This window comes from Leptosomus discolor, chromosome 6 (genome assembly GCF_034619465.1).
Source record: "Leptosomus discolor isolate bLepDis1 chromosome 6, bLepDis1.hap2, whole genome shotgun sequence".
In the NCBI taxonomy this organism is placed as follows: domain Eukaryota; kingdom Metazoa; phylum Chordata; class Aves; order Leptosomiformes; family Leptosomidae; genus Leptosomus; species Leptosomus discolor.
This window is the reverse complement of record NC_141396.1, coordinates 29,156,603-29,300,781: the sequence shown is the minus strand read 5'-3', so window position 1 is coordinate 29,300,781 and position 144,179 is coordinate 29,156,603. Positions and strand designations below refer to the sequence as shown.

The 144,179-nt window shown below is 38.5% G+C and overlaps 1 protein-coding gene across 1 annotated transcript; it reads right to left on the bottom strand.

Moving 5' to 3' along the window:
* Positions 1–52,327: 52,327 nt before the first annotated feature.
* SH2D4B (SH2 domain containing 4B) lies at positions 52,328–115,489 on the bottom strand. The gene is made up of 8 exons (XM_086466983.1): positions 115,306–115,489; positions 102,270–102,429; positions 101,022–101,169; positions 91,195–91,339; positions 83,231–83,438; positions 79,636–79,763; positions 55,668–55,888; positions 52,328–52,420 (listed from the first exon to the last, which is right to left on the bottom strand). The coding sequence occupies exons 1-8, from the start codon at positions 115,487–115,489 to the stop codon at positions 52,328–52,330; spliced, it is 1,287 nt and encodes a 428-aa protein (XP_086323109.1).
* Between the last annotated feature and the right edge of the window lie 28,690 nt (positions 115,490–144,179).

The following is a 144,179-nucleotide window of genomic DNA, read 5'->3' as shown; positions in this document are numbered from 1 at the left end:
ACAGTCCACCTGCTGCTGACACTGTCTGAAAGAAGGAAGCCATCCAAGACTTCATAGACTTCTCTCGTACTCTCTCACCTGTTGTTTGCAGAGAGGTCTTTCCTTCTACTCTGAGCTAAGGAAACAGACATGTATATTATTGATAATATGGATGGACCATGGTTGCATGATGAGGTAGAATTAATTTCTCTGTTTCCTTCACTGAGTTTCCTGAAAAATTCTAAAATTAATTTTAGCCTGTTTGACTCCTAAGCATTGAGTCAGGTCTTCGTAAATCTACTAAACGCACAGTAGTAACACTCGTATTGAGCTGAAAACCAATAAAATCTTAGCTAATCCACTAACATGTCTGCCAACCAGGTCTCACAGACAGATCCAGCCAGAAAAGAACCAAGCATTTCCCTGAATGTACAGTAAGGTTTTGTCTCAAGTGGTATAATTATATGATCATTATAAATTAAATCTTTCTCCTTTTAGTCACCCATAACTGAGTTAAGAAAGGCTTGATTCTAGCTCAGGATTTGAAGTACTTCTTCCTCCACACCTCCATGTTTAAACTTGAAAAATTAATACAAAAATAGATAGTAATGCCTTTGTATTACTCTGGGATAACTGAGAAAGCACAAAGCAGTAAGAGCTTCTATCCGATTTCTGCAATGGTGAAAGTAGTGGTTTCAAGATGATAGGAAAGGTATTTCCAAGAAAATTGTGGCACAGAAAGAAGCACTCTACTCTCTAGTCTCCCAGCACGTGATGCAATGACTGATTTCTCCTTTCCAAGCAAAAATATTTTAAATCATGTGAGTCCATTATTTTGTCTGGTTAAATTAAATTAATTTTTGGTAATGATAAGTCATTTTTAATTATAATTTATGGACGAAAGATTGAAGTGTGAGAAGAAAGTGTTGAAGCCAAGGGAAGAATAGGAAGTCCTTTTTCTCTGCAGCTTTACAGATATCAAGTCAACCCTTTGAAGATTTCTGAAATGCTCAGTACTTAAAAATCACATAGAAGCTACGCTTGTTACCTTTTTTACCTTACTTCTTACATCATTCTCTTCTATATGCTGCTAATGCTATTAGACAAAGTGCTTGAATACATCACATATAAAAATGTTAAGTTAAAATTACAGTCATACAGACAGCACTAGTCCTTACTTGGCAAGGGGTTATTAGCACGTGTGTGAGCAATGCTAAAGCTGAAATCAGGCTTGAGATACTTATTCACCTCAAACATTTTCATTTTTACTGTTATGGTCATTTATTTTATACTATATGAGCCTTTTTAAGATGAGAAAAAATGCACCAACAGGGAGATCAGAATTCATTTAGAATGTTTTGGGAGATTAATTTAGAATATTGTTGATAGCTTCACTGTCAGAAGGTGGAAGTCCTTTAGCATTGTGCCAATATTTTAGAGTATTCTTAGAAAAAGGTTTAATTTATTACAAGTAAACATTGCAGATCTATACATATAATTATTCGTGTGCGTATCTGTACAAGTGTATATTTACACAATAAAAATAAATTAGCAACACAAGATCTTAAAAAATTATTGAGGACAATAGAAACCTCTCTACTTTCAGAGACTGAAACTGTTTCTATTTACTAATAATAGTCTGACAGAAGGTAGAAAGCCACTTATCAGCCTTACAACTTCGACTGGTTATTAGTCAAGCAGTTTCAAAGCAATTCAAAGGCACTAATTTCATTCTCCCTGTTAAACCCCAATGCTCTCACTCCAGCACTCCAGGATCACAGCCACTCACACGTACCTCTCAACTCTTTACTTCACAGCCTCCTCCTTCACATCAAATCAAGTAGCACCTCGGTATATTACCCTAGTAAGCCAGATGTACCATAGTAACCACTTTACTCCATTCAAATGACACAGGCAGATGCTCCACAAGGTGCTGTGAAGAAAAGCTGTCTGTAAACCCCTGAGATAACATCTGTCAATGAGTGAAATGCTTAAAATTCAGTGGGAAGTAACAACAGAAACAAACTACCCACAGAACCGGCTACTTAGTAGATAACACAAGGAAGATGCAATACATTAATTCACTCCGAAGTAAGGATATGTTGGCAAGTAACCTGAAATTCGCCAGAAGTCAGTCCACAGCAGAAAAAATGTGGGTTTTTTGGGCTAAATTAATTCACAAAGAGATATTCTTACGAGGCTGTGGTGGAATAGAAAGTAAATTTAAAATCTGGAATATCCTGGAAAACAAAGTCTGAACAAATAGGAACAGTATAGCAAAAATAATTTTTAAAATCTGCCATATTAAGAAAGTAAATTGCTCAATCAAGTGAAAAATCTGAATCCAAGGAAGTTTCCCATGGGTATATCTCTGTCCAGTGAAATTATTAAATGTCTTTGTGCATCACCAAAGAAACAGAAAAAAAATTAGGTCCTGGGCCATAGAGACCTGTTTTATGTCACTCCTGAGGGAAAAAAACAAGTTGGTAAGAACACCTTTCTCAAAACCAGTAGTGACAGGTTAAAGAAAACATTCTGTTTCCACTGTTCCTTCCCAACAAAAGAAGCGCTCATATAAACACCCAGACACTAAAAAGGCAAGTAATCAAATCTTGCCCAGTTCCGTAATTTTCTGACATTTCCTGTCTGACAAACATCCACGGCCATGCCACAGAGCGCTGGAATTTTTTTCAAACTTTAACGAGAAGTTTTAAAGATTCTCTCAAGGTATATTTTTTTTTCCCACTTTCTCACGCACCTGCATGTACCACCTCTTTCTCCCTTTACTCAGAAAAAATGGTTTGTTTTCATACCAAATTATTTTTACAGCTTTTGAAGCTGTAACGGAAAAGAATGAACTACTTTTCGATTTCGTACAAATCCTACATGTAGAATCAGCATTTTGAGAGGAAACTAAAACAAACAGTGACAGCCTCCTTGATCTTGAAGGGATATACTGTACAGACCTAGTGCAATGTTGTTGCAAATCCGCAGTTGTAAGAAAAACTTATCTACGCAAAATTAGATAAGCAGAGACGTCCTTTATTAACGATGTGCACCGGGGACATGGGATCCTTCCCTGCACATTGTAATCAACAAATATTTATACATTAAATTCATACATATTCAGTCTACACATTGCATATTTATTATCATCTTCTCAATGATTCGTTCTCTTCTCTCTTCTGATGTAAATTAGCGGGCAGCTTCTGTCGTAGTCTTCTATCTTTCTCTTTTGAGTATGTGGTGTAATTTGGGTAGGTAGTCTGTGAGCCAGAGGTCTCAATCACTCCTCGAATTGATCGTGCATGGTCAAGGAACATGTCCGTGGCTGTAGGCTCTTGGCTTTTGCCTACTCTGGTCATAGTTTGGTGTTTATACACAATGAGTACCATATTAAATCCTGTCTAGCAGACATCTTGGACTACAACACATCATTCTTGTTTCTAACCACTAACAGATTATTGGTTAATGATGACCTTATGTCTGGAATTTTACAGGGGTATGCTAGCAGCATTGGCAATACAGATATTACTTTATATTTGATAATTTTTTTCATTTGAGACTTATTTTCCCCAAATAATCAGTCTCTCCTGCTAATATCCACTAATTAGAATTCTTGATACTCAAATCAAGATGGGAAAAGTAAGGGGATTTCTAAGTAGTGTCCTAAAAAAAATTCTAAACCTGGTGATTTTTACAACGTGACATTCTATAGTGCCTGCTTTGCTCAGCATTTCAGAGGTAAGTACCTGGTTCTGTCAATTCCCTCCTTGTCTTCTTGTATGACTATGTGTTATATCTCTTATCCAGGTCCTGCAATGCTAGGTTTGTTTTCCTTGAAAGTACCTGATCTTTAAAGCCTGTCATTGTGAGAAAATGTGATTTAAAAAAGTAAAGTTAGGTCTGAAGGTGATGGAAAAATTTTTAAAATATTAAAGGCTTTCAAAGATATGAAAGAAATAGAGACATCTCTATTTATCATTCCTTAAAAAACTATTCCAAATGTTCAGGCCTACTCTCATTTATCTAGAGGAATAGCAGCAGCTCTGCAGATAAACAACAAATATTGCTAGCTGTCACAGGGAAATAAAGTGAGTCATTTCTCCTCAATCGCTTGTCAAAAGTATATTCTTTAGGCTACGCACTCTGGCTCTAGTGAAGTTAGTGTAGCACTTCGTATTCTTAAGACTGAAAAACATGAATTTGAGGTTCTTTCACGTTTTTTCTTTTCAAATTGTGAAATGTTTGTTGTCCTAATGTTACAGGGTAGTAATCATTGTTCAAGCATTAGAAGCAAATTTCACAGCTATCCAGTATAAAGATTTTCCCCTAATTATACCACATGAATTAAATACAGGTGTTAATGATCTTCTAGAGAAACTTCCACGCAAATAGAATCTTTGTCTTTCTCAAAGAGTAAGAAAATCCCTGGATGACACTTTTTAATGCTATATAGGTGGATATTTATGATTTCTGACAGACTATCATATAATTGCAGTGGAACTATGCATGGTATTTACTTGAATACGTGAAGAGTTTGCTGTTATTGAAATGACTACAGTGATTCCATAAAAAACAGTGGTTTAATCTTCTAGTACTTAAGTATCTCAAGCTGATTTACACCAGTAAAGTGAAGGAGAATCAGACAGCATCTAGAAAGGTGAAAAACACATCATTAATTCTTGAAATTTTCGAACTGTCATGATGTTCCTATGTTCTTTCACCTTGAGCATTTTTTTACTTACTTTTTTTTTTTTTTTTGTCTAGCTCCCAATCCTGGCATTTCCTGTATCCTTGACTAAAAGTAAAAATTACTGCTTACAAAGAGAGGCTACCCTCTCTCAGTGAAATGGTTTGAATATTTCTGAATGCTAAATGTTAAGTCCCAAATCTTTATATCATTTAGTCCGATGGTTCTATATGCAAATTTTGGTGCTATTTAGTCTGAGTAGGATGGGAGGTTGTGACACACTGCTTTTTGCCAGTTATATCACCTACTTTCCCACAGAATTAATATATAAATAGTTAACATGAGTCAACACTCATTCAGAGTCTTGTCTTGCAGATCGTCCCTTCCTACCAAGTCCACTCAGAGAAGGGCTGAGCCTTCAGAGCACATCCCTTCTACCTGCAATAAAAAGGGCAAAAAAATGTCTGGAAAGCACTATTAAAATTTGACAATGTTAGACATTATATACCGCACTAGAAAGCAAAGAGAAGCTGGTCAATGCATCATGCATTACATAAATTGTAAATGGCACAGGTCAGGATATGTAGGTGCACTGAATTATAGCAAGACATTTTATCATTCTATGATTAGTAAATGGACGTATTTTGACCCTTAAGGAGCTGGAGTATGGGAAAAGAATCATGCCGTGCCAATCCATATGAATTTAACAGTGACAGAAAATCTAAACAGTGGCTAGAAAGTAGAAGCCAGCCCTTAATAATGTCATTCATTCTAGGCTACGAAAAACTGCATGGTTTCTTTGCTTCTATGTTGAATATCCCGTAAAACTGGATCAATGACATAAAAACAAATAGTTTGAGAAGCAGGCCTCCCACATATACTCAAGGTAGATTTTTTTTAATGCTATTTATGCTATTATTAGATGAATAAAAAACACAATAAAAATGGAAGTAGTTAATATGTCAAGTAGAAAATTTGACTGGATCCTGTCACGGTGATTCAAGTGGGGGAGCTTAATACTTGTGTATTTCTCATAAATTGCTGTCACTCAGCATTATCTGTTACGAAAGCATATTCTGCATGTCACACCCGTGCCAGTAGATTATTAGCACCAGGACACCTTTGTGTAATCATTTAAAACTCTGCACCTCTATTTGTGCTGTAGTGAAGCTACACTTTTGTCACAAGAATGAATAAGAAATCACAAATTTGAAATAAATCCATTACTTTTGCAAAATATGCTTCCATTCAGTCCAAGTAGAAGCTGCAGTTGATTACCAGAGATAAAGGTCATCTAGAATAGCAGACATCATGAAGATGCCTGTTTTCCCAATGACAATATTGCATGCAATAAACCTTACATCACTTTGTAGAAAATAATATTTTTTTAGGGTAGTCTTTATGTTTTCAGTGAGAAAAGAAAAAAGTGACAACAGCTTATATTTTGTAGCTTTAGCCATCACTAAAATTCATATGAACATAGTCTATCTACATGAACTTTTCTCCCAAGTTATGCACAGCATAGCTGATTTCGTCAATACAAGCTCTTGAAGAACTTTGGATAAGAGACGTTCAAAGCACTAATGGCCAAAAATTGCCCATGTATTAGTCCTTTTCTGGATGCAAAAAATGTTGAGGTCACATATAGTCATTTGTGCCAACCTTGAACTGTTCAGACCAAGCCTATGGTTAGAACTCCTCTCACATATAAAGTTCTCATTTCTCTGCTATGAGAAGTTTTCTGACGAATCAGTAAATTTCAAATGGTAGAAGGCTCTCTTCATGTATTAACCAATGGAAACAGAGATCCAACATAGGATCAGTAGATACTTAGCAGAAAACTGATAACAATTTTTAAAAATTTTTAATACAGTTTGCTCAATGAAGTTTATCGGGGTTTTGCCTGAATGTGAACCCATACCTTGTCGTTATTATTTATATGTGCCACTTACCGAAAGAGTCATACCTTTTTCTAGCTAAATTAATGCAGAGAAGAAATATGAAAGATAACAAGTGTGAGGTTGCTAACCTAGAAAGTAAAAGTTGCCTCAGTATGCTAGACCTTCATCCAGCAGTACATTCCTTGAAAAATCATAACGGATGTGAGAGTAAAAAAATACTTACTCTGCACATCTTATTAATTACACAGTGGTGCAAACCAATAACTTTTTCAAGGTTCATTCCAGCTACAGAATAGCATGTGGTTTAAATAAGCCTATAATTCTGTTACTATTTTGTGTCGTGATTTAAGCCCACCCAGCTGGCAACAAAGCACTACGCAGCCACTTACTCTCTCCTACCCCCACCTCGGTGGGATGGGGAGAAGAAAATAAAACCTAAAGGTTAGAGGGTTGAGACAACGGACAGGGAGGGCTCTCTTATCGATTATGGCCACAGGGAAAAGACAGACAACTCCCAGCAGGGTAGGGGACTGGGGGGGGGGGTACGACGGGGGGGGGGGTGGGGGGGGGGGGGTGTTACAGTCAATCCAACACAACGTGTCTCTGCTGCTCCTTCCTCCTCAGAGAGAGGGCCCCTTGCAGTCCTCCCTTTCTGCAGCGTGGGGTCCCTCTCATGGCAGACAGTCCTCCTCCAACTGTTGAAACGTGAGCCCTTCCTTCGGGCCCGCAGCTCTTCATGAACTGCCCCAGCGCGGGTTCCTCCCATGGGCTGTCGCCCTCCCACAGACGGGATGCTTTGGGGTCACAGAGTTCCCCAGGCACAGTCCCCTGCTCTGGCGTGGGGTCCTTCATCTGCTGCAGGCCAACCTCTGGGCCACCGCTGATCTCTGTGGTCTGCAGGGGCTCAGCCCACCAACTTATCGTGGGCTGCAGGGGAATCTCTGCTCTGGCACATCTCCCCCTCTCCTTCCTCACATACCTGGCCGTTTCTTTCACATTCCCCTCCACTGACAAATGAAGATTCACAACAAAAATTCACAAAGAACCTTGCCCAAGAGGTTTTTTTCCCCTTTTAAAGGCGGCTGTTCCAAGAAGTGCTGATTGGCCTTGCCTTGGCCAGAGGTCCTTCGGAATTTGTTGTGATGGAGCTTCTAGAAGCCTCTTACAGGAGCCACCTCTCCATCCCTCTCCCCCGCTACCAAAACCCCACTAGATACAAACACAAGATGAGCAGAAAAGTCACACATAAATAATATAAGTTGTTCAAAGTCCATCATTATTTGCAAACAAGGTTTTACATTCAATTTTGGCAATTCTCCTAGGCTACAAAATGGACTCTTTCAGCTCTTCTTTGAAGTTTTCTTTTTTGAGCATTAATGGCATAAAAGACAATGATTTCAAGTCACACTTAATTTTAAAAATGAAGAGAAATAGAGAGACAAGAATAAAAGTGTAAAGTGACTTAGGTGTTATTTTTTTTCATAATAAGTGTAGATTGCTTGGCATTTTTTTTTAGATAGCTCTTTCATGTCATTTATCTATAGGATGGATTATTTCTTTAGAGTGCCACCTGACCAATTATGAATAGTATAAAATTTTAACTTCGGTGTTAACGACTAGAACCCTCTTTCTGGATAATCTGTCAGATAAATGAAAACACTTTTGCTGTACTTAAGCACATCAGTATACATGACTATAGTCTAGTACTGAAATATTTATACTTCTCTTCACTTAGCTTTAGGGTAACAGACGCGGGTAATAGCTTTTGAGTAAAAGGTCTGGGCTAATACAATTTGGGTAAGTTTGAAAAAAGGTCTCATAAATCAGTTTTTCAGTGGTGTTTATTTTTTGCGATTGGTCTTGTCACGCAAATGCTACTCTTAGAGGTTTTTATCAGCCCTTGATACATCCTTGATTTATTTCATATAAGAGAAAGTGACTTGTCATCTCATTAAAAGTTAACGGATTCTTTAAAAAAACCAAGCTCTTTAATTTGCTATGCAACTTTCTAAAATTTGGACCAATTAAGGCCCAAATTATCCTAGCCTGTATTGCATTACCACTTTAAATATATGTAATTATATTCTCCAGTAATTAAAATATTTATTTCATATATTTTTCAGTACTTTTCAAAAGAGGTCAGATTAAACTACAATGAATGGTTGGAAGGAAACTTGAAGGTGACACTGAATTTAGCTACCACGGAGAAGACAGACTAAGAGAGGGACAGAAAAGACCGCGTTACACTGAGTTCTGGGTGGCAGCAGAAAAAGATCTAAAGAGCCAAGCTTGCTTGTGACTGATAATGCTGCAACTAGCAATAGCAGTCAGTGGTTGTAGTCAGTTTAAAACATCGCTTATGCCATAGCAGTAGTAGCAGCCTGAAAGAATCAGCAGCAAGGCCCAGATGTAGGCAAACCAGACAGTGGTGCCATTGCTGTTTCATTTCCGAAAGTAGTGTGCTATCTCAGGCAGCTGCTTCCTTCCTTCTGGCTAGGAATAGTTTCAGGATGAACACAATTTTTCTGGATGAAAACTGCTGGATGAACTGCTCTAGAAAACCAATTCTTCATATATCTCAGGACAGATGTAGCATATACATTGGAAGTACAAGCTCCCAAAATGTGTTGTACTTGAAATGTAGCCATGGAGAATCTTTGTTCTGTAAGTCTCCTAGTTGTTATTTCAAGTCTTTGTGCAGTGTCAACTGTTCTGACTCAGCAGTTTTGGCAGTAATTCAGATAGCTACTTCTGCATGGCGTTCTGCTAGGCTATGTGTGCCCTCAAGACAGGAGAGCAATGACCCTTTATAAATAGACATATTTGGGGTATACCTCAAAAAAAAAATCATCAAAAAAGCAAAAAACATGTAAAGAAATTATCTCTGGTCCTTCCTATGCCACAGTATTTACTTCTTACTGCTGAAAGTCTTGTATCAGTAATAGAAAAATACGACACTAGATTAAGTGATTCAAGTCAAGTTACCTGGTAAGGCTGTGTCAGAAACAGGAAAACAATGTCGAATTGCTTATTCACAGTTAACTGAACAGACTTCTAGATTACTAAAGATTCAGTTGTCTAGTATGCTAGTCCACCTTATTTAACACCTAGATAAGCACATCTTATCCCAAGTCACTACTATTACAGATAGAATGTATGAGGAATGGACAAGTTCAAAGTTACGTTTCTCGGCAGAAATCATGCTTACCTATGGTGTTTACTGTACCCTCTATATATTTGTGTAAATCATTAGAAATAAACTTTTTAAATTACTTCAGTAACATTGATTTTGAGGCAAATATTCCAAAACAAATGATATGCACAACAGAAAGGTACGTGGTCTCCAGGATTTAGCATTCCCCTTCTGCAGCTGGCTGTACATGATTTGTTTGTAACACCTCTGACTGATTTAACTTTGTGTTAGTGTCCTTGCTAACTTTTCATGTCAAAATATTGATGTTATTTTAAAATACTATTATACTGAATGTCTCCGTGAGAGCGCATAATGCACAACATTAAAACGTAGATAATGATATCCAGCAACTCCATCACCCTGATTCTCCAGGGCTGTAAATCTCTTAAGTTTGCTTAAAGTTGTGCCAAGAGAATACAAAATGTTACAGTGGGCATCAGTAAGTAGAGAATACTCGCTGGCTCAGGAACCATGAACTCTTGCCCAAGTGAATTACAGAGTCTTTGCATGCAACTACCCAAAGTGAAACAGAGCAAAGAATGACGCTTGCTGCCTCTGATGAAGCAATTACACAGTGGTCACAATATTTTATTTCATTTTCCATCAATGTCTGTTCCACTACTTAGCCTTGGAAAATGGTAGCTGACCACTGACTGCCATGTATAACTTGGACTTGTGCGTCTAGGAACCCCCAAAGAATATAAGGCCACTAATTCTGAAAAAGCAAAGGCTCCCTCCATAATGAAAAAGCAAATACAGGAGTAATTTTGCTAGCTGTCATTCTTGCTGGATTATCTTACACATTGAAGCCCTTCATTACTGTTTAGACTGACAAGGCAACTTGTGACTAGATAGTAAATTTACTGTTTGAATAGGATGAGCATCGGAATGGCAGAAAATGCCATTGACAGCAGTTTCAAATTTCAATAAAGTCTGGCAAGCTCCGCTGCCTATGAGCATCTTTGAAGTAAAGCACTGTAGTTAAGCTTTCACCTTGCATGCCGGTCTAGAATTCACAGAAAGAACAGGAAAGAAATCATCATAAGAACCCCTAGCTGTTGTTCAGAGTGTTACTGCTTTATTCTTGGCAAGACAGCATTAGATGCCTCTCATTATTCACTTTTTCAATCAGCTTCCCTCTCCTTATCCCAACTCTTTTAAAAGTATTATTTACTGTGCAGGCTAGGAATCACAGTACAGGGTGAAAATTTGTTTGGGTAAGAGGTTCAATGTCTTCCAAGTGAAATGAGCACAGTAGAAAGCAATGACAGCATACAAAACACCTTATTGCAGCAATTATAGAAGAGTAAGAGTCTCTAGATATAATTTAGGTGATTTATTATGCACTGTTGGCAGTCACTAGAGAAGACAGTCATGTAAACAGAACTATTATATCGTGTTAAAATGCTAAATAAATGTGTATTCTTGTTTTTCACTTTTTCATATCTAGTGGCATGGTAGGGTCTGATGACACCATACTGTCTTCAGACTGATACAGGGTGTCCTTCACTGATCTCTTGGTTTAGTCCCAGAAATTTTGCTTCAGTTTCCGTGGAGAAACAAGTCAGAAGTCAGTAATAATTCCCTCCAAATCTCAACCCACCAGTATTTTAACTTTATTGAATTACAATGTAGGATGAAATGAGAACAGCTATGCAAAGTTACTGCTTATTAAAGTCAGATGGAAAAATATCATTTTCTCAATTATATAAAAAGAAGTTAACTGATGGAAATTGTAGATGCCCCATGACAAGCACCTACAGTTATGCGATGCACAAATCACACAGGTGAACGCAGAAAACCCTGATATATCTTCTTGATGCCCCCTCCTTTTCCAAGGTGACTATATTTTATTTCTCTGTGTTACAGGTTAGTAAGTAACCGTTTAGCAAAATATATTGGGTCCTGATACAAGGACAGCAAAATACAATCGCAAAGTTAGATATTTTAGAGGTTTTTTAGAGTTATTGTGCTTTCTTTCAGGCTTCAGTTTCCTGACTCCAACTTCATTAACTCATTGTGCACTAAACGGCTTTTTCCTACAAAGCACCTTTTTATTTTGAAAATACTTATACGTTGTAACGAATGACATCTCTCAGTCTTTCCTGGTGGTCAACTAGTCAGACTGACCTCTTTTGTGTCTCTCTACAAACAGTAGTTACCAATTCATATACACGGGGGAGTTTGTTTCTTTTTTTTTTTGCACTGTCAGAAGATTTTCAACATTCTTTTGAAGAACATGAGTACTGGAATTCCACACAGAATTTCAGTATCACTCTTACCTATGGCAAAAAGAGATGAAAGTCCTTCCCTTCTCACCAATCTCCACTGTAAACAGCCAAGGACTCCCTTAAACCTCTTTCTATAACTTTCCCTATACTCATTTTTGTCTATCCATCCTGACATCTATGTTTCTTATACAGTCTGACATTTTTAGAGAAACTAGAAAGATTCATATGGTGTTAATATTCACTATCCATAACTAATAAACTGATCAAATAATTTTTCTGGTCAGTGACAGAACAATCCAATGTAATTTACTTAATTACTGATCAAAAGGGCAGAAGTTGACGGCTCTTAATACCCTCCAGTAATTTCTTTTTAGCACCATAAAATAGTTTGCCAGCCATGTCTTCTAAAAGTCAACACATTAATATGGCAGAGAAGGAGGGAAGGAGGAGGAAAGAAAAAATGAAGGAAGTGTTCTGTCACGAAACTGTCAAAAGAAAGCTTTCCTACTTAAACTTCTGCTTAGGCAATTTTTTTTTAATAGTCTCTGATCAAAACAGAATTTACTGGGTTTCTACAAAAAGAACTGAGAGCTGGGTTGCACTGGGCAGCAAAGCTGTGCCAGTAAAGAAAGGAACTCACAAAGGTGAAGAAAAAAAGCTCGAATAGCTTATATATTCCCCGTAGAACAAGGAGAAGAATGAGTATCATATTGTAACAGCAACCATATTTGCTCACTACCTCTTTCTGAGACAAGACAATGTAGTATAAATGGGAGAGACCAAGGGTAAGAGTGAGTCTTGAATACTTTCAGTGATAGTGGTTTGTTTAATTAAGAGACACCACCAGCATTTCTTGGCTAAATATAGCCTGTTGAAATAATCCAGAAAATTGTAAGAGATGGAAAAACATCGTCAGCAATGTATTTCTCTTGTTCTTTTGGCAGAATCAGAATAGCAAGGAAGTTTCTGTATTTCTGCCTATAAAAGGTCACATGGGTACCCCAAATCCACCACGTCTCATATTTAGTGCCTTCTAAATAAAAAAGCACAGGTTAGCTCCATTTCATAACCTGTCACATTTGGTGTCAAAGCTTTAAGAATTTAAGTCTTAATTTGAGCTCAGAGTGTAATCAATTAACATTTAGTTAGACCTCAACTGATAAGTACTTTGAACCAGGAGAACCAGTAGGGAAATACAATTCATACAGAGTGCTGTTCTGTTGCTGTTAAAGATTAGAAAGACTGAAGCATGACAGCAACATAAGAAATAGCCTACTTTATTCTCTGTTTTTCTAAGAGTACTTACTCTAAGAATAACTCTTTCTGAAACTTCCTAATTAGTGATATGAATTTTACTACTGTAGCTAATTGTCTAGAGCTGCTACTTGTCCACTTCTTCTGTAGCATGGGCAGTCTGTGCTGTGTGTAGTATGTACGAGTGCTTTTATTGGAACTTCTTCCTCTGCGGTAGGAAGGCCAACAGATGTCTCTGCCAGGGATCACCCCTTTCTCAGTTCTTCGAATACAGTTGCAATTTGCACATAAGCAAGTATAGGCTGGAGATAAGAGGAAAAACATTTTAATAGGAGGATGGCGGCACTGCAACAGGTGACCAGAGAAGCTGAGAAATCTCCAGCTTTAGAGGTTTTTGACAATCAGCTAGATAAAGCCTCAACTGGCTGATTTACTGTTGGCCAAAGTCCTATTTTGAGAAGAAACTCGGACTTCGGGATCACTGCAATCACTCCCAACCAAACTGTCTATGATTCTGTGCAATTGCAGGCAAAGCACAGGTCCAACAGGAATTCCTCCTTCGGCACATTCCCAAGCAACAAGCAACAGAAAATTAGAAGCAGCTTGCGTGCAAATGACAGTCTTCGCTAGTAAAATAAGTAGGCAAACTACTACATTCTTTACGTAACTATAACATCACTATCATTTTCTTCAAGCAGTTCTTATGTGCTTGCAACGATACATTGTAAGCTTGTCTGAGAAGGGGACACAAGTTTATGTACATGTTGATAAAGACACCCTGAATGACATCCCCATGGCAGCCAGGCTAAAGTTTTTATAAAACTAAGAACAAATTAATTTGTATGCATCCAGATGGCAACATCATGTAAGGAGTTCTCCAGAGCAGAGACTGAACTCCACAGGGTAAAAGACACACAGCTGTGCATTACGAGACTGCTGATGTTATTCTATGCTGTGTTAGGAAACAATTTTGTCTAGAGGCGCCACATGTCCTTTAAGCAACAAAGGTTTGGAGACAGATCTTTGAAATATGCCATGTTTCATACCTCTGGGCAGCATCTCTGCAGTTTTATTATTTCTTACTGGTCTTAAGAGAGGGTAAATTCTGGTATTCCAGGAGCATGTCTTAGTTGCCGAAGCAATCACCCATGATTAGTCACATCAGACATTGCTGAAACATCTGCTCTAAAACGCTTATATCTTTTGAACCTCCAGTTAGATGGAATACCTGCCTGAAAAGCTGTTAGTGTCCCAGAAGTGAGAAGAAAAGAAACATACTCTCCTTTTCATGAAGTGAAAAACCTAGGCAGTAACTGATAGGTCAATAGATGGTTTCTGAACAAAAGGTAAAAGCTGTCAGTACTAGTCCGGCTCTCCATAATACATTTTAATATAGCATGACCATACCTGTGCTTTCAAGGAGCTAAGGACAGACCACAATCAGCACTTCATGTACCATGCCTCTCAGTCACTTTTCACTTATTACTTACTCAAAGTCAAGCAAAACTGAACACATAATATGCAATGTGCTCTTGCTTAACATTATTGAGCACAGGAATACAGCTGACATTTTAAAAGTTGTTACAAATAATGAGTAAAACATAACGCATCTGCGTGGCAAGGTTTTGATAGCGGGGGGAGGTGTTACAGGGGTGGCTTCTGTACGAAGCTGATAGAAGTTTCCCCTATGTCTGTTGTAGCCAATGCCAGCCGGCTTTAAGATGGACCCGCCGCTGGCCAAGGCCGATCCAATCAGCAACAGCGTTTTTCACCTCTGTGATAACGTATTCAAGAGATTGAAAAAGTTGTTGCGCAGTAGTAATTGCAGCGAGTGAGAGGAGTGAGAATATGTGAGAGAAACATCCTGCAGACACCAAGGTCAGTGAAGAAGGGGGGAGGAGATGCTCCAGGAGTCGAAGCAGCGATTCCCCTGTGGCCTGTGGCGAAGACCACGGTAAGGCAGGCTGTCCCTCTGCAGCTCATGGGCGGTGGAGCAGATGACTGCCTACACCCCGTGGAGGGTCCCCACGCCGGAGTAGGTGGATACCTGAAGGAAGCTGTGACCCCGTGGGAAGCCTGCACAGGAGCAGGCTCCTGGCAGGACCTGTGGCTCGTGGAGAGAGAGAAGCCCACGCTGGAGCAGGTTTGCTGCTAGAGACACCCCCCCCCGTGAGGGGGGCTCACGTTGGAGCAGTCAGTTCCTGAAGGGCTGCACACCATGAAGGAGACCCACGCTGGAGCAGTTCACGAAGAACTGAACTTGTGGGAAGACTCATGCTGGAGAAGTCATGGAGGACTTTCTCCCGTGAGGGGGACCCCACATTGGAGCAGGGGAAACGCGTGAGGAATCCTCCCCTGAGGAGGAAGAAGCGGCAGAAAACAGTGTGATGAACTGACCCCAGCCCCCATTCCCTGATTTCACCCTGTGCTGCTGGAGGAGGAGGGAGGAAAATCGGTATCAAAGTTAAGCCCGGGAAAGGAGGGAGGGGTGTGGGGGAAGGTGTTTTAAGATTTGGTTTTATTTCTCATTACTCCTCTCTGAGCTAATTGGCAATAAATTACATTTCCCTTCAGTTGAGTCTGTTTTGGCCATGATGGTAAATGCTGAGTGATCTCCCTGTCCTTATCTCGACCCCACAAGCCTGTTGTTGTATTTTTTTTCCCTCTCCTCTCTCCTGTCCAGTTAAGAAGGGAGAGTGATAGAGTGGCTTTGGTGGGCATCTGGCATTTTGGCCAGGGTCAACCCACCACACATCACAATATACAGAATCATAGAATCATTTGGTTTGGAAAAGACCTTTAAGATCATGGAGTCCAACTGTTAGGCCAGCACTGCCAAGTCCACCACTAAACCATGTCACTGAGCACCACAACTAGACAACTTTTAAATACCTCCAGCACCTTTCATAAACCTATGCTGACGGACTTGATCACTTGGCTGTCCTGTATGTGCTACATGATGCACACAAGATGATCTGCTCCATAGCCATGCCTGATACCAAGGTCAACCTGACAGGACTGTAGTTCCCCAGATAGTCCTTCCAGCCGTTCTTATAGACAGGTGTCACATTTGCTAACCTCCAGTTAACTGGCATGTCTCCCGTTAGCCAAGACTGCCAATGAATGATTGAAAGTGGCTTGGTGAGCACTTCTGCCAGCTCCCTCAGTGTCCTTGGGTGAATCCCATCCAGCCCCATAGACTTGGGTGTGTCCGAGTGGTGTGGCAGGTCACTAACCATTTCCCCTTGGATTACAGGGGCTTCATTCTGCTTCATGTCACTGTCTTCCGGCTCAGGGGGCTTACTATTAAAGACTGAGGCAAAGGAGGCATTATTAGTGTAACTTAGACACATCTGTGTCATGTTGTGTCACAACACAGTTTACCCCAGAGTGCATGTGATCTACATAAAAAAAAAAAAAAATGAAGGTGACCCCTGCGTGGAAATGCTGAACACAGACACATTAATTGCCTTGTGGAACCCATTTTTTACTTGTGAAGTGTTATGCAGGTAAATGATGATGTATGAAGGATATTATTATTTACCTGCTAAGAATACTAACATTCCAGTTCTAAGTATTTTCATGTGATTGTAGTTCTTCTTTCTTTTTCCTGTTGAGTCTTAATGCAGAAATTACACTGAGGAACAGTTTTCAGGGGTAATTATTCTTAGTTGTTATTCCCAATTCTTCTTATTCATCATCTGTCACTGGCCCTGCTCTTTTCTAGTAAAAAAAGTACATAGATCTGAATTAGTTTATACCTCTTTTAAATAGAAGCTAATTTAGACAGTCGCTACACAGGAATGAATAAGGAATAGTTATCTCCTTTCCATCCAAACCTTGCCATAATACAAATCAAATTTAGCAGATTAGACCTTAATTATGTTCAGTTTTACATCAAAGACAACCCTAAAATCTCATATCTTATAAACCAGCAGGAATGAAATGTGAGCATTCAACCACTGGAAACTGGTTTGACAGGTGCAGGGAAATTAAAAAAATGTAACTACATGAAGCACAGTGTTCCTAGTCTTGATAGTATTTCATACATTAGTACTTTTAATCAATGACGGAGTATTCAGAGAAGGTGGAGTTACGGAACATTTTCTTTGCCTCAGTCTTTACTGCTAACCCTGGCCCTCAGGAGACCCAGACCTTGGGGGTAGGGGAAGAAGTCTGGAGAAAGGAAGACTGCCCCGTGGTCAAGGAGCATTGGGTTAGGGATTGTTTAGTCAAACTAGACACTCACAGGGGCCCTGATGAGATGCACCCACAAGTGCAGGGGACCTGGCAGATGCTATCGCTAAGCTGCTCTCCATTGTCTTTGAAAGGTCATGGAGGACAGTGTCACTCCCATATTTAAAAAGGACAAGAATGAGGACTCAGGAAACTACAGGCCAGTCAGCCTCACCTCCATTCCTGGAAAGGTGATGGAACAGATCATTCTGGCTGTTATCTCTAAGCATGTGGAGGAAAAGGTGGTTATCAGGAGTAGTCAGCATGGATTCACCAAGGGGAAATCATGCCTGACCAACCGCATAGCCTTCTATGATAGCATGACTGGCAGGGTGGATGAGGCGAGAGTAGTGGATGTTGTCTACCTTGACTTCAGCAAGGTTTTTGACACTGTCTCCCATCACTTCCTTATAGGTAAGCTTAGGAATTGTGGGATAGATGAGTAGACAGTGAGGTGGATTGAGAACTGGCTGAACGGCAGAGCTCAGAGTGTTGTGCTGAGTCCAGCTGGAGGCCTATAACTAGCAGTGTTCCCCCGGGGTCAGTACTGGTTCCGGTCTTGTTCAACATGTTCATCAATGACTTGGATGAAGGCACAGAGCACACCCTCAGCAAGTTTGCTGATCATACAAAACTGGGAGGAATGGCTGACACACCAGAAGGCTGAGCTGCCATTTAGCAAGATCTGTACAGTTTGGGCGGAGAGGAAGCTGATGAGGCTCAGTAAGGGTAAGTGTAGGGTCCTGCACCTGGGGAGGAATAACTGCCTGCACCAGTGCAGGCTGTGTGTCAACCTACTGGAGAGCAGGTCTGTGGAGAAGGACCTGGGAGTCCTGGTGGACAGCAAGTTAACCATGAGCCAGCAACGTGTCCTTGTGTCCAAGAAGGCAAATGGTATCCTTGAATGCAAATACTGTGGCCAGCAGGTCGAGGGAGGTTCTCCTCCCCCTCTACTCTGCCCTGGTGAGGCCACACCTGGAGTACTGTGTCCAGCTCTGGGCTCCCCAGTCCAAGAGAGACAGGGAACTACTGGAAAGAGTCCAGTAGAGGGCTGTGAGGATGATTATGGGACTGAAGCATCTCTCTTACGAGTAAAGGTTGACAGACCCAGGGCTTTTCAGCCTGGGGAAGAGAAGACTGAGAGGGGACCTTATTAATGCTTATAAATACCTAGAGGGCAGGTGTCAAGAGGATGGGGCCAGGCTCTTTTAAGTGGTGCCCAGTGACAGGACAAGGGGCAATAGGCACAAAATGGAGCACAGGAAGTTCTGCTTGAACATGTGGAGGAAGTTCGTTACTGTGAGGGTGACAGAGCACTGGAACAGGCTGCCCAGGGAGGCTGTGGAGTCTCCTTTTCTGTAGATACTCAAAACCCTGCCTGGATGCAGTCTGCTGTGGGTGAATCTGCTTTAGCGGGTGGGTTGGACTAGGTGATCTGCAGAGGTCCTTTCCAATCCCCACCATTCTGTGATTCTGCAGAATGACACTGAAAGTGTTGGCAATAGGTTGCTAGGCAGACAACTACTTACAAGTCTGGGGACAACATTCACAAAGACTATGTAGGTTCCCACCGCAGGATACATTTTGCATCTGGAGGACAGGGCAAGATGCTGAAAGGATATTAGCCATCTTAAACTCTGTCTATAATGCTGTTTGCTGTGCCATTGTGTATTCTATCAATATGTATGCAATTTCTTTCAACTAAGGAATAGAATTAGTCATTAAAATTAGCTCCACAAATAAGCTCCACTCAGAATCAGAACGGTTTTCATTCTGGTAGTAGAAAGAAACGGACTTGCAGCATAAACCTTTTTCCTGTACAGTGTTTGTGCTGCCCTCGGCACCTAAAGTAGTACAACACCCCCTGTCATGACTTGCAGTTTGAGACACATGCAGAATGCATCACCATGACATTAAAATAAAATAATTTATTTAAAAGAAAAAAAAAGCGGGGAGGGGGAGGGAGAAATCTAGAGGGGAAACCCGCTCTGCTAACATGATAAGCTCAATAGTGCCATCTGCTGAGAGAAAGTTCAAGGCATTTGTGCCTCAGAGACCAGTGGCTCATTCAGATAGTATGTCTCATTTTACACCGTCTGCAGTGGACGTGATCGCATCTTTTTCACAGCCCTGCTTTGCACAACATACCGCAGTAAGGCTCCCTTCTCCTGGCCGGGTTTATCCTCTTTTAGAGGTGGACAAACACAAACGGGGACACCATCTGTCTGGCAGTTGCCTAGAAATCAGTCTTAGCTGAGGTGCAAATGAGCTGTGGATTTAGAAGGTCACGTGTTACCCATCTTTCTCTTCCTCGTGTTACAACAGCGGGTTTAAAGGACCTATCTTCAAATCATTCTTTAGTTATTCTTAATATGGTCTCCTTAGCTTAGTCAGTTTTTTGTCATCCTGTATTAGTAAATACTAGCAGCTCAAGCAATAGGCACTCTTTTCCTTTTTTACACCTAAAAGACAAGTTATTTCAGAGAGATACAACCAGAGTGTGCATGAAGGTAAAGAAAGGAAGAGATGCAGACACAAAACATAGTTTCCACTGTCAAGCTCATAAAATTGAAGAGACTATAGATCTCCTGTAAGTGAATGCTTGTGTTTTCACATAAGATCTCAATCTATGTCAACACTGCTCAACTCCTACACAAATTAACAGAGCCCTCCTGTTAAACCTCAAAACAAAATTCTTATGATCAAGGTGATGCACCGGAAAAGGGCAAATATTGAGCTGAAGATCTAAATCCTCTTTGGGGGTGGACTTATTTCACCAGAGTGCCATGGCCACTCAGAAACAGGGGAGGGTGTTTTCAAGCACCTGAAGGGAGTCCAAGCACCAGAAATCTTGGGTACCTCCAGAAGATATGGACTACTGTTTTAGCGCATAGCCTGCTGTCCCTATATGCATATAGTTAGCATTACCCTTGACACACATGACCCTGCAACAGAGGGATAATTCGGGAGCCTGAAGCACATAAATTTTGCTTTTCTTTCTCTGCAACATCTTCTCATGCCAAAGAGTAAAACAACAGGGGAAAAAACCCACAAACCACACATCTTTTGAAGTAACGGAACCATAAAGGAGGAGGACAAGGCTACAGAGAGCGTGCTCTGTTTCACAGTTTGTAAACTGTGCTTCCTAGCGTGGAAATGAAGCCTACATGAATAACCTGTTAGCAAGGCTAATTCAGGAAATGTTCTGAAGAGAAAAACTAAAGTGCAGCTCTAACAGTTTGCAGTACACAGCCTCTATAGGTACAACAAGGAAGGACACCTTGACCCAGACATTTAAAAAGAAAGTAGTAAACTCAGTCAACTGACAAGATCTATCATGTAATACAAACCAGCAGAAAGCACCCAGTTTCCACCACATCAAACTCTGTAAATCAGATCTAAGGATTCTCCCTGAAGTGTCTGTAGGTTCTTGGGGAAAAAAAAGAAAACAAGAGGAATAAAAGAAAAAAGAGAGGGCACCCAGGTTGCTAGGTTTTCTTCATCATCCACATTTCATTACAAAAGGTATTAATTGCGCTCCATGCAAGAAACTACACTACATCAAGCTTTCTAATAAAAGGCATTTCCAGAAAACATATCACCAAAACTGCTTTGTCCACTCCCCCACCACAGCACTTTAAAATTGACATAGTTACTACACATCCAGAGAGAAAAAATAGTTCTTCCTACAAATATTCAAGTTCTTAAGTGGCCATTGTGTACATTGATGATGTCTGCAAGTTCCTAAGTGACTTATCTGTAGGAGGGTGCACTGGACTTGGCCATCCCTTCACTTTCCTGGACAACATAGAGTTCTCTTTTTTCCCTATGATGACGAACGAATTACAGGCTGAATGAGAAGATGCCAACGGTGTGTTGGCAATTTATACCAGTTCTCAGGCAGACGATCATTGAGCTTCGCAGTATTATCCTAGTCTTCCTTTCAATTTCTTTTCTCTGTGTAATTGTGACATGAACTTTCAGGGTAAACACAGGAGCACACAGTGTATGAAAGCTTTCAAATGTGACATGCACAACTATTTTCATAAGTATTCTCTAGTATGCCATGTAAGATATACCATTGTACAAGCAAATTCTTCAAAGGAGAAAAAGGTCTTGTTTTGCCATGGGTCTCCTGATTTCTTTCACCACAGGCAAGTGAATGTGATGCTATTTTGGAGAAAGATGAATGTTTGTCAGGTGCATGCACTTAATTTTCCCAGACACGTTTCAATCTCTACTAATTCTATCTTGATGACTATTCTGTCAAAACATAATTTCCCCTTTAGTTTCATGCAATGAGGAAATTTTTTTTACAATTATCATCAGGATGACAGTGTCAGCTGACTTCAGTTTTGCTCATGCAAATGTGAATGTACAAGTAAATATAGAATATATGCATTGAAACGACCAGCTAAGCAGGTAACCACTAATTTCTGTGGACTAATCTCTATAAAAAGCTATCTTAAAAATAAATCGATATATCTGTTCAGTTCCACACCAGAGGCAGCTAAAGAAAACTAGTGAATTCTATACCCTATAAACTGTGTGTTGGAGAGGTAAAGGTAGAACTCAGAGATCTACATTTCCTGAGATTTAATACATCATATACATGGGCTAGCACGTGTTAAAGTTACCTGACATATGTCTTATCCAAAAAAAAATTAAGCTTAAATTTTGGCTTGCGCTTTGAGTCAGTGTCATTTTTCTTCAGGCTGTTTAGGCTTCTTCTGTAGGTTAGTTGCATATCCAAGACAGTAGAATTGTGGCCTCATCAGTCTACCTAAGCTTGCTTTTTTATTCACTTTATAAGACCTTCAGAGTTGCATAGTACTATTCAGCCAGAAATAGAACAGAGGAAAAAGTGAATCATATCCAAAATAATGAGGACAGACAGAATAATCTTAATAGATGATCATATATAATAATTCCTCAATCATCTCTGTTATTCACTAGGGTTTTTTTGTCATTATACTTCTAAAGGAGACAATATGGAATTGAATTCAACATCACTTAAGCTTCAGGCCCCATTAATTGCCAAAACAATGGCAGAGTGAATGTTCTAAGCCTTCTGGTTTTTAAAAGATTTTTCTGCTGGTAGAAATTTATATGAAATTTTGCAAAGAAAAACTTCACTCATTCTTAAAGAACTTTTTTCCTCCTCTGAATGGTGCTGGCAAAAGGAATAAAAACCTCTTTACAGAATTTTAGCTATCCATGTTGATGAGGCATGTGAGCAGCCTGATGAACAGTGGTGGAAGTGTCTATTTCTTTTTAACATCATTAACTTATTTAGATTTCCAAGAGAACACAAAAAACATAGTCAAGGGATGCCAAGGCTATTTATAGAACAACGTTGCCATGAAATGCAGATGCGTGTTCTAAAGCAGAACAGCAGTACCAGTCATTCAAACAGCCAGAAGGACCATGTGTAGGTGGGCATCCAGAGAGGCACTCAGTATCAGCTTTCTTGTCCTTTCACAGACGTGCTGCTGCCTGTTAAGTATTATGGCCACTCTACAAACAGAACCAAGCCATAGACCCCAGAGGAATCAAACCTTTGATTACAACTCAAACAAAATCTGAGCTTACTAAATTAGATTCTTGCAATGAGATTTCATCACCTCAGGTCTAACACATTTCAGTTGGACACAGGCAAAGACGTATGTTTAGACAAAATTCTGTGCCTACTTCTCAGAAAGCTGCCCCTACCACCTATCAGGGGATGGCTAATCCCCCCTTCACTTTCTTGGCCCTATGCAGTTATGAGATAAAGTGTTCCCAAAAGGTTATTTTGGCCTATGTTTCTTCATTATTAATCCAAATCAGGGCAAGATTATACAAATCATGGTTATAAGTGCTAATCCACTTTCAAATGAAGTCTTTGTAAATATCCACCTATAACACTTTCTTCTGATCTGTTTCTGATCAGATAGCAAACATGATTTATGGGTAACAACAACAAAACACTGTAATATTTAAGTAATAATTTATGAAGGGACTAAAACTATAAAAGTCTCTAAAAAAACCCAGCAAATCAAGCTCTTTTTGCTAAACATGTAAACCCAGAAAAAATCTAGATCCAACCCGAAAGTCTTTACAGGAGAAAAACTCACGAAAGTTCTATTCCATGTCCTATTCTCGAGGCTGAAAAGCACATACACATTAAATATCCATTAGTCAGCAAACTCACCCTGTGCAAACAAAAGTGAACAGACCTTTAAAGATAGTAAGACAATTCATTTCATTTGGTAATAAGAGCTTTTCAAAGATGAGGTTTCCCTGTAGAACTTTAATAACAGAGAACTAGATTCTACCCAAGTGTTGTTTGACCTCTCCTCAGGATTTTAATTGAAACATTTATTCTTGTTATAAAATTCTATATGACTTTAAAACATTCTAATCAATTTTGGCTAACACCAAAAGCACAAGCTTCACTGCTGTGTTTGGGATTTTCTCATTGGCTTCAGTAAGGACTGGCTTTACTCTAATTTCTATCAAAAATTTTACAGCCATATTTGTTCTATGACAATGAATGCTGCAAGACTCCTTCATATTAAAATGTGCTGGAAAAATATTAGACTAGAATATAGATTCTAAAACCGTGCTGGATAAATGAAACGAATACTGGATTGGAAGAAGCCAGGATGTTCTCAGAAGAGCTCATTAAGAAGGATGCATCTCAAAAGCCTACACACTCTGCACTAGAAAAGAGGCGTGACCAATAGTAGTTAAGAGTATTATCAGATGTGGAGATCGAATGATAAGAGCACTGTGATATGTAGGCATGAAGACTTGGTGCTTCTACTTACCCACTCACACTAAAGGGACAGAACAGCAATAATTCACTTCCTAGTTCATATGTCTGTCCAGACCACGGTCTCCTGAGGAACCTGATCAGGAACGTGTACCCACTAGGAATTTCACATACAGTCAACACACAATGTTTTCCCTGCACACCCCAGTCAACATACTTCTGTTATAACACAATTAACCATCAACACTGCTTCTCCTATTTTCACAGCTATATAATTTTTTATTTTGACAGACCTGTAATCTGCCTAAATCTGCAAATAAGAGTCATTGCTCAACACCTGCATAGTACAACAGCTTTGGCATAGTGTAAAGGACATGTTTACCCTGCCAGTATTATGCTGTGCCATACCAAGCCAGAAAATTATGGAACTCCTGCAAATACTGAAAGCAACTAGAAACAGTATGAAATCAGAACTACAAATACTGATGCCCATGAAGGCAGGTAGGCAAGGATCAAAAGTTGGATTATCCTTAATACAACTGGATGGGAGAAAAAGCTGCACTATATCAGAGACATCTCATACAGTACAAGGTTTCATCTTGCAAGCTGTTGTTGACTCTGCTCAGGAGTCAGGACTTCTTAGTTTTGAGTTTCCCCATTCTTGATCTCATCATAGACCTTTGTCTGTTTCCCAGACTTCTTTGGGAAGATTTCTCCCCCCTCCGATCTTAAGCCAAACAACCATGAAGGTTTAAGATTTTTTTCCCCTGTATTGGTAACAGACATATGTCAATTGTTTGATAAATCTTTTCAAGACTGTAATTTTGTTCTTGATGAGCTGCTAAAATAAACATCATTGTCTAACTGCTGTTCAGATCGTTTTTCCTGTGTGTCTGCAAGGTGCTTACTGAAGTACAACACTGATTATCTAAAATGCATAAGATTTTTCCTGATTTGCTTTCAGTTCTCTTGACCTCATTTTGCTGGGTGCCAACAGAGAGACTTGATGGTAATATCAGTAGACGAGAGACTGCAAGAATTCTCTGTGGAAAGGATCAGGGCAGCAGGAAATCGGATACACAGGACTCCCAGAGAATTGATTAAGTGTCTTGACTTTTAACCATGATTATTAGAGTCAGATGAAATAGAGAAAAAGAGCTTGATTACTCCATTTCAAGTTCTAGTCCCAGCAGAAGCAGCATGAAACTACCTCTCTATATGGCAACAGTGCCACTGTATTATTATTATGAACTTTGTAACAGTTGCCTGACAGCATGTGCTCTAAGCATATGGGAATACAAGTACCCAGGTTCCACTACAACCACTTCAAGTATCAGCAGCTGCATGGAACTAGGAACTTCCTAGGAATATAAGAAAAATAGGCTGATATCCTTAAAGTATCCTTTTAAGTAATGTACGGTTTCATTCCGGTGCTTTAATGTCAGATAGGCCACTACAATTTACTTATGTTCATTATCTTCATGATGCAGCTCTACAATTTCCCAATTCACTAATCAAAAAATTAACCACAGGGCCCTTGAATGTTATTAGTGTATAGGTGTCATTCTGAATGATTATACATTTGGCTTTTAATACATGATTGTTTAGCAAGGTATAAGTAAGAAAAGAAATCTAGTCTAGTTAAATTAATCTAAAACATGGAACTCCTATTTGTTTATTACTACTGGGACTGCTGTATATACACCAATTCCTTTCTGTATTAACTAATACAACTATTCTCTAGGTTGAATATTCTCCCCTAGCTGATTTTATGAATAAGAGAGACCGGTTTCATTTAGAGGCTGAGACAATGTACCTTCCTCTTATAGAATAACAGGTTTCACACTGGTAACAAACAGAATTAATAATTCCACTTGCATGTCTCTAGCGTGCCACAGATTTCACTGCAGATTATACATATTTACATGCCTGCTGTGCAAGTATGTGTGTATAAAAATCTAGAAATTAAAAAAAAAAGAAGATGGTATACTGTAAACTCTAAATGTTTGTGTTCCATCAAATCGCTGCAGATTACAGTTTCTTTACATAGCTAAATGTACTCTATATGGTCCTCTCTGTCATAATGCTATTCCTTTTTCAGATATAATTTGTTGTTTAAAAAAATTTAAACCTATAGCAAGAGGAAAAAGTTACTTTGCAGTCATGGAAAATTAGTTTAAAATTTGCTACAAGACGGAACCTCTCTTTTTTTTTTTTTTTCCTTCATTCCACATACTTAGAAAAGTCAAAAAAGTCAAAAGCAATATTTATTTTTTTTTTTTCTCCTCCTCTCCCAAAAAAACCCCGAAGTTTTTGTTGGAGGTATCAAATAACATTAAGAAGGCATGGGACTAATATCCACTTAGGCATCGTTAGATTCATAGTTACAAAAAAAAAATGAGTGAATAACATAAAAGGTTCTTAATAGTAACAGCAATTACAACAATAGCACGAAGAATTTTTGAAGTCCCTTTACAATCTTGAGCCTTTGGGTGATTCAGACATAGCTATGTAGAAAAAAAAATGCCACCAGACCTTTTCATTCTCCATGTTATTACAAGGAGTAAGTCAGTCATGCTGTAAAATTGTTGTCATAAGGTTTCTACTAGGAGCTATAAAGAGTACATATAACAAGGCTTTCTGTCCCACATCTCCAGCATGAAGAAAGTCCTCTAGTCAACACGTGAAAACTGATAATTGTACTGACCTTCTACCCTGTGACAGCTGCACCTGCCCCGACAAAGACCGGCCCACTATGACTGCGGCTTGCCAAAGGGAAAGGTTGAGAGTTTACAGCTGTTAAAAATCTCATCATATTGTTTACCTTGCCTTTTCGCGCACTTACCCCTGGGTCATTAGAACTGACCACAGGTCAGACTCGACCAGGGTACAAACAGACACCCACTGGAGAGCTGATTGGAGTTAGTCCTCCTTGGCGCAGCAGATCTGCTTGGGTCAGGACAGCATCCAAAGAAACTTCCTGGGATTGAGTGTACTCATCCCCCGCACTTTTGGTGAGTGAATACTTCTAGATATATCCTTGAGTGAGGCCTTGCCCCTTTTGGGTGGGTGATTCTGTTTTCTAGGTACCCTTGAGTGGGAAGTTTTCCTCCTTTTTGTAAGTGAGTGAGTGCACATTTTGGATCATCTTTCTAAAAGGACTAGTTGTGAAACTTAGGAATTCTTAAGTTAAGTTTTGTAGTATTATATTTCCAGCTGACGTCCAAACTTCTGATTTACTTTGGGCTGTCAGAGCGCTGGCTAATTTTTGGTTGGAATAAATCCTCATTTTGAGTAACTGCACTGTTTGTTTTGTAGGTACCTCCACCTTGTATCCGGACTTGTGGTTTGCTTTGTTTTGTCTGTTGTCACCTGTTTGAGTGACAACTATGTCTCTTTTGAGGGTACCTCCACGACACCATCCTAAAGCCGTGTTAAAGTTTCAGAGGACAATAGCTTTTGACTTAACCTAAAAATTGAATATTTAGCTTGTAACTTTCAATGTTCCAAAAAAAAAAAAAGGGGGTGTTTTTTCTTCAGTACAACTACGCTCTTGCATATATCCAGGCAAATCTTAGTAGAAGCACATTCAGTTTTACAAGAAAGTTTAATTCTAATGAACATGATGTCTTGAACAATAAAACGTATCGCAGCTTGAATGTGTCATTCTTGTTTCAACATATAAAAAGATGTCTGCTCCTCAGCTATTAGAAACATGAATCCCCATGGACTAGAAGAAACAGTTATTATAACTGTAGCCATTTATTCTGTTAAAGAATTTCTGAAATGTTGGAAAGACTTTTCTGAAAGTGAACAGTGTGATGAAAGGCTACATATTGGGAGATTGGAATTGATTTTGGAATGCTGGAGTTGAAAAACATAGGCTTGGGAAAAAAAAATATTAAATCTTCAAAACATTCTCTACTCAGAAGCAGAAGCAGAAATGGAGCCTTTGATGTAGAAATCGGTATTTACAATTAAAGTAGGAGGCTATTATTATCTTGCTCTTCTTTCTTTATTCAGTCTTTTTGACTGAGTATTCTGAAAGAAAAATAACAACACATTATACCTGAACTTCTAGTGAAAGGTATGATTATCCACTTCTAAATTTGTTTTAATTGCTGCTTAATGTTCATTAATTATTTTCATGTTTAAAAGACTTTTTTTCCCCTGTAACGCTAAAGCTTAATTCGCGGACAAACTGTAGCTCCCGAAAAGGAAACATGTTTCAATTTTGTTTATCTTACTGTCCATGCTCCTGTTGTTACAAGCCCATGGGAGAAACCCTCAGCTGGTGTATACTGATAAAATTCCACTGATCCTACCGAAGCTGGGCAACTTGCACTGGTGGTCCGATGTTTCATTATGAGAATTGCAAAACTGTTCTGTTGTGAGTTCGCAGTTTGGAACAATCTTGGCTACTTCTAGATGCCTTGCTCTAAGTTGTATATTGATCACCTAAATAGTCATTCAGATTACTTCAAAATAAATCCTGCTTTTAGAGTCTTCTGTCTAACATTGTAGCAGTCAGTCATCCACAAAAATTCTCACTGAAAGTGAGGCAGTGCTCAGAAGTATCATGTTGACAAATGTCTGCTCCATTCCCTTGCAACTGATATGTTTCACCTGCCACAGGGCTGTTGCCAGAGTTTCTTAAGGGCATATTTTCCTGCCATTCTGACATAATAATATTAACCAGCATACTCATAATTTCAGCACATTAAAAAGAATCTCTTATGTTTAACTGATCTTTGAGTTGATCTGTGTCAGCACATGAAAAGATCAGGAACAGCACTTTGAGATGTTAACCTTGGCTGAATGGTGTCAATCTACTGTAGTGCTTCCTTGAGATCTTATGCAAGACATCTATTTGTGATTGTCTTTGCATGGAGCTTGCAGATACACTGGCATCTGACCGAGATGTTGTGACACGTCTTAAACACTTGCCTTGCCTGAATGAGACGACAGAGGAGGGGAGCGAAGGACCATGTCCTGCAGAGTTAGGGTAGGGTTTCTCATGAGCCAGCGTCCCCTTTCGGCGATGTTTTGTTTCTGCATCTGTGCACTGTGCAAGGTCAGTAGTCGATCACTGCGGTGAGGACCTTTGCCCCAAAATGCGCACGCCCCAAGGCCACGAGTCCCCCAACCCATTTCTAGAAGGTTCTTGCCAGAAGTGCACACCCCCTGAGGTAGCCCCCAACTCATTTCTAGAAGATTCACATCTCTGAGTGCACATGCTTGCAGTGGCCTCTGAATCAGCGTCTAAGGGGCAGGGATAGATGCTTTAAAAAGGCCATGAGGTGATGCTTTAATAAGCGTTGGTATTGTACTTCCCTTTGTCAACTCTCCATTCAGCGGTCATTCTCATTATGTTACCGTTTGCTGCCAGTGTTAAGCAAAGTTACCAAGGAAAGCTAATTGGAATTCTGAACCTTTGAGTAACCGTCATTAGCCCTTGTTGCTGCGCAGAAATTCAAAACAACCTCTCCTTGTCCCACCAAGTGGGATGGGACATATGCTTTGTATACCAACATCATACGCTTACCAGTTTTCCCCTTCCCGCCCCTGAGGGCTTAGATATGCTCCGCTCTGAATCATTTTCACCAAATAATTGCAGCAGGCTAAAATATACTGAACATTTTCTTATGCTTTTGCTCTCACTTTATTTACTTGCATATGTCCATTGACAATGGCTAGGATCTAACAATGCAAGCATTATTTTTTTCAATTCTTAAAATAATACTAGCAAATAACCACCCATACAACAATGTGACTCTATTAATTTAAAACAAATACTACAGAGCAAACTTAGCTTTTGTAACGTTCTTAACTCATGCCTCATCATTTTGATATTTTTGATATTTTGCACCATCTTATTAAATTGGGGACTTCATGTAACATATATTTTACTAAAAAAAAAAAATCTTAATTCACCTGCTAGATTGTGAGCTCTAATCGGACTACATCATGATTTCTAATAAAAATATAGACATCCTTGTGTCCTTGCTCCCTCTCCCCAAATTATGGAAGAGGCAATAGCTGGTTGATTGTTGGGGAGGTGGTTGTGGGGTGTGTTTGCAATTCCAAATTAATTTATACAAACTGTTCTGGTTTTGCTTAATAGTAAAAACCCTTCTGTTACTGTAATTAGATAATTCAGGCAGGGACTATGGCTTTCCTGTGCTAACAGGCTCCAATATCTTCTGCGTGCTCTTATCCTGAGAAGGAGCTCTAGCTAGCTGGTAGTCACAGTCATAACTTTCATTTTTCTGAGACTCATTTGTTCATTTCCTTCATAAGTTTAGGACGTGGAAATGAAAAAATAATTATTCAGTGTTCTGTACCTTGCATGCTTACTTACATCTATGCAAAATGTAGAACGTTAGCAAGTAAATCATCCGTTTTACAGGGTAAAGTAAATTTCCATCTCTAATACTATTCTTTTATGTGAATTTTTAAAATACCGATATTGTAAGAGATTTGAAAATTCTGTACTGTTCTGTAGGCTCTACCCTTCTGTTTTCTGAAGTCAGTTCTTTCATATGAAGATTTCTGGGAGTGCTGGAATACATGCATGCACATCAAGGTAGTGACAGCTAGGAGAGAAATGCAAGGAGCCTGAAAGTTGAATAAAATTACAGCTGGAAGGAGCTCCCCCAGAAACCCAGGTGTATACACTTGTGCCTCAAGATCAGAAACCAATCGTGACTTTTAGGAGAAAGTATGTCTGAGACTGCAAAAGCAGAAAGGGAGAAAAACCCTGTTTTTAAAAGAGTAAAGGAGCACCTGAGATTCACAGATTAACCAGCCTTATCTGATACCCAGGAAGATTTAGCATTCTGAGAATAATGATAAGTAAATAAAATAACCCCCTCCGTGATGTAAGGTCTTATAAAAAAATCTTACCAGACTAATTGAATTTCCTTCTAGCTAGTTTAATGAACAAGGTTAAGCATCAGATGTGCTACACCTCTGCTTTAGTGAGGTATTTGACATCGTGAGATTGAAATAAATTGGAAATATTTGCAGAATGGCAAGCACACTAATAATCTCAAAAATTAACAGTTTATTACTCATCATCAGCTGAAGAGACTTTAAATGAGGTCTTTCAGAGGCCTGTCTCGAGATATTTTTTAACTACTCGAGCCATAATATCTGTAAGTTGAGCAATGAAATAAACACACAAAATTCACATATAGAATCATACCGGGAGAATTTGCAAGCATTTTGGAGCTGACAATCAGAATTCGAAGTGATCCTGATAAGTAAGAAAAATGGTTTAAAGTCTGTAAGATAAATTCTGTTAGGACCAGTGCAAGGTACTGCCCATAGGAAGGAGAAATAAAGAGCATAATTAGAAAGAAGGGAAACAAACAACCAGATTATGTCAGGAAAGAGTCTGTTTTTAAGAGTACATCTGAATAAGTGTCAACCATATTAGGTACTTAACTGTACTAACAGGAATATTGTAATCTGAAACTGAGAAAGTTGCTCTGCTTTTCTTTGTCCTGCTGAGAGCTCAGCTAGAACATTGACTGCAGTTTGGCCAGTCTGCTTAAGGCAGACAAAAGCAAATTACGGAGTCTCAAAGAGAATGCTAAGTAAGTTTTAAAAATGTAAACTAAAAGGAAAAGCTGAAGGAATTGAGTAGGGTTAGTCCAGAGAAATCTTACAGGTGATATGACAACAATTCTCTAATGTGAAGGTTGGTAAAAATGCTACACTGATAAATTGTTCTCCAGTCTCACTGGGAGAAAGAGAAAAAAAATTTGGTTGCAGCATAGATTTCAGATGGATACTGGAAGCGATTTTCTAATTCAGGATGTTTCTGTGTTTATCATTAAAGTAGCCAGGGAAGTTCTCTCACTGCTTTGACAATGAAAGACAAAACATGTCATTAATCCTGTCTCACTGAAATTTGGTGAGCTGGATGAACTCTTTCTAATATTACATCTCTAAGATTTTTATGCATTCTTTCACTAAAAGACACAAAACTGAATACTGAAAAGTATTGTACAATACTGGTATTTAGAGTTTCATAGTCAACATATCAAGCAGTTGTTTCTCTGTCTTAAAAATAACTGAAAGCCCAGGTGGTCCATGAAGTGCTTAAATCATATTGATCATCACCTGCTCTGCATACCAACTACATTCTTTTGCACGTTAAGACTGTGAACACTGTACACATTCATGCAGCTTTAGAGTGAGAATGACAGGTAATAGTAATATTTGACTAGTTAATGCATATGACACTCCTGAGTAGAAATTTTGACCACAAGAAGCTTATTTGCTTGCTTTTTTAAGCTTATTTTTAAGACATTGAAAGAGTTTGACTAACAGCTAAGCCACTTTCTGCTATTCAGAACAAATATTTCAAATCTGTCTAGTGTTTTGTAGATGAAACTTGTAAAAAAATACAAAGTATTCACAGCAGACGTCATCTTTTTTAAACAGCAATTTACAGCATCCATTGCTATCATGCCTGAAACCCATGGAATCTAGTGTTGATTCTGTTTTTCCCTATTTAATTATCTGTATTACGAGAAAAAAAAACCCACTGTTTTTAATGTTGATTTCTCATGGAAATGTCAATACTGTATAATTTCTCTCTAATGATATTTGGAGGGAACAGTGCAATTGCTAAATGTGATTAATAACGCCATGGTACTCAAGCCATTACGTCTGTAATTTAGCCTTGGCAGTGCTGTGGTGTATTACAAAAGTAGGACTGCTTAGCAGTCTTTCTCTCTTTGCAATATTTGCTTAAGAGATGCAAATATACATACAAACATATATACCTGCCTTCTCTTGATCACATAACTAATCACTTTTGTCACCCTCCGTTGCCAGTAATCCTCCGGTTACTCCCTCAATTAACTCAATGAGCCCAGTTCTTCTCAGGAATCTCTTACTCAAATTGCGGGAGAAAGTCAGGGGAACATACCAAAAACCCCACACAAACAACAAATCTATTTCTGATGTCTTCATCCAATGTTGGCAGTGCAGCCAGAAGGCTACATTAGGAAGATAAGTTGATTACACAAATTCAGTTTCTCTGAACACAGAAGTAAAGAAGAGGAAGGGAGGAACAGAGAAAAAGCTTTTATCCAAGATGGACAAAAGCCTGCTAATTATTAAAGCAGCAATCTGATGTAGGAGACTGAAATTCAAGTTCTTGTTTTAAGCCAGCTTTCAATGGTCTTTATGCAGTTGACTACCTTCAATAGTCATCACAATTGTGAAACTGCAGGTAATCTTCTTTCACATTTTTAATGAAATTTTCAAATAGTGAAATGAACTTGAGATATCAAAAGAAAAAGCATATTTTTAGTCCATCATAGCCTTCATGAATAAAAGAAATATATTTCCTAATATCACTTACGTGGAGACCTTGAAAGCTTACACAGTTGAAGGGACAACTCTTTGCAGTGACAATGTAAAAAAAGAAGCAGTAACAAAAAATCACAAAAAAGTGACAAGAACTTTAGCCTGACTCCGAGATGTATTACTGCCTAGGGACTTGCTAGCAGGGATTTTTTTTTTTCTCAGTTCCTTTCAGTCTTTGAAGCTTTTTGCTTTGCACTGAAGTTCCCCAGGAATTCACATCAAAGGGAAGAGAGAATGAGGAGAGGCCCTAAATTTGCATTAACCAGTGAAGGTACCAATGGATGGGTGGGGCAAAACTCACCATCCCTCTCACCTGAGGGTTCTAGCAGCTGCTACCCTCCAATTGCTCCACATCCACTTGAGGGTGAGGCAGCAAAAGGGCTGATGTATTTCTTAGCATTCCTCTCCTTTGTAGGCAAACACATTTCTACACAAACAACCTCTTTCTACAGGTCATTGGATCAGGAGTAGCACTTAGTGTTTTGGCAACACATCCCCTTATCTTCTCAAAAGTTGGTGGTGGGCCAGATAGGAGCTAGAGGCTCTGTCTTGATTAGGCTAGCTTACAGCATTGCATCTCTGTACTACATTTAACACATGTAAAAAGTATTCATCAAAATGGAGACCATCAATTGAGCATTCTCTTTGATAACCATATTTCGGACCGTTAATTTCCCTTAGAAGCTCTGATCAAGAACTGTTGAGAAGCATTTTGTCAAATAACAAGGAAAGAAAGATTGTTCAAAAATGACTAATGATTTTGGATGCCTCAATTTTTTGCCTTAGTTCCTTTGAAAAGATTTGTTCTGCAAAGCACTTGCAAATATAAAACCTTACAAAATGTCTCTAACTAACAAAACAAGATATCACATTTGAAAAGTTGGGCTGTAGTATGTTCCCAACCAAGTCTGTGCCTGAAATACACACCAAGATACAAATAGATGAACTACAGAGTGCTGTTTGCCAAAATGATCAGCCCTGTCTGTTATACTTCTAAGGAGAGCATATAATCATCCTAGTTCATAAATGGCTACTGTTTCTACAAAACAACCCAATTTTTGTCTTGTTCTCCGGCTTTAATTCCAGAGGCATAACACCACATGCAAGTCGAAGTACCAAATACTATTAAAATATTTATTTTAAAAGATTGTGCTGTCTGCTTGTCTCCCAAGTAGAAGAGTGATGAGAAAGTGAATTCACTGACATTTCAGTACTCAGGCCTTTTGCAGTTGCAATGACACACTAGCTAAGGAGGATTTTATGACTGTTCCAATTTGAGCGTGAACTGAAACATTTTAAGTTGGCAATGTTTGCCAAACCCTGAGGAACGTTTAACGGTGAATGTCCAGACAAAACCAGAATTTAACCTACTTAACTCCATGCCTGTCAAAACTACTCTCAAATATTTATGTTGAGTTATGCTCCCTTGTCAATTTCAAAGCATATATTTTACAAAACTAAGCCAGCTACAAAGGGATGCTACGGTCACTAAAAGATCTCCTATTATACCAAGAACAAATGGGAAAAAAACTGATCTGGCAGCCCGGTTCAATAAAATACTGTTTTAAAAGATATGGCAACTAGTCAAAGTATTGGGCTTGTCCTACACACACAATCCCAGTTCAGCAGGCTTGCCCTAGTTGACTAAACCTCTTGAACATTTGAATAAATACTACCATACACAAAAAACATTTTTTAGAAGAAGGCTAAAGCTTACAAGAAATATGGTAACAGAGAGCTGAGAATAATTATCACTGTCGAATTTTTCAAGTTGAACAAAATCAAGTAGCACATTGATGCACTTCAAAAAAAGGAAGAGAAAGTAATATGGAGCATCTCTGGCAAGATCTTTTTCCACTTTCTTCCTTCTTCAACTTTGGTCCATCAGGAGTTTCCTGACTCCAGCATTATGAGTTATAGACGATCATCAAGTTGAGCACCAAAAATGATGAGCTAGGCTTAACAATTTGCAGTGTCAGAGCTGAGTTAATATACACTCACTCGGTTCAGGGATTATTCAGATACTCAGCACTATGCTCACAGATTTCAGATCTCTGAGCACAGGAGGAACACATTCACGTCTGCTTGCAGCAGGAATATGAAAAGCAAAAAGGTTCACTCATATCTGAGTGAATAAGACTATTTAGACTATATTCTCATTTTCAGATTCTGTGTACTAGGTTCAAGAGGAAAGAAGTTAGATATGCTGAACCTCTGAGGGAATCAGTTTTTCAAAGCCTTTCTCCTTACATCAGTTTTAATGGGGTTTTAATTGCTCTTCTCTTCTTTGGGCAGTGCATACCTTTTCACAAACTCAATGTACTGTTTCTGTAACATTCAAAAAATCCTCTCAGCAAAGCAAACATTTGGCACCTAGCATTTTGTATTGAAGTATTCGGTGTTCAGCTTGAAGTTTTTCCACCGTTATCTTATTGCTGTGGTGGACCTTCACTGGAATGCAGCCCATCACATAGCCAATACTCCTTCCAGTTCCATCTCCATGCCACATCCTACTGCTTTGTTCTACAGGCTGTGGAAACACAGTGTTCTTGGTGAGGCATTATTACAGTTTTCCCAGTATGCCACTCCTCCTGCACAGCCACTCAGGAGCTTCAAAACAGTACTTAGAATCTGTGTTGGCTGTGTGCCGGTCTTCTGGATAAGGCTGAATATTTCTCTGTTAGGACAAAAGGACTAGACAATGCCATTGGAAGAAAATAATCTAAATTCCCATGTAGGGAATGAATTGAAACTGAGGATTAAAGTTCTTTTGAGACATAATACCCAAGGCATAGATTATGGAATCAGCTTGACATGCATTTACTTGCTTTTACCTTAGAGGGGTTATTGTGACGATCACCAAACCTTAGAGCCCCATTTTTACATCTTAAAGCTCTGCTTTCTACATCTTGAAGTGTGTCTAGATTATCCTTTGGAACTTGCACGCTCTCTCTCCCTTTCGGATGGAGTTATTCAAGCAAGTTCAGCCCTAGCTGCTTCCAACTCTGCTCAAGTGTTAAATGAGGCATACCATTGCAGTAGTTTAATCTGTACTCCTAGCAGAAAGTGCTCTGAGATTAAACTACGCAATCCTCTAACTGTCAACATTGCCGAGTGCTCAATTATGGACCATGATTGGCAGTTTAGTTGGAAAAAGAAGCTGGAGAAAGAATCATAAAATACTTTCAGGAACCGCAAGTTTGACAAGGAAAAGCTATGCAGGCAGTCCAGGCTTTATGAAGTCATCCAGAGGTCTACCAACTTCTGTCATCGGCATCTAAGTAATATGTTATAAAAAAGAATTTATATCTTTGAAACTTAGCTACTGATCGTGAATCTGATTTTTAAATGGTTTGGGATTAGACAATGACTTTGACACACCTTTGTGGCACTGTTTTACTGGATGATTTCTGGAAGTCAAATTTGATTCAAAAATTTGAGAGGTTTTCCTTTCAAAAACACCTCTATTTCAAGACCTAGTACTGCATGTTACAGAAATAATGTTTACTTGTAAGCAACAATATCTAAGGTGTAGCAGACACATTTTACAAGATAATTTTCATTGTTAAGAATAACAATGGCAAAAATTTGGCAAAAATTTTACAGACCCACTTATCTCCTAGTAAATTTATTTTCTTATGAGTTATATTTGACGAGATCTCCTGATACTTCACATATGATTGACTGGCTAGCACCTTGCAACCACATACCTAGATTTGCCCTTGCGAGTCTTTTATTCAAGAACAGCTCAGTTCAGGCTGATGCATTATAGAAGTTAATGTAGGATGAGCTATCAAGTAAAATAAGATGAGCTTCACAGTAAACAGCTACCTAATTTTCAGTCAGGAACCTCAGCAGGAAAGTCAAAAGCATAGAGTCAAATTCATCCTCCCAGCCTTAAAATCTACAGAACCAAGATGAATTGTACAGTAATGTGGTGCCAAAAGCCCAGCACTGCAGTTAAACCAACTTGCACTCTTCAGTCAAACACTAATGCATGTCTATTACTATGCTCACACTTTTTTGTCTTGAACATCACCACATTTTTCTCTGACAGTATAAAATTTTCATAGTACTTTTTCCACTGACTTGTTTTCTTTCTCTGGTTCTCATATGGGTCTAACTCTCTGACAATGAAGTCAGTGGGAATTTTACACTTGACTTACACCAAAGAAAACTCACTTTAGGCCTATCGAGGTACAATTTCCACACAAGTAACATTAGAGAGGTGGGTTTTTCACCTCACTCAGGATTGAGAGCTTTTAAGGAATACGTGTAAATGAATAAGGTAACTAAACACAAGTCAAAGACCAAAACGCTCAACAAGATTAGTTTAGTGACATTCAAGCTAGTATTCAGAGCAAAGCAGTTTCATAAAAAATAATAGACTCTCATTTAGAAAATGAATGGTATCTGAACACATATTAAAGGATTTTATATCTATTGCAGTAATGAAAGATGTGAATTAAAAACATCTTAAAATGGTTTCATTGAAAACACTATTAAAATCAAAGTCCCTTGTCCAGTGGGAATTTGTGAAACCTTTACTCAAGTTCATTAGGCATGCAAAACCCCTAAAGATTCCTCTTGCATTAAACTGTATTTTGCTTTGTGCTGGTGGGATTGCTACAAGATAAAAAGTTTGTGAGGATATGGATTTGGAAGTATTACAAATGGCTTTTTACTGAATATCAGTGCCATTTTATTGATAATGAGGGATTTGCTGACTATTTACTACTGACATTTTGAGAAGTTGTTCTGTAATCCAAAACGATCTCCTACTGTACAGCATTCATTTTTAAGTTACGATCCAGAGGGAAAAAAATTAGGCCTTGGGCACAGCATGACATTTTGATGTATTCTGAAGAGTTATTAAAGGACTTATCATCCAAAGTAGCAGGATAGATTAAAAAATACATAAGCACATTTTCATTAGAGATTGCCTGTTCTCAAAAAGTTCAGATGTTTTTATATGAAGCACTAGAGTTCAGCCACTAATCTGAAATTTTTTCATGGAATTCAGGTCTTTGAGGATTTATTCCTAGAAAGGTCTTCTTTTGACACTTACCATGCTTCATACTTACCTTCTTATACCAGACATTTAACAAGTTGGAAAATGAGGATAAAAGCAGACTTGTATGGTTTTCCAGGAGTTTTGAATAAGGCAGGCACTAGCAGAGCACTCATTTAGCACTGGGTTCAAAACCAGTAAGAACCAGGAACTTAGGAGTGCCTAAGTGGAGATTGAAAGTGGAGGCACTGAGTTGTTCTTAAACTTCGAAAGAGTTCTGGTGTTGTTACGTATAAAAGCAGAATGAATTCAGTTTGCCTGAACTGTTTTTCTTTGTTTAACTAAATTGCTTATCTGAGGGTTTTTTTCTCTACTTTTCCTACAACAACTTTTCTACAATAACTATTCCTGCACGGTTGCCAAAAGAATGCTTCAAGCATACTTAAACACTGCACTCAAGTGACTAGAGCTTAGTTGCAAACACTAGACAGAAAAAAAAAAGGCAGGAGGGCGAAATCAAGAAGGGGAAGATCTCTAAGATATCTATATCGCTGAAAATAAGCAGAAGATCTTGGACCTGGAGAACAGAGCAACAAGAAAAATCAAATAGAAACATTGAACCAGCCCACAGGCTGAGTTGTGGTACAGTTAGTCATGTCCCAGAAAACATGATCCTTGGCTCCTTTTATAGCCTAACAATTACTATCGATGAGGGACTCTCAAAATGTGTGTCTAAATACATTGACAAGAACTGTTAGAGCCTTCTGTGCCTCAACATAGGCTCCAAATTTATTATTTTGCATCATATTTTTTTCCAACATGATGAACATATATTGTATATATAAAGTTACGTTGAATCTGAGACTTTTCAGTTTGGCCACACCTATCATGGTGCCAAAATGAAGCCTAGCTCTGGATATGCAACTAAGACCTTTTATACTGTTTTTTTTTAAACATAACGTACTAATATGCATAGTCATCTAAGAAGTAAAAGAACACAAGGAAAACAATAAACAAGATGTTGATTTCACACCACAAGTTCACTGCCTGAAAGGAAAGATCTCCATCAAAGAAGTTAATAACACTGGTCTACCAGCCTTCCTGAGACAGGACATCACTCCAATGCTAACATAAATTCATTGGGTAGACATACAACTATTGCAATATTTATTCACTTTCCTGCTGTCAGTAGACAAAATTGTTTCCTTGCATCCTTTTGTTAGAAATGGGCTGCTTTTTTTTCTCCTTATATACCTCCCAACACCCCTGACACTTTCTCAGTCATATCTGTAGCTGTTACAGAACTCAGCAACAGCATTTTGTCAGACATGCAGCAGCAGTCACTGTAAAAAATCAAGCTTAAAGAAGAAACTCCAGGTGTCTAGGCTAAATGAAGCCTTCAACAAATACTCTGGTACCCCATCAAATTTTCTAAAAGAACAAAACCCCAGCAACAAAACCACCTCTATATCTCTATTACATACATATTAAGAATTTTAATACTGCAAAAATTAAACATGGGCAAGAATTCCCAGTTGGCTTCTGTAATATACTTTTCAGCCTCTTTCAGTAGAACTTCCACCCACAATGAATTCCAGCATCTCTGCTGTAACCTAAGATTAAACGGGAAAAAAAAACAAAACAAAAGAAAAAACCAAACAAATAAACAAAAACCCCAAAGAAAACTGTATAGCAAAAACTTTGCTGAAAGATGAGGAGAAATGACAGTCAGAAAGAAATTCATAACAATACAACGATGGATCTGAAAATTTACTGGTTGGACCAATAAATTAGCCAAGTGTGGTCCTCCAGAGGGTGTGGTAGCAAGGAAGGAAAAACAAAAAAAATCCCAGATGCCAAAAGATTAAAGAAAATTGAGCAAACTCCACAAAAGTCCAGGGGAAGGTATCCCAAAATTTTAGTACAAACATGACTTCCAAAGACCCCCCCAAAATCTGAATTATTCTATGATTCTACAATTCTTCCATTTTGAGTTAAAAGAAGCTTCCTTTCTTTCATGTCATGAAGTGGCTCTTTAACCCACTATTGTGCTGTGCAGAATGAGGGCAGGAGTTTCTTCATCTTTTACCTGGTGCTTCTAATCAAGCAAAATTAGAATATCATATATCTACACTTTATTTTCTCTTTTGGACTCCTTGGATTGTTGAAAACTAAACTACCATGGAAAATATCCACAAAATATTAAGTAAGAATAAACATTTCATCTGAACTATTTAAGAAAACAGTAACTTTGCTTAGATGTTCTCTAACTTGTTCTTCTGTACGGAAAGGATGCATATTAAGATCACTTTAGAAAAAGAAATCAAACCAGAGTAATTCCATTGTGAAAAACAGGCACCATTGTATTCTTGGTAGCTACTTACAACATTCCTTATTATGCAAGTGCTGTATTACATTACATTTCTGAGCATTATTTCAGTATGTATTAAAAAGTCCCAGTGTTTGAAAGCTTACAGACTGTCTCAAAACACAGTGAATCAACCAGAACATAGCTGTTTGCCACTCTGCTTTCTCTATCACAACAATTCTATTTTAGACATTTCTTATTTTGACATTTCTTTGATTTACTGTATCTGAAATAGTGTTTAGTGCTGTGTGGACAAAGGTGTTAGTGATAGGATTTAAATTTAGAATTTCAGAGACTGATACATTTTATTTCATTTAATAGAAACAGTTTCATTAAGGGAAACACAAGCTGCCCTGCTAATGTGTATTCTGGCTGTGCCTGTGAAGGTCAGAAGGCAGATTTACCTTCTTTTGCATTCAAGGCTTGATTCAACACCCATTGGAAACATTGGAAAACATTTACATTTTTGTAAATATCCTCGATACTGAACTAATATTTTTTTTCTTTTAGTGATTCACGGAGATACAATCTAGTTGGAAATTTTTTCTCCTTTAGACTCCTTCTAGATCAAACTTGAACTTCAGACAAATCGTGCCAGTGACGCTAACCTCCTTAGCAATCACTGTGGGTTTTCCCATTTCAAAAATCAGCCAATATCTTTCCTGCATTCCAACACCATTACCCTAGCAATTCTGGGAAGTTAAGTCAAACAACAGCAAAAAAAGGCTTCTTAACGATCAGTTCATCTCCATCAGGTGAATATTACTGGAGAAGAGGGCTCCTTCCCGTTGTCTTTGGAGGCAATATGGCAGCTTCCTTCCTTTATGGTCTTCCCATTTCTATTGTCCAGCCACAAACAGCATAACTGAATCCCCTGCAGCAGCTGAAGGGTCCTTAAACCAGGATGGTTCGGCATTCCCCTCTGTATTTCCTACTGCCAGTTTTATCTTGTCAATCTGTAAATTATCTGCTATGTTCAGCCTGAGAGCAATCAACCCATGGAAAAAGTTTTTATCAGACCATTATTTTGGGCCCTGGTTCGGATTGGACTCAGTAAACAGGAGGCTTTTGGCAGATGAAAAAAGCTACCGAAGGGTTCCTGCAGTAAAGCTGCAAGATTAAAACCTCAGACTATGAGCCTTCACTTCGGAGCACATGAGCAAACTGTGCCAGGACAGCCCGATCCCGTCCCCCCCACCCCGCTGCCGGCTCCACCAGGCACCCAGCAGCGCCCGGCACCTCCTGGCCCCCGTGGCGGCGGGGCTGGGGCTGGGGCACAGTCCCTCTGCCCGGCTGCCACGCTGACAGACTGGGCCAGGGGAGCAGGTGGGGAAAAAAGGGAAGTCTGTCAGAATCAGTGACAAAAGCAAAGCCAAGCGATGAACCCAGATCAGTTCCGGTGAATTTAGATCAACTAAAAGAATTTTATCCAACGCAAAACAAGAAGCGTTGTTTGTTTGGTACCTATCTCAACGCTTCTCTCATTTGTTTTTAGAATGGCTAATAATCACCAGATTTGAAGCACAAAAGGCCCAACAGCCGCCTTCGGGACGGGCTGGAGCCAGGCAGCCTTTTCCGCCGCAGGGCTCTAGCCTGGGGAGGCGTCTGAGGGAGCGGTCTAGGCCGTACCCGCTTTCCTGCTGAGGCAACCGGCAGCTGGGTGCACGCGTGGAAGAGGTGGGCGTCAGCGCCTGAGGCCTGATCGTTTTAAGAAATGCGCAGGAGCCCAAAAGCTGCTGGAATGCTCGGTCTAAGGGAAGGCTGGGATTTAAAGACATTGCCAGGGCCACGCAGCCTCAGCTGCGCCCTGCCAAGGCCACAGCCAGTTCTGCTGTCGTGTGGCAGGTGCCCACGTCCAGCGCTGCGACCAGTGCCACCCAGCTGTACCCGCCGCGCCCAGCAACAGGCGGCACGTGGCCGGGCTGCAGCTGCACACAAAACCGCAACTACTTGGAGCACAGGCCTCGAGCAAAACTGTCAGGGGAAGGTTTATGTTTCCTCCTAGTCTATTTAGGCTTGAGTGGAAGTAATTTCCTTTTGTCATATGCTTTTTAGTCATCTACAGTGGTGAAAAATAACGTGAAATTCCACGTAGTTAATTCATATGGCTTAGAGGACCAGAAAGAAATAATTTCTACAAGGGAATAAAATTGTTCAATTTCTTTGCTGTACCGATGGCTCCAGGAGAACGCCATGGTAGTTGGAGCTTCTCAAGATCCACAAGTTTCTTAATTTGTGATAAACATCGACTGGCAGGATTTATGCACTGAAAGCCTCAGTACTCCCTCTGTGCTGAGCTGGCGGGAAAGACGTCTGCACTTCACAGGCTGCTCTGAGGTGGGTGCAGTGGCTGCTATTATTCTTGCAGTGCTGTAGGATTATTCTGACAACAATACAGGCTCCTCCTGCAGTTTTAAAGAATGGAACTCCATTCATGACCTTGTACTTCCCTGTACATGGTTAATTACTGCATTACCTTGGAGATTTTTAAACCATTTTAGATCCTTTCTCACTCCCCAGCTAGTATTCCAGGAGTTAATGTGTTCCTTCCTACATCTCTGCGGCATTTACGTTTACAAGTAGCTATCAGCTTCAAACCCCCCATTTTTGTATCATCTTTCACAGCGCATTGCTAATGTTAAACTAAGATCATTAATACTTCTAAACTTTACTACAGCTGATCACAAGGATGCCACCATGCGCAGAAACAAAGTCATGGAAGAAAAAAAAATCTGAAAAAGTATCATCCTTCTAGTCTTTGAAAACTTCACACAGTATTGAAACAGGTAAAGCAACATTAATTCAGTCTCAAGTAGAGCACTTCATTCCATTAAAATTTCATTGATTTGCTGCTGATACAAAATGAACCACCAAAGACATTGATAAAAAAGCTTTATAAAGGGATACGGCAAGTGATCATCTAAAGTGTAACTTGAAATTAATTTTAGCACCGTGGGCAGGTGCAGACATAGTGTTACAAACAGAATATTAGCCAGCAGGCAGGTTTCTCCTTGGTCGTTGTGAATTTGGTTCATTATTAATAGGTCTGGGAGAGGAGAAGAGGAAAAAAAAAAAACCAAGCCCTGATGACTCTTAATTTATCTGCAGACTGTGGCCCAAAGTAAAAGCATCCAAACCTTTTCAAATCACCTTGACTGTCTCCTTGGCAGACAAAATATTTTTAGTTCATTGGATTTGAACAACTTCCGAGAACAGATGGGTTAGCACTTCATGACTGTATGTGCGATGCTGTAGAACAGAATGAATAAAAAATGACCTGGCTGTGAAATACTTATTCCCCACTTACTTCTCATTGACTTCAACAAATTGTCTAAATGTCTCTGACCAAGAGGAAAAAGCTGTCTGCAATGGTTTCACAAACTGACTCTTACATAGGGTGGGGAACGGGAAGTGGTATTTTTCCTGTCATGGAAATATTTCAAGGTTTCAAAAGTTTTCACACTTTCCTGACCCCGTGTCTCCTCAAACAAGCAGTGACATTTGATAGACTGACCTGGAATGCTGCATGAAGTCAAAGTTTCTAATCCAGCTTAAGGTGAACAACTGGAGTCCAAGCTATTTTGCTATGCAACAATGGCTGTTCTGTGGGATGTTTTGCATTGGCATGCAACTGCTTCATTGCAAATGTTTCCATTTGGTATTTGAACAAGTAGTCAGAACTTCGTATTTCTTAATCAGAGCCCTTCATCCAGGAGGAGGTTTCTGTTGTGATTAGTCACAATGACAACTTGGAAAATTAGATCCTTTTCCCTGCAAAAGTTAATTAATAGGCTTAGTCTTTTACATAAACATAGGGCTTATAGAATTAGCCTTTTCCAGAGAAATGAGAACAGCAGACTTAATTTCCATGATGTTATTTATTATTCCATTTACATTAATTATTTTTCAGTGCTCACACTTTTTAGTAGTGTATAAATGGAAATCATACTGTAAGGATCCAAGCATGTAACACAAAATATTTGAAATTGTGAACAATATATATCAGTTCTTTTTTCTGAATACACCCACCTTACTAGCTTGATTTTTTTCTGGAGAAAACATTATCTGGGATCTTATTTAAACCTTCTTAAATTTATTTCAGTTGTCAAATCAGGTATTTAATGGGCATGACATTTTGAATAACTGTTCCCCAGGTATTTTCATTCTCCCTTAAAAGGAAACTAGCATTAAGGCAGAGAATGGATACCTAACGAAATGTCAAAAACATTGAATCTCTGTATTGACTTGGGAACCTAATTCAGCACATTTTCTTTTAGGGCTGAATAAAATAGATTTTTTTTTGTGTTAAATTTGTGCATACTTTTCATATTTTCTGCAATTAAAAATGCCTTTAGATACTTTTAATCTTTCTTACTCTAAAAAAACTGAAATAATTTCATTAAGCTTTGCATTTTGAAACCCCAACTTTCTCCATTAAAAAGTGTCAATGGAAGATTTTCGAGTAGCTCAGTTTCTTTCTGGGGGAAGTGAAAAGTGATTCTGATGAACAGGCCTTATAAAAAAAATCTCATATTTATCAATTAAGGATTGCCACATGAACTCCAGTGGATGTTGTGGGGACTCGGCATCAGAATTCAGTGAACATTCTCATCCCATAGGACAGTTTGTTTACATGCACACCTCTTTACTGTTTTGCTACTAAAAATGTAGATAGGTTCCAGTGTAGCACAGAGCATACTGAAATTCAAAATGAATGAGTCAGTGTGCTGTGAGTACAGCACATAAAAGGTAACAAAATACTGACTAGCAGTCAGACCAGAACTGTGTGCACTTAGTCATCAGTCTTAGAAATTTTCTGTTTTTCTGGGATTCCCTAAGAGAAAACGTTAATGGTAAAAATGATAATGAAACCTATACCTAAATTCCTCTTCCACAAAGTTGGATTTGAATGACTTACTAAAACCATAGTTCTCATTAGCATCAGGCTGTGACGAGCAAGATAAGTTTGAGAACCAAGAACAAGTGTACACGCAACAGGCTATCTTACTAACAGGAGTGCAGTGTTCAGTGTACAGCTCTCTGAAATGATTTGCTGTAATATTTAAGTCCATTATTAAGCTCAAACTCCTAGATGAGAAGACATTTTCTTGTTTACAATACTGACAGTATTTCCTACAGGAGACCAATATAACCAGGGATACTTTTATTCTTTGCTGACTTTTTAAGATCTATAAAATTACACTGAGAAGCTCATTATGCTTTATGTGGTAAGCAGTGTTTAACTTCTACACTCTCATATCCTGATAGTGATGCATAATACATTTTAAAATTCTCTGCCCCAAATATCATACAATAATGCATATTAACTGTTGTCTAAGACAAGTATCTCTGATCTTCCTTTCAAGCAATCTGTGTTCTATGAATTCATGGAAGTGCATTAAGATTGGCCATGTCTTCACTTGCATTGACCATTAATGACAATTGTACAATCAAAAGAATTAACTTCTACCAAACAAGAATTTACAATCACTCCTAGCTCTACACACCTATATACAAAATAGGTTTTTACCATATTCTTGATCTGCGCTACTTCTGTACTTTTCCTGGGGCACTGTGATGTTACTCATTCAACTCGCTTTTCACACCTTCCATTTCTGTTGTGTAAGGGGAAAGTTGCCATGATAGGTGTCAGCCTAGATCCTCTGAATGCTAAGCACAAAACCCACTGCATCTCAGGAAATACTCAATTCAAAACTTTGCCTGCTGTTATTTGTAAAAATATATGGAATAAGACAGTCCCATTGCCTCTCTTTTCTCTCCATTGCTCATGAGCGTATGACACATAAAGCTCTCATTCAAACGGAGAACAGGGAATAAATGGCAGCTAAACTTTAGAGAAGGCATTAACATGCTAAGTGTTTTCTTTGCACATAGATCAAATGAACACAATTAGGACCAAATTAAATGTCCAATCTCTTCTGAAGTTATTTGTTCTCCATAAGAAAAATCACTTACTGATGTTTAATAAAGATACCATAAAATGATGTTTTTAACAATACTGGAAGAAATACCAAGAGAGAAGAAACCAAACTCATTGAAGGCTCCAGCCTAGTAGAAAATTTGCATTAGCTATGAGTCATAATGTAAATATACAAGCTACAGAACTAATCACTAGCAGTAAACAAATATTTGAAGAGAAGGTTTCACACAGCACTTACAAGGCAAGAAATTAGGTATAAAAATCAATTACACACCATTATCATCAGACAGCCTGTATCCAGAAGATTCATCTCAGGAAGCACAAATCAAACATCTGGTCAAGTGCAAACACCTCATTCTGCAATTGATAGCCCAGCTAGGGACGAATTATTACTTCACAGAGGTCACTAACCCTATTCTCTTGGGGAGGGAAAAAAGAAACTGAAAGCAAAGGCATAACAAACCAGAAAAGAATGTCAGTCCTTGAAAATAATTGAAAAATAAACTCCAACCTGGACGTTATGCAAATACATTCATACAAAGGAAGATAAAAATTTCTCCTACTGAACTACCACATTTCACCTGAGACCAGGTTTGAGTTGTGGCATTATGTAAAGAGAAGAATTTAGACCGCAGTGAAATGTGGTGTAACTCCTTTAAGGCTCTGTATTCAGGTCTGTGGGGACCTGGGGGAAGAATGAGCAGAAATGGATCCCTAGCTCATAGAAATTGAATTGTTTTACTGTAGTCAGTGTATTAATCTTGGCTCACCTCAGCGAAGAAATAGGTTTTATTAATTTGATTCAAAGTCATTGAAATCTAGTGTAAATTATCTCTGAATCTGGTCTTTGGAAACAGTTTATATTCAGTAAGTCTGAAAATAATCTTTTATAACTAAAATGTTTAGGTATCTTTCTTGAGGCAGGACCTGTCTTCTTTTGTTCAGTACTTGATCAGCACAATAGGGATTTAGTACTTAATAGTTGCCTTGGAATATTCTTTTATAAAACTAAATGTAAATACTTATACTACATAATTATTTCATTCCTGTAATTATAAGAGGTAATAGACTGGCATCTATTTTCTTTGAGTAGCCTTGAAAATCTCATCCACAATCACTGTCAATTTCTTTGCTTGTTTTTTGTTCTCTTTCAGAGAAAAGAACAGTATTAAACTGGAGATGTCTATGTACAATAAGATTAAAACAAAATTAGAAAAAAAAAGGATGCATCTGTGGATCTAGGAAGAAGCAAGAATAAATCCTTAAGACCTGCTTTCTCAAAGATAGGTGCAAACAAACTTCAGACTTTGTGTGCCATATTTTACTGCTGTGAAACAGATATGAAGAAAAGTTTGATTCATTTAAAAGTTTAAGTTTCTTTATTGCTGCAGCATTTTTCCTTATGAAACAGAATTACCATAATAGGGGTGTCAGTATATTCCTAGTGGTCTCATTGATGAGCAATATTGACAGGAAATCTTACAATGAAAATCCATAACATGCACCTCTCATACTTGACAATAGCTACCACCAGAAAAAGAGATCAGAAAGCAAGACTTGAATGTCACTGTGTAACACAATAAAGAGAGCCATTCCAGACAATGAAACTGCCACACTAAAAAGATTTTGTATACAGTGATGAACAGCTTCAGACAGCATTAAAAGTAGAGCCAGACAGCATGAAGCAGATGCAGCACTCAAGACCAGTGTGGGCCAGCTCAATTTACAGACTGAGAGTGCAAAATCTACTCCAAGGCAGATTTAGCCCAAAGCTGAAATCTTGGAGAGTTGCAGAGCAAAATGGAGGTAGCAGCGTCCAGTCTTCCTCCCAGAGTAAGGGAGGAATCCAAAATGCTTTCAAAACAACGGGATAAGCACATTTTCCCCTTTCTTATTTTCTTAATTTTCCTATTTACTCTTTCACTTCTATTCTTCCCACTAACTGGTTACTTTTTCATAGTCCATTTATTTTCCGGAAGGCAAAAAGAAACATTTGTTAGCTTAGAAAACATCTCCACATTTGTGCTTTCCCCACAGCCCTCAAGTGTATCGGCAGCAGCTGCATATCTCTACCAAGGAAAGCTTCTGTTCTTCTTAATTTCTGCTTGCAGAGATCTCCTTTTTTTTCCTTCAAAATTTATCTTCGGTTAAGTTGCACAGTATTTTATTGCTGCTGCTTCTGGTTATGTACTGTTCAGTTTTTCTTTCCTGGTAACTCTATGAATTGGCTGGATATTTTTCATTATTTCTGTGGGGCTATGGAAAAAAAAAAGTGCTATTCCTTTACTTGAGAATTGTGACAGTTATTAGTATAATAAAACTCTCAGATGAAATTGAAGCTTTCCAAGTAATTTCATTTGCAGGGGAACTTACAAGGGATTTATTTTAAAGCCAGGTAAAACCTAGAGTGAGAAATGGATAGAATTCAGACAGAAAAATTTAGAAAATTAGAAGTAGGAAATGTGCACTGAAATGAAAACGATGATGCTGTTGTGATATTAATTACATCACAAGAGGACACATAAACTAAAGAGCTAATATTTCCAAGCCTTCTTTTCAGCTAAACAAAATGCAAGAAGTTGCTGAGAATTGTGTCACTAGAAATGAATAGCCATATTATTATCAGTCTCTGAACATTAATTATTCTTCAATTTTCTGTGTACAAAATTGTGTACAATGGGCTGAGTAATCTTCAAAAAACTTTGAAAATTGCATGTCTTCTTTGAAGTAGGGGTCCAGTTGTTCTGTGATGGAAAACGTGCAGTAGTGAATAACATGAGGCTGAGGTGTTTCTTGAGATGCCTCTATAGCGGGAGCAAGTACAGAGCTAGTTTCTCAGAGGAAGCAGCTGGTAGATACTGGGGCTCTTTGGAGAAGGTAGATTGCACTTGGTGAATGTTCTATTGGAAAAAAAAGCAACTGACTGTGATTATTTTACAGAGTCCACGGTGAATGGCTCTGTGCTGAGCTCCACATTCTGGTCGCTGGACTCAGTGACTATATACCTGTACCAGGTGTATTCTGAGGCCTATGTAAGTGTTCCTGTGTTCAGAGTTGCAGAGCTGTATTCCGTTTAAGAATCCAGGCCCTGGTGACCTGCAAAGGACCACACTTTAACAAAATTCCAAGACCACTTGCATATCTTGACCCTTTATCTATCTGCCAAGTCACCTTTTTTTCTCAAGGTATCAGACACATAGCTAAAGAACATCCTACTCTGTAAGCCTACTTGCTGTGAAAAGCCCAGCTCTCCTCTTACCTGAGCACTGTGCACTAAGAACAGCTGCTCCAGCTAATAAGCATTGCTTATTTGCTGTGTCCTGATTTGATTTGTTATGAGGTGCTAACAGTAACTACTTAAAACCTCCTGAGCCAGTGTCCCAAGTGATTAATACAGAAACTGTCCAGCTAAGTCTCTGTGGAAAGTTCATTAGAATTTTCTTTTCATGGGTCACAAACATCGATGGATTAAATCACACAAAAAACAATGTTAACAAAAGAAAATTTTCCTGAACAACAACGAAGTTTGTGTGCAAAAATCCAAGCTTTAATACAGGCTAACTGTAGAATTAATGATGAAATATATTGCTATTATTATCACAGATATTTATTATTATTGTAGCACCTTAAATGTAAGTGTGCTTTATAAGCTTGGATAAGACAAGTTTCTTTTCCTAGATGAGCTTACCATCTAGGTCAGACAAACTATAGAAGGTAACAGTGAGTCAAGAGAAATGACTGTTTGAGAAGAGATGGATTTATGCAGAGTTCGGGAGGGAAGTCTGCACTAGGATTTGGAAGAGATCCACATAGGAACTCAGAGACTGCCCAAAGAAGTAGCATATAGAAATACACTCAGTGTACATTTCCTATGTGTTCAGATTCCCAGGACAAAATTAACCATGGAGGTATAGTGACACATACGGATTGGCCCACTTTACATCTCAAAATACCTATCACATATGAAAAAGTACTGAGAAACTGCCTACTAAAGGCATGACTATTGAGACTAACCAGTAGGGACACAACTACTTCCCTCATGTCCCACTTCACGCTTGAAACAAATCAGTTGCATACAAAAGTGTCACAACCCTGTTATTTGAAATACTGCCCTGCAAAATGAATGTTTGGAGTTGAAATGAACACTTTTGCACCCAGCAGTTTCTCTCTATAGCCATTCATGGGAATAGAGCAAGGAGGTAATAGTAAAAGATTCCGCAACTCTTTCACTCCACTTCCTGAACTGGCTGCCTCAGTAGTATCCAGCTTACCATGCAGGACCTCATCTATACCGTGTGACAGCCCAGAGTGAAAGGAGGCCAAATTGCTGTGGCGAAATTTTTTTTTTTTTTTGATAGTTCAAACACTAAGAAACAGCTCCATGCATCTAGGCTACAGCTCTGTTTTCATGGGGTTTAGTATGTATAACAAATGGATCAAGAACATATTGTATGCGTCTTTTTTTTAAATGTTAAATAGCATGATGATAATGTAATTAGCTGTGCCTTTTATATGGATAAATATACCACCCCCACCTTCACTCATAGGTCAGCTAAGGAAAATACCTGGTCCTATAGCAAAGTAAAGCTAGGAAGCTCCAGCATGTGTCTTGCACATCAGAAAGCAGAAAATATGACAAGGCCAGTGAGAAGAGCTGTTGTTGCTGCAAATCAAACTCCTTTCATTAGAGTAAATAGTTCAGAATAAACTCACCACTTTCTGTACAGGAGTAAAATTCTTTCCAAGGCTGCTGGACTGCATGAAATTGTAAATAAAATGTGAATGACCTTATTCTGTCTCTGCTGTAGTGAACTTTGTAGGCCTGAATTCAAAAGCATAATGGCAAGTTTCCCGCTACACCTAACCATCTAAGCAATCACAAACTGCAAAAGGATGTTTCAAGATTGCTTCTCATTCTATCAAAAGTGCACCACTGAGTAATGAGACTGACAACAGAAACTGACAAACCCTACTGTGGAAAAAAGAATCTGTTCATCAATATTGGTACTTCATACAATACTCTGTGAATAGTTCCTGCCCATACTTACTGCTGCATTTTGCATTTTCAATCTCAAACATTAAGAAAATTAAGATAGGAATTCAGTGTTCAGTGGAATTGGCCACAATCCCTTGAAAAATTTCTAGGAATAGTCCTCATTTGTAATGTGCCAGTAATTTCTCACCTTTAAAATATTAGCAATATGAATAATCATGACAATTCAGATGCAAAACAGGAATATTTTGGGCCTTCTAACAAGGATACCTTTTGGCCACAAGACCAGTGGCTTTGGAAGTTTAACTACTTCTCAGTGGTTACTTTTGTAGCTATCTATTACTACAGCTATCCAGAATGCATTCCTGTTAGTCCTGGATCAGTTATTCAAATAAAGGGCTGTAGTCTGGTGGATTCTTCTGCTGTCCACATGGCTCCAGTAGCAGCTCCCCACCTGAGGACGTGATGATTTCTTCCTAGAAAAATAAAACCAATTAAAATATCAAAGGACTAAGCCTTTCCCTGTCTTCAAAGAAAAGCAACTGATAGCAACAAAGACCATCACACCACTTACTGTAATTGGTAACCAATTATTAATAAATGCTTGATAAAATACAGATCAGCAAAGGGGTCCTATCAACTATTCATTTTCTTCGTTCTTTATCTCGTACTTATGCTAGTAGTCACCTGTGCTTGTATCAAGTAGTGAAATCAAACGGTGTACAAAAAAGGCTGTAATTTGCACTACCTGTAAGTTGCTACGCTACTTGAGAAAAACAGCTATAAATGTCTATAAAGGATATTCTCAAAGGTTAATTTGACATATGCCAGTCCCACTATGCCACTTCTGTAGTCATTGGGATGAAAGAAGTTTCCCCAGGCAGGCCAAGCAAGAGCTCAATGTTGAGTGCTTACACACAACAGTAACAGCTTTCTGACTGTTTACAGAGAGGTGGAAGATACTAACCTTACTAGGGAAAGACAGTCTTTACAAATAGCACCTGTTCTCATTAATTAAATACCTGCATGCCAAGTCTGTCATTCCAGTAATTGATTACCAAGATGAATACAAAAAACTGGAAAAGTAGAGAACTTTGTGTTTGCACTTGTTCCTAAAGTAATGATAGTTCATTTTTATTTTTTAGAAGTTTGAGATTTATAGATGCACCAAAATGAGTCAGAATCCAGAATTATATTGACTAAAATAGCAATCCTTCATCTGAAAGTTTAGATCCAAGTTATGGATCTATAGATGAGCCACATTTTCAAAACGTATCTAGTCTTTATGGGAATTCAATGGAAATTTGGTGTCTGATTTCCTCAGAACACATGCAGGCTCCCAGTTGTGCTTCCTTTCCCATCACTACATCAGACTGAGAGTAAGTTCAGAAAGTTACTACTCAAATGCTTTTGAGAAGGTTATGAGACAGTAAATGCAAAGATTTAGCAATGATCTTGAATATGTTATTGTTGCTTTCCACACGGTATTTAAATGCAAATAGTAATTAGAGAAAATGCACACTTGCTCAAGTGATCTCTTATTTTTTAAAATCAAAATGAAGTAGTTTTAGATTCATATGTATAAGAAACTAAAAGAGTAGTTATGCCAGCCCTGCTTATTTTGACTGAAAGTGAAAAGGACTCTCAAAGAGAAGTCCATGCAACTTTTGGGGTGGGAAAGTATACTCTTGCCAAAAATAGTCCTGAGGAGGTAGCAGCTTTTCCAGACAATATAGCAATAGCTGCAAGAAGTGTGCCCACAGCACTTTATGTAAACACTGTTTACATAAAGATTGCATAGTTGGTTTACAGAAGGCTTTGGGACACTTGACAATGTACTTCACCAGAAAGCACAGGCAGAAAAGCTTCAAAGAAAACCATGTGAGAGACAGGATAAGATGCCTCCTGAAATGATTGCCAAAGAGAACAGTTTAAATATAGGTATTAACCTAGACAGTTAAAAGAGAACTGTGTGGTGACATTAAAGGTGCACCAGTTTCTCTAACAGGCTTACTACAGGGGGAGCTATATAACTATTATCAGGGGATCATTTTTTTTTTTTTTTTTTTTTTTTTTTAATATCAGGAACTAAAAGCTTCTGACAAGTGCCTTGCCGCTGAATAGATGTGTTTCTAGCAGAGTGATCGTCTAGGATAAGCTGCGGTGAAAATACAGGAACATAGCTGGAGCAGAGGTGGTTGGAATTGGTTGTCACCATCACCCCCCTCCAGGAGCACAGGGGTTACTATTTTAGCCACAGCTCCTACATCCAATGCCTGATAATCTTCATTTGAGGTGTTGTATGTGTGCTTTTCTTTCCCTGACAAGACCCTGGTTGGACTCTTTCCAGTTGTACTGGGTCGTGCTGGGATGGAGTTAACTTTCTTCATAGCAGTCTGTACGGTGGTGTGTTTTGAATTGGTGGCTTGACCAGTGTTGATGACACACTAATGTATTGGCTATTGCTGATCAGTGCTTGCACTCAGGCCCTGCTGGCAGTGAGTAGGTTGGGAATAAGTGAAAAGTTGGGAGGGGACGCGGCCCAGTTGATTGACCCAAACTGGCCAAAAGGATATTCTGTACCATATAATGTCATGCTCAACAGTAAAAGCTAGGATAGATGAAGAAGAGTGTGGGCTGTTTTGGCTTCCAAAGTGGCCATTGAGAGAGAATTTAATCAAATTAGGGGAGAAGGTATTTTTTTGGTCAAATGTAACACCTACTATCCTCCCATAAGGAAATAATAATTTGTGGAAATGTCATGGTGATCTGTGAGGGAACACTAAGGCAACACTGAAGAGATGCTGCAAACTAGCTGAAATAAAAGAAAGATTTAAAAGAGAAGGGAAATTAAAAGAAAAATAATCTCTGCTTAGTGTCTGTGAGACTGAATATTGAAAAAATTAAAAGCTATGAAGCAAAGGAGGAAGAGAAAAATAATAGGATTAGTTTGAGACAAGAGTGAGAAGAGGATAAAAAAAGAAAGGAAACGAGAAAAGAAAAGAGAAGATGAAGAGAAATTGTAAAGGTGGTGAAGTTTTCTTAGGTTTTTTTAAGCATAATTAAAACTGATGAAGATGGGGAGAGATGCAAGATGATAAAAACAACCTCCTCTATCAGAAAACAGTCACAGTCTGGCAACAAAAATCACAAGTCAGGGGCAAAGTAATTCAAACCTATCTAAAGTCAAAGACAAGAAGCAAATTACTTTTGTAATACTGTTTTGGATAATAAAGAATGACCCTTAGCACAACCCTAAAAGAGAACCCCTCCATGTTCCCTTCTTTACCACAGGGCTCCACTCCTTCACTTTTGCACATTACAGCCCTTACATCAAAGGCCGAAAAATGCTGAAATTTCATTGAAAGACCTTTCTATGGTATTTCCAATCTGATTTTGTACAGCAAAGAGGCTCAGAAAGTGTTAGCTCTGGCAGCCCTTATTAGTCTGTTTTTAGCCCAGGAGAGTATGCATTGCATACAAATCTGCTTAGAAGGGGACACAAATACATGCTGAAGCATTTGAAAGAAGGGCAAAAGTCTTCTGATTCACTTCAACAAAAGACATAAATGTTACAGCTAGGCTTGCTGTAGAATATATACATATATTCTTTTCCCTACTATGGTTACTACTACTTTCCAGCGTGGGTTCAAATTACATGGTTCCGCTTTAAATTTTTAACGCCTTCCACTGAGTTATTGATCTCTACCTAGCAAGTGTTACCTTGTGAAAATCAATAAGATCCGTCAGTGTTGCATGTCTGTTTGGATCTACCCCCAAGAAACTGTAGAAATCCCCCGAAGCATCAATCAGGAAGTGTTTGAACCCACTTTGCTGGCGATAAGACAACGCATAGCCCCAGATTTTCTCACTGACTCGCACCAGGAATGTTCCTTCAGATTTATTCATCAACAACTCTTCTGCCTCCTGGCGGCTGATAATACCTGGCAAGAAAAAACCCTATGGTTACACAGATAACAGGTCTGTCAGAGAAAAACAAATGCAAAACAAATATACAGAGCAGAAGTGAAATTAAAGTGGCGTAACTTCTCAGGATTGAATGTTTATAGGAGGAGTTATAGCTGTGGAGACAACGTTTATGATCCTTACTTCTGAAGGATAGCTATAAGAGTTTTGGTGAAGTCTGGTGGGATACACTTTTTAATTATCTGATTAAGAATTGCTTTTTCACATCCTTACTGCTTTTTCAAATGAAGTAGATAAATACAACTGGCCTATCAGACCAGTGAATTCTGTACAAGTGATTATTTAGCAGACTAGCACGATTCGGTGTTGCAATTTGAATTTGCAATACATTGCTGATATTTGCAATTGTATTGCAGTGCTTCTGACTGTGTTTCCTTACAACTGTTTTTATAGGTCCTAAAGAAGGAACATAAAGCAAGTGCCAGGAGAAAAAGCATTTGTCTGCTTTTGCACATCCATGTACACACACATCCACAGATGCATGTAGATAAACTGCAGCACAAAGAAATCAAATCCTGCAACTAAGAGAGCTGCTAACAGGGGTGGATATATTAGATTACTTATTCACAGGCTTGCATTTCTAGGGAACATTAATCATAGAGGAAGAAAAGAAACAAAGATCGTAGTCCTTTCCTTCTGGGACCTTTGAGGCCTAATAGCAGAGTAATAATCTCTGGTTAAAAACTGTAGCCATGAGCTAAACAGAGTACCAACACACAGAAAAGATTAAATATTGTATTTGTTGACCAGAAGCGAGCTTGTCTTTACAACTTATAATGAACAATAATGAGTTATGCACCTTGCTCTGGGACAATAGATGACAAAATTAGTTGGGGCCTCTTGCAGCACATAAGTGTCATGCTGTGGTCATTTTCTCTGTGAGCCCACTTACCTCTTTGGACAAACTCCATCAGGGAACAAACTCTCTCCCCATATCCTGGTCACCAAGCAGTTGTTTTCTAGGTAGATTCATTCCTTTGCTGTATGACAAACGTATTTGTCAAGGCAAAAGAAGGATCACAAATTCAGATTTTCAGAGTAAGCAAGGGAAAAACTTTAACGTGGGTAGAGCTTTCAAGAACTTTCCCTTTTTATTATTCTGTGTTGGAGAAATCTTCATCTCTTTCTCTCCTCCTAATTCTGGGATATAACACTGAAGTTGCTGGTACTTCTGCTTGCAGACAGGGTGTAACAGATAAATCCTATTCAGATCACACCCCATGTAAATGTTGTGATCAGAATTGCACCCAGCATTGAACCAGGTCTTACCATTGTAACGGGTCTGCGTGGCAAGGTTTTGGTAGCGGGGGGGGTGGGAGGGTGGCTTCTGTATGAAGCTGCTAGAAGTTTCCCCTGTGTCGGATATAGCCAACACCAGCCGGCTTTAAGACAGACCCACCGCTGGCCAAGGCCGAGCCAATCAGCGACAGCGTTTTTCGCCTCTGTGATAACGTATTCAAGAGAGTGAAAAAGTTGTTGCGCAGCAGTAGTTGCTGCGAGTGAGAGGAGTGAGAATATGTGAGAGAAACATCCTGCAGACATCAAGGTCAGTGAAGAAGTGGGGGAGGAGATGCTCCAGGCGGTGGAGCAGCAATTCCCCTGTGGCGAAGACCATGGTGAGGCAGGCTGTCCCTCTGCAGCCCATGGGCAGTGGAGCACATGACTGCCTACACCCCGTGGAGGGCCCTCACGCCGGAGTAGGTGGATACCTGAAGGAAGCTGTGACCCCGTGGGAAGCCTGCACAGGAGCAGGCTCCTGGCAGGACCTATGGCCCGTGGAGAGAGAGAAGCCCACGCTGGAGCAGGTTTGCTGCTAGAGACCCCGTGAGGGGGGCTCACGTTGGAGCAGTCGGTTCCTGAAGGACTGCACACCATGAAGGAGACCCGCGCTGGAGCAGTTCACGAAGGACTGAACCTGTGGGAAGACTCACGTTGGAGAAGTCATGGAGGACTTTCTCCCGTGAGGGGGACCCCACATTGGAGCAGGGGAAACGTGAGAGGAGTCCTCCCCTGAGGAGGAAGAAGTGGCAGAAAACAACAGTGTGATGAACTGACCCCAACCCCCATTCCCTGATTTCCCCCTGTGCTGCTGGAGGAAGGAGGGAGGAAAATCGGTATCAAAGTTATGCCCGGGAAAGGAGGTGGGGGGGGGAAGGTGTTTTAAGATTTGGTTTTACTTCTAATTACTCCTCTCTGAGCTAATTGGCAATAAATTACGTTTCCCTTCAGTTGAGTCTGTTTTGGCCATGATGGTAAATGCTGAGTGATCTCCCTGTCCTTATCTCAAACCCACAAGCCTGTTGTTATGGTTTTTTTTTCCTCTCCTCTCTCCTGTCCATTTAAGGAGGGGGAGTGATAGAGTGGCTTTGGTGGGCACCTGGCATTTCAGCCAGGGTCAACCCACCACAACCATCCACCTAGAAAGCCTGGTTCCGATTTCTCTGGTAGGCCTAGAAGACAGTAAGCTCATGTCTCAATTATCTGTGAAATACTAGATGATCACTTAATCAGGAACAGATGTTGAACTAGGCCATCCTGAATGTGAACGTGGCACAAGTGTCAATAATATTTGAACATGTTCCAAAGTTACTCTCTATGAAGCTAAACTTTCTCAAAACAATACATGTAATATTTAATGGAACTGCTCGACATCACAAAATCCTACACATGTCCTAGTGAGAGCTCCATGTAGTCCAAGTACTGAAAAGCCACATTATTTTAGTGTAATAATAACCATAGCCCAGGGATTACCAATTTGTATGAAAAAGGGCCTACCTGAAAGATCAAAGTTTGGGATGCTTTAATTAAACCCACAAGGAAAATTACGCCTCTGGGAGACAAAGGAAAGGACTGAGGAGATCTGGGCCCTAAGCAAGCACCGTGTGATTTTAGGAAAGACAGAAAATCATCTCCTTCTTTCATTTTTTGTCTACTTTGAGACAATTAATTTCTTTTACAGTTTTACTTGGTGTAATAACGAACACAAGGTCTAGGTTTCAGCGTGGCTCAGAGGTCCCTACTGAAACATCCTCAGTACTAAGAAGAAACGTATGCATATATACTCTGCTGAATGACATACAGTTCTTTTTTCTGGAGGATACTACATCATATTTGCACCAGACATGCAAAACAGGCAGTGAACATACAAACATATGCATCTGTTTAGAAACAGCATGTGACTGCTCAGCCAACAGTGCCAATTGCTGCACTTTGCCAAATTAAAACCAGTTTTTGGAAGTATTCCAAGATGAATTGTTAAAAATTCTTGAACTCTGTTCAAATGGAAAGGCAGTACTAATATGAGTCCATATGATACAGCATATTATGTGAAGTTGTATCACTAGATCCCAATACCAGGCACCATAAGCCAAGAATTACACAAAAATTGATTCTGAAATCACACTATTTGATAATCCAGTCTTCTCTTAAATTTGCTCTAATTTAAATATACAATGAAAGGCTTTATTAGTGATTATGATGCCTACTTCCTTGACAAATCTCTGCTAGAAATACATGTAGATGAGCCACACAAACAAGCTCAAAGCATTCGGTGATACAGGAAAGGATGAACAGCTCCATCACCAGCAAATACTACATTAATTCCGACAATCAATATTTTACTCTTATTCTAGACTGAAACCATGCTGGTAAGTTTTGGGATAGGAACTGGGTGCTGCTACAACTACGCCTTCTCTAAGCAGTCTCAGGACTATTATGCAGTCCTGCTAGGGAATGAGGTAGCCTAGACAATTTATCACCTATAAAAATAGAGTGTTTGTAAAGAAACAAGAGTTTTCAAAAAAGAGAGTTTGTATTATATGGTGAACATCGTTCTTCGGATATTTCTAGGGTTTGAATGACCATCACTGTCAGGCATATAATAGGAAATTCATTTTTTAAACTAATTGATGATTCATCATTAAAATAATTGATGCTAAACAATCTGTTCACCTGCTTTCAACTCCCAGCAGTGGAGCTAAACCACTGCAGGCTTCCACATGATGTCACCTTCTTTGGCAGACTTTATATTTGTTCTGGGCACTCTATATATCGAGTAGGTGAGAAATGCTACACTGCTTACGGCCAAGTTCTTTTTTATTTTAATTCTCTTTTCTGCTAAAGGTGGTCTAATAAATTATCAGCTAGCTGCTTTCTTCCCTTTTTCTCTCATGATTCTGTTAACAGCTCATGAGAAACCATCTCTCACCACCACCTCCTCCCTCTCTCTGCCTCCCAGTTATTTCACTTTTCTCTGTTTAAATTCTTCACTGGGTGGTGATAGCAGCAATGAAAGTCTCCCTCCACCCTTTAAAAAACATTACGCTGTTCTCAAGACAACCAGAAAAAGAGTGACACTGCCCACTCCTGAGATGGCTGTAGAGAAATACACAACATTTGTGAAACTGGAAATATTATCTGGAAAAGAAACCAGTGATGCTTTGAAAGCTCATTTTCCCCTTTCTCTAATTCTTGCTAATCTCTTAAAAAAAAAAAAAAAGCAACATCTTCACTTGGTATAAAGCAACACCATGTCAAAAGTAGCAATCCTTTCACATAAGCACAACTTTGCAAATCAATCATTTAAATAAATATCTCACAATTAATCAATCTATCATCAATATCATAATTTTAACTTGTCATATGTCCAAATACACAATAGCGTATTTGGACAGCATTTAGCTACCCAACTGAAACTCGCATCTTTTACCTGTCATGCAAAATAATTTCTCTCAGACTATACAAACTGCTGTTGTCTATAACAAACAGTAAAAGAGCAGTAAGGTTTTGCCTGGGAGAGGATCAAAGGTGTAACTAACTCTTCCTGAAAGCGTGGAAACCCTATCAGCTGCCTTGAGTTTTAGCCCCCTGCTCCTCAAATTCATTGCATGCATCTATCGCCTTACATCTGTCCACTTTAAACGTTCCAGTTTTGCAATGCTTATATGTATTAACATTTTGGATTCTTAGCAATAGAGTAACATTTTGGAAGACATTTACTTCAAATCACAGGACATTCATCATCAATCGACATGTTCCTATTAACAGCTTCATTTTTAAAAACAGTGCCTGTAATGACAATTTGTAGGTGATAGATAAGTCTTAAAATTTTTGTTATAATTATGTTCTTTTTAGTGCCACTAATCTTCTTAAAAAGGAAAAAGAACATCCTAACATTTAACGTATATTAAGCTCGTGTGGAAACTAGAGAGTCCATTACGAATTTAGTGGGCACAGCTAAGAAATCTTGATGCTGCCTTCCAAGTTTACAGCAGCCTCAATAGCAGAAAATGCTGTTCTGAAATACGCAATGACACTTCAGCTTCCCACTCTTCTCTCAGCATTATCTTACATGCATCTTTGAGTGAAATTCAGGAGATGAAATACATAAATATTTGCTAAGACACTGCCATAACAAGCATGGATCCAAACTAGAAAAGCTGATAAATTTTGACAACGAAGCAAGACTATATACTAGAAGCCTAAATTTTTTTTTAATTATTATATAAAGTTACATCATGTCGATTGTTGTAATCTACCAGTGGTCTAATGTACAACGTGTAATAACAATAACAATGTATAATTTGGCCTTTAATGATCAATATATTTTAATATGCATATGTGCATTTATATGTGCCAAGAGGTCAACTAAGATTAGAGGGACAGCAGGTACAAACACAGCCCAGAAGTGTTCCATTTACCCTTCTACAACAGAAGATATTTGCTCAGCTCATGTTTTCTCTTTTCATATTTTCTCATTAACTTGATCTCAAACACTCTTGTCACAAAGAAAAAGTGTCACAAATACCAGCATGAATAAATATTAATGAGAGCATTCATGCCAAAAGTACTTTCATGACCATTATGAAAAGCCTTCTATTTCATGCAAAATTGATTTGTTGAACAATTATGAATATTCACAGGTAATCAATGCCAAGAAAAGAGACTCATCCTGTTTATACAACTTAAGACATCTAACCAGGGAAGTGTGTGATTTAGGTCACCAACCAAAATTAGGAGCAGGATCCAAAACACAGAGAAGTCAATACCACTATCTCTTTTGTTTTCTACGGGATTAGGTCAAAGCCCATATGAATACAAATATTCCTGGCAATCATTACATGAATAATTCACATGCTAAAGGTCATACAGACACATTACACCCAGATCAAGTCTAAACAATAAATAAATGGGTCAACACAAGGAATTATGAGGAATTAGCAGATAACTCCTGGATAATATAAAGGACTATATTTGCCCAATTATACAGGCAAATCTAAAAAGTAATGCGAAAGACAGTGATAAAATGGCACAAGGGTTAGAAGGACCAGTTTGCTAAGCACCAGCCAATCCTTTCCATTTTTTGGAACTGAAAAACTGAGCTAGACAGACATACTACTATAATTATACCATTTGGGATAAAATGTTTTCCAAAGGGAAATTAGCAAATTTTCTAAAAACTTCCAAAAAATTTCCTTTCTCTGAGACTTAATTTGAGAGTCAAAACTTGGATTACGCCTCACCTTGCAAAAAAAAAGCTGAAAAATTTCAGAACAAACCACTATAAAAGCCTAAGAATAAATTTGTATAGAATAGATTTTTAGGGTCTTGGGTATTTTTAAATCAACACAGAAATTTTCGGTTCAAGGAGAGGAAAATATGTCACAGGTTTTTCTGCCTACATCATTATAATAATGTAGTTGGAAGTAAAGACCCAACCTACTTGGGACCAAAATATGAATAGAGACAATCAGTTTTGAAAGAAATAATCAGGAAAGTAAACAGAAATTCAGAAAGGATTAATCCAACTGCAGCCCACTGTGGTTTAGGAAGAGCTGACAGCCTTTGTTATCATGCCAGCGTTAACACAAACCACTGCCAGGAAATGCAAGAATAGCTTGTAAGAACACTAGTCTACGAGCCTAAGGGAAAGGGTCATAGATTTCAGAGCCCACAGCAAAGGAAGATAGGGATGAGGAACAAACACAAGCTGAGGTGAAAACTGAAGCTGGGGAACTAAGGTTTAGAATAAATCTAACCTTTTTTAGATGCCATAATAATGTGGGACAGCAAATGGTTGAAACAAATGTTACGAATGCATGATACTAGCAACCAGCTCTGGTCTAGGAGAAGGTGAAAAACCCAGCTCCTTCAACCACTCAGAAAGATCAAAGCATAGAAGCAGGGAAGATGAAGTGATTGCTTGCCTGCAGTGCAAGAACTAGAGCAGCTATAGTTTATGCTCTAAAGGAAAAGCAGTCTCTATATCACTCAAAGCAATAGTTTCCTCAGTTTGGCTTTTTCAATTCTCTCCCACAGATGCAACTCTGTATGGAGATTCTTAAGCTGACCAAACATACTTATGGTTGTTCATTGGGAAGGACACAATTAATCTACAAAACTACGATGTCTAGACTGAATACTTTATGTTATCCTTGAGACTACCGATGTCAGTTATAATGTAAAGAACACTTATCAGTTATGGTGGTTTATGGACTGATCTGCAACTGAAACAGCCAAAGATAATGCACGTTTCTAGGTCATACTTGTAATTTTGCCAGCATTTACAGCAGGAGCGGCATGCACAATTAAATACATGCACAAATATTTGCAGCAATAGGATCTTACAGTGTACCACTTTATTAGAAAGCTTTCATCTTCTCCTTTGCCTTCCTTTTAGTCACAATACTTTTTGGGACAGTGCAACAGAACAAATAGTGAAAGAAGAGATCAATGGTATTCTGTGAGAAAAGCTATGGCTGAGAGATAACAATAGCTCTGCCTCTGCTCTTTCAGAATAGAAGCAATAAAGACTGAAAAGCAAAACAAGGGTGTAAATCAAAGACAGCTGGTAATAGAAACAAAGCTGTTGAAGCTATTCACCATCTGCAGTTAATGCAGGATAAACTCACATGGGACTAGATCTTCAAAACAGTTCTGTTCCCATTTAGGCATCAAAATAAATGGCCAGGTTTTTTGGGGAAAAAAACCAAACCAAAACAGTACATTGATTTTTTTTTTTTTTGTCCCCGAAACCCAGCCACAAGTGTCATGGCAAGAGCCCAAGAGCCAAGGGGTGCTGAGTTCCTAGGAAATGCTTTTCCTACTTACAGCTAATGAAAACACAACTGTTTCATGTTGTGCTGCATGTTGGTAGTCTGATTTAAGTCCTAGTAAATAGCACAGTATCTATGAATGTTACTAAGTAAGGGGCTATAGGCGTCTATGCTGATAATAGAGAAAACATGTGCAATAGGTCACAAAAGAGGAAAAACTAAAATATAAGTAAATAAACTAAAACCTTCCTGTCTGTATAGAACTCCAATGTGACGTAAAGCTGGGACGTATCTAGAAATCAACAGGTAAAATGCACATTTGAAATACACTGGCCATGTCACAGACAGGTTCTCAGAGACCAGTACTGGGCTGGCCTCCTGTCTGAGCTACAGAGGCAAAGTGAAGTGACACTGGTTAGGGAGCATCTGGAGAAACCTTTCTTCATTCCACATTCACCACTTTTTCTTCTGCAGAAGCTCAGGAGCAATGCATGCAATAGCATACCTAAGACAGAGATAAATCTGTGCTGTTGAAAGGTGAACAGGAGTCTATTCATTACCCATTCTTCACCATTCCCCTCCTTTGTAACCACCATGGCGCACTGAAGGTATACGCAGAATTGGCAAACAACACACCTGTGAACCTCAGCTACCCCCGCAGTGGGCCTAGCTCAGTGTGGGAAGTATGCTCTGGGCTACGTAGACATGTATAGAAAGCCAAGGCCCACCGGAATAATGTTTTTCTGATGCCAAGAGATCCCTTCGGGTGAGGATGAGGCATACTGACAATGCACCATGCCGTAAACACGCTCTCCTTGAAGACTATGTGGTGCATAGGACTATCTTGATCCTGTATACACAGAAGAAATTCACCAAGGAAAAGTATCATATGTAAAAATATATAGGCCTGTTTTGCTGGGGTTTTATTTTGTTGTTATTAGTTTTGTTTTGTTTTAATAATACGGACTCATCTCTCTTCTGTCAGGATAAAGCAGTTCTCAGAATAAAGAAAACTCAGACCTCAGAATTTCTTAATTCCCTATTGCTGACGTTCCTTAAAGCAATTAAAAACCTACTGAAATTCTGAAGGAAATAGGTGCCTTACTCCCCTGGGAATCATTGAAAATCCTATCTAAATGAGTAATGCAGTTATAATGGGTATTTTTCTTCAGGTTTACAGAAAATCAGGTGCTACATCCATTGTTGCCAGTGTGGCTCACAGTTAATTCCCTATGCGCTCTGCAGAAAATATACCCCTTAATTGTCTCCTTTAAAGTTCATTCTATATCAAATACTGTAAAAACCCTTTATACTAACCGTCAAACTATTTACACCATATTCACTAACAAGCAGTGCAGCACATAAAGGATAGGCGTTTCCATTACTTGTCTAAATACACCACTGGTATAATAGAGCTATAAATTTTTTCTGTTAATGTCTCCTCAAAGCATAGGGTTGGTTTCTCTTTCCTTCCGTTCAGATCAGCCTTAGAATGCATTAGCCAGGAAGAAAACAAAGATTTTAAACTCTCTTTTCTCTTTGTGCATTATTGATTGTCACCTATCAGAGGAGAAAAGGTAGCACAAAAGACCTTTAACCTTTTATCTCATATAAATATTTATTGATTTTTTTCTTTAGAGATGAGCTCTTCTGACCTGAAGTCCCTGCCTCAAACCTCTGCTATTACCCTTTAATTTTTGTGAGTTTTCTCATCTGAATAGCTTCTGAAAAGACGCTCATTTAAAAAAATGCAAGAGGTAACCATTCTATTTACAGTGGTTTCTCAAACTTCATTCTCTGTGCAGTTTACCATGTATGATCACAGAACTGACAGAAATTTAGGGGCAAGAATGTTTAATATCGTATTATTTCGACTGACTGAAGTTGGAAGCCTCTATGTTCTAAAAAAGTCAATGGAAGACCAACAACAGGGAGGTTGCAAGCACCTAAAGGATGCCTTACATAAACAGTACAAATATTCTTGGTAATGATGTTTTTTTCTTTTCTGATAGGATGACTGAAAATTAGAAAGTGTGGTTTGGGTTTTTTTTTTTTAAAAAATTAATCAGTAAATACCTTCAGGACAATATAAGCATCCTAGATGCTGTTATAGATAGTTGACATTTCCTGCAAATAGCATGGAAAATAAGCATATTCATATGGATTTATGCAACTCCAAATAAGAAACAAATCTGCTTTGAGAAAATATCACTACATTAATCCAAATAGGGAACTTTGTTACAAATATCGTTCCTGTAGGATGCGTTCACCTCCTTACAGTACAGATGGCATTGAATTTTTATTTCTATCATGTGTGTAAAAGATAGCCAACAATACAGAGTCTGTCAATAAGCCTTTGTCCATGATGTGACATGATGTCCATGATGTGACACATGCAAAATAGGTATTAAGACTTCACTGTATCTCCTGAAACATTAAAATTTTCTTTATCACTAAAGCACTCAAACAACTAACTAGAGCAGCCTGACAGGGCTAGAAATAGTACAGAGGTGTAACACAAAAACACTATAGAGCAAAGAAGCTGATATAGGCTCTGATCCTGGTCCAGCAAAGAGAAATACATCCATTCTGGTACAATAATCACCGATACTGTGTTTTGTGTTAAAACTGAAAAGTGTGGTAGTTTTTTAGAAGGTTAGTGGCCAGTATCCACCATCCTTTCTCCAGGCAGCAAAATATTTTTATTCATCCAGTCCTGGTCTTGCAAGCAACAGAGGAAAAAGAAAGGGAAATTCTAGCTTGTGGGCATCGCTTGCAAGCACTCCTTATCCACTCCACTTGGTTACATTACTCACCTTGTTACTTATTTAAATCCTCAAATTTTGCTGCATTTGAAAATGAGATAGAAAACCTTCTGGTATGCAAACGCTATCTAAATCAAGGAAAAATATGAGAAAGCTGATCTGTGAGAGGAGAGGATGAGAGAACAAAAGCCCTCCCGGGATCTATTTATGTTCTCATAACTTGAGCCATTGTAAGTCCTTGTTCCTCCTAAATACTTCTGAAGGCAGCATGGACATGAAGAAACATGGAAGACTGAGCTTCTACCAAACCAATCGCATAAAACAAAATAAAACTTACAGTGAGATTTTTATTTGCTTTAGATTTCTGTAAAAAGGCAAAGTAGAAGAGTTAGTTAAAGGTAATCACTTTGTATCCCCTTCCTAGCTTTGTATAACCCATTCTGAGGCAACACTGCCAGGTCACACTCCAGGGGGAACACGTGGACCAAAGACAAGAATAGTGCATGGAATAGCACTACTATGAAATACCCTTGGCTGGGATGACACTCCTGCAGAGACATGGTTTCAAAGAGCCCATTGATGGCTGATGGAGAGTTGGGAGGTACAGTTCTGAACACACAGAAACTGAGAAAAGTTTGTGAGGTTGGGGGAATTCTTTCTTGAATCAAAGGCACCTTTAAAAAAGAATTTAAGGAAATATTGATATAAAAGCAGAAGTTATTTGCAAGTCAAAATCGTCAGTCGCTGAACATTTTAAATGCTGAAGGCATTAGACTCAGAATTGAGTGCAAGTTCTCTGATTTGCCATGGAAGCTGCATTTGGAACTTAAAACTCTACACACCTGCTTCATTTAGTGCGTGTAAATGTTACCATTTCCCACTTTCTGCAAGTGGAAGACGAGTATGAAAAATTGCAGGCATTAAAACTACTGTCAGTCTCAGAGAACGCTTTTGAAAAAAACATGTTTCATGAGATTTTTATCAGCTTGCTGCTTCTCCCTTCACTCAAGTGTACACGTACATTTAACCACCAAGATTTTCTTTGAAAACCAGTGCCAGAAGAAACACTTGTACTTGCAAGTCAACAGGTGCTTAATCTCAACAAGAAAGACAAGTCAAGCACAAAACTTCTACCTAGAAGCATGAACTATGCGATCCTTCAAAACAGTATACATATTTTACTAGCTCCAAAATAAGCATTAGTGACTGGAGCGTCAGTATTTTACAACATATTGTAATTACAAAACATGTAATTCCATCACTTTTTCAAAAATTAAATCCTAAAAATATACAATATATTTACTTTAGCAACAGGTTCTGCTTCTATACTACACATTTTAAAATATTAAAGTTTCTTAAGGAGTGAGATGCTTCTTTCTATTTTGAAATAATTTTGACATAAGAAAATCACAATATGCTAAAACCAATTATATATGGTTTCACTTACAGTCTAACAATTTTGATATGTAAATTATTTTCGATGCTTTCGAATTGTGAATACATGGGTGCTTGGGCAAAAAATCATTGGAAGGGATCTTTAGAGGTCATCTAGCTCAAGCCCCCCGCAGTGAGCAGGGACATCTTTAGCTAGAGCAGGTTGCTCAGAGCCCCGTCCAACACAACCTTGAATGTTTCCAGGGACGGGGCTTCTACTACCCACTCAACACAGTTCCAGTGTTTCACCACTCTCATTGTAAAAAAATTTCTTCTGTGTATTTAACCTAAACCTGCCCTCTTTCAGTTTAAAACCGTTATTCCTTGTCCTATTGCAACAGGCCCTGCTAAAAAGTTTGTCCCCAGTAGAAAAAGCCTGCAATTTTTAATGGTTAACACTCAGAGAAAATCAGCTGTGCTGCTTTCTCAAACTCACCCCTAGGAAAACAAAACAAAAACAAAAACAAAAAAACAAACAAAAAAGGAGTCATTCTCAGGCATTCATTCCTTCTCCACATTGTCATAAAGCTCGTTATATAAAAGCAGTATAATTTTTTCATTATAAAAACAAAGTACATTTAAGAATATCTTCAATACATACTTAAGCTTTTCACAATTTTGGTGAATTAAGATAAAGCCAAACACTTCAACTTTGGACTTAGAAACTGAACTTACTGTCTTTATTAGAGGGCTGACATACTTTATTTAGGTGCAGGAAAGCAACCAAAAATATAGATTACCACTTCAGGCAAACAGGAAATAATCCTATTTAGAATAAAACTTAAAAAAATAAATGAGATGTACTGAATGAAAGCACATTTTAAGAACATCTGAAGAACAATGATTATACTAGTGGAATAAAAATGAAGACAACTGGATTGGCTTTAGACTAGCAGATGTCACTGATACTTCTATGGACCCAAACAGTTTTCTCTATGCTACATCTCTACAGCAGAAATAATACTGAATAAATACTAAATTGTTTTCCATAAGGCAATTAATTTGCAGTTCTACCTAAAACAAGCTTCACTATTGCTGCTGTGAAACAGAGAAGTAAGATTTTGACATGAGTAAGGACTATTAGATATTCAAAATCTGTTTCTATGTAAACTAAAACCCAAATCTTTCCAAATACATCCATACTTAGTAAGTTTTATGCAAATTTCTGTGAACAAACATCTTGAATACTGTAATATAAAATGCATGGTTGTGTGGGAAAGGTGTTTGTAATTCTACCGGTTAACAACAGAGAGGTGATATCTAGGTTGATCATGGTTTTGAGCATTAAGAATATTCAGAAGCTTCTTCAGGAGTCTTCCTGGCATACTGCTAGTTTAAATGGCTTTATTTTATGCTAGTGTTGATTTGTCATTCAGTACACTGGGAATGCATCATGAATAAAACTTCATTAATTTAGTGGTCTCACTGTAAGAGCATTTGCCCAATGAATGGACACTGAAACGTCTAGAAGTTAATTGAGTTACATCGTAGTAAACAAAATATCACATTACAGCCTTTGACAAGCTGCTAATTCACTAGAGTTGCTAATGTTTTTCGCTGGCCTTTTCATATTGATACTGAGTTGTACTGATGTACCTGTGCTATTTTAATTTTAATTTGCTTTTTATCTGAGTACATGGAAGTTAGATTTTGATTCTTTATTGCATGCAACAGGACTCATTAGACCTCTAGTTCAACCTCTAGCTCCATAAAGCAACGAGAGTTTACTTTTTGATTCTGGGGTCCGTTCTACCTCAGCCCTAGGAAGGCAGCTCAAGGCTCATTTGGGTGGGTGGGGACCAGAATGGCATTGCCACTAGCGTGCAGTAAGCTCCAGCTTCTCTCTTCCCACGGTATGTTTCCTTGTGCCTTATGACATAGCTGAGAGCTGTGGTACACTCCTAGCACGAAACTATTAATTTCAGGAAGAAGCTAGATTGTTGTTATACATTCGGCCCACGTTTTATAGCTAATTTGACACACTATGATGAATACACTGAGTAGGTATCAGTTGGTAATGACAATTATACAGCACAATTGGCTCTGTAATCACCACAACAATTTGTGACTATAAGTTATAAAAACTTCTCAGGAGGCTTTAATGATAATGTTCTTGATTGTGAATTAGACAGAAAAAGAGCAGTTGCTCGGTTCGTTTTTAAATAATTAAAAACCCCTCGGTTATTAACAAATATACAGCACACAGTCAAAAATAACCAACCAACCCTTCTTTTTATAATGAAATTAATAGAATCAGAAAGTAGGAAAACTCTACCTGTACATAAATACATACATGTTCTCATGATGGTCTTTAAAAGCACGTATATTTTACAGCTTACCTAGAACACTATAATCTCATAGATGTTGAAGAATCTGTCAAGATACATTTTCCATAAACCTAAGTAACAACTGAATAGTAAATCACAGGGTCAGTGGACCTCACTCAATAGGAGAAAAATAAAAGTCACAGTTAACATGGAGCCTTGGAATTCAAATTTCACAGCTGGTGTTACAACAGATAACTAAGCAGAAAATATACTGTTCTTTGGGTTTTATGCCTTTTTCATAGTTGAATGAAAATGCTTTTGCCTCAAATATATTCCATTTGTGTAAGGTCTAAGAATGCACACATTTTTTAGGTACATTAGCAGTCAAATCTGAAATCTATTTACATCTGTGAGAATCTTCCAGATGACATCACTGAGCTTAGAAGAAATTTTTCTACAAGTTTTTTAATCAAGTAATCATTAGAACTTTTATTGCTAAAAGGGATACAAATTTATATATCTGGAGTAATTTGCCATATTCAAATTAATATAGCAGTTCCAGACAGATTTCTACAAAGGAGTTTGATTGTGGTGTTTTCTGTAAGTGCTTAAGAGACTGTTATTCTTTATCCAGCTCAAAGAAAAATAAATCTAGGGATAATACTGATAACCAATTTTTCTTCTCACACACTTGGCTAAATCTGGGAACTTTAAACTAACTTTGTTAATTACAGTGCTTTCTAGCTGCTTGCAACATTCTTGCATATTGATTTAGTGTACTGTTCCTCAGGGGAAAAAGTTACCTTTAATCACTCAATAAAGCGAACCAGACACCAAAGCACTGTTGAAAGTCAAATGAGAATAACATTGGGATAGTAAAAACTTCACACCTAATGAGCATCAGTATAATAAACATGTGCAGCTCTTTATGATGATCCAGTTCTCAGTTAAGCCACTGAAAGCCAGCCACTAAATGGCCTCATTTCCTACCAGCACTGGAATTAAGGTAAGTGAGCTAGCAGCTAGACTCAAATTCACAGCAGGATAATCTGAATTAGGTGTCTGAAGCCACTACTTAGTAAGCAGAAATTACTCCAATGGAGGGATCAACTTCATCCAAGATTCTGAAAAAGTTACAAACAGAAGCAAACAGATTTTGAAACTTAATTTCTAATACAAAGTTTGGAATTAAGAGTCTTTCATTTATGCTAAATTGCATCAATGGAATTATTCCAGTTTACATGACAAGAGGATCTGGACACAGACAGCAAGTATGCAGAATCAGTTGTTGCTACCTCCATCTCAGCTCTCAGCATCCGTCCTCACCCTGTAAACAGCAGCATGGTTAAGAGAGAAAAAGGAGAGAGAGCTCTGTCACATGACTAATGAACTTTATTGTATTTTGGATTGAAAAAACTATAAACGTTTGCAGCTCACTTCAAGTACAAAAGATTCTTTTTATCAAGCATACTGAAATTAATTTACAATAGCCACCTGAACTCATGAAAGATCCATGCTGCGTTTAATTGTGAGAAGCAGGGGCAACAGCAGTGGCAGAATGTTCCATGGAACTATATATACTTTAGATCCGAGTCCTCCCTATCATGGATTAAGAATTATTGTGTATTATATTACAGATGCTAATCTTGGATAGAGAGGTAGGGTATGATCCAGTCAGAGCCGATGCTAACCAGCGTGCTAATCTGCATAACTCTTTTGGAGCTTTACCTCTTAAAAAGATTCACGAGTTTGTGATTTGACAGTCTCATTCACTGAAAGACCAGGAGAAGGAAGAAGAATTGGCCTTTCTGAAATCCAAGAGGGAAGAAAGGCAGCTGTCATTCCCTTAACTTTTGCAGGGGAGGGGCAAATTTATGTTTCCCACACTCCATGCCTCCATGCCAGTGTCATATGGTGAAGTTGCACATACAGGTTAGTTGCCTACAGAGCCGCAGAAGTCTTTTCCTTTTGTTTTTGTACCATCTCCTACTGTTTATCTCCTGTGATGAATGCAGTTTAACTGTCACCATCTGCTCCTAACTGGGTGAACTGGAGTTAAGCTAAACCAGCAACATAATTTTGCAGAGTCACATGCTTTTCCCTGCTGCATGACTACACACATTACCTGCTGATACCCTGTTTGAGAGCTGTGTTTGCTTAGCAGAAAAATAGCATTATTTCAAAGGAGCTGTCGAACTAATGACTTGTAATCTTTTGCCTTGAGGCTGGATCAATAGGACTGCGGTTTCAATACTTTGCGTAGCAGTACAGAAGGACCAGCAACAAGGCCATCTGCTGGGAAACCAGTAAAATTTTCTGACCTTGGGTCTGGAAGTATTTGCTGTGCATTAAACAGAAAACACTGCAGATAAAATAATAAATGGTCTAGCATAAGCTGAAGAAAATATATGGAAGCCTATAAAATAGAAAGCATGTTATTGTAAGTGCGCAGGCAAAGGGACAAGAGCTGGAGGCATGGCTGATAAACAGTTAGATATGGACTAACAATAAGCAAGGTATCAGCAATTCATCCAAGACTAACAAGGTTCTACACAGGACACCCGTGGTATGCTACAGGGGGTGATCAGGAAACATCCAGGTACGGCATTTAAAGATACACAGTATAAGCTGAATGTCTTGTGCTGGTAGCAACTGACATCTAAATGGACCTTGTGCATGGATGAACTAACTAACCAAGTAACAGACATACAATTGACACTGAAAGGAGAAAGCATGATCCCGCATTTAAGGAACAGAGTACAAGATATGAAAAAGGCTACTATAGCTCCGATTCAGGCTGCTAGACAGTTGAACGAGGCCGCCTGCATTCTCTTTGGTCATCATAATTTCTTCCAGTCTTAGCATAAACAACCTCTGTAGATGTCAGGGCTTTTTACTTGAATCTAACATTCCTTATTTTCTTTAAAATGGGTCAGTTTTAAGTCTTTGTATATGATTTCTTCCAAATAACTCATGCTCTTTTATCACTCTTTTTTCCACAAATGATTCTTCATTTCCAAACACTAACAGCAGAGCTTTCCGTTCAGGAAGACCTCTCCTTTTTGTTGTATGTAATGTGATAAAGAAAGCCCGACTGAAGGAGCTGCAGTAATAGAGAAATGTACTCATACAGAGTCCAGTTCAATAAGGGGACAGAACAGAGAACTGTAATGTAAAATTACAGGTAAATACATTAAGCTAGCACAATGGCTTACTAAATCAAACCATAATTGCTCACTGTGTCATGTCTTAATAGTAGCACATGAAGAAGAAAATCTTAAAAATGTTTTAAATAAAGGGGGCAAGAAGTCTTCAGAACGTGAAGCAATTTGATTTTCAATAGCAAAATATTTTTTCATGAAAAGATTAGTAAATTCATGTGGAAGTAAACTCTATGAAGAAACTGGTGCATATTTTCCACAAATACAAAGAATTATCTGGCACAAACTCAAACTTGAAAGGACTTTTTTTTTTTTTTTTTTTAAACCTTTCACTAGCAGTGCACTGTATGGCGCTGCACCTGGCCTGTTCGTATTCATGAAACCATTTACACTTCATCAAACTTGTTTCCCCTTTCTGGTCACATGCTCTTTATTATCTCTCATTTTTAGTGTCTACAACACCTGCTCAGAAAAATTGCTGCCTTCTATCTTTAGAACATGCCTAATCTTTAGAATATAGCTTCCAGTTAAAAAGCAGCCAAGAAGGACAATGTATTGTAAAAGAATAAGAAAGCTCATTTCACACTAGCAATTAGCCTATATACATTAATTATTCAATTGCCTCATTCTACAATTTCCCTGCTGTTCTTTTGTGCTTCCTTTCTCCTTGCAGCATGTTACAGCTCACATTACCTCACTTTGATACTTTGCTCCATTCCAAGGGGAGCCATGAGTCTACAACATTTATTTTGTTTGCTAATAACCTTTCTGTGTAGACGCTTTGGAACTGTAATGGCACTAGAAAAACAATTGCAAAGCCTTCAAAAGAACTGACAGACTGAAACAATCGTTATGACCTAAGTGGAATGACTTAGTATATGAAGGATCATCTTACTTCTCAGAAAACAGGGAAACACTTCTCATTTCTTAAGGAAGAAGCTGAGAACTGAATTAGAGCTGATGAAGTATTTGGGTTTTGTCATGTGTTATGGGTGTGACTTGACTTGAGGCATCCATAATCAAGTAGCAGAATCTACTGTAGGATCTAAACACTTAACTCCAAATACTGTACTACCTTTGAGAAATGTTTCGGAACATCCAGTAGATGTTCAATAGGAGTGTTCTGAAAATACAAAAAATAGTGTTCCATCTCACAGTGAATAAACAGATGACATATTGAGGTGCTGGAGAGAGTGCAGAGAAGGGCAACAAAGATGGTGAAAGGCCTGGAGAATAAGTCTTATGAAGAGCAGCTGAGGGAACTGGGGCTATCTAGTCTTAAGAAAGGGAGGCTGAGGGGAGACCTTGTCCCTCTCTACAGCTACCTGAGAGGACACTGTAGAGAGGCAGGTGCTGGTCTCTTCTCATAGGTGATTAATGACAGAACAAGAGGGAACAGACTCAAGCTGCACCAGGGAAGGTTTAGGCTAGACATTAGGAAAATTTTTTCACTGAAAGGGTTGTCAGGCATTGGAATAGGCTGCCCAGGGAGGTGGCTGAGTTCCCACCCCTTAATGTGTTTAAAGGTCGTTTAGATGTGATGCTTGGAGATACGGTTTAGGGGTGTACTTGGTAGAGTAGCGTTGATGGTTGGACTTGATGATCTCAAAGGTCTTTTCCAACCTCAATGACTCTATGATTCTATGAGCATGGCTCTAACAGTTATGTGCAAATCCACACATATAGAGAACATACATCAAACTGCAAGGAGAAACTGCTTCATGTATAGTGCCTATATAAAACCTGTATGTATGGGGTTTAAACATCACTGCTTTATAATTATAATTATTTCAAATAAAAGATAAATTACAGTATTGTTACTATTTAAAGGCCACAGTGCAAAACCACAGTGAGCCTATCATCAGTCTTTCAAATGCTAGACACAGATTTTCCAGCCTGACTTCTCTTTCAGTGTTTAGCACCCCCTGCACATGATACAACAGAGGTCTCTCATTCACCCTGCATAACCATTGTGATGTGGCTATCATTCATCTCCGTGTCTGATTCAAGAGCGATGAAAAGCATAGGACTAAGCAGCTTCAGAAACTAATGTGTTCAGTTTAACCATAAAATAGAGACAACAGAGGTGACAGCAGTGCATGCCTCCCCACTCAGGCCTAGCAGTATGCCTCAACCCCTTTGCTAACATAGGATTATGTGATGAGAGCACAATTTGGCGTCCAAACTTCTTCCATATCTGTTCTTCCCACCAAGATTCCCAGCAAAGGTAACGCTTATTCCTAACAGCGTTTTTGGAGAAATCCACACAGATTAGGAATGATGACTAATGCTAAATGGCTGTGGCATTACTTGTTTTACACAATCAACCAGGTGGCAATAGCTATCAGCCTGTGTTGACGTGGGTATATCTGCGCAGGAGTCGCAAGCCACAAAATCTACAGATAATCAAACTGCTGATCACAACTGTGTCAGCCCTCTCTTTGAGAACAGACTGGCAGAGTAGAAAACAGAAATCTACCTTTTTGATAAAGAGAGTAAGACAGTCTCTTCTAAATGAAGAAGTCTTTTTTTTTAATCTTTCCCAGAGAACTGTTCAAAATAAATTTTGATATTCTGTAAGTCTCTTTTAATCTCACACTTTCCTTTATCATTTACTTGCATAAATTAGAGACTCAGAGCTGTCCTGCAAATGTGTGCAAGATAACAGGTACATTGTAACTGATAACTTTTATTTTAGCTTTTCTTATTTGAATCAGGAATTCTCTGATTCCATTCCAGGATGTTTTAGATACCAAGTTTTGCATATAGCTATTTTTTGGATGTGTCTTTCAAGGCCTGTGGAAGACAGTGAAAAAGCTCTCAATGAATTCAGGAGATTTGTAACAAGATCTTTTATCTTTTTCCAAACAAAGTACCTCATCAACAACAATTCTAGAACAGAAAAAAAACCCAAACAAACATCCCAGACCCCTGGAGCTCAATTTCCTTAAGCAGAAAAACTGTGTACTTTCTCAAGTAAAAGTAAAAGCTAGATAACGATAAAGCAGTGAATTAGAAAACTGATCAAGAAGTCTGTGCTTCTGCTGGATTTACAACACTTGCATTACATCTTTTTTAACATGCGTTTATTGAATGATTGGAAGGTTCTTCTTCAAGAGAAGAAAGAAAAGTGTGCTTTCATGCTGAAAGCAGCAAACTGTATTCACTGTTAGATGTTTTTCAAACCAAACCACTGCCGTTTCTGTGTCTCTTAGAAAACATTACAATACAAGCTATATTTTATAAGGTATATTTCCCACAGTTCAGCCATACCAATATGCCCAGTATTGCAGCTGCTGTTCAAGGACTCAAAATTAGTAGATTTTTCAGAAATATTAAGTCTTAAATCCTTTACTGAGAGCACCTGATTTGCAGAACAATTGTCACTATTTAGGTCTGCTAGATTTTTGTCTTGAAAACAAGTTTCTTCCTGAAAACAATATTAGCCATCTGAAATTAAACCTTGATCTATAAACATTTGCAACATGATCCTGTTAAACTGAAAATTGTCTTTCCTCGCTCCCCTGACCTCAGGGATTACTGAATTTCTGCTTCTCTCAGCATTTTCCAATCTGTCCTTCCGCTTGTTCTGATCAGCTTCTTCACAGCTTGCCACTCCCTTAAACCGTAACTGCACTGCCACCCTGGCTTCCCTTGATAAAATAGTTCTCCACAATAGGAACCACGCTACTGCAATTACATTTTAAAGGTACAGCCTTCAGGGCAACTACCTCCTGTTTCCAGATCTGTGATATCAGCCTCTGAACTTTCAGGCTGAAGGCAAGTAGAGATCTGATAGTGCTACAGTAGATGCTTAGCAAACATCCATACAGCCACCTCACAGACAGGCGATGAATAAATTCCTCATCTTGTCATACCATATTATACTCACTATACATCTGAGAGATCCCTTTTAAATCGTGGATAAAAACCATCAACAATCATAAAACATTGGTATTAACTAAAGCTGGGGACATATTTAGAGATTAGCCCGCCCTGCAAACGGCACCACTCTCCTACGTTCTGAATGGAAAATAACAAAATGCAGAATAGAATATGTGAGAGTGAAAAGTCTAACATCTGTGAGAGGGAAAAGTCTAACACCTTAAGCAAAAAAATAATTTTAAAATATCAAAAATAACAGCTGATAAGCCAGTGGGAATAGAAAAAAAACAATGCTGAAACAGATTTCAAGCAAAAGAGAAAGGTTAAAGGACAAATGAAAGACAGAGCAAACAAAGGGAAAGATTATGTTTGGGACATCAGCACCGTTTTGTTAAATACTTGTGGGAGGAAGAGGCCTCTAGTTTTGGTGCCACATGGAATTCTATTGCCAGTGTCTCATGCCTGCAGTAAACTGAAAATTACAATTTGCTAGCGCCTGTGACAGAGTTTGGCAAAACTCTTCAACATACAGGGAAGGCTGGTAACTTCCTCTTTACTTGGCATGGGTTGCACAGAAGTTTGAAAAGAAAATTCCAGTTCAGAGCTAAACTTGGCCAGAACAATAAGTGTGTCCTTTCTTTCTAGCCCTTTTGAGAGACAGGCCTTCCATCCTAAACACCAGATTACTTCTCAGCTTTCAAAGTGCACCAGCAACTGAGACCTTGGCAAAGCATGTTCTGAATTCAGCCACTGAAGTCAGTACAAAGACTGCATAGGTATTCACTCAAGCCCAGATGCCGCCTTCATTTAAGGTACGAATTATGTTCATAACTACTCATGTCTGTTCATATGAATGAGAACTTCCCACAATCAGGGAAAACATTTACCATTGGACAGAAAGATCATGGTTGAAAACACTTTCGAAAAACATCCACAGATGAAATTTTAATCAGTTTGTCTCTCAGAAAGAAACCACACCAAATGTCTTTTGTAAGAAAACCAAAACCCTGTCTGCATCATTGTTCATAAGAAACGGAAGTATGTAGCATGTACAAGCTGTTCATGACTGACTTCAGTGTCTTTGGCTAATTAAGCCGATGAAAATAGCAGCTTGCTGATGTCTTTTAACACATAAAGATTTGTGTATTATAAAAAGAAATCTGAAAATATATGATATACTAAACTTGTTCAGAAATCTTCCTTGCCTAATTCAGTTTAGAACACCCACACATCTTCATCTTATGCTTAGAGAATCATGAAAACAGGATCAGGGTCAACTTAGTGCTTTGAACAAAAAACCATCAGACTCACCAAAAGCAGCAATGAAAAAATATTGAGATTAACTTTAAAGACTTTCCAGTCCCTCACTTATGTCAGCTATTAAGCCAGAATTATATTTTTCCTGTTAAGTATAACAAATATAAAGATCATTGCTAGTACCTACGAAAATAAGACATCTTATCTGTGAATTTGATATCAGATTCAGCTGCATAGCAAATGCTATACAGAGCAAAAGCCTCAGAGACGCTAGAACTCTAGCAGATATGACAGCAAATTATGGATCTGAACAGGAATTGTCTTTCCCATTTCATGAAAACTGCCTAAAATCATATACTCCCTAGTCTTTCCGAGAAAAATGAAGATCTTTCAATAATTTTTGTTTGCAAAAGAAAGCAAGAAAGAAAAAATGCTACCCCAATTTAGAATGTATAACAGGGATTAAACAGACCAGAGTTCAACTCCTTCTTGCAAATCAGGTGAAGCAAAAACTTGAATATCAGTCATCCACATACCACATCACTACGGTATTTGGCAGTTTATTTTGGGTCCTCCTCACCCTGTCTTGGTCTCATTCCTCCTGCTTGGCTTGCTTTTATTACAGCAAGTTTATATTGGCCAAAACATTCCTGAACAAAACTTTGGTGATATGAGTCACAAATTAGTCTTCTTAATCAGAAAAAAGAAAACAGGAAAATCTTATATTGATAATAGGAGTGATGAAAAAATCTTGTTTTAACAGGCACTATGTTTCACAATACCAGTAGATGTTCCTTTTTGTGATGAAAGCTGGCAAGATTTATTTTCTGAGTGTACACTTAGAGCTTTATTATGTAAGACATGAAGGTTCACTGTATTACCATGAAACCATTGAGCAACCCTGTTGGTGTTCCTCTCAAACCCAGCACGTCGAGGGATCTGCTCTTCTTTGAACCAGCGAACGATGACATCTCGGGAAAAGGGTCTAGAAGGACGTTCCCAGATGTTACTGCATCAAAAGGCAAGTAATAACAGAAGAGTGTCATATGGAGAATTAGCAGTGTATGAAAGCAAGGGACAATATAAATATTAATCTCTTTTTTTACATATTAACAAAACATACAGCTACAAAATGGTCAGTATAACTGCTATTCACAGGATAGCTCATGGAACAATTTTAACCTTTTTAAAATTTATTAAAATGACTTTGAGTAATTTTTATGGAAACCAGAATATTTTGATTTTAAATTTGCAATGGAACATTAAACATTCTCTTAAGCACAGAACTTAAATTGAAAAACAATTTACCACAAAAGATGCAATGGACATTTCAGTCACCTTTCCTTTTCCACCTCATTTTTATTTCAATGTACATACTGACAAGCAAAGTTTACTTTTTGCTTAGAGTATACTCCTTTTCACTAAATCAGAATCAGTTTTAATAGGTTGTGTATCCAAACCGCTGAGCATAATAGAGGGAAAGTTTTGTTTAAACTGTTGTGTTCCCTTTGCCTTCTCCACTTGTGAGCCTACCTTTCTGTTTCTACGACTTTCTATGAGTTTTAGATTATTTTAGCTAGTAGGAGGCAAATCACGTAAAATGTATGAAAAATCCATCCAGCTACCCCAAATAAGGACTAAGGTATATTATATCAATGCAAGTATGACTGCATTCCAGTTAAGCACACAGTCTCGTTTACCCTGATAACAGTAGTAAAAGGGAGGTTTTACACGCAATGGATTTCTGTATAGTTTGAAATCCTATGGGTTTCTGGGTGCTCAGCTGTTAGCACAAATTACCAAATCTTCATCACTGTTCTTTGTCAGATAAACAGGACAAAGACTAATGGGGGTATGTCTACCTGTACTATAATTTCACTTTCATCTGGTGAGACACACACTTCACGGTGCCCAGTAGAATAGCTGGGCACATACCTGTAAGCTTTCCTACTCCACCTGTCAAGGAGCTGCTGGTTAATGTTTTGTATTTCTAGACAATGCAACAGAGATCTATTACTAATATTAGAATGGCAGCTCAGAAGTCACCAAACGGCGTTAAACTAATTTGCGAGATAATGAAGAACCCTCAAAACCAATCAAGGTTCTGCAATTCATGACAGCAAGGTACTCTTTAAAAAGGAATAAAAGCAAAAAGATAGATACTTCCTGCTTGATGATATGCAACTCAGTCCTCCTTTCAGCGTGTCTTACTGTTGCTAAAACTAGTGATTGTATCTGTTGACATCAAGCAATGAAGCTCACAGTGAATGTAGCAGTTATTGCTAAATTACACAAACACATGTGAGTAGATCTGACCAATATTCATCAGAAAATTTGAAGATACAACCATGAGTGAGGGGAGAGAGTGAGAATTCAGTTATAGACACACATTAAAAAAACCCCTCCATATGTGTTTCTTATTTCTGTTTTTGAATATTTTCTATAAAGAAACGAGAAACCATTTAAATTCCAGGGCCCTACAATCCATCCTCATTTCTTAATTCATTGCTCTCTAATTCAGTTTAGTCTTGAAAAACTTGTCAAATCCATAATTTTTTCTGCCCTTGGCCAAATCTCAAAATTGTGTGTCAATTTCTATATAGCTACTGTGGTCGAGCTTGCCCAGAAGGGGCAGGAAGAAAGAAATACAACCTCAAAAGTAGAAAAATAAAAACAAAAACCAAACATAAAAAACACCAGACAAAACAACCCCAAACCAACACAATAGGCAAAAGGATAAAAGTGAATAAGCAGGCCAAAGAGTTTCATTGGGAAGATAACACTTGGCAAAATAAGATAGACAGTAGGAAAAAAATTGAATGGAAGCTTTCTAAACTATATAGAAGTTATAAGAAAGAGAGATCTCAAGTAAAAATAAAATACTATTTTCATGTGAAAATTTAAAAGAAAAGGCAAGGTAAAACTTACAGGAGCTATGTTTTGTGCTGAAAAACTTGTAACACTGTACCCACATTCCCTTGAGGCAAAAAAATCTGTCTCACACTAGTGGTGAATAACAACATCCTGTGCATCTCCTCCTTGACCTCCCAGGTCACTGGCAAAGTAAATTTTAGATACACATCTGCTCCTGCTTCACCATACCAGTGTTAGGTGTGGGAAGTTGAATTATATACATTTACGTATATTCACTATTAAAGCACGTGTTTAAAGCAACTTTCATTTTTCTTGATACCTTCACAATTAAGGTCATGGACAGAAAAGAGGAGCCTTATGAGATAAGAAAAATAACTACTGCCTGTTTTTTGTAGTATAGACGTAGCTTAGAAACAGATAAATAGGATTGAACATGAGCTGGATAATGATCAGAATATTTTTCAGCTTTTTTCCAGGCCCTTTTTGAAAAGGAACACATCTAGTGCCACCAAATTCTTTAGTAAATAACCTCACCTCAGAAGCTCAGAATTCAGGTCAAAGTTATGGACCATCTTTTTCAAAATCTGCCACTTCTAGTAGTGTTTTTGTTACTTGAAGTCTTACTTCAAATTACTTGAATTTGAAGAAGACTTTAAGTAGTTTAGAAAAATAATGAGATAATTCCTTTGACAAGTTGATTTCATGGTAACTTTAAAGATCCTACTCTGTCTGAGAGTGAAATTCTGATTCTTCCTCAAACTGGGAGTTTTGGCTGCTGTTACTAGAGGGTTTGTGTGTCTTGACACAGTAGAGCAAAGAACTTGTCAAAGCAGACCACATTTCCAGACAATGAGGAACTGATTCTCTCTGGTCCTACACTGACTGGTAAAGCAGAACAATGTAATGGGACTTTTTCCTTTCTAAGCCTGGATATTGGTCATAGAGATTTTTTTTTTTTTTTTCAGCATTTAATGCTACCATCCTTCTAGTACTCACATTGCCTTTATCACCGCATGAAACTGAATTAATGGTGTAAGAAAAAAACCAGGAAAATAGTAGAGTGACTAGTCAACTTTCTAGCGCCCATCTGTCAGTTTGGATTCTTTCCCTCCTCTGCAATTCATGGCGCTCTCTAAATAGTCAGATGAAAGATTAATAAACACCAAAGACACATAATTTTGCCTGAAAAAAACCTTCAAACCACTGAAACGTAGGATTATGACAACTTTCTGTAAAATGTTTCAAAGAGCTGTTAAGCAGCAAGCAGTTTTAGGCTTGAGGCTTAAGGCTTGCCTAAGAATTTGACCATTTGACTTTTCCGTATCGCAGCCTTGCATACTAATCTAATACTGACTATTGAAGGACCCATCTCTCTCCATGTGAACTCTAAGAAATCTGTCTAAAAAATAAACGGCATTTAGTTTACATTACGTATCCAATCTGTTTCTATTTTTCTTTAAACATTCTTTTTTCTGGTCATAGTGAAAGAGCAAGATGCTGAGAATTTCCAGCAATTGAAGAAGAGCTTGTTGAAATGGTGGGGATTGGAGAGGGAGCAATTCAACAGAAAACTGTTTCAAAGTCACTCCTATACAAACCAACCTGGATGCTGCAGGAGACAGCAAAGGACTTGCACTATTGCTGTTCAGTTTCGTCTCCTGGTCGTTATTCATGCTTGTCCCCTGGAACAAATTACTCAGGCCAGCCACTCTTCCCTTCTGGATGGCACGCAAAGATTGTCGTCGGTATTCATCCCGGGCCCTGCGTGCTTTGTGGCTTCTTTCCTCATCTGCAGCTTTGGAGCGGCGCACTGGGTGGAATGAATGGGAAGGGTGAGGAGGAGAGACCTTAGAAATACAAACAGCCATTTACTCCGTTCCTTATACAAAACTTACTACCCTCAGTCCTTAATGTGACCTGATTTTACGAAGGTTCAAATTACAATGCACTATCAAAAGAGATGGCTAACCGTGTGACTCCCCTGATGCTTCCAATACAGGCCCACAACTGGAAGAAGCATGCCAGACATGAGCTATCAATGATCTGAATGCTACTGGCAATAACTGAGCCTCTACGTACTGTGATTACATCTGGCACTTGCTTTGGCTGTAATAAGAGAAATTCTGCTTTGAGACATCTTTTCCGCTGGCAGAGCACCAAGTTTTATGTTTCAAGAAGAATGTTAACTACTGTTTAAAATTAAGTCTGTGTTTAACAGAATTCTTTGTAACTATGCACATAACTAGAACTGCAGGAGCTGCTCCCAAAATTTACAATTATAAAAACTAACATGTAGGTGTCACTTTTTTGTTGTCAATGTTGCTTTCTTTCTGAAAGACATATGCTATCTTTGTTAGAGTACTTAGTCACAGAAGTCTCCATCTTGAAATTGCAGTCTAAAAATGGTTTCAGTAACAATGGAGAAATTAATGGCTATTAGAAAGGGCATGCTGATGCTGTGGATGGGGTTGTCTCACACTTGAGTCTCTGAAATTGCATATAAAGAAGCAAAATCTGTACTGCAAGATTGAATACACACCTATCAATAGCACTGACCAGGTAGTTACATATTTCCATAACCTGAAATGAGACTGCTGCTCTGGCCATTGCAGGTCAAGCATCTTTCACTGAAGCTTCTTATTTTAAACCTAATGTACTAACAATCTTTCTTCCAAATGGTATAATTTAAATGTGCCAAGAATTATACTGCAAATCTTCATCATCTATCAGCTCTTTTCTGGTGCCTGAAGCCCCATTTTGATGATTTCTTTTTTTTTTTTTTGAGACACAAATAACTTCAGGCAGGAAAATTATTCCAGCGCAAAACAAACCTTAAACATCTGGTGAAGCAAATATTAAAGCAGCAAGCTATTGCCTCCAGTAGCAATTATCAATCCTGCCATGACTATCCTGTCTTAGATCATACCCAATTCTTAAAGTGCACACACTATTTCTTACTCTGCTGTGATTGTACCTGTGACTAGGAATGCATGATATAATACCAGACAGGTGCATTTCATTAGGCTGTTTGCATGCCTCTAGTTTGCACTGCTGATTTAAAGCAAGAAGAACTATAAATGGATTTGTCCAAATTATAAAGAGGTTTAATGGAATCAAGAAATAAAAGCGCTCAAAGCAAAACGAAATGAAATAAAACCTGGGCAAATGAGGGAAAGAGGAAAGACCTTTAAGTTTAGAGTTATATAACATTATCTTAGGTGGAAAGATATACAGGACTAAAAGCTCACCAAGAGAGCATAATAAATGAGTCATAGATGCTTCATACGTATACAACTGGCAGGATTTCAGTTTCACTTAACTACATATCCTGTAGTTTTAGCTACACACAGTAACAAACAACTGTACAGCACAGAAAACATGAGTAATGGGTTTCACTATTTATCTTACAGGTCATTATTTTTAAGGGTAGACAACGTCATCTAAACACACTATGCCCACGCATATTAGTTACAAAATTTCTGTGATTTATCCTTTGTAAAGCCACTCAGTAAGGGCTGCTTTAAATGTGGACTTCGTGTTTGCAACAACACAGAGACAGCAAAGAAGAGTGCAATGCAGCTCGGCAAGACATTTAGAAACCAGTCATTGTCACAATCACAGGATACAGATTGAGGGCAGACTGCCTGGAGCTTTTTGGGATTCTTTTCTACTGATGTACAGGTTGCCTGGTAATGAAAAAAGTGAGGTATCTTTGTGCCCCACTTTCCCCAGCAATAGATACTATTTTCAACAGACATTCCTACCTCTGACTGATCAAGGGACTTTGTGTTGGGTAAATAATCAAAGGCACTGGCATCAATAAATGGTTTTGGAGACTGGAAACAGTATTGTGGATATTCTTCCAGCCACTGCGGTCAGGAATCCACAAAAAAGTTTTCCACTGCACTCCAGACAAGATGCCGTGTGCCACATGAACCATCCTCTCATACCGACACTGCCCACAAATTTATCTATCTTGAGAAATTCACTTGAAGTCTGAACGTAAATCTGGACATATTTCTGTAGCAGGTTTTCCGTACAATAGGATTTAGTGAATATTCACATTTCTCTCTTCAACTCTGAACCATCTCACTAGAAAAAAGGACTTTATGTCTGGATCAAGTCTAGCACAAATATTCTAAGATCGAAGAAGCCACAAATTCTGCATTACTTGTATGTCAGGACACCTCACAGCCTTTCTCACAATAAGAAAGCAGTAGTAGTCAGGACTTCTAGTACTCTCTTAAGTAGGAACAGATTACTTTTCTTGACTGCCCGTCCTTTTACAGTACATGTACTTCTGGCATGATTCCTGTGCAAAGAATTTAATTCGATAGTCAGTATTTTCAGTAGGGCAATTAGATATCTGAACGATGTCTTTCATCCTTAAAATCTCTGAATCATCACTACAGATCCATACATCTAGCATCAACAATTACTACAAATAATAATTTACATTTTCTTCGTCTTCCTTTTGTATTATGGAATAATGTCAGGACTGACAAGACTGGGAAATGAGGAGTTTGATTAATGTCAAGCTCACAAGAAATCTACAGTTCAGCCAGGCCCTGTTGAGTCCATCTCCAGTACTAGTTTTCTCTCCAGGTGCTGGTAATATCAATGACAGCTACATCCCCCTTCAGCCTGTAAAATTAAGCACATTTCTTCCCTGATAGCACCGTAGTTTGGGTAGAAAAGCCTGAGATGTTTGTATAGGTTAGGTGTCAATATAATTATAGCTGCAGTAGAGCAGGCCAAAAACGGGTATACCAAACCCTTCTGGAAAACTGGTAAAAATATCCAGACTGAGGACTCTGCTGTCACAACTATACAGTTATCGTTAGTAGAAATAAGTACTGTAAAGCCAGCTTGGACATATCTACATGACCCGCAGTGTGAACATACTCTAACAACAAAGAAGAAACCACAAAGCTTGTGTATGCAATAGCTCTTATAATCCTATAGGTCTCAATTTGAGTTTGCCTTATTTTCCTTGAACATTTTACAGGAATCTATTATTCCTCTGTGTTAACCTAAGCTGTCTTTTCAGTGAAAATGCCAGATTGCCTTTTATATTTTCACTTAGGACTGGGAAATCCCTATTAGAAGTCCTGGCAAAGTTCTAATACCAAATCGTTTGATACAGATGAGGATTAATTCATGCTGTGCCGCAGCTGAACTTGATCGCATAATTTGTGAAAGGCTAGGAAGTCTCCATTTTGTATAATATATTTTGTGCTTTTGAAGAGCTGTGAGTTACAGCCAGAGCTATGGGAAAGCAGAAAAAATCCCCATGTGCTATGAATATGCATCCTCATTTTAAAATCATTTTGTTTCAGCTTTACCCTTATTAATAATTCTTGGAAGCTTGTTTATGAGCAATTCAAAATGACTACTTAATAGATAAAATTCAATCTTCAAATTTTCTGAGTGCACACAGAAATCACACGGTGTTTTTCCCTTTCCTAATTGGAAAATAACTTCCCACAAATACTCTGCAATAAGGCTCCAGTTCAGCAATCTTCTTATCTGAGAGCATGTGAAAAATTCCATCCCTATTCAACAACTCTGAGACCTGTTGAAGTTCAGTGAGCACATACTTAAGTCTGAACACCTGCTTAGTTAATGCATAGCTGAACTGGGGACTACTCACTTGAAAATTCAGCATTTTATCAAATGCTCCTGCCAATGAACTCACTTGCTTGAATTTCTGTGGAAGATAATTACCAAACGAATAAAAATTTCTTTAAAATTCAGACAAAAATAAATTCATAGACAAAGTTTGTAGAAGAGAATAAAAATATAAGAACAAAAAAGAAGCTATAACGAGTCAGCCTGGTATCCGACTTCCAACAGGCCAAAAGTGGGTGCTTAGGGGAAGGCATAAGAATAGATCAAGTCACTCAATTCTGTACCTTTTTACTGGAATAATTTTTGTTTGGAGGTGAGTACAGTTGGTCAGATGGTATGTGAGTACTTCATTGCTTGATGCAGTTTGCAGGGGTTTGTAACTGTTTAACAGAATGTCTTTTGCAATGTGCAATCAGATTAATAATTATGCTACAGTTTTTCATATTATATTTTGCAGGTTCCTTTTCTGCTCTCACAATTAGAGCCTATGATATGGGGTATTGTTTACTGAATACTCGAGAAACCTACAAAACAGAACAGTCTGTAGAAAGGGCCGAAACAAATCAGAATATAATACACTTGTCTATCCAAGCTTAGCCTTAGTTCTCACTTCTCAGTTTCAAAGAATAACAGCTTTGAACAGTGGACTCTGAATCAGATGAATCCACTATTCATCTTCTCATTTCCTAACCAACATACTTGCTCCACATACTAACTCACAACTGCCCTCTAAAATACCCCAACATATATCCATTATATGAAACCAGAGTATAATTGCTCCGACAACATCATATTTTTCCTTTTCGTACAAGTTATTCTACATTTGTCATTTAGTATATTTACTAAAATTACCTATTTCAATTAACACAGCAGTTCTATGGGTTTTCATTGTTATTTGGCACAATCAGGCAACCAGCAGAAGCAAACTGAACTGAACAACAGAAACTAATATTAGCAACACTTTGTTTATTGCCTTGGCAATAAACAGCTGAGGGATAACTTGATGAGGAGAGATGAATCCTTATCACATTCTAAATTCCATCTGCTAAATAAATTAGTAGTGTCATCAATATCGTTGCTACATTTGCTCTCCACAATAGCTGCTCTAGCACTGCCGTTCCTCTTCAGTACTGACCCCCCAGCACAGTTGAATATGAAGAGCTGACTTCAAGGAGGTAAGACACAAAGGAGCCTGGCCTTGTTCCTAATGGGCAATATGGTTTCCATTGCAGGTGTGTAGAGACAAAAGATGTTAATGTTACATCTGCTTGTAATTCTTTCATGCATTCATGCATTTATTTATTGCTTAGAAAAGATGACAAGGGGATAGCTTTGCCTAACTTGACTAAATTTCCACTCGGTGTCCCAAAGGAATATCTGAAGACAAAATGAAAGGATTACCATAAAAAGGAAAACAAGATCTGAAACTGAAATCAAAAGTGAAAAATCTGGTGAATCCGAAGTACTAGTTCACTTCTTAGCAATTTCAGATGATCCCACTTCCAAATATTTCTTGTCGCCTGTCTGCTGGAGGTTCTGGCTATTGCAACAAAGTTAAGGAAATGGATGGTGTTAACATTCCTCAGGAAGCTCAATGCAAAGTCCGATGGTATGCCTAAACCAGCCAGGAACTGGTTTCAGATAAGGCACTAAACACTGCCTCTCCATATCTTAAGTTGTCACACCCATTTGCTAATGGAACACAGTTCTAAGCCCTCAAACCAACCGGGATAAATTGAGACACTAAGATAAGCGTAAGAGGATAGACAAGGATGTGATACACTCTAGTCATTAGTCTGCAGTTAGTTTAATGCTAAATCAATTACTGATAACAGCATAAACTCTGGCAGCACAGAATTTATCATAGCTGCAAACCCCAACTATGGTGCCACCAGCTAGAAGGTGCTGAGCTTTTGTTTTGCCATGGCAGCACCATTGTTGGTGACCAGGCCAGATAGCTTGACATTGTGTGAGTCGGTCACCCTTTTGCCCATAAGCAGACAGGTCTATAGGTATTGAGGCACCCAGACTGAAGGTGACAGAATTCCTTCACAGCATACAGAATACTCCAAAGGTCACACAAGAAAAAATACTGGTGGTAGATTGTATCCATCAGCGTATGATGCAGTCAGAAGTGTTTTGACAGACCAAGAATGCCATTACAGAAGTCACAGTCAAAACCTTTCATAGCTTATTCCATTCCTCTCTGCCTTCTCCCATAACTCCTCTATTGCATTTCTGTATCTGTCCCTGTACAACCCGCATTCCTTGAGAAAACCGACAATTTAAAACCTCAGTTACCTCTTTAATGCAATAGTAAGAAAATGATAGCTGGTTTTACTAGTGTTTATAGTATTTTGTTTTATCGCTAAGTGTAAAGGTAGGCTGGATTCTTTTTACTTTTATTTTTTTAAACATGGTTCCAAATGTATTTTCTTTCCTTATCTATCATCAAAGAAATGCTAAAGTACATAACACCATCCTCTATGCTACTTTGCCAGCTGATGCTAATTGACAATACATCATTCTCTACAAAACCAAAGGGCTATTTTTTCCCCAACTCATTCTGCTCTTAAAACACCTTAAAACCCAACAGTTTTCCTTTCCAAATAAACATGTACACCTGGATTTAGATAATTCTCTAGGAAATAATCACCTTCTCTTTATTGACACTGTAATATATAGAGGTTTTATTGATCAAAAATGAGCATAGCCTGCTATGAGCTTGGAAAATGGCACCAGTGTATCTTATATAGATTTAATTCATGATGTACAGAATGATTCACTATCACATCAATTCCAGGTAACAGGACTTCAGTAATTAGTCTTCAGAAACTCCTGAAGTGATGACTAAAACCATAAAATAAACTCATTGCATATTTTGAAGCATTTATTTTACTTCTGTCAGGAAATTAGTAACACTACAGCAATATTATTTTCCTACTTCATGAGGTATTTCTTGCAACACATCAGCTCCCTAAGTCTCCATTTTTAGTATTAGTTGATTAACCTTTGTTTTATATATAATTAATACAATACTCCCACATGAGCTAAAACTTTCCAATCATTACATTTCCTTTTTCTGCAGAGTAATCAAATCAGTATAGATATGGGAAATAAAAAATATTCTTCCCCCAACAAAAATGCATAATTCTTAATGCAAATGAATTTCCTAGTTCTGAAGCCAACTGTACAACAGACTCCAGATGGAGCAGACATACATTTTATTCATAATAACCTATTAAGACTTATTTACTCATAATGTGGACTTTTACTTACTTACAGTATGTATGTATACATATATATATTAATATATTGTTCTTTTCCTTATAGGCTTTTAAAAATCACTGATGTATTTTTAAATTAATCACAGTGATGATATTAATAAAGAATTTTAGGGCACCTAAAAAGGAACAGCACCTTCATAGAGTGTGATCATCATCATAAGGATTTTCTTCAGGGCAACAGTCTAAGTATTATTTACTGTAATCTTTTGAAATTAATTGAGTTTCAGTGCTGATATCATAGCTTGACCGCATCACCATATGGAAGTAATTAAAACACAGATGAAGACAGATTTTACTTCTTCAGAGACAGCTAAGGACAAGCTGCTGAAATAACTGTGTCCAGAATTATTATTACTAAGCCAAACCTGTTAATTAATTACATTAGACAAAAATTAATGATCTCGGTCACTGTACACGAAAAATTTTCTATAAGGCTTTTCTGATTCTTTTTCAGAAAGAAATGTGAAATTGGTAAACTCAGAGTAAATTCTGTTTGTAAGGTCAAGCTGGTGATTTCCTGTAAAATAATATAGCATTTTGCATTGCTCTGGATAGAAGAGATTTTTGGCAACACCTTTTTCTATTCTACGAGTCTCCTTTTATTTGTTTTTAGAAATACATTAATCCTGTGAAGGTGATTTTACTCACACTGTTCTTCCCACTCCTGGTCATCGTCGCTGTGTTGACTATGCTGCTGAGCTTGCTTGAGGCTCAGATACAACTCTTTTGCTCGGATTTCTTCCTGCAGCTTTATTTGTTCTTCACTCTTTTGTCTTTCCTCTTCTTCTCTTTTCTAGGCAAAATGAATTAAGACAGAGGTGACTAAAGAGGAAGAATGCCAAAAGTTAGGACACTGCTTCAGTTGGTTCCTCCTACCAAGTAGCTACGTTACCTTGGACAAATCACTCTCTCTTCTAACTTTGGCTTTCTCACCTATCATAATAGGCATAATAGAAGTTTATGAACTTCTGAGAATAGAATTTCTGAGGAAGATGTGTTTTGATATGCACAGGTATCACAGGAACACGTAAGTATCTAAGACCTGAAATCTATATGGAAAACATGTTTTATCACATGGCACCAAAGCCTGTGCTATCCTACAATCCGTAAGCAATGGTCGTTTTAAGTCCACATGGACTGCCATTGGAGATACCACTGTCACTCAAGCAGTATACGCATCATCTGCAGAATTCAGTAACTGATTTACAGTGTTCTTGGTTTAGCAACTGTCACCATGTGTCATCATAAACAACACAGAGAATAATCTTTTCCAAATATCAAGATCATTACATTCTGGAAGAAAAGCCAGACCATTCAGTACACACCAGTCACTTTGCAAAATGTAGCTAAAAGTAACATAAAAAAAGTACCTTTCCAAGAAGACCTTAAAGGAGATGGAAATCTGATAAAGATTGCCTCTACAGCTGGCCTTCCAACATACTATCAATAACACAAGAGCTTGATTAGTGCAGAAATAGGAATCTGTATCTGTTTTCTAATAAATTTTCCCAATTTCCTTAGGGAGTGAAGAAGTAGATTTAATTCACTGTTCAACTGAACCCCCCCAAAAACCTGAAGTGTTATTCATATTGTTGATATAACTTGATTTATGATTAAGAACAGGTTTTTATTTAATTTTATAATGGAACTAACACTATACCCTTTTTGGTAATAAACTTATGGATAAGAATTTTGTTATAAGTCACTTATTAAAATCACCCTGAATTACGAACCTAGTTACCTGAGCTAAACTATAAGTAAGGGAAGCCCAAAGTAGATTGTGAGTTGTTGCAAAATGTTAATCCTATCAAATTTCTAGGGCGAAGCAACTGACATCCAGTTGAACAAAATCTGGTGAAACTCTGCTTTTTACATTAGGAGGTTTGGGGGACATCTTTGTCTTCCTTAAATAACTTTTGTTTATTAAAGGACAGAAGTAGGATTTCATAAGATCTTTGCATTTTCCTAACTCTGCTCCCTTTCAGTGGGATTTTAATGTTCCGTTGCAATGAGACCAGGAATAGTTGAACACAGGGAAAAAAAAAAACCACCAAATAAACCCCCATGATTACTTTAAACTGGAAAACAATTTTCTCAAATGCACCAACATGTTCTGTCAATCAGCTGAGCTGATATATTTGAGCAAATGTTTCTTAGCTACAGAGTTCGTACTGGTAATTTTTTTTCCTAAGACATGGTGCAATGTAAAGTCTGAAAATTATGTTCAGATGAAATTGCTCCTGCTCTCAAAAGGGAATCAGACATATTTATCTTCCTTTTCATTATCTCGTATTTGTGCACTGGGAACTTTCTGGAAGGGCATATTTTCTAAGTTTGAAAACAAACTTTCATCACAGCAGGATTCACAGCACGACCAATCCATGGTCTATTTAATACTACAAATAAGAGTGGAGAGATTTAAAAAATTGGGCCGAAATCTGACTTCTGTTATTCCCTAAACTTAGTCTGTGGGTTCAGGAGAGGAAAAAGTAAGCTTTCATGATGTTGCTCATAATCCTACAAAAAGTAACTTGAATACCTTTTTTTTTTTTTTAACACATAGGTTCTTCCTGTCCAGTGTTTGAAGGTGCCTCTTCTATGAAAGTTTACACTACATATAAATGTTTGTAATGATTCAGCCTCTTTTTGAGGCTGAAAGGGGCTGAACTATCCAAAAGCTATATTAGTTCACTAAAAGTACATATTAAATGATTGACACCTCCCTACAGTAAATAGTTTGTATTTTATAATACATTGGAAAAGTACTCATTCAAAGTTTGTTCTATCTTAATGCCTGACAGGGTACAAACACCAAAAGTAACCTGAATATGGTAATATGAATGTCCAAACAATGTTGTTGGTTAATGCCTCTAAAAGAGACTCATAAACATTTTCCCCATGGTGAAACAGGTGTCTGGAACAGCTGTTTGGGAAACAGAAAAAACCTTTTGTCCACTATGCAGAAAAAAAAGCTTTTGTTTTTTTCTATTCTCCCCTTGCCCCAGTTCTCTCTAGCTCTGCAAAGGTTATCTGTTGTTAACCAGACATGTGGCATTAAAGGAAGACAACTCCAATTATTTTCAGAAGACAGCTTTCCAAAGCAAATGGTTTTGCTGTTGGCAACCTCTAGAAGCTCAGGGAGGGCCAGAAGCACCAGAAGGAATCAGGACTGTTTGGTTGTTCTGGTCACGGATCGCACAACAGCATGTTTAAGGAAGAATGCCACCAAGACTGAAAAGAAGTAAGCAATTTAGCAGTGACAAGCAACACCATCTTCAGAGTGGGAAATGGAACAAATGCAAATCTCCATCCTTTGAAAGAATTCAACCACTTTTCCCTAACTAACATAAATCAACAGTTCTCTATTTAGCACAGCTGAGCTCCACCAGTTTACACCAGCAGAGGATCTGTCTTCTTGATAATATAACAAAGCAAAAGATCTGAAATATTGGTTACTAATAGCGATGTATCTGTGCAGTGAATAATAGTTCCATAACACACATGATGAACAATACATTTGGCTACTCTATTTCTGAGAAAGAAAAGCCTAGTATTGTTCTTCAGTCAATTTTAATGCTAGTATCTTTGACTATTACTAACATCATCCTCCCATTGTTATCTCCCGAGTCCTAAAAAGATTAGTTGAGTGGACAGTTCATTATTTTTCAGGAAGCACTGATTTCAAAGCCCAACAGCTTCTTCAGAGTAAAATAAAAAATAAAAATTTTTTAAATACCCCATAGAATTAAGGATTCCATATTCAAGTTGCTAGTAAATTGCTAGTAAATGGCTCTACTCCCTTCTTGGAAAAAGTATGCAATCAGCTACTCTTTATGAAGAGAAAATTTATTCACTTAGCTTCACTACCTAAAAAAATGCAATGCATCTAGGCTGTCTTTTCAGGAAGATGGACAGACACAGGGGTAATCCTGGGTTATCAAAATGTTTTCTAGTCAACATCTCAAATCACAAGATAAACTTACTATGGAGGAGGAAAAATGGGGGGGAGGGGAAATAATCAGTCTCTCAGCAGTTTCCCTGAGTCACACAAAGGTTCTGTCACAAGTTTGTTTTTTTTTATTGAAGCTATTGTTAAAGCATTTGTAGTAAAAAGATGAAAGTGTCAAAAAAAACCAAAACCAAAAACTAGAATTCAGGTAGAGCTTGAGTTCTCAATGGAAAGAAGTAATGCCTACTAAGAAAATTCTAACTTTTTTTTTTTTTTTTTTTAAGTGAGAAGGAGATTTCAGTCAGAGACGAGACTGCACCAACAACAAACGCTGGCACTTGATTCTGAATTCACAAGACTTTTTCATATAATTTTCCTTTTTAAAGAAAGAAAATTTTTAAATTCTCTTTTTTCAAATTAGTGCATAGGTGCGTGTGCAAGAATATTGTACAACTCCTTAAAGGTATGCGTGAAGAGAAACACTGCTTGTTAGTATGCCACAGGAAAGAAAAGTTATCCTTTTGTCCAGTATGAATAAAAAGTTTATATTTGTATTTAAAATGAACAACAATTAAACTTTTCCCATTTACTCCACTGGAAGAACACAGCAACCAGTTCATCTGCTTCTCCCTGCGAACCCAATCCTACACATCAGAGCTGAGAGGGAAGAGCTGTAATAACCTGCAAACATCACCTTCTGCCTGGCAGTTGAGAGAGATTGTACTGTGTGCCGTGACCCTTTCAGCTCTTCTGGAATAATTAGGAAGGCGACAATTCAGTACATAGTTGCAAATTGTCAAGAAATAACAACCTGCTGCCACAAATCACACCAGGCAATTCAATAGGCAACAGTAATCCTCTCCAGCTTTAACTCCACTGGCGAATTTGAACGTGCTAAATGATCTTATCTAGCCTCCGGAAATCGAGCATTTACCACAAACTCGTTACTTGTTACTGTAAATCTGTGCCTCTCAATGTTTGATAGCTTTACTATAGCCAGCTGTAAATAATACTTAATATTAGCCATGATTAGTTTCTAACATTTCAGTCCAATGCAGATGAGAGAAGATTAGGTCAGCATTTAGTTTTTGCTGCAGAAAGATTAAAAAAAAAACCACAATGAGGAAAAGCCAAAACACAGCAATTGATTTTTTTACAAAGGAAAACTGAGCTTCTGGCTGCCATGGCTCTTGGAGTCTCTCTGGGGAGTCAGTCTTACAGGGCGCAGGGCAGCTGAATGACTGCCATCCTGCTCAGGGCAAAATCTACAAAGCCTGTTTGTTACAACAGTCCTCTCCGAAGCAAAGGATGCCTGGGATTCCCTCAATGCTTCAGGCTGACAGGAGGTGTCTTTGGCAGCCCTGAGGGCTGCAGCTAGTTGTCTGTGTTACAGCTGCTATGAATCTCCTGAGACCCCTCGGCAACCACTCCGGAGCCAGGGCAGACATTTAGGCTACCTGCCACAGAGCTGAGAGCACAGCTTATCTTCAGGTCTGAGATCCTAGGACTCCCCGCTCTGGAGAAGGGAATCTGGAAATCCGGGGGTCCCTGGCTCCGGGACAGCCTGCTCGCAATGAGGCTGACACAGTGGGCTGAATTCAGAGATCAAAGTTCTCCACAAATCCATCTGACAGTTTCCAACAGAGCTGTGAGTATCAGCAGAAATATGTCCAACTCCTTCCCAACCTTTTTCTCTCACTTGCATCAGAAAGAAAGTGTCTGCAGAGACATTATTTTCTTCTCTACTACCCCTGTCTCAAACAGAACACAGGGTTTGCATCACTTCACTGTGCGTGTGTTTGCACAGAGACAAATGTACAAAACGAGATAATGCTTTATGTAGAAGTTATGTTTCAGTCATGGATATGCCCCAGGACATGCTGTTCACACATGGCTCGTGCAGGGAGGTTACAACATACTCTGGTTCACAAAGACCCTCTTCTAGATGAGATAAAAAACAAAGCTAAGGACGATTCCTGATTGGGAGAGATCTGAGATTTATTGCATGTGCTATCCCAGACTCTGCTGGGGTAACTTGCCCTAGATCCAGTGGCAATCTACTAAAAGTTTGTCTCTGGATCTTAGGGACTCTTCACAGCTTGAATTCCTGATATGTAAACTATCCTCATTAGTGGCTCTGATTTTCCCCATTTACCCATGGAAAATATCAGAACTTTGCTAGATTTTACTAGCTGTCCATAATAAAGACAGTGGCTTCAGCAGCACAATCATCACTGATGTCACTGGGGTGAAGATTTTTCTCTAATTAATATAACAATTACTCGCAAGTAGGATAGGAAAACCTGAAGACCTAATTCCCACCAGAAACTAACAGCTGCCTCGCTCCCAACATTGTTCAAGAGACATCACAGAATCAGACTTTCTGAACAGTGGTCACACAGAAGAAAACAAAATGAGGTATTACTTAATTATTGTAATTGCAATTGAATTAACCTAACTGAGGCATTCTCAGAAATAACTGGGTGCCAAACTCCAGCAAGAAGCTGTTATCATATTCCTGGATTCTAAATATGTTGTCCTTGGGGAAGAGTTCAGTGTTTTCTTGCACAGCAAAGCACAGAGCTGAACTTAGAGCTTATCTGCACTCAAACAGGCCCACTCAGGTGCTTGATGTTTACTTGGAGACAAGAGTTTTTTTCAGACAGAAATGCTCACTGCTATATCATAAGCAGCCCGCAGTACTGTAAGTGGTGATGGTGACATTTTACTGTATTCCTAAACTCTGTACCTGGCAGCAACTGTCTGAAGAATCAGATTCACAGCATTTTTGGGTACAGTAAAGCACTCGGGTGGATACAAAAGCCCATCCAAGTCAATAGGACTGAAGTGTGTTCTTTCTATTAAGCATAAGCTGTCCTTATTAGAGATCTCCTGAACTGAAGCACAAATTATTCTGTTCTTCTCTGAAGGTTGTTCCTAAACCTGTCGTCTTTGATGAGAATGGAAACAGCCAAGACATAGAAACTCTCAGATCCACACCTTAAAAAGGCCCACTTCACTCACCACACTCCCAACTGGAATTAAGGGTCATGGACTTGTGGGAGGAAATTATAATGCACTGTTACTTTCTTGTTGCCTACCAAGAGAATAAGGATTATTTCTCCTTAAGTGCCACCCTCATTAAAACTAATATTTTTGATACAGGAAGAAAAACAATGCCCATAAAAGTTTATATGCACCTTTTGGTTAATGCATGTTTCATTCCAAGGAATTTTTAAGAAGCAATCTATCTTTACTGTCACTGTGCTTACATTGTTAAATTTGGCAGGTATCTGATGTCATGTAGATAGTACTTTACTATTAATATTCTCTTGCTTTATGTAGACCACATGAAGAGCAAGCTGAGAGAGTATCTCTCTGTTATTTCTAAATAAAGCTGAAGGATACCGCTCACCCCTGGCTGGCTCACACTCATATCTTTAATTTGCCCTAGCTCTGCACAATGTTCAAGACTCTTAATGACAGCAACTAATAACAGTAGGAAATTATGCCTACAATCTCATAGCCTTTGTGAATTAGCAAAAAGATTAATGATAGTAATTGGCTCTCTTATTTGTCCTTTGGAAGGTGCATAAAAGAGCAGCTATCCTCAAACTGCAAAAATAGAGCAGTCAACATTTATATACTAGCATCATAAATTAAAGGCATTTCTGCCTAAGAAACACCAAGGAAAGCAATACTTTTCTAATAGTGCTGGAAAAGGAAACAGGGATCATTATTCACTTTGACATGTGAGATATCATTTATCGAGTGAAGACAGCCCTAAAGTCCCACGATAGGTCAAGAGGAATAAAAGCATTTTAAAAAGGAGTGTTTGTGATAAACTATGGTTAGAAATTAAACACATCAGCAGAAAGGACAGAGTTTCAGTCTCCCAAGTCAAAATGCTTCAAGAAGATGAAGCATTAGCAGAGACTGAACTTGTCATACCGCTGTTTGGAGATCACTTTGAAACATGGTCTGGTCATCATCACAGAAGGATGATTACCAATGCATTAAATATTTTAAACCTGTTAAAGTGTGCTTGCCAGCTGATCTGTGTCTCATTCCACACCCTGAATCATTCATGAAAGGTACATTTCTTCGTGATTTCAATGACTGCATGACTAGATTCATTAATTCATCTTTTTCTCAACGCCTTAGTTCTATTCACTTTGTGTAGTTGGAGGGAGATGCCAGAAACATAACTTTCCTATTTTCCTGTCTAGGTACCTTTCCACTCATTCAGCTTGTAAATATTTGAAGTACTACTTCTACTGCACAAGAGTAGTTATATAAAGAGTGAAATGGGAAGGAGAAGGAAAGGCAAGTCACCTTAAATAAGCCAGTGGACAGAGAAGTTAACAATTCCCCCATATTCACTTGTCTTTGAAATGCCTTTATTGTTTTTAAGAAGTTCCGCAGCACTATGTACAAGATCGGCTCTTTCAAGACCAAGTAACAGATAAGCTGCCTTCCTGAGTACCAAAGTTGTGGTGTTATAGTACCAGGGATCAAACCTGCCTTTGGATCTCTGCTGGTGGAACCCTATGTTAGTCCAAGTCCCTCCTATCAGATCCTGACTGAACCTAATTGAAGACTCAGGGCTGGAATTGTCATTAGACCATGTTGTTGTGTTAATACAGCAAAGTCTGGGAGCACACTCGATAAAGGTGTGTTTAAAAAATAACTACTGCATAATATCCTGTTTCCAAACTCATTTTTGAAGCCAAAAAGTTCATTTCTGCTTGGTCTTTTCTTAAAAACTTTGTTCAATTTATTTAAATTTTTGCAAATATTCTCTTCATATGCTTGATTTAAAGGAAACCATAGGGGGAACGAAGGTTCCTGTTTCTTTGATAAAGATGTTAGCAACTTTATGGATAGGGATAAAGAAATCCTGGCCAAAGGTTAGTATTTGAAATTCAAAGTAGAAACTGAACCAAATTCTCATCCCACTTACAGCAGTGCACACAGTTGGATGGAGGATACCCGCTCACTTCCCAAGAAACAGTGGGAAAACAGATCACTGTGACATTACCTTTCCATCAATATGAAAATGAGCAGAATTTGATGCCATTCCTTTTAAATTGTATCAACAACTGAAAGACCAGTTTTCCTTAATAGAAAATTAAGAGTGCAGGCCACTAAAAGTCTCACAAGTTGCTCACTCTGCTTTTTGAAAAAGTCTCTTTGAAACAGAATAACAACAGTGAGCTCGTGGACATTTACCCCATTGAGTGCACTGTGAATCAACCACATGGATACAAGCGAACAGCGTATTGGCCTTTGTTCAAGAAGGCTTTGCTTTCCAGAAAGCATAGGAAAGTGTTTAATTAGTTGCTCTGCTCATTATTCATGCATTAATAAAGCACTTGAAAGGTATAGTTTCATTACTCATTGACATCAAATTTCAAAGGCCCTGTTCTGTCCTATGAATTCAAATTAATTGTGCAAAGGTAAATCAGCAGCTTTGTGCAGAGGAGGCTACAGGAAGCGCCCTTGCCTTGTGCTACACAGCCACCCGCAAATCCCAGGCCCACAGTTTATAGAATGACAATCAAACCGCATAAATTTAACACTGAGTTTTTCAGCCTTCCTCCCAGCACAGGGGGACAAGGTGGGAGTGTATCCACACTTTCCACACCTTTAATCACCATCCCAGGATAGGAAAAATGCCATAGCAGGCTGTCAGCAGGGGAGAGGCGTGTAGACAGAAGTTACTGGATGTAGATCTCCTAGGAGTCGTATTTTGCTACAGGCTTTCTCCAGCCTCACCAGTCTCGTGCAGTCCCAGAGTGCACATCCCAGACTCAGAAGACTGTGATAATTTCTCTGCACACTAAATCAATTATATTTGGTTTTCTTATTTTTAAAGAAGTTTTTATCTTTACAAAGTAATATGAAAAGTGTAGACAGAGGCCTTCTTTTCCTGTTTAGTTTGCAAATTGTTATTTTCGACAAGAGAATGTGGAAAAAAAATATTTCAATCAGGCATTAAAATATTATAACAGAACTCATAGAAAATTCATGATAATATCAATAGAAATCAGCCAAATGAACCTCTCCCAGCAAAACCAACTGGACTTTTCCTATATGTTCAGTAGGAGAAGAATCCACCCTTCATTACCTTAAAGAAGGTAGTGACAGAATTTTCCAGTTAAATATGTGAACAACTCATCCAAAATACACAAAATATGTTCAAGCAAACTAACTTGAAATGAGACCTTTCACAATTGTACATTTTTTTCCCTGAGTATGATTCACTCAGCACAGCTGACTGAACAATTCTGTTAATGTGTGAGCTGAATAACCAGTTTGATTGTCCTGACACTTCTGAATGAGCTATGTAATTTTTTTGCATTACTCACCCAGCTGTTCTGGTGAACACCATGTAGCTATTTGTATATTCCAGGATGAAAAATTAAAACTCTGGGGTTTAAAGCTTATTAATAACAAGCTTAAGACAAGAACTTTGATTCTATATAAAAACACTATTAAAAAAGTTAAATTACTCTATGCAAACCTTCAGTTCCTCCTGAATTTTTTCCTCTTCCAATTTGGCAGCTTTCCGATCTTCTATTTCTATTTTCCATTTTTCTGCCACTATTCTGGCTTTTTCTTGAGCCATAGCATCCCGGAATTTCTTTGTAATTTCAGCCTCCTTTTGTCTCCTTCAGAAAAGATTTTGAAAATAAAAATCATTCAAGACACTGATTACTTTTTTTAAATCAAGGATCAATACTTGCTCACTGCTTGCAATAAATAATTAGCTTAAGAGTTCATAGACATATACAAAGAAGAATTAAAAAGTATTTAACAAGAGACCTATCACAAATCAGATTTAAAGAAACCATCTAGAAAGCAGACATTTCCAATTTTTGATAAATAACTAATTAAAATAGCACCTCCTGAATTAGAGAAGTACTTCTTGGATGTCTTTGAGTCTTAGCCTATATTTTTCCTTCCCTGGCTGAAAAAACAGATTTTTCTGTCAATCCAGCAAAGCATGACTGGGAATTTATTGTCTCTCATATATCAACGCAAAAGCCTGCCAAATTCTTACACTAGACTGTTTATTAGTACCAACAATGTAAAAGGAATGCAGAGTGCAGGTTGAAGATTTTAATCCCTGCTTAAATATGCAATTGCTGTAAGCAAGAACCACCTCATATGAAAAGGAATAATATAGAATAATCTGACATTTAAACTGTCACTTTTCAGTGCTGCACTACAAAAGCAAGTACGGGAGGTTGGTGGCCTACTTCCTAAAAACATCAAGCATCAAAACACTTTTGAATCTCTCCCAAAGCTGGAAACACCAGCATGGCGTTTTGTGTAATCAGTTTCTGAACCGCTGGGATAAGAATTAATACAAGCAATATGCAAATAAAACCAGTTTCAAAAAGGATTTTATGTACCAAATCCCCATTGTGGGCATAGATGTATGTTATAATAAACATTTCTAATTTAATCATCTCAAAAGCAGATTGTTTCATTTTTATTTATTTACAAAGTGGTCAATGGTTTAGCAAAATTCCCCAAAAGAAAAATGTTTGCTTCACTTTTTTTGTGAAAGAGGCTTTTTTGTTTTTCAGTATTCAATAAAAATAAAATTACATTTCTCACATGCTGAAAAATTGCCAAAACAAGTGAAAGCAAATGTTGACAAAAATACTTACCAGTTTTACCCACCACTACCTGCCACCTTTCTACAAGGCCATGTCTCCCATTATGCCAAGCGGACCCTGAATTCAGATTCTTAAATCCTCACCATAGTTCTTCTGCCTCCTTCTGTGCTTGCTGCCTGGCTCGCTCTGCTATTAGCTCCTCTGATATCTGTTCATAGGGCTTGTCACCTGGTGCTTCTCCCATAACCCAGACCCAGACCTCACCATCCTTCCCACGTAGCCACTGCACATGTTTGCCATTACCTGCAACAGCCAGAACAAACCAAAAGGATAAATATTGGCTCAAATTCTTACGTTAATATAGATGAAAGGATGGCAACCTGCAATTTAGAAATGTTAAGCCTGCAGTTTACAACTCAGAATAAAACATTACCAAGAGGTTGGATGATGTCTTCAGATTTGACCAAGCTACCATGGTGGGGAAAAAGAAGGGTTTGTACACTCCAGGTCACACAGTCTTTAAAGACTGATTGTCCCTCAAAAATAAGGAATTAATTCTGACATGCATTTCCCAGAATTTAGGTATTATGATCTCTTTTTAATTGTTACAAGTATATTTTCCTGCTTCACTCATCAAGGGATGAATTAAGAGAATGGGAAAAGAGATGGAGTGACAACAGTAACCAGTGACATTATGTGACTAGCAATGCTTCAGCACACAGAGAATGTTGAACGTAGAGCATATAGAAACTTCATCAGAGCCCCTGCAAAAAATCCAGGAATTTCCTGCTCCCAGTGTGTGAAGGAGAAGTTTCAGAAAGCCTGCATACTCAGAGCACACCACTCAACACTGCAGAGGCTTTTCTGTTCTGGTACAGCAATTGAAAGGGATTAAGTTTCTGGTTCAGTTTTAATGAAAAACACTGTGCAAAAATCTACGGTAACTGTTGACAGAATGATTTAAAAAAAAAAAAGAGCCTGAGTGCTTTTTACAAAACAGACAAAACAGACTACATTTTATGGACCTTCACGTCCCAGAACCAACTACAGGATTCCTGCTGACTACAAAGGGCACTAGATTAGATCCTACTTGAATACATTTTAATAGTCATATACACTACCGGACTTAGTGTGGTTTGGTCTTTTCTTCCTGCCTTTGTGTGTATAATTCACAGATATTTTATGCATTTTAGAGGTTCACAATAAGGAACTGGCAGAAATACCTCTTATGCATCCAGTTTTATATTTCATTTCTTGCAAATTTGTTGAAACTGTTCTTCACAAAAGGAGATTCCACCACAAAGACCATTGCCAAGATGGACAATTGGTTTATTTTAAAGAATACAGACTAAAAGGCTGTAAAGGCTCAGCAGTTCATCTCACTTCCTATATACTACAGTCCACTATATTTCACCATTTTACCCAGATAGTAAGGTTCGTAAATTGTGCATTGCCACATAGCTTCTAAAAGGCATCTTGTCTCATTTTGAAATGTGAAGAAGTGGACAGCCTGCCATTTTCCTAGGCAGCTTTCCTCTGATGTTTTCATAAGGGTTAAAAAAAAAACCCTGTCCCTATTTGAACAGCCAGTCTTTGCTTCCACTCTTCCTACATCCTTCTCTACTAGCATCTTAGCTACTCTCACCTGCAACTGCCTGCTGTTCTGAGACAGGACAGTATCCATTTAACCAGATTAAGTTTCCCAATGCACAATCAATGAAGCATTTCTGACATCCCAGACTGAAGAGAGAAAACTGCAGGAACGAATGAAGTGGTGCTGTTGACAGCAGGCAGTGCCAGTGCCAACCCATGCTCACAAGTGTTGACAATACGAACTGAAGGCAACGAACATATCAGATCTCTCAATGAAAGCTGATATTCTATATCAAATTTGAAAGTGCGACTTACACAAATTCCCATTGTTTGCCTAACAGTACTGACTTCGAGGGGGATGTGGAAATTCAAGCTAATAATGTTTTCCTTCAATAACTGTCAAAAACATTTGCTCTTTCACAGTCCATGAGATTATGTCTCAAGCTATATCTGTGAACGTATTTTATTTTGGTTCCTATTCTGTACATTTCTGTGTTCCTGGCAGCACAACATTTATGTTGTATTTTTTGGATACAGCATTTGAACACTGTCTACCAAGAACGGACTCGCCGTATCAGTATCTGCCTGCAAGGTTTTCACCTACTGCATTTCATGGTAAATTATCTTGAGAAGTACAGAATTATTTCCCAGGAGTACTGATCCCACATAACCAATGGAAGATTTTGTTTTAAAAGTGGCCTGTGTCCTCTTTCCTGGGAGGATCTGGATATCCTAGTTGTTCCCCTTTATTTAGTACTTTAAAGAGAACATTGCAAACAACATGCCTCATGTTAATTTATTTGCATCATAATTGGTAGGTACCAAATACCTCTACTGTTTCGAGACATCTTCACTACTTCTGCTCATTTATGATCTTACTAGATGGTTAAGACGATTAAAAAAAAAAAAAAAAAAAAACCAAAAAAGTGACCAAATTTTATCTTTGCTTCTTTCCAGGTTTTCTGTGCCAAAGAGTTATTAATTTGTTTCTCAGAGGCACAACTTATCCATTACCACCCAGCCCCATAAAAGAAATAGTTGATTTGTAGACATGTCTTGAGGAATTGTTCTCTTTCTTCCTTTTAAAACAATGGATCTCTCTTCTAAAGCTATAGACTATAGATGTATAAACTGTTTTGAAAACATCAGTATAACATAATGCTGGTTTGGCACTAACCACTGTATACGACAGTACAGTACACTACCCTATACACATCCATAGTTCAGGTTGAACCTATCAAACGATCTGGCAATTTTAAGCTTCAGCATTACATACAGACCTCCACGTGTACAATTTTAAAACAATTCAACTTGAGCACGTATGCCTTTATTCAGGTTCTTCTTTAGATGAAAAGGTCTTTTTCACATCCAACCATCCTTTCTATTTTACTTCAAGAAATGACACCCATGCAAATCTTCCCTTAAATCTACGCTCCCATGAAGTTAGAGATGGGCTTTACTGTACAATCTCATCACAAAACTCAGTAGTTTCTTAGCACACAATAACATTCAAAAACGAGCGTGCAGGAAAAGAAATAAGCAGCTCAGGGAGAAAATCTGGCACTGAAAATGGAGTTCCTGCCATACATGCAGAATGCAGCCTGCAGAATCAAGTTCACAGTGGTCAGCATCAGCTCTTCTAGGCTAACTACAGTGGGCTTGCACTTTTAAACTGCAGAACTAATTGCAAGATCTGAGCTGAAAGTACAGAAAATTATTTTCCTTAATATTTTCAGGAAACTAGTGTTGTCTGCTTTGTGAGCAATTACCACCATTGAGGGCTGATTATAATAAAATAATTTCTGCTTTAAGATGCCTCAAGTATTACATTTTTCTGCAAAATAAGATATTTTGTTAACACACTTCATTTCCAAATGAAGCAGAAACAAACAAACAAACAAATTCAACTAAATCTAAAAGGAAGAGACAGGTCCTGACTAAACGAATTGAAATGTAGGTGAGAAAGAGGCAAAGGAATATCATCTTTCCTATTCAGAAGAAGGCTTCTGAGCCCAGTCACAAAGCCTAATGCAGAGTCAGGAAATAAAAACTAAACCTCTTGAGCTCCAGTCTTCTGCCTTGACGTAAAAGGAATTTTCATTTCCCAGCAAGACTGTGGCAGGCTACAAATCATTACCATTAGGAAGTAGTGGACATCAAAATTAGTCTGGATTGGAAAGTAGAAATGAAAGTGTTTTAGAAACAAACACTATGTTATCAGGAACATGTACTGAATAATTTACCAAGTGTTTTTTCCACCTCTTCAGAGCAACAATTTATCAGGTGTAGTATTCTACCTATTTTTTTCTCTAAAAAAACTCTGTAACACCACAAGAAGGCAACATTAATTCTTGCAGTTCTTTTCACCTGTAGCTCCTCCATGAATTAGTATCTCCCATGGAGTTTGCCTAAACCTACATCTATACTGCTTTGAGACCAGTAAATTGGTTTCTGGATGTCGCTCCTTACTTCAGACAAATGCAAAATCAGGTATCTCAAATTTGCAGCACAAAGGGAGCACAATGAAAACTGTCTTGGAGACCTACAGCATGAACCAAGAGCAACACAGCTTTGCATGTATAAGCACACACAATCAAAAATAAGACCAAGCCATATTTTCTATTTTTTTGTACTTATGCAGTCAATTCTCTAACAGCAATGAAAGTATAAAGCAATGCCCTAGAGAGCAATAGTAAACTCAAGGGTCTCACCTAAAAGAATTGTTAGTCTTTACCAGCAGCCCTACTAATCTCATACACACACACACAGTGCTGGAGCACAACCACACGTTGTGTCATACAGCACTACAGGCTGCTCTTGGCCTTTGTGTTACCCTTAGGAAGCCCCTGGTGTAGGCAGGGTATCCTCACTGCCCCGGCTGAATGCTGCCAGAAAATACAAACTCTGCCAGCGAACTTGGGAGAGGGAGAAAAACAGCACCTGGAGGTGCATGGGAGAGGGAATCCTGGCTGCATGCAATGCTCATGCTAAATCAGGCTTCAATTCCAGTCAGCTCAGACTTCCACATTGTGACTAAGGCTTAAAATAAATGGAGTTACACAAAGGAGAACTGGGCCTTACACTGCCTCTGCTAAGTGGGACAGAGGGGCAGAACCACAGATTGGGTTTGGGTTTTTTTTTTGTGTGGTTTTCGGTTATATCTGGCTTCATTTTTCACACATGCTTCCACTTAGAAGTGCTTTAAAAATAACAGTAATCAGAGCAAATGGAATACTGCTGGAGTCAGCTTCCTTCCTCCAAGCTTGCTTGTGATTGCTTTAACAGTTATAGCATCCCTGACAATTCCCATTTGTGATCCTCTCCAGTGTTTACAAGGGAACAACTCCAAGGACCATTAGAGGCCTGATCTGGTGTCAAGTCTCCCAGCTGTGCTGTCATTTAGACACAGTCTGCCTGCTTAGTCCAGCAAAATGATAAAGAGTGCCAAGTAACACTGACTGCCTTGCTGTCACAGGGAATATTACAGGCTGTGTCAAGTGTAAATTTAGAAAATTAGAAGATCACCCATTTATAATCTCAGAAACATGGAATGGCATTCAAAGCCTGCTGAAACTTTCTCAAAGGAGTCTGCTATTTCCATGAACAGTCCTGTTTCTCTGAGGTTAGACTTCCCCACCATAGTTCTCCTGCTTGGAAGCTACAGATCTCCACAATAGCAATTTATTCTCCTTCCTCACTCCCTGGAAAGCTTTGTCAAACATCCTTTGACTCTCTCATTAGAAAACATTCCATTTCTTTTCTCTCTCTGCGCTAGAAAATTTATTCTGCCTTTGAAATAGGCTGCATGAGCATTCACTGCTGACATCAAGCTGATCAGCCTGATCTGCTTTTGTCAGTCAGAGATAAACCACAGCTTGTGGGGTTTGGTGTGTGTGTAGGGTTGGGATTTGTTTGTTCTTTTGGAGTCTAGATATCTGGTGTACTCTGGTCTAAGCACAATGTGTTTTACATGAGATTTTAGCCTTGGCTTTCTGAGCAAATTATTTTTATGGCTTCTTTAAAGTAGAAGCTCAAATTTTGATAGTCTGTAGGGCAGATGAGGTTTCATTCAGTCTCATTAGCTGCAGGACATGTGTTAAGAGCACATCGATTAGGATGAAAATGAGAATGTGAGCTTTAGGCTGTTCTCAGTTCCTTGAGCTTACAAGTATTTTATTTAATTATATTTCTTTTTTATACAAACACACAGATACACACACATAATTTCACTTCTAAGGTGAAAACAGGAAATTACTGCGAATGCTTTTGAGAGACTCTTCAAAGGATAGAATGAACCTTTCCAAGCATTCGCTACTGTAAAGTCATTAAAATATATACAGAATAATTAGGTGGTAATGACGAAAGTAATGAAAATAACATAATCCCACAATAAACTGAATATCCGCTATAATGAATTCTGTGGTCTGCCCCTGCTAATAGTCACAGGACCACAAACCACTCAAGAATACATTCAAAAAAACCCAGTCACTTCAATTCTTAAAACAAGAAAACAGGGAAAAATTCTGAACTTCTCAAGCATCCCCCCAATGTTTCAGTTTACACACCCTCCAATTTCAACACTGTGTTGTGTGCCTTTCATTTTAAAGAAGGATTTGCAGAGGGAGATGGAAATTCGGCTGATTTACATTAATATTTCAATAAGGGTTGCAGGATCTCAGCATTGCTGAAAAATCAGCCTTCATGGCTCTCCAGCTGCTTCCTGATCACCTAACAAACTCAATCTTCTGTTTATGGAATTACGGCCTGTTACGATGGAAATAATTATGCTGCAATATACCCCTGCAGGATCAAATAAAGGAAAGTGACTGCAAGAGAGCAAACATTAAAGGATGAAACAATTACTCAAGTAAGACTATGGTAACTAACAAACGTAGCAAAGATAACTGTACACAATGCTCAAAGATAAGTGACTTTGCATTATCAGTTCGTATGTATATATGCAATATGTATCTGTAAGTTTGCTTATTGTAAACCAAAAAAGAAGAAAAAACACAAATAAAGTATTATTTATGTGGTCTCTATCTAGTATGTCCCAGATATTTTCTTGGCTTCCTGGCCAAGGCACACTGTTACATCTAACAATTTTGTAATTTGACCACTTTCAACTGGGAGATAACATTCAGAACTCATTCTTGAAGACGTTATTCTAACTCCATGTATGATCTAGAGGTAGTCTCTTGTCTGTCCATTCTAATGACCCTTTCACTGTAAACAGTATAAAAATGCAGGTACACATCACACCAAAGTTGAAAGTTGTAAATCATTCACATCAGCATCGTTCATTTGTGTTTTTTTTTTCCTCCATAAAAAAATGAAGTCAAGAACATACCACTATAATTCCTGATTCCTGATCCCAGTTGCCTCTTGTAAAGCATAAAAGCTAGATGCAGGGCTACCACAAAGAGTCTAGGTTTCCCCACTGTTGGAGAATAAACAAAAGCAAGCCTGCATGGCTACTGCGGTGTCTGCTGGAAACTCAGAGCAGAAGGATTAGGGTTCTCTGTCACAGAATGACCAGAGAACTATGGATCACTTTCTGCACCAGATTCCCCTACTTAATGCAATGTGACAGGTTTGCACTGACTGCTTGTATCAGGCACACAGAACCACAAAAGCAGGGAGAACTATACCACTGCAGCAAGACTTTCTAGCACCACAGCTGAAGTTGAAGGTTAATGAACCACCATCAGTGTCTAAATCCACTGCTGACTTGAATACATTGAGTTTTCCCATGTCTTCCAAATCCTGCTATCAAAACCTGGTGTCTCTCTCCTTGAATGTTTTAGTCATTTATGCTAAAACCTGGCAAAATCAGCAAGGAAATATTTGCTTAGCTTGGGCAAACCCCGTTCTCCCCTTGGCTGCAGTACTGTTCTCTTTCCATATCAAGTAGTCATGAGCTTGCAGTCACAACCTCATACTGTTACCAGAGCACTAGTATGTCCAAGAAAGCCCATCTAACATGACTGTGTCCAGACAGGCTGATAAACACAGTGCTCCAGAGAAACACATGAAGACCCTGCATGCCAGTGGCTCAGTAACCCAGCAGCCTCTCTCAGAAAGCGGCTGATGCCAGATGCTTCAGACAACAGGAGTGCTGAGGATCTCACGCGTGCAAGAGAAACCGCCAGTGTAATAAGGCCCAGGTAGCCAGCAATATTCTGCTGTCACTTTTCTGCAAAAGAAGTCGGATGCAGGGCAGGATATAAGTCTAAAAAGCACAGATTTACAGCTAATCCTAGGAGGACAGAGAAGTCCCTCTGGATTTGTTCCATCTGGTACATATTTAGGTCATACAGCAGTTGGAGGTCTCATTCCAGCTCCAGGTTGGGAGAAGTGAACAGACAGTTTAGAAGCTGCTGCTTAACTGTACCTCAGTACACATCCACACTGAGCACAAGTTTTGAGCAGCTGAGTTCTGGCCCCAAGGTATACAGTACTAACAAAACTGTGCCACATCACAAGCTGCTGTGCATGTTGTGAATGTTACATTAAAACTTTTCCAATGACTTCAGATTAGTTGGCTCAGTTCTAGAATAAAATTTACTCTGATGTTCTCGCTAATGTTCTCCTGTTACTCATTCAGTTGTATCTGAATTGGAAACAAAAGACAGGGCTCTACAGAATTCAAGAATACATACAGCCAGAAATTACAGAAATACTCAAATCTGATGTCTGGCTAGACCCATATCCAATGATACAGAGAAGGAAACAATGAACACTGCCAGGAGCAAGTCTCTGTAGGAGATAAAATTTTAGCTAAGCATTAACAGTGCATGTAGAGGCCTTGGTATAAGTGAGGAACTTCTGAGTTCAAAAACATACAAAAAAATGTCACTGCATGTACACCCACTCACCCTTTATACACACACTGAAACACACGCCCACCCACTGGCCTTCAGATGTGACACTGATGTATCGCAAGTGGATGGTTGGAGGATATTTGAAACACTTGCTTCCAAATAGCTTCATCTATTCTCTAATGATTTTCTAACACAAATGCCATTTAGATAAAGAAATTATTTTCTAGCCATGCTGTGATAAGCCTACCTAATTTTCTCCCAGCTACTCTTGTTAAGGACAGGTAAATAAGAGTGTTTACAAATAGCTCCTGTCTGAACATCATGAGCTGCAGTTCACCACGAATGAATGTCAGAACAAGCAGCAGCAGACCAGCATTGTCTTCCCTCCCACGTGGCTGTCCTTCAGCTGCCTAATGCTCAATAGTTTTTGAGATCTCATTTTGGGTATGCTGACATACTAGATACTGCAACAGAGTCAAAATCCAAATTGGCAGGGTCCTTCACTTACTCCCAACTCAGCTATACTGGTTACAGGGCTCCTGCCTAATGAAATACGTTTCTTTGCAAATTGCAAAGCTGCCTGTCAGTCAGCTCTCAGTAAATCCCAAAGGGATCCTGAAATTTTGAGGACACTTCCCTTAGTGATTTTAGCACAATAAGGAAAGGCAACCTGTTTTATTACAATGAAAATGTGTTCCTGAAAAATCTGCCCAGCAGTAATTTGTAAATGAACTGGAGACAGACAGACCTCCAAGAATTCAACTCATTTGTGAAGCTCTTTCAGTACAAGCCATGATTTGCTTAAAGCTACGAAATACTTTTTACCTTGAATAAGTTCAACAAACAATGCAGTTTTGAAGGACCCAAATGATGCTCAAGTTCTACTAATATTTTTAGGCAAGGTACGAATGTAGGCTAGATATAAACAGCCGAAGCATGGAAACAGTTTATTCAGTATCTTCTACAGGAAATACATCATTCTGAAGCGATGTTTATATATTGCTCCCTTTTAGACATCCATCTGTGTTTTTAAAAAGGGAAGGAAATTAACACTGTTGAATAATCTGAAAACATTTCATTCACCCCTGAAGTGAAATTTCTTTAACATCGACTTGTTCTGATACCGATTTCCATTTTAACTTTTCCTCAAGACACATGAAAACAAACAATCCAAACAGAAAAGCAGGCAGAATTTAGCATTTACTGAAGGTAACTATCATTATTTTCTTTAGAAATGAAGAATAAGACTAATTACACATAAGCTGTTACACTATTTGGCTTGCTAAACTCTTTCAACAACTAACATCTTATTTCATGGTTTGGACTTGTTTTTGTTTTCTGAGAAGCAAGTTCCATAGTACTGAATATGACATTTATGGACAATCTGTGCTCAGTGGCGTTTCTATAAAGATCACCATAGATTTTGGGCCTTTGCTGGTTATTTTCCAAGCAACTAAAAAATGATCAGTGACGAGCATTCCCTAAACCTGCTGATGACTTTGACTCTTGTGCAAGCCCAATCTGACCTGCATACGCCACTTTTTTTCCTCACCAACCCTACACTTGTGGTTTCTGTAAGACAACACATCTAAACCTTGCACAAGAATCCTTCATCCTCAAGTCACTACAGAAAATCAAAATCAGATTCACAATCACTGCTCTGTTTTGAAAAATCTACTCCTTTTGCTATGCTGCTGGGTTCACACGTACCATTGCAGGTAAGCTCTTGAACTGATGGAGAATTGTACCAATTGGGGTAGAGGGCTCTGGATCAAGCCCAAGTACTTCTTGGAGCATTGTTTAATTAGATAAGTGCCCATTATAATTAATTCCTTTTATTCTATCTCACCCTATCCCATCCGAAAGAGGTGGGGCGAAGTTTTCATATGTAGCTATTCAAACTACAAGGAAAACAGAAGGTTTTGAAAGGTAGTCCTATAAAGAGAACACCAATTAAATCAATACAAAATTATTTTATACAAATGTTATGTCATATCCACAAACAGCACATACAATTTTCTGTCAACTAAAAAATTTAAGAAACTCAGCACAACACTAGAGATATTAAAGTCTCACACCTCTATTTTCTACTATATTTCAGGCTACAAAGATCTCTGTAAAGGCAGAGTAACTCTTGGCTTCAACAAAATAGCACAAACATAAAACCTGAGTCATGCAGTAGAGGGTCAAAACCTTGCAGATGACGTTGCTCAAATCCCTCAGTTTCAAGGGAATAAAAACCATGTAATTGCAGCAGCTTTAAATCTCCTAGTAGCCACTAATTTTAAACAGGAATTAAACCCTCCATATTCTACACTGTGTAGCAGGGGGAGAATGTTTGAAAATTCACTTCTACATTGATGGAAACTGAAAACTAAGCAGCTTCAAGGTCCAAAACCTGTTGATGCCAAGTGTCTTTTAGGGAAAAAGATATTTTAAGATAAAAAAGGATTATTACAGTCATCTACTCTGACCCTTTGAGTCATATAAGCAGAAGTATTGCACAGTAAAGTGTCTTATACCCATAATTTCTGCACGACTTTTTTTTTTTAAAAACAAGAAACTAGCTGCACTATGAGACCATTTGCCATCATATTATGGAACCATACAGTAGAATCAGTTACAGGTATCTGTATAGTTAATGACTGGCATGCCTGAATGACAGAAGTTATCTTTTGTAACTCTGGCCCACATCAGTTTATGGAAGTCAAAATATATTTTCAGAAGAACCAAATGCCTGGCTTGCAAGCCTAATTCCAATAATTCTTTCTACCAAAAACGGGTAACATCAGTTCTTCAGTACAGTTCTGAAGGAAGTAGAAATTTTCTAACAGTAAGTGAAAGTCAAACATAAGCAATACCTGAAACTGGCAATTTAAGAAGGTAAAATGAAAATGGTCTGTTTTGAATTGTGTGTTTGTGAGTACTTTTGTCAGAGCAAATATAATCTATAGGCTACCCTGCTGCTCTCCTTTCTCTTATTCTTTATAAATCAGAAAACTAATTACCCAGAAAATGGTCTCCTGTAGTAAGAAACTGAACAGATTTAATGTATAATTTATATATGGAAATTTAGGTGTCAACATTGTGACAAATCATCACATAAATATTTTTGCAGTTAGATTTTTCCGCATCTGTCTTCCTCAAAGAATGAGCATAATACAGATTATCTCAATGATATAATGCTGTTTTGGTAGGCGAAGCTGAACTGCATTTTTAATTTTTTCTCAGCTACAAATCAATCAAAATGAACAAGGTTTTGGTGCTGTATGAGAGAAGCTATTTTGACACCATCTCTCTTAGGAGACCGCCATTCACAGAAAGGACGCTAAGATGAAGAAAATAGAAATTAAACAGAATGACATTTTCCATCACCCATGGTTGATTTGGGTGTTCTGAACTTTTCCCCTTTATTCTAAGGCTACCATTATAACTTTAGAGCCATTTCATAAATGCTTTTGCTTCAAGTGAGTCTTGGAAACTAGTTTTGCTTTGAAACATGTTTCTTTAATAATAGTCTTTGAATTGTTAGCTATCTAATGGACTCTTTGTAGAGTTCAGAGGCTCTAAACATAAAGTCTGACAATTGAATCCAATAATCTATCTGTATTGAGGTGCTCCAACCATGGGTGTGTTAAGACGAGCAACACTTTAAACACTGACTGCAGAGCCACATAGCTATTAGGCTGCTTTCTGAAAATCAGCTACCCAAAATTATTAGAAATTTTGAATATTCAGGTTTTAATACATTTAACAATGGGGTAAGATCTTTGGCATTTCACAGGGAAATGAGTGTTTATCATCTCTCTCTGACATTTCCTTGTTTAGAGAGGAATAACTGCAACTACATTTCCAAGATCTCACATCAGCCTAACAACTTCGACCTGTGAATGGTGAAAGAGTTGGAAGCCATTTGTTCAGAGAAGACAGCAAGGAAATAAGTATTTCTGTTTATTCAAAACCACTTGGACCCAAGACCAGACACTTGGAAATGACAGTTGGAGTTCTTTTTTGATGTTTTCTTCCATGATTTTTCTTACTTGTTTATTTAAGTCCACACACACATTTAGCATTCATAACAGCCTGTGGAAGGAGCTCCATAGTTTAACTACATATTGCATGAAAACACATTTCTGTTGTCTTTTTCAGTTTTGTTTGTTGTGGCTTTTTACATGCTCAGCCCACTATTATTCTATTCCCTAGACATAATCTTTTGGAGAGTGTTTAATAGTACAGTTGGGAATTTAGTCCCATATGGTATGGCTGTTCTGATGTCACATTTATTCAGAAATAGCCCTTCATAACAAGCTCAAATTCATTAATTTATCTTCTACTCCAGCCACCTGGAAACATTTAATGTCAAGTCAAGAAATCTCAACAGTACACGCAAGGTTGCCTTTTGCCTGACTGAGGGGCAGGGGTGGGGACTGCAGATGAAGAAAAAAGCCTTAGGAGTGGAGGGGAAACTTGGTCACCGTACGTCTGTTACCATTGAGAGAACAGGAGCAGTGACTCCTGACTGAAAGAGGCACTTCAAAATGATTCCCCTTACTTCCACACTAAATTACTCCCCTGGAGAAAGAACCAGCCTTGAGAAACGAGGAGCAGGAACGTGGTGCATTTGCTGCCCCAGACTATCTTTTTGCCTATGGGGACACTGGCACTCTTCCTTGTAATCTCTTCCAGATGCATGCTGCGCCATAGCCAGTTGCATGCCCACCATCCTGAGCTCTTAAGTATAGAGGGGGGTCACAAATCTTACTCTGTTTGTGCCTCGCTGTCTTTCTCAGCATGGCCTCCTCCATTCGTGCTTTTTCTTCCCACTCCTTCCAGCGCCTCAGCTGCTCTTCTCTCATTTTGTAGAACAAGATCTGCTTTTGCTCTTCATTCAGCTCTGCCAGGAGCTCAGGGTCAATATACATATCACGCAAAATTTGCTGCAGCATGATGATGCAAAAAAAAAAAAAAAAAAAAAAGATTAACCTGCTTCCAATTATACTCACTACAGTGACAAAACCCCACCGACGGCACTCCAGAAAGCAACCTGCAGCAAAAGAGCTCTCCTACACCCGCCTGCCCAGGAGAGGTTTGATTCTCTCTCTGGCCCTCTTTGTGCAGACATATTCTGCTCCTTGTCTCTCACAGGGATGGAGTTCTCTGCTTATCTCATCCTCCAAAGCTAGGGACAGGTGTCAGGTGAAAGGAAGGGGGAGGAACAGACAAGGACAAGAAAAAAAAAAAAGATATTAAAAGGCCAGGAGGGAAAAAGAAATATGTCACTTCAGTGCTCCTGACTGCAAGCCGGTAAAAATAAGGGATTCTTGATTGAACCCATCAGCTTTGCTCCCTCGAGCAGAAGAAAATTCAATGTAGAGAAAGTCTCAGATGAAATTTCAGCTGAAGCGGTTCCCTTCAGCAGCAATACACTCCCAAGGGTGTAAGCATTGCCCAGGGGGTTAAAGTGATGTCACAGTTAAAGGTATCACCTACCAACAACATCTGTGTCACTTTGGGAACTGATCTGTTCTGATAAGAGAGGAGAAACGAGTTTGCATATTATTTCCCAGTCTAGCCTGTTAACTAGGCTCAACAGGGTAGGTCATATTTGAGGTCCTATTTACCTGGTGTTGACAAATATTATCATGCAGCAAACTGATTACAATGCCTCTAAAATTAAAAGCAGATGCAACAAAAGCCACAAGAATCTTGTTAGCACTTCATAAATAGTAAATTAATATTAATTAAACAAGAGTAAGTTCTCAGCAGTTCATGCCAACTGTGCAAGTCCTGCTGTTAATTCACTTTCCACTTTGTGACTGAAGGAAGTTACAGTGTTGCTCTTCAAGCAAACTGTGGCTTTTCACTATGTAACAGAGTTTTACCAAAATTGTATTTCAGCACCAGGACCAACAGCCACTTAATTTTGTAAAAAAAACAAAAACACTACCAAAAAACCAAACCAAAACAAAACAAAAGATCAACAAAAAAACTCCACGGCACACACACACAAAAAAACTAAAACCAAACACAGAGCCAGCATTCACCGGGCAGAGGCCCAGCTCCTCCGGGGAGCAGTGGCACTTTGTGGGAAGTGGGCCATCTTCTGAGGAGGTGGACACTCGGAGTCATAACAAAACACAGATCACATTTGCTGTCTGAGCTGCATCCCACTGTATGATGTTCATACAAGAATGAAGAGCAAAAGCAGATCTGTATCTCTGCACAAGAAACCTGCTTTATAGATAGGTATCCGTCAAACTCTTAATGACTTCCATATTCAAAAACTTACACTGTTAATGCATCTGTTCATGTAAGATTCTTTTGAGGTATGCAAAATACTATTATCTTAATTTAGGCAGAAAATACATCTGATCCAAACTAAAATTCAACGGAAGACACTGTATCACCTCGAAGTGTGAATGCAGATGATGCTTTCAGCAGAAAGCTTGAATGATACTTTCAGCAGAAACAGAATTTTAGAACCCGTCATGTTCAGGCCTTATAGAGTTCAGTTGACGTGCATGCTACTCTGCAATTCAGGATCTCTCTTATGTACAGATTCTGTTTCCTAAAATAAAATGCCTTTTTTTTTTAATTTTTTTTTTATTTTTTTTTTTATTTTTTAAGAAATACAGTTTGGCAAGAAAAAACCTAGGGTAAGAAAGACTTTGTTACTGCTTCTTTCTTATATTTGACTTGGTCAGGTATAGAAAGAGGAGAGCCTTGGGGGTTTGGCCTTTGTTTCTCTGCCTTTATTCAATTATAGTAGAGCTGTGGCTCCACATTTTGGCACTAATTGAAAAAGACTTGCCTTTGCAAAGGCTTCAGGGCAAGCAGTTTTGCTGTTCTACCCATTTGTCATCTTTCTTATTTTATTTTACTTGACTTCACAGAACAGAAATCAAATCCTGATCAGAAGCTATCACAGTGCAAAGAACAAACTCTTCATCAAGGATTATGTGCATGTAAGCATAAGAACCACCATTTCTGAACTGCGTTTAGCTGGAGATACGAGATACAAGACAGCATACAAACATTTTCATGCAACTACTGGTAATGTTCGATGAGCAATCACACAATAAAAATAGCAAGAGCAAGGAGATGAAATGAATACTTCATGAACAACACATTGCCTGAAGATTATTCACCAAAAATATTTGTGAATGGTAACCAAATGATCAAGTGGAATTAATATGTGTGGGAATTATTTTCTCTTTTTAAAAAGTCACATGTGGAAGTGTTAGCATCTAATCAGAGAAATTAATCTGATCAACATCCTCTCTCATAGCTTTTCTTCTTTGCATCATAGCAAACTCAAAATAAAAAATGGCAGAAATGCAAAGGGGAAATAGGGCAACACCCAAGAGAAGCAGAAAGATACATCATAAAGTGTGCCACTAGTTTCTTGTCCAAGATAAAAATACTCTGCCTCAGAACATTTGATCTTTGAACTCTCATATGGGTGGCAGTTTTTCATCAACTCTCTCCCTGTGCTTTCACTGGTAGCTAAGTTTCAGTGTTTTCATCAGTCCCTTCCTTTCCCTTGCTAATTAATATTTGATTTTATATCAATTTGTGAATGGAGTGAATGGAAGGAGAGAGATGGTTACCTAGCTGAATGTCCCAAAGATACAGACAATGTTGGTCATATAAGTAAATACTAGGCATGCTTGAGAAACTATCCAATGTTCCACTTATCAGAAAAGACATCACAGAATCACAGAGTGATAGGAGTTGGAAGGGATCTCTGGAGATTATCTAGTCCAACCCCCCTGCCAGAGCAGGTTCACCTGCAGCAGGTTGCCTAGGATCTCATCTAGGCAGGTTTTGAATATCTCTAGAGAAGGAGACTCCACAACCTCCCTGGACAGCCTGTTCCAGTGCTCTGCCGTTCTCAGAGTAAAGTAGTTTTTCCTCATGTTTAGATGGAACCTCCTGTGTTCAAGTTTGTATCCATTACCTCTTGTCCTGTCACTGGGCACCACTGAAAAAAGACTGGTGGATGATGTTCCCAGAAATACAAGCTTTGAATATTTTGGGCCAATGAGGTATTTGGCCCAAATTAGCCCTAAACTGTTGGCTTCATCAGGAGCTAAAGCTCCTCTGTCAGGAGCTGGCAACACCCAACCCATCTATGATGAGCACCTTGCAGGACATGAAATAATTTGACAGCAGGTCCACCTTCCACATACCCTCACCAGACTAGAAGTGCTAAGGAGCAATAAATAATTCAGACAATGAAATGTAGTCACTAACCATCATTCCTGTAACTCAAATCTCTTCTGCATCTGACACAAATCCTTTCAGAATCACATTTCTCTTCTCTGAAGAAATACTCTTGAAGAACTATTAGAACACAATTAAATGATCTCTCCGCTACAGGCATAATGAGCCCAAACATGCACTGCAAAGAACAAAAATTCAACTCCAGAAAATGTAATCATCTTTCCCCTTGTAGTAACCAACATGGGGAAGATGGACTGCAGGAAAATTCTCCCTCTCATCCTTTTTCCAGCCCAGTTTATTTCCAAGCCTTTCCACTTACTTTTCTGCCCACTGTGATGAAGCTTCTTGAGAAGCCAGTTTCCTCAGCTGGTGGACCAAACACAAGAGCCTTCTTGACTAGCTGTAACCCCTTATCCAGAATGAAAGCATATTTGTGTAGAAATGTTCTCTTTTTGCATTGCTTGTCTTCCATGGGAGACATCATTTTAGATGTTAATGCCCTCCACACATCTGGCCTTTTGTGACCTTTAAAAGTAGACTGTTTTCACAGCCTGCTCCCATAACACACAGAGGTGTCAGGATGACCAGTGAGACACAGTGAGACAAGAGCAGGGAAATTTGAAGTAAGGGTGCCCACTTCCTGATTGTGGCCATTCATCATCTTCCCAGCCTTTCTAGGGTGTATTTTGAATAATTTAGAAAGACAATGACCTCTCCATTGTTCTCCCATATTGGTTACCCCTAGCTCAACAGTCTAAACTAAGCTAAAATCATTACAGAAAGACATGACATCTTAACAGCCCATATGCAAAATAAAAGATTACTATTAATGCAGTTCTTTGTTGGCAACCATTACCTTACAATAACCATCACACAACTTGATGTTCTAATTAGTAGCAGTCTCTGCAATGAGCTCAGAGCTGTTTAAAATTTAATTTTAGAGTTTCCTTTAATCTTTAACAGTACCTTCTGGCACTAGACACACGCTGTCCCATCTCTAGTATAGCATCTTTTTGGCTAAGCAGTCCTCAGCACTGCCACTAGAATTCATCTGCCGGGGAAGGGAGGGAGAGGAAAACACACAGAAAAATATTTTAGTTTCATTTTTAAGAAAAGGGGAAGTGTTAAATGGCCAAGGCCTCCAAATCTCCTCATCCAATTTCCTCCAAGCATGTGCATCCTCCATTCCCCGAACTGAACAGCTCACTAGCAACGCTGAGCCAGCAGAATAGAATATTAATTAGGATTTTACAACACAGCCACATAACGTACTTTAGCCATGTCATTTACATAAAAATATTCTGCTATAACCTACATATTACAGGGAAAGAGAGGGGGATAATGCACCTCTCTCCTTAAATAAAGGGATATAATTAAGAAAAAAACAAAACAAAACAAAAAACCAGAAAATGCACTGATCATAATTTTTCCAGACTGTGAACCCTGTATCCTTTATCAATGTTTTGTGGTTTGTGTCTTTTTTATATATTTTTCATTTTTTAAGAGGAAGCGGTGTACAGCATCTGAATTTTTCAAGTCCTGCTGTGTCAGCATCAAAAGAAGAACAGTAGAATCTGGAATTGAATGGTGGGGGAGGGAGCTGAAAACGTGAGCAGGGAAAGGTAAAATTAACATTTGGTTGAGGTTGCCTAAACCCTACAAATCTGTCGCTAGAAAAGCAAATACAATAGGGCACTCCTGACAACAAGACAATCTTGTGTCGGATTTGCACACTGCTGTCAATTAAAAGCTAGGGTAAAACAAAAACAATTGAGAACCTTCCCCTCCCTACCTCCCCTATCACAGATGGATGTTACAAAACCTGCCTGTTCTTCCTCCATTCCCATAGTCAAGTGTGTGGCTCCCTCTAAGGGCTAAAATGGGCTCCTCAACAGCACAATCTGCGGCTGGATCAGAAAGATCATTCCCCTAAAGCTGCTATTCCATTACAAAGCACCCCACAGAGCAAGAATTGGGGTATATTTTCCCAGACCTACCTTTTCCATACAGGGCTAGTATCAGTAAATCAGGCTATGAAGATTTATGGAGCATGGACTGGCTTTGCATGTTTGTCATCTTCTTCTGTACTGGTTCAAGACTGATACTTCTACAAAGCACTGCCATCATAAAGAAAAAAATTAAGAAAAACTTGGTCTGTATAGCAAAATACGAATGAAACAGATTCAAACCTCATCTTAAAAGAAAAGAAATGCAACAGAAAAACTACAAACCAATTAATGATAAAAGATGTCTTATTGTATTGTCAGTCACATAACTAAGTGAAGTGATGCTAACTTCGGATTTTAATGGTGCAATGATGATTTACAGTGGCAGGAGTAACATCAGCTAGCTGACATTTTTCAAAACTCAAATCTTACTTCTCAGCCCCTCACAGAAATTAGATAATCCCAAATACAGATAGTACTGACAATATGGAAAGAAAAGGGAGAGGAACTAACTCAGAGAAAGTAGTATCTGAAGTCCAGAGCTGCAGACAACAGAGTGATCTGTCATTACTCCACTCTCACAAGGTTAATTCTGTACTTTGCAAGACTACTTGCCCTTCAGAAGTCACATCAGTGATTGTTTTTGCCTGGCAGCGTGGCAATCCTACCCAGCAAGATTACTTTAGGTCTATCCCTTTGTATTCTGTGCTACACCTGTTGTACACACAATTACACTGGAACCTGTTACGCCTTCATGGTTCAGCACAATTTATCAGAGATTTGGGAAGCTGGGTAGAAAGGGCAGCACTCCAATTTTTCTTCAAGTTAATAGTAGATATTTGAAGTTTTGACCTACATTACAAAGGTCTGAGGTTAATAAAAGTTTGTCAACTTTGAGTTTAGACTTAACCTAGGACAAAACTCCAAGTGCAGACAGCTACCTAAAGAATACTGGTATAGTCTGCTCTTCTTCCCCTGCCCCTCAGCATATACCTTTCCAAGACCTAGCATAACGACAGGATACATAGCTTCAAGCAGGAATTCAATATTCTCCTTTACATGAATTATTTGCTTTGTGTATCTGCAAAGCCCAAGAGACCTTTGGATTCCATGACCTAATTGTTACATAAAACTATTCTAGCATTTGGTACATTTTCAATGAAATTCATTACAATAAGCTACCCAAGAGATATCACGCTCTAAATTATGTGAGTTTCTTCTCTCAGTTATATATTAACTTATGAAGAGACTCAGTAAATTCACCTTTTTCCATCTAACCATAGGTGCATCAAAATGTAACATGTGAGAGTTAATTTTCTTTAATATACTCCCTGGTATAATTTAGCTGCATTATGTATAATGCAGCAGTCATATCATATCAACCTCACATCATATTAGACACCGCATTATGGCAGCTAAATTGATTATTTATGTAATTGAAGGCCACCAATAGGAAAATTTTTATCATTTAAATGACTCATCATCTTTATATATAAAATATCTTGCTTTAGCAGCATCATGCAAGTGATTTTCTTTCAGGGCATAGCATTTTGCCCTTTTAAGACACTTCTTATTCTTGTCATCTTTGTTGGCAATAAAATCCTACAGATTTACAAAAGGCAGAGCATATACTGCATGCAGAATATATAGGACTTCTTTTGACTGTTTGACTCTTGTTTTCAAGCTCTGATCATCAATCCAGCTAGACAAAGCTAGTTGCCATTCTGCATTGCATCAACAAACTTTTGATGATTCCTGGTTTGGGTTTTGTTTCTGGTGAGGTTTTTTTCTGGGTTTATTTTTGTTTTGGTAGGTTGGTTGGGTTTGGGTTTTCTTTTTGGGGGTGGGGTGTGTGTGTGGGGGGGTGTGTTTGTTTTATAAGAAAATTCACCATAAGCAGCCAGACTTTTCTTTGTTTTCAAGGGTCAGGTAGAAAAATCCACAAACACTTTTAGCATCATATTGTTCTTGAAAGCCCTTTAATTTCCAGCTTCACTTGCTACCCACCTCCTAAGGCGGCAAAATCTCTGCCACAAAAGACCCCTTTCTGCTGCAGATTATATTCAGCATTTTCCATGTCTTGACACTGAAGTGCTTTCTGCTCAAAAGGTTTAAAAAGCAGTACCTAAAGCATTCTGAAAATCCTTCCCTTTTACTTCACAGCTTTTTAAAGACCTTCTCCTGTCACATACTGTAGGACAAAGAACAGCTCAGGACATTGTTGAAACCTACTTGATTTTTTTTTTTTCTCTCTCTCTAATCATCTTCAGTTTCAAACCACAACACCTGGATTAAGCCTACTGACTCAATTTCACAATACAAGCCTTAGCAGCTTTGGCATTCATGCCTGTGCTTCATTCACCTGACAGAAAATACACTCTTCAAAAGCTATTTGCAAAATCATGACAGATCCAAGTTTCACAATAGGGATGTGCCCCTATCAATCTCTTATTGCAGACTTATGAAGTAAAAGCAGCTCTATTTCTCCTCATTCTCTCTTCTCTTGTCATATCTTCAGTCATGATAGTCACGTCATTCTTTTCCAACAGTGCCACACAGTGCAGTTCTTCACACTTTTGTTTACTTTTTCCTTTCTTCTAAACTTTGCATTTTAGATTTCTACTGCTGCTTCCTGCACTAAGCGTCTACCTGCTGTCAATAGCCAGCTCCTGAGAAGGAGCACCAGTTCAAGTAAATTCATCCCTACTCCTCTCACTGCAACAGAGGACTGTACTGTCCCTGTGGTATCCCACCTTTTCCCTCTCCCAACAGGAAGATGAGCCTCTCTACATTCCTCATGACCCAAATATGCAGAGGTAATACACTTATTTATATTAAATACATTACACAATATAGCCACAAAAATACTGAAGTACTCAGGTGAGTGAGGAATATCTTCCTACAGAAGCTCTTGCTTTGGAAAAATTGCCACCATGCTATACAAGTTAGCTCCTGCAAAGGGACACCTAGTGCATGTTGGCCAAATTTTGTAGTCATTTTTGAGTAACAATGGACTCAAGTAGGTTATGGCTATCACTCCAGGTCTTTATTTCCTTTTACTAAGTCATCTTAAGCCACCTACATGCCCATAAGAGGATATTCCGAGATTTGAAAAAGTAATATTATCTCCAATTGCCAAACAAGATTATTTCCATGCGCTCATCGTAGAATTCTTTAAGTACCTCTTCATCTTACCATCAGGCAGTGAACATGCTGCCCAGGCGGGAAACAGTGTACTACTATTCTTTCACATTTTTCGACATTCTCACTGCCACCTGTATGGATCATCAGCAGTTCAGATCTCTTCCGTTCTCTGCAAAGTATTGAATGATAGAAACTGATGTCAGCTGGCCTCAGAAATCTGGAGTGAAGCTCAGTTAGCTGCTGCACTTCAGGTATCAAAATGTGCTCCAGTCATGGGCACAGTCATGCCTGTAATGGTTAGAGCCTCCAGCTGAAAGTCACTCACAGGGGACTGCAGCTGCCTATAGGTTCATTTCCATTTCAGCTGGAATAACTAGAGCTCGTTGGTATTTTCGAGATTCTGACCAGACTTCACACTAGTAGTTGCCATCCTAATATGTCCCATCTTCTCTTACACAGACCATTTGACCTAACTGCACAAGCCAGAGGCTCAAAGGTCTCCTCCATCCACATTGCCAAGAACTCCAGAAGCCTTTACTAACAGTTCTGCTTCAAACTACAAAGAAACTAATTGGTTTTTTCTTTAGCCTTCTTTCAGTCCTCTCCTCACAACTCCAGTGTGCAGGCCAGCACACAGTATTATGACATTGTCTGTGCAGCCCGTGGCCCAGCTCTCCATACCAGCCACAAGGCTGGCTCTTCCATAGAAGCTGGGCTTCAAGCAGCCCTTGAGTGTCTTGCTACCTCCCAGCTAAACTCGTTAGGTAGAACAGGTTATGTTTATTCCTCACAAGAGTAAGCAAGTAGATCAGATCAATTTATGAAAAAAAAAAATGGTGAGGCATCAGGGAATTTAGTCATTCCTAACTTCTCATAACTTCGCATAACAAACTGCAACCTCGCTCATAGCCTGGACTATGGAGGAAGACCTGGTCCCTCTGATTTGACTGGTGAAATGCGATTTATTTACTAGAGGAAGGAATTTTTACATTAATACCATTGGGAGTTTCAACTGAGTCATCCAGTAGGTTACATCTTATGGATACAAGCAGCTCCTTTGATTAAATTATACTGATAATCATTAGTCTCACAGTGAGACTAGTCACACACTAACATGAAGCTGAAGGCCCAGGTTAGTGGGAAGTTTTTCATTTTTCTCTACTGGCACCACAAATGGTTCTTTATAAACTGAATTAACCATCAATTCTGAGTGCTAGAGTACTCCAGCACTCCCTATGAAGCCACTCCATTTTCTCCTATGGAATTATGAGACATCATAGATGTGTTATATCCAGCCTCAAGAACAAATGCCACATCGATAATCGGATGAAGTTTTAATGGCCCATGATGATCAAGATGATCTAACAGTCCCTTCTGGCTTATTTACTATGAATCTATAGACTCACCCAAGAGTGAGACAGACTGCTCCCAAGTGGAGTTGTCACCAAATAGCACAAAGAAGTTAAGCACTTAAACATGATAACTGCCAGAAGGCAGCGAAGTAATGCAGTACTTGTGCTGATAATTTTATCTAGTCTTTACTTTGATTATATAAAGTAATAATCCTTACAAAACATAACTATTATAGAAACGAAAACAAAGCAGCTTTCTATCCCTCTCTAAAATATAATGGATTCGCTTGCAGATTTGTCAGCAGCAGGCTCTTTCCTTTGTTGGACCAGCTGTTAATGAAAATATAGACTGAAGCAAGCACTTAACTTTATGCTGTATAGTCAACTCTAGTAAAATCAATGAGAGCGTGTAATATAAAAAGCTTTGTAGGTCACTGAAAAAACAGACACTGCATCCTCCATGAAAAAAGCCCAGTAAGTCACACGATATATCAGGGAATAGGGAAATACAGGCCAAATTCTTATCCCAAATATAGTTATTAGAAGCCACAAGGACCATAAAACCAGCTTAGTTAGTTTCCAAAGAACTTCCCATTCCATCGGTCGTGTTGCTCTGTACAGACTATACAGTAGCTGACAAAACTAAGCAAACATATTAGCTGAAGGGTAAGCTACAAGGCATCGGCAGGATGCTATAGAACAGGTAGCTTATTTGGAGAAAAGATGCATATATCTAGGTCCCTTTGGGCCAAGAAAAAGTAGGTACAGCACTATAACAGCCTTGAGGCCTCTTTAGGCTACACAAGAATTTGAACTGCCCCAGATTCACTCCAGGCCCTTCCCACAGACCCCAAGAGTTCAGCTCAGCTAAACTGAAGACTAGGTCCTTGAGATTGTAATTTATTGCATTTTATTCTTTTCTATTTCAGCTTATTTTTATATGATTCTACAGAAATATTCAGAGACCACATTTCTTTAGCTGTTATTGTTCCATTACAAAAATGTTGCATTAAAACTTCTTATTTTCTGGAAATAATATCCATCATAAAGCAATATGGACAATATTTGCATTCTCTAGGAGTGATATTACAGACATTCAGTATGTAGGACAGGGACTAAACAGCCTATTTAGGAAAAAAAACAAGCTGCGGGAAGATGCAGATAGGTGATATAGGTAGTCATTTTAAGGTCAGAGCTGCATTTTAAAAAGAAGAGTAGAGTTACTCTTTACCACAGTAATTTGGCCATCGTCCGGAGACTAACGGTACTCATGACTTAGAGCTAAACTGAATTTCTTCCATGACACTGCTACAGCACCAAACAAGGCCAGGAATAGTGTTTTGACAACTCTGAGAAATGTTAGTACATGGGCCTCATAAAAGTGACTCACATAAGCAGCCAGAGCATGACATCGTTACTACCAACTTGAATCTTCACACGCAAGCTTCCTGACTAAAGTTAAACTCAGCCAGGATCACAAACTATCACATCTATTCCTGTTAGTCATTTCTTTGCCTTCCAGAAGCATCACTTAACAATGAGGACTGAAATGACTGGTATTTTTCATCTGCCTTTTCTCAAAAAGGAGATTTTCTTTCTGGTCCCCAAAATCAGACTTCAATTCCTTCAGGTCTCTGTCCATCATAGAAATGCTCCAGAAATGCTTCTTTGAAATGCAAGTCAAGGGAAAGGCAGAATATTGGTGGTGGATTTTTTCTCAGCTGAAGATTCTCAGGCTGACAGCATCAGTTGCTTTTCCATTTTCATTTTATATTGTTATTCTGTACTAAAAAGCATGAAAATCTGTCCACGTATGTATATTTTTATCGCACCAGCACTACACAGAACAGGAAGCAAAAAGTAGTACACAAAAATTGCAGCAAGTGAGAATAAAGATTGTCAAAACTATGGAAAAATGAATAGGCTTGAAGGATCTTAGTACTTCATCAATGCACAGAAAAGGACAACCCTCCCGTCCCTGAAGTACTACAGATTGCATTCAAGTAGTAACGAGGGAACAGGAAACAAAGACTGACTTAAGTAGTAAATCCAGCTTTTCACACTTAACATGTTATTCGTGAAAATATATTATCCTTTTCTACATCTTATTTTTCATCATTTTGGTCAGCACTCTTGTAGAGCTACCTGATTATTCGTTGTTAAAACACAAACATTGAAAAGATTAGAAAAGAGTTTATAACATCAGCCCTTACTCTTCTCAGTAGACAATCATAATCAAACTTTCAAAAGTAATTTGATCTTCAGCAGAGATGTTGTCTAGAAGTATTCTTTAAGGTTCTCAGCCAGTTTACAGTAGGTATAAACATCACCTTTTCCAAGTAAATACAATTACTAACCTGCTTAAAACTGCATGGCATTAAATGAATCCTGGACCCTGGATGATGATTTATACAAAAAGTACAGTTGTACAACACAAGAATATGAATCCATATTACTAAAAGTGGATAACCTCCATATTTTCACATGATGGGAAGACCCTACTCCAGAGAAAGATAAAACTTGTAACATGGACATGTGACAAAAAAAAAAAAACCAAACACCAAAACCCCAAACACACAATTTTAAAATAACAGAGAAAAACTTTAATAACCCAAAGTTCTAAGAGCATATCTCTAAAGTGAGTGGGACACTTAATTACACATACAGAAGGAAAGGCAATCACCTTTTTTTTTTTGGCAGCCAAAGAAGAAAAAATTTCCAAAGAGATGCCATGGCCAGTTGAACTTGTTTACACTGAACCACGGCTCCAACTTAATGCAATCCATTTAAAATCTTTGGTAGGAGGGTCTCCATTGTAAGCCTAAGAGCTGCTGCTTTTAATTAGTTAGGAATACTAACCTAAGTCAGTCTGCAAGTGAAATAATGGTTTTCAGATGACCCACTGCCTCAGTTTCATAAAGGTGTGACTTCTTAATGGGTAGACAAGCTTTTGGCGGCCAAATTCTTCTCATAATATTGAAGGTGTATTGTTAAAATAAGTAGCAGTGTTAGCAGCAATTCATACACTCTTTCATTGACACATCCTTTTTTGCCACCAGGATATATTGTACTTAATTTGAGAACATGACCATTGGGTACATCTCAATACAACCCTGATCAAATTGTCAGAACTCCAAACATGGCCCCTAAATATGCACAAATTGGATCTCCAGTATGTGCATTAGGAGCAGAGTGCTCCAGACATATAACGGCAATTTGTCCTGGATTTGGGGATATCTGTAGCCCACTCAGGTCTGGAGTTACAAGCAAATTGTAAACCATCAAGAAATCCAAGACAAACAGCATGCTCAGACCATGTCCAACACTAAATCCAGAGAGCACAGTAGACGTGTGTGCTTCTTTCCAAGAAATCTTGGGCAGGACTCTGGTAACTGTGGTTATTTATTGTTTTTACAGATCAGAATAAACAATTATTGTCATAATAAGACAAAAATGTACCTCTAAGCCCAGTAATGGTATTTGCTAATTTGGATTCCCCACCAAAGTACTTCAGAGTAATGTGAGTTGCAGAGAGTAATGAATCGTCAATGTCCTCTACACAGCTAGAGCAGCACTGCAGCATGCTGGGAGAACTGCAGCCACATCTCTCATTGCACTGTGATGTTGTGCACTACTGCCTGTGTGATGATATGCCCCCACAAAAAGAACTGGACTCACTGTGGATATTAATGTGATGTTGTAGATCAGCTTAACTCCAATTCATTCCCCAAAAAAGTTTGCTGAAGCACGACCACAGGCCCTAGCTCTACTGATATGCTCACCCTCTGCTCTAACTCCTCCACTTTCCCTTCTGTTCTGTTAGATTTATTTTCATCATAGTTACAGAAATTTCATGCTGAGGAAGTAAGGTGGTAATAGTTCCTTTTTGAAAAATCTTTTGATTTTCCCAAAATAACTGCATCTACTAGACCTGTGAACCAGGCTAAAATATCCTTTTACGAGCATTCAAAGGCAGAGAAGAAAGACAATACCATATGTGGAAGCACTGTATATTCTCCAGTTAGAAAGTCCTTTCCAGTACCTAACTCTTTTTCTGGCATTTTACTGCTCAGGTCAACACAGGTATCCACTGTCCACTTTTTTTTTTCTGAAAAGAGACCAGTTTACTTGAAGCTGCAATGAAATAAATCACATTTCCACCTTGTAAAAAATTAAAGCAGCAAATTAACCTTCAGATGAGACATACATCACAATGCAGAATATTAGATTAATTTAACTTTTAGCAATCCATCAATTAAGAAAGAAAGAAACACTCCTGTACTTATTCTAGATAATTTCTTTTGCTGAAATTAAGTTTTCTCATTGGCATCTGCAGAGGAAATAGTTTCTGCATGTCTGTCAGTCCTGGGATGTGCCTAGAAGAGGAGGCATAAACATACCTCAGGTCCCCCAGGCAGAATATCTGATGACCAAGCTTTATTTCAGAAGCTGTACGGTCACGTGGTCAGTCTCAGAGCCAAGCATGTTGTCTCCCTCAGCACTGGTGGCTAGCTAATGCTTCACCAGAGCAGAGCTTCGGCCTCCCTTGCCAAAGGAACAATGCTGGGTCCTATCGCCACCTCTGCCACTGACCCTCCACCAGATTACTGATGAGATAGTTTCCAATTTTTCAGTTTGGTTGTAAACTTTCCCAGTGCAAAAATTGCTCAGCGTGCATTTGTACAACACCTGGTGTAATCAGCACCTGATGTTGGTAAGAACCTTCTGCAGTGCCTCTTACAATAGGTTTGCAGGATTATATTCAAACAGAAAAGAGCATTTTAACTTGACAGTGCTGTTCTATGAATTTGGATTCTCATACTGTCTTATTTTGCCACAATCTTTGAAACTGATCAGTTTGCATATAAAAATCACAGTTTATTTGGCACAGGATTTCCATACCTGGCTGCTTGTCAGTGTTTTTTGCAATATTATGCACCTCTATTCTCCCATTAGTATTCACTGCAGCAAGATGATGAATGACACTGAAGATGAGTTTATCTGATGTGATTCCTTACTTGTCTTCACCCATTTACTGTATACCGCATTTTGTTTCCTTTTTGTCTTCAGTCTTTTACAAAGGAAAACTCTTAACTTTTTTTTTTCCCATTATTACGATTTTCTACATATCTGTAAGCCTGATTCAGTGTTAGTTTCAAAAAATTCTCATAGACTTCAAAATACACTGGAACTGGCCCCTGCAGAGGCTGAATGCTTCTGGCATGCCTAACACTGCAGTAACACCACCTACTTGTCCCCTCTGTACTTCGTATTTTTTTCCACTTTCAGGGCTTCACAGTTTGCAACGTCTACCCATAAAGCTAACATTTACCCCTCTTGCTTGCATTTCAGAAATGTCACAACCTTGACCCATTCTGACAGCACATGGCAATCCTGCTTAAGACTGTCTGCACTCTAAGCTCAATAAAGAGCAGTACCTTTGATACTCAAAAGCGGTTAAGAACCAATTCATGTTGTCAGTCCCTGAACCGGCAGGAAGGTCTCACCATTTTGTGACACGCAGCTTGATCCACAACTGATCTTGGCCCCTTTTACGCAGTCAAACATATGTGCCGTGTTTCTCCAGTGTCTGTAGAACACATTTTTTCTGAATGTGACAATGAAAACAATGGATAAAGATGTAAGCCATTTCCCCATTACAAGATATAATGTAGCAATCTTTACCTTAGGACTTTTATTTTCCAATTCATTTGCAACTCTGCAAAACATGCCATTACAACTGAAACAAAAAAGTTCCAGAAAGCATTCAGCTCACCCTCCCTCTCCATAAGCCCAGCCAAAGAGACCAGCTTTTTAATTACCTAGCAAGAGAGTCAGTAAAACATCCCAACCTCCTTAACAGGATCCTGAAGCTCCAAACTCATTACCAGATCGCTTTTTATCTTTAAGAGTCAGCAATTTAAGCTCCCTCCAGTGTTATAATCACCACAGTAATTATAGCTCCATGGTGCAGTGAAGTTTTAGAGTGCTACTGACTTGGAGCCCACTGCTACTACCACAGACACCACAATGCCAGCCACCGCCAGGCAGCACCACACTGGGAAGCTCAATCTGCTTACTGGAACAATCTTTAAATAGTATTACCTGGCAGACAGTGTTTCCTCTAACTCATATTGCAGCAAGGCTAGGCGGTTGTAATGCATCCTGAATAGAACACAGCACATACTTCATAAGCCATCCTACAACAGGATCTTATTTGTCAGAGGTTCAACTCTCCAAATAAAGTGGTCTGAAAAAGGCAGCAGAAAAAAAAAGTACATTCTTGAAACTATTGTTTGAAAGACAGCAGGTTTTTTCATAGCAATCACAAAAAAAATAGAGACTATTTAAAAAAAAATTCTACTTGATCAAAAATAGTAAGCCAGAGATGGCAGCTTCAGGCTTTAATGTTATATTCAGGGAAGAGAAAAGAATACTCCCGTATGTTTCAACCACGCAAACTTGAACGGTGAGTGTAAAGCAGAATAGGATGAATTTGGATCAAGCTTTCTCCAGCACTTAGCACCCACCAGGTAAGATTCAGGCATTGATATAGTTTGGCTAGACTTTAGAAGTAGCTTCTAGGAGACAAACACTTTTTAAACCTGGCTGGGGTAACTAAATGCCAATGAAGGATCTGGTCTCTCTAGAAATCTGTCCCTTATTAGATTCAATAATCACTCTTCTGAATTACAGCAGAGGCAAATTCAATGTTAATTATTTTGAAGATCCAAAAGGTTCTCTCCCAGCACGATAATCACTGTGTGTCCATTTCGGTTAATGACATGTAAGAACTGGAAACACAAGCAGTAGCAGAGGATTAAGTAATTATGGAGTATTAGATGCATTTGAAGAGCAGGGTCACAGAAAAAGACAGAAGGAGAAAAGAGAGTGAGCATGCTGTGGGCTGCTCATCAGCTTGAAAGCTGTAAAATATCCCCCCCTTATTCTTTGTAAAGAACAAAGGCTCACGGTACAGATCAGCTGTTCTTCATTGTCTCTGTTCTGGAAAGCTACAGTTTTATGGGTAAGTAAAGCTCTTGTTAACTATAGATAGATATGATCTCTAGTATGTGATTAATTTTCTCTCATATAGGAACTGCAAATGTATGTGATAGAAACAGAAAACTAATTCAGGATCATTTAAGTATAGGAGTGTAGTTCTACGATAAATGCAGTACTACAGGTGACCGGCATTTCAAACAAAACTCAAAGTTGCATGAAAATTAAGGTTTGTTCATAAAACACTAACGAATTATGAGAATGGCAACGAAAAATGAACTTAAAGCATTGGAAAATTATGTGTTCTTATGAATTTAAGTATTTTGAACTAAAATTCATTGCTCTCTATTGATAGTATAGCACACGTCAAAGCAAAGCTGCTCACATATGCCTCTACATACTTTTTCCATTTTGTCAAGTGCTACTGAAAAGACTGGAGCTGCATTTAAGTGGTCCGACATTGGAATATGTTTCTCTCTGACTCAGCTCTTAGCCTAGGTAAAGCTGGAGTGTAAGCCCTTAGCTACGATCGTTCCATGTGAAAGCAATGACATTCACACTGGATTTAAAATAAACTTTAGATTTTAATTTCCATTATTTTCCAGATCATTCAAAGGTATCAGGTAACTGGATCAAAGGGTTCGGCCTTCTACCTTCATTCACATGATGGTAACTTACTTCACAATTACACCTCATGACATCAGTGGACCTAATCTTAGTATTACTCAACATGTTTAAAGGTGAAATAATCCGTCGCTAAGTGGAGTATGACAACTGAGCAGCCATTTAGAGTGATTATTTTCCTAGTCCATTACATAATTATTCAAGAGCAGTTAAACATCTCAGTAGTTTTGGCACACATAAAGCAGGTCAAAATTTAATTAAAAGCACCTTAAACAGTCAAAGAAATGGACATACAATGTAGGTGGACTAAACCAGTATTACATAGGTATTGCTTCTGGCTAAAACAGCTCTATTTGTACAGAATTATTCCTGCAGGACTGACTTTCTACTGCAATTCAGGCGGAGATAATAGAATTTGGTGGATTGTTTCTTCTCCTATTCCTACATCATATACGTGTACCTGTTCTACTTTCCAAATATTCTGTTCAGAAGGCTTATTCTATTGAGGTATTTGCTGATTGTGACTCACAGTTTTTATTCCCACTTTTGTTAGTGCTCTTTACAGCATGCATTTGGTCACACAGCACTGTTTCTGCTCCCCAAGCATGAAACTTTGGACAGGAGAATAATAAATGACAAACAGAAACTCATACACTTCTAAGTACAGATTTGTCAAACTTCCCTTTTCAAAAGAAACATTCATTCATGTAAAACCATGTAACAATTCAGGCAATTTTTAGATGTAAACTGTGTTACCTTCCTTACAACTAAAAATATTAAAGCCAGCCTGGACAATATTACAAATTCCTGGTGCGTGCAGTTCTCAGCATTCCCCAGCATCTTGTCATTTGCTTCAACAGCATTATACCCTTAATACATCAACACTGTAGGGAAATCCCACAGCTGCTGCTTTTAATTCAAGCTTTTATTTTTCCTATAGATTTTTTAAAGCACTGTGTCAGATGCACTTAAATAAACTGGAGTCAACAAAGCTCGTTGCTTTCCAGTACCTAATGGAAATTCAGCCGCTCTTGTTCTATAAAATTAGAATCTAGACTGCACCAAAGTCAATAAATCTATCCTGACCTGTATGGCCTGAAGAAGGGGAGACAGTCCCAAACAGCACAGTTTTGAGCAAATTCCTCAAAGTCCCTCAGCATCATTTCAGCTAGATGGTCTTTGTGAAACAAAGCTCTTGCACTCGAGAAAAGACAGTTGTTGAAGGCCCATACCCAGTAGCGCTTCACTATCTGTATTTTCATCTTTCCTTTTTTGTTTCTAAACGCTTGTTTGCATCACAAGGTCACCGACAATCTGAAAAAACGCCCTTTTTTTTCCCCTATAACAATCCAAGTAACTTTTCATGTCCATTCACCTAAAACTATCATTCCTGTGCTTTAGGATTCCCCCACCTTCATTAAATAAATCTAAATTAAGTAAATAAAATATAGTGCCACTTGGAAAGAGTTGAATTACCTTTTCACTATTGTAATATAAAAATCCAGTTTTAGGGGAGCATTTTTCCTAGTGAAGAGCTGATTTAAAATAAAATCTATACAGAAAAAGTATTTCATTCAGGACTCAGTCCAGCGACAGTGACAGCATATTTCTATTTATAAACTGGTATGAGGACTTTGATGGGGTCCTTTGTAGACTGGAGTGTAAAATTACCTTCCTGTTTAGTCTAAAAATACTTGGGGATAAAAGCTACTTGGGGATAAAAGCTACTCAGCTTTACTGAAAGTCTTCTAGAAACTCCTTCAAAGACCAATTTCAGAAAGAAAAAGTAAATACTTATCCATTTAAGAGCAATTAGCCCATGTTACAAATTAGAGAATAATTTACTTCTAAGACTGTAAGAAATACCAGAAATAAGCATTTGGAATCAGCGCTATTCAGCCCATTTGCTGAAAAATCTAGCATACCAAAACTGTCTCATCAAAAACATTTTATCATTTTTTAACTTACCTGTGCAAGAAAAGTAGAACAATAGGAAGAAATCTAGTCACAAAGTACTTAGACCAAAATGCACAAGCTCATCACAGCAAAAGAAGCTTATGACTTGTTCACAGACACTTCCTTCCCCCTTTATTAAACGTTTCTATTTTTCCTTCCTGCAAATCCCCTCCTATACAATTTGACACACCTTTTGATATTGAAAAACAGACTTAGGTAATTTCTAATGATTGTAAGTGTTTCTTCCAGGCAAATTGTGTTTCTTCCAGGCAAATTAAAGTGAGAGAACCTGCAAAGACTTTTGAACCTGACAGTTCCAGGTACTCTCAATAAAGCTTGTATACCATTATGTAAACCTAAGTTTGTGCATGAAAACATTATTGCAATATTCAGCCCAGGAAAAGATATCCAAGGTAGAAGCTATTCATGTTATCTTACATAGGCTGGAGCTATTGTAAAGATGAATTATGTCTAAAATACTTTAGAACTGAATGTGTGCTAACTGTTTTATTGAATTTTTTTTAATAACACAACCAGGGTTTTCTCAAGATGTCAACCTGTATGAGCCTGCTCCCTTTATACCACTGTTTGATATAAACACTCTCTTACATTGGCAGCAGAGAACAGCTACTGGGAGGCCCCAGAAGCAAGTCCTTTGCAGAAATCAGGCTGCATTCCAGTCCTCCCTGCATGCCCACGAAATGCAAATCCACTCATGCAGCAGAGGTCAAATCTATTCATACAGCATAGGTAACACTAGGTCAACACAAGGTAAAAAAAAAAAAAATAAAAAAATTACCCAAATCGAATTTTCCAAAGTGTTAGGACACCTGTGCCTGTCTACCTGCCTTTAAAATCTGATCCTTCTTGCTCCACTAGGAACAAGCACAAAAGTAACACTTTATCAGTATTGATAAAGTGATGTACCAGTAAGATGATTCTGCTGAGCAACTCAGGTTTTGGAGCAGAGCTCTAAAATATCAGTCATATACTACAGCAATGTATTATTTGCATTAAACACTGACAAATCTTGTAAGGACATAATTTTTAAAATGCATGTCAGACCTCAGAACCATCCTTTTTTCAGTATGTGGTATCTTATACTACATAAAAATAGCCAAATATACACCCCCACTAACTAGGAAAAAAGTATTCCTAGCATGTCCATTATGCAATTGATTTCAAGGCTATCTTCCAAGGTTCTTCTTCACATCCCTATGAAGTTATAAAACAGATCAAATACGCATCAGGATTGACACTATAATACTGAGCACTACAAAAGCTTCAGACAGTGGTCACAGAAAAAAACCACCAGAATTTACGCAAGTTCCCACTACAGTTTGCTTTATCCTGGAAACTTCTGAGACTAGTAAGGAACATCACTAACTGTACCACAGATCATTTAACACCTTTATCTTCCTCAACAGAGCAGAGACAAGATCCTCTTCTCAACAGCTTTTTCCAGATCTTGGGTGGAGTCATATAAGCAATTAGCAAGGACAAGACAGGTGGAGGTGGAGGATGAGTTGCTGACAAAAGGTCTGTCCTTTCATGAATTACAGAAATACACTCTTTTTTTTGGCGTTGTAAAAGAGAAGAAAAGCAGAAAGGAATGTCCTTTCAAGTCTGACAACATAGCTTTGTACTATGTCCTCCTGAATCTACATTATACACCTCCATCAAATACCATTTGTCACACACAAGTGCAATAGACAAGCACTCAGACCTATGAGTTTCCTTGCACAGACAACAACCATTAATTAAACCCTAGAAGTTCAGGAGTTTTAGTCTGGACTGTGCAACCTTTGTGCTGTGCCTGTTTAGGTGGAGTCCAGGCACAAAAGGCCAATAATCGCATTTGCCTCATTACTTGTCATCTGTCCACACAGTTCCCACGCTACTGGGCTCCCTGGTGGGGCCTCCTTGCTCCGTCAGCCATGCCACATGGCTGTTTCCCAGTGCAGCCCATCCTACTCTCTAGACTCTACCTGGTGATGCTCTCTTCGCTGCAGACACACATTCTGGCTTCAGCTGTGCACTGCCGTGCCCCAGCAATAAACCTATACACCAACTAAAACATCTACAGCCAACCAGATGGCTTTGCAACAAGTCCCTGTGGAGAACCAGATTATATGCACTGCCATGGCCAGGGATGAGACTCGCTGCTTCAGTGCAGAGATAGCAGACGGAGGTCAGAGTTGGCACATCTTCCCACCTATCCAGCCCACCATTCTGCGGCCTACCTCCGACATCTGTCAACATCTTTTCTTATGACAACACATGCTGGGGTCTGGACACCACTGGCATTATTGTCACTGTCTATAGTCTCCAACATCGACCTACACTCCCAACAGACTATTTAGCAGCAATAGCTGAGGGCTGGGCTGATGCTGCGCAAAGGCTTGTTTTTATCACAGCTGAAAAACCCCTTGTAGGCATCGTCAGCCAAAGGAAATTAGTGTTTTCTCTGCCATGGAGTCTAATTGGGTTTTCCTTCACTGACAGCTCTTCAAGCTAAATTTAGGGAGCCAGGGAAATTAGACTGAATGCTGTTTGGCTGGGACTATGGCCTACTTCCCATACACACATAATGACCAAAGGGAAGGGTTCCTTTAATTCACTTTGTGCTGCAAGACTACAAAATGTGAGCAAACAGCAAGCCCATCATATAAAAGATAACCTACTTAAGATGTATATTAACTGTGTGATTAAACGTACCTTTAGAGACCAACACCACTCATAACAAATGCAGAAAACTAGATTTCCAGTGAGCAAGCAAGACAGAGGGATTTCACTCATTTCCATAAATGAAGTCAGTCAGTTTATACCCAGCTGTCACAATTTGTCTGATGACTTATCTACTCGCATTGTTGTAGTCAGCACACAGCTTTGTGAGTTCTGACAATTTACCCCTATGTTTCACAATATTTTGTGGTATCAACACCTCCTGGAACTAAACAACTGTTGAAAAAGCTGAACTTTGATTTAAACCAGCAAGTTTCCTGACCTCTTGTTAACAAAGAAAAACCTGAAAATACGATCCAAACACAATTTGTTGTTCATGGAGAAAGAAATTAATTTTTAGGTGCATTATTCGTTGCTTTTAAGCATAGTACATTTGTTGCTACTCCTGCAAGTCTGATTTCTAAACCTGAAAGCTGATGTTCCCCTTACCTTGCGTAACGAACTATAGCACTTGGGAGTTCAGGCTCAGCATTAGCCTATGAAGCTGGCGTATGTCAAACAGACCTATTCTGTAAGCATTAAGTATCACAGTTAAATGATCAGGTATGTAAAAAGGTGCATACTTTTACATAAGTTCACGACATTTTGATTCCCTTATACTAAAGTGAATTTTATTCCTACTCTCCATCCCTCAAAAAAGGAGTAAGTTTAGCAGAAAATGATTAAGCAGCTTTTCATGCTATGGGTCATCTCTTCAGCATATATGCTCTCCCTGACTGCACTCAGCTGGCTTTCTTCTAACTTATCTCACTGACCTGTTTCAGGTTATCCTAGGATAATCATATTTTTCCTGTTTTCAGTCAGAGTTCTGCAGCCATTTTTTTGATGACTCAACAGGTCACAGCATCAGTCACAGGCCAGTACGATCTGCTTTCTACCCCTAACTTTCCCCCCATACACACTCCTTCCTGTGATCCCTCCTTGGTGGAATTCAATTATCCAAGAATAAATTTGCAAAAAAGTTGTTTTCCCCCTCCCAAACAATCTCCATTTCACAATCAATTGCCATGTTTCTCACCAGTGACAATGTATCAATTGGTGTTACTGCAAGGAATATCAGTATCACCTTTTACCAGGTCTTCTTCCTCTGAGCATCAATTTATCTACCAGTTTTCTGCAAATATCATCTTGTGACTGTGTGAAGCACAGCTGAGTCTCTTACCATTAATGAAGACAAAAGCCTTTGTTCATGCACTTACTGCTTTGTACTTCGGTCATTGCACTGTGAAACTCTAAGCTTCAGCCGTGTAATTCCCACCTAAATAATGCAACATTTCTACATCTCCTTTAACTGTTTACATTTTCAAGTTCTTCACTCAGTCATGCTTTGCTCAAGTTAAAACTATGCACAAAGGATCTCAAAGGATAAATGTCATCAGTTAGAAACCCTTCCTGCACCAGTGCACCCTCTTCTTTTTAAAATCTCTCAGTCGAATAATGAAGTTGTCTTTCATCACTCAGGGCAGTCATATTTTAGTAAAACTCTTGCTCAGAAGTGAACCACTCTGTCCATCCATCTGTTCTCTGATACCCACTCTGAATATGCCAGGAAACAAGCCTAGCATCAAAGGCCAAAGGAGAACTAAGCTTTCTGGACAAACTGCAGGCCAAACAGCAGATGAATGGTAGGAAACCCTTCAGAAGTAAAGGCTGAGTGGTGGTGATCAGCAGCTGACAGATTAAGGAATAGCCCAAGGCCATCTGATGTAGACATAACAACACCAATGTCAACTCCTTCTAATTGTGTTCTCTGCTCTAAGAGTATGGTCTGCTCCCCATCCCCTTGCAATGCTCTTCTGTCTAATGGTTGGTGTTCAGGCATTAAAAAGGCAACACTCAGCATCTAGCCGTGGCAACCAGATGCTGACCCATTTGTGTTCTATATCCATCATCATCTTCTACTTTCCTGCTAGATGGTTCCTATTATTCTTTACCTGTTTTGTTTTGGGTTTTTTTTTTTTTTAAATAATGCCACACATGACAGCACATCAAGGAAAGAGTATTTGTGGCTGTCCTGCCTGATCTATGACAATTCAGAGAATTTTAGACATGGATTACAGAAACTTTTCTTAAATCCTTGCAATTAATAGAGAAGATTAATATAAGTACTAGTCAGTCAGGCTTAAATTCCTGTTTTTATGATTCTTTTGACCTGTAGCTCAGGCTAAACAGTAAAAATCTCCTTAAAAACCCACTGCATTCTCATGTTCTTTGAATAGTAAAATGTTCAAAGGTGCATCCCACAGGATCATAGGCACTGAAAAATGCTCTAAGGAGTTCAGGATGGGTCAATGCAATCCAGAAGGGCTGCAAAAGCAATGGGCAAAGGCTTGTTTTCATAGACAACAGTGGGCTTTCCTCTATTTTCTAGTTCTTGGCAACAGGTATTTTTAAAGCATGCTTAGAAACTGTTAACATTGAGAATATTTACCAATAGTCTAGATCAGGAGAAAGGAATATTGGGGAAAATATAGCCCTTTCAGATATTGAGAGAGGGCAGAAGAGGAGATTTCTATTCCCAGATAACGATATGGCTTCAGCCTTCTAAGACAACCTATACTAGCCACTCATTCCCACTCCTTTCCTCCCTGAAGAGGGCTCCTGAGGGATGCAGGGGCAAGAAAGATACAAAGGCTATATATGCCCACATGATCGTAAACTACAGGACTGCCCAGGCTGAATTAGTTTAGAGTAGTGTCAGGTGCCATTCCAAACACCATTTTAGATTTCAGCCCCATGCCTCCACATGCACTGGATCAAGCCTTAAGCTCAGTTCAGCTTAATTAAACCAAGGACATTCCAGTGAATGAGAGAGCTGCATGAAGAGAACTGCAAATTAAAATGCAGTCTCAAGCTTTCAGAAATGTTTCAAAATATTTCTTCCCCCTTTTCTAACTTTAATAAAGCAAATGTGTCCACAAAGCAGAATTCAGTTTTTGTCCACAGGTGTCTTCTCTCCAGTAACTTCCATAAAGAAAAAGTTAAAAACCTCAGTCAAAGGAATCCTTAAAATTGACTTTTATCCTGAATTCTTTATGGCTACAGAATAGACATGAGTAATGTAACACATTTCATAGAGAAACAAGAGTAAAAAAAGTCAGGTGAGGAGTTACTCATAATTATATCCCTGCCATCCTTAGGATATTGGTTTTAAATTCTCTCCCCAGCTCCTTTTTAATCTAATGATTTTTCTGCTACATCTCATCACCCTTGAGTGCACTGACAAAGACACAAAACATATCTTTTAACATGGACGTAAGTGGCTTTTCATGAAGACATAGATAATAGCTTATCTGATTTATAGGACAATTTTCTTGCCATGGATTTGAAAGTCTGAAGAGATGGAGGATCTGTTCCTCCAGTACTTCACTTCATGCACCAAGATAAGATAGTTCTACTAGAAAGAATATGTCATCCCAGTCCCAAAATAGTTGCATATCTTTCTAGAGATGGAATATAATAATTTACTACTGGAGAAATTCAAAAACATTTCTTCAAATTGAATTGCACCTTTCTCCTTCCTTCCCTTTTGACCAAAGTCAAAAGAAGCAGCTTTTGCTTCCCTTGGTTACAGCAAAACTGCTATAAACATAGAGCTGCACCATTCACAGACAGCAGGAATGTGAATATTTGACCTTATAGGTTTTATTACCATACACATACACTTACCAGCCCATCTAGATTTCTCCAGCTCCAATTTACACCTTTTTTATGTTTCATTATGAAGTAAATATAACACCACATTCCTAGACAAGGAGACCTAGAGCATTACTTCTAGTACTATTACTAAGTCTTCTATTTGGCATGCAAGAACATTTTTTACCATAGGTTTATATGGGAGATGCCATGGACCAGGAATGATTTCAGGGAAGAGCATTTAAAAAAAACCCACTGTGAGAAAATAGAGGCTTACAGCTACAAAAAAGAATGCAGGTTGTCTTCCCATTTTTTTTTTTTATTATTAAATTGCTAGACACACCCAATAGATATTTTCCAGTACTAAGGCTTGAAATTTTAGTTTCTTTAGGACTCTTCCTATGCCTTCCAGCTACTCTTGACCTGCAGAAGTCCGGAAGTTTATCAACATGGACTCTTATCCTTCAGCCATTATACAGGATGTGGTTAATAGGGACTTGTGTTCCCTGCCTTGGTGATGATTTCAACAAGAGAAAACAAGAATGAGTTATTTTCTCTGTCAATCCAAAATTACTTTGTGGAACTCATTACCAGTCTATGTTCTGAAAGCTAAACTACAAACAAGTTCAGAATAAATACTTTCATGAATTTAAGTGCAATTAAACAAGATGAAGCTTCCAGCAAAGAAAATCCTTAAGAAGATGATTACTAAAAGTTGAGAAAGTATACCAGGGAAAGGACACACAGTCTTCTCTTACTATTCTTTAATCATCTATTACCAGAGACATTACACTGAGCTAAACAGACTTCTACTGTAAACAATTAGCACATCTTTATGTCCTGGAAGAATACAGTAACTTGTTTTCCAGCTTTGAATAATAATAATAATAATAATAATAATAATAATAAAAATCCATGGAATAATTCTCTAAAGGGTGCTAAAAGTAAGTGGCAGAAGAGTAAGTTCAGTATGTGAAATTACTGAAGGAAGAGGCAGCAGTAGATACATAAGGCTAGGCATTCGACTGGGGTAATTTGTTTCAAGCCCTCAAAGAAGTTGGATCATACTGACTTCACACTGCTCAGGATCCAATCAGTAACAAATGATACCAAATGTAGCATTGGATATTGCAAGATAGGGCCTACATTTCCTCTAGAAACAAGAAACAACAACAGGAAATAGTTCCTACACATGTGAAAAGCTATAAAACGAGGACAAAAAGAAATCACCTAAGACATTGATGGTTTAGGGAGGCATAAGCAGTCACCAAAAAAATAGAGTTGTGCATGATTCCTCCTTTTTCACTTGCTGAGGACTTTATAAGTCAAAACTTGTGCTGCGAATTGACACAGCAATGGTCCAAGAGGTCCAAAGATCTCGCACCTCATCGCTCTTTCCCCACTGCAGAAGCCAGATGAAATCTCTGTGGTGCAGCATGTTGTCTGCATTATTGTTTCTGCTCTCATTAGGATGATTAAAACCCAATTCCCACAGCAAAAGCCTGGTTCCTTTGCCTCTCCTCAGTATACACACAGATTTATGTGTGAATTAATAATCTAGCCGTTCAGCTCAGGAAAAAAAGCTTTTTGTACTTCAATCTCTAGAGATTTTTAAATTTAGACCCTGCAGGTAATCAGTGAGAAAGTAAAATTAGAGCTTTCCAGACCACAGCCCAAGTCCATTTTCCCTGCTTCTGCAGTGAATCACTAATACTGATCAAAAGTATTCTGATGAAAATGCTGATTCAAGAGAACAAAAAACATTCCTTGAGAATGTGTTTATTCTGCTAAAACCCTCCTCAGAAGCCAGGTGGGCAGGCACTCCCCACTCCCCGACCAGCTGGCTAGCCTGGCTGGCTTCTTTCCAGCTTGCCTACCAGCCAGCCAGGCAGCAGGCCAGCGTGCAAGGCAGCCCCCGGCTGGGTAAGAACCACATTTGCAAAAAAACTGAAACAAGTTGTTCTGTTTTGCCTGAAGTTCCACCACGTCAACATTCTGTTCCAGCATGGGATGAAACAAGATGTCAACAACACAGAATTTTCCACAAAACACAAATACCCTTTTCTGTCCAATTTTAGTCACAATCTGTATGTGTGCTGTTATTACTCCCTCTCCACAAAAATTAACTGTGTCTTACAGTGTCTGCTTCAATTCCACTTCAGAAGCACGGACAAAATTAGTATTGAGGAATCAGTCCCATGCTGATTAAATTAATCAAGTTTTTGTAAATAACATACAAAAAATTCTGAGTATCTGAGAAAAGGGTCCAGTATTTTAAGACTGTTACTGATAAATACTGCTTTCTGCAAGACTTTTATAAAAATAGCTCTTTAGTCAGCTACTTGGTTGATTCTGCTGCCTATAGTACTACTTTCACAACACTTCAGACTGTAACCAGAAGGATATTCTAGATGGACTTTGTTATTACGCATATGGTGTTATTCTACTGATTTATTCGCTGAAGAAATAACAAAGCATCTGGATTTCTAATTACCACTATACCAACCCCTGAGGCCCCAGAGGAAGTCAGGATAAAGGAGGAGTTAACCTTGGTTGATGAGGACTGGGTTAGGGATCAATTAACAAGCTGGACATATATAAATCTGTGGGCCCTGATGGGATGCACCCACAGGTGCTGAGGGAGCTGGCAGAAGTCATTGTTAGACCCCTCTCCATCATCTTTGATAAGTTGTGGGAAACAGGTGAGGTGCCTGAGGACTGGAGGAAAGCAAATGTCACTCCAGTCTTCAAAAAGGGCAAGAAGGACTCAGGTAACTACAGACCGGTCAGGCACCTCACCTCCATCACTGGAAAAGTGATGGAACAACTTATCCTCAGTGCTGTCTCTAGGCATACCAAGGATAAGAGGGTCATTAGCAGCAGTCAGTACGGCTTCACCAAGGGGAAGTCATGTTTGACCAGCCTGATAGCCTTTTTTGAAGACATAACCAGGTGGATAGATGATGGAAGTGCAGTGGGTGTGGTTTATCTTGATTTCAGGAAAG

What these genes read in the sequence shown, in the direction of transcription:
- SH2D4B (XM_086466983.1), bottom strand. Translation starts at nt 115,489, where the DNA reads ATGCTGCAGCAAATTTTGCGTGATATGTATATTGACCCTGAGCTCCTG. An exon ending in AAGGAGGCAGAAGAACTATG is followed by an intron (nt 101,170 to 102,269) that starts GTGAGGATTTAA and finishes TCTTTTCTGAAG; the next exon opens with GAGACAAAAGGAGGCTGAAA. An exon ending in CTGTCTCCTGCAGCATCCAG is followed by an intron (nt 79,764 to 83,230) that starts GTTGGTTTGTAT and finishes CTTTTGATGCAG; the next exon opens with TAACATCTGGGAACGTCCTT.